The sequence below is a fragment of the Urocitellus parryii genome, chromosome 4, assembly GCF_045843805.1.
Source record: "Urocitellus parryii isolate mUroPar1 chromosome 4, mUroPar1.hap1, whole genome shotgun sequence".
Taxonomy (NCBI): Eukaryota; Metazoa; Chordata; class Mammalia; order Rodentia; family Sciuridae; genus Urocitellus; species Urocitellus parryii.
This window is the reverse complement of record NC_135534.1, coordinates 41,930,139-42,074,317: the sequence shown is the minus strand read 5'-3', so window position 1 is coordinate 42,074,317 and position 144,179 is coordinate 41,930,139. Positions and strand designations below refer to the sequence as shown.

At 34.8% G+C, this 144,179-nt stretch overlaps 1 protein-coding gene across 2 annotated transcripts; it reads left to right on the top strand.

The window, feature by feature from the left end:
- Positions 1–31,432: 31,432 nt before the first annotated feature.
- Ano5 (anoctamin 5) lies at positions 31,433–128,462 on the top strand. 2 transcript variants are annotated; one of them, XM_026384111.2, is made up of 22 exons: positions 31,433–33,248; positions 40,628–40,674; positions 50,202–50,249; positions 52,735–52,776; positions 54,847–54,960; positions 68,987–69,055; positions 70,750–71,034; positions 76,227–76,340; positions 80,421–80,536; positions 88,826–88,960; positions 89,317–89,422; positions 89,528–89,588; positions 97,265–97,416; positions 100,656–100,730; positions 102,142–102,364; positions 104,075–104,244; positions 104,877–104,974; positions 111,633–111,763; positions 113,947–114,152; positions 115,889–116,067; positions 117,607–117,712; positions 125,028–128,462. In XM_026384111.2, the coding sequence occupies exons 1-22, from the start codon at positions 32,519–32,521 to the stop codon at positions 125,247–125,249; spliced, it is 3,429 nt and encodes a 1,142-aa protein (XP_026239896.2). In that variant the 5' UTR covers positions 31,433–32,518; the 3' UTR covers positions 125,250–128,462. The 2 variants fall into 2 exon arrangements, with proteins under 2 accessions (XP_026239896.2, XP_026239897.2); XM_026384112.2 differs by lacking the exons at positions 115,889–116,067; positions 117,607–117,712; positions 125,028–128,462 and adding an exon at positions 113,060–113,143 and having other exon boundaries at positions 113,947–114,033.
- The last annotated feature ends 15,717 nt before the right edge of the window (positions 128,463–144,179 follow it).

Genomic DNA, 144,179 nt, shown 5'->3' with positions numbered 1-144,179 from the left:
CTGAGCCACATCCCCAATCCTATTCTGTATTTTTAGAGACAAGGTCTCATTGAGTTGCTTAACGCTTTGCTGCTTCTGAGGCTGGCTTTGAACTCACAAATCCTCCCATCTCAGCCTCCAGAACCACTGAGATTACAGGCATGCACCACTGCTCAGCCTCCATCCATCTTTAATATGCTTGATGAGAACTCGTCATTATTCTATTTCAAAGTAGTCACAGTCCAGTCTTTTAAAGAACTAGTATGAATATGGAGATTAATGTCAGAGACAGATTATCCATGAGGCTTTCACTCAGGTACAATAATAGTAGTAATGGCAGTTTTCCCTCTTTTGACCCTGCTTTCTGACCTTTCAAAACATTTAAATATGAGTGAGCCGAATAAGGCTGAGTGAACCCTTATGGGTAGGATGAGCCCTTACTTAGGAAAAAATTTTTTAGAAAGTTAAAAATCTTTAATTTTATTCTATATTTTAAAATTAAATAGAAAATCACCAAGAGCTTAATTTATATTTTGAAATATGTTGATGAAAAATAAATCAACACTAGGAAAAAGAAGAAAAAAAGGCATTCCCAAAGAGGCCAATATAGTTACCTTCTCTTTCTCACTCATCTATTGCAGAACCTCTCAACAAGTGCTCTGTAACTCCCTGACCTAAAGATCTTTCTAGAGACTGACACTCACAGCTCTCCGTATGGCCAGATGTGGCCAGAGAACCTAGAGATATTCATTTTTCCATAACCTTTAAATTTCACTCCTGTGCCTACAAATATCATCCATGTACCATTACAAGATAAAGGTTAGAAGGAAATGCTGTTCAAGTTTTTTTACAGGATAGACTATGTGTGTGTGTGTGTGTTTTTATTCCCCCTGGCTGTGTAGGTTTGCTTTCACAGTTAGCCTAAACATACCTTGAAGATAAGCAAATCAATATTATAAAAGTTATAAAAGTGTGTACTTAGTACATTGATCTTCACATAGTAGGACCTTCATAGTGAAATGATGGTAGATGTCAGCCCATTTTGTGTCAAAAAGAATACGGCACACCACAGATCAGCCACTCACCCAGCTGCACAAGGAAACAATTTCCCTTTTCAGCATTGTGCATATTCCATCTGGTGACTAACACATTAGGCAAGAGCTTGCATTTCAATGTTTCCAGCTGTATGAGTAGTGGTTAGGATATCATTATTTTATAGACAAAAAAAAAAAAAAAGGATTGGCATGTCAGTTACTGAAATTTCTGGCCAGACCACCCTAAGTTGACTGCTGGTCCTCAAAATGGTTTAAAAAATTTTTTTTGTGGATAAATTTTAAAAATCCTGTCCTTTTGCTTTGAGTCACACAGTCTATGGGTTCCCCCTGCTGGCTCTTTGGCTGTTAGAATTCAGAAGCCAAAAACATTTAATACCTACCCACTGACAACCAACTCCAGAGAGAGAAAAAGGTTCCAGTATGAGCCTGATCCTGAAAGATTAAGGTTTGGGAGGGCAGAGGGATGTGGAGCTATTTAATCTATTTAAGCTAAGAGCCAGTGAGACACAGCACATGCTATTTAACATACACCCTCACTGAATGTCTTATGAATGTTTAAATTCAATGTTTAAAACCTGGATTTCTAGTCTCCTTTGAGACCAATAACCCACTGTGGCACAGTGGTATTTGCCCTTCCTAGATGGATCATGCCATCTAGATTTTGCCACAGTTGCCTACATACCTTGTGATCTGACTCACACTGATAGAGTGTTCGTTCTTATCATCATCAGGCACGAACATGTATATGCTTTTCCCCCTCACTCTCCTGAGTTGTGTCCAGATTTCTACTACATGTTTGAGTCTTGGACTTCATCTTTGAAGCATAGTTTTAGTATCACTTTTTTCCAAAACCAACAATTGATTCCTCCACATCCTTATATTTCAAAAAGCTTTCAAGCAAAGTGTTTTTTGTTATTTTAACATAAAAAGGGGAAACAAGCCTAGGGGAAAGTTTGCTAGGAAAACTTTAATCCAAGGTTTGGTTGCTTATAATGAGACAGTTTTTTTTATCATTTGGAATTTTAAGATGAGAAAAGTACATATAGAGATTTCTCTTAATAAAGAAGATTATCAAAAGAATATTCTTTCCAGTACTGTTTGTTTATTCTGAATCCATTTCTACAGCTACCACAAGAAAAAGAAATTAGTATCCAAAAAAACTTTTTTTTTCTTTTAGTAAAACAGCAGAAGAAAAACATGTGCTGTGACTGAAAATGGGATGAAAGGAATATTTGAGGGTTTTGTTTTTTTTAAGAAACAACCATATAATCTTATCAAGACCTGCCCACGACAAACTGGAATTTAGGAAACCCAACCCTCGTTTTACACTGCATTTAGATAAAAGGAAAACATTTATTTGGTCTGTTATTTTGTGCCCCAAGAAACTCCAACCTGCCATCTGGGCTCCTTGATAATAGAGATCCCATGTACTGGTGGCTCACCAAAGCAGTTTTTACTTGTATGGGCGGCATGAAATAAGGTGTATTTGGCAGGGTGGACATGGACCTTTTTTTAGCACTAGAGTGGTAAAATAATGGCTTTCTGAGAATTTCTGTCTTAAAGTTCTTTCTATCCAAGCTTAGTTTCTCTTTTCAACCACCTCTCACTCCAAATCCTTATTTCCCATTTCTCCGTGGTCCTTCTTCCATTATGAGATTGATACCGCCAGTTTTCAGAGACAAGTCCTGCTTCCCCGAATGCTGAAGTGTAACACCAGAGAAGCAAACCGAGGCAAGCACATGAAGCAGGGTTTATTTAGAAAGGGGTAACATAGACTTCTCCCAGGAGGGAGAAGGGGGCCATAGCTGGTATCCTGGTATCCCAAGAAGCGAGGTGTTCTGCCTTTTTTATATGTCCTAGGCTTCCTTTGTTCACCTGCTTTCCCCCCTTATCTTTCTCCTTCCTGCTTAAGTGACTAGGCCCAGGAATGCTTGGTGGGATGGCCTAAAAGTGGGAAATAGGTGGGCTGAAGTGCGGAGGGCAGGATTGAGTCGGTACCATATAGCTCCTTATAGAGAGGGGAAATTCCTGGGACAGGTTACCTTGGCAACAGGGGCAGGTTCTTGATAAGATCCCTCAGGGGACAGTCTCCAACTTCCCAGACTCACTCAAAATTGGCCTCCTTGACGGACCTGACTTGATTTACCTATCTACACTGACTGCCTGTCTGATTCTGGCTTCAAGATTACACGGTGGAGCAGTATAAAGATTCTGCCCGAGAACTGGAATTCCTTGGTCCAAATCCCATCTCTGCCACTGGCTGGTTCTGGAACAGCTTCTTTCATTGGCAAAATGTGACTTTGAAATATAGGAAAATATGCTGTTTTGCTGTAATTACTAATGCATGATTACACATCCGCATGCAGGTGGTTAGCTAGTTTAATCTTTTTTAACTGAAAACAAAGACAAGTCAAAGGGTACACAGTTAATGCAGGAGAATTGTACATGACCCAAACATGAGTGAAGTGCATATAGAGGCCTTATTCACATCTGTTTTTTGTTTGTTTGTTTGTTTGTTTTATGGCAAGGATCTTGAGTAAGGATCCTCTGTTGTTTTCTGATGAAATGTTTATAAAATGAAACCTGAGCTGCTCAAACTAAATAATGAATTACTAACTGCATCAAATAAAATAATGGATTGATCCACACCAGCTAGATAGATACTGGGCAGTTGGTCATAAAAATAAATACATGATTAGATCCCCAATCACTTGAAGGATTTAAGTGCACTCCAAATATTATATGATTGTTTGTGTCTTTTCACATGTTAATATTCCTTTCCTTTTCCTTCTTCATAAAGCAGTGTTGTCAAAAGGACATTCAAAGAGATGTCACTTGGTGTTTTAAAGAGAAATATAGGGGCTGGGGAAAGGAATCCTATAGGTATTTAGGAGATACTTAATTGATTAAAAATACAAATAAAGGGAATTCTTCCCTGAATCTTTAATATACCCACGCGCTGCGTGCTGAATGTATTTGTATAAGATGATAGCAGCACATTTTCAATGAGGCTTATGGTTATCACCTAAGGTCATTTATAAATATATTATGGACAATCTGATCATCACCATAACTGAAGTCCTCCACTTACATCTGAAGGCCAGGCAACATGAATGCCAAATGCCTTGCAATTCTTGGGACTACCATACACATCACAGAATTGCTGGCTGTAAATGTATTACCCTCACTGACATCAGGAACGGCTGCCATATTCCCCAAAGGGATTTGACCACAGATCTTTAATTTAGAGTGCAATTTGTGGGACTAGCATTCCCTGGTTCATTTTGGGAATATAAGGTACCCACTTACAGGCTTAGGTTGCAGAGCTAACCAACAGTCTTGCCCCTCTGCACATACACACCCATTAATTTCTCTTTTTAAGTGGACTTGGTGAAGACCAAAATAACTAACCCTACTAATTATGGTGAAATAGAAGATAGTGGAAGGGAGATGCATAATGTAGGCTGAAATTCTGCCTGAATAAATCCCAAGTCAGAAAACCAGCTTCATCTCCTTATGGCATTTATAACTTACTCTACTTCCCTCAAATATTGGAATGACCCTATTATCAAAGTCCTTCCATATCATAGTACAAATTGCTGAAGTAGCTGCTGTCCACACACTGGAACAGGTGTTAGTATTTTGACAAATACAAAAGACACAGAATTAAAGATGTATTGAAAAACCCCCAAATCTTATATGTGCCTTTGCATTAGCTTAGGTATTGCCCCCACTTCCACATCAAGAAGTCTGTTCCTCTGTGCTTTCTTACAAACCTTCTCTGCCGACATAACAACAACTGTCTGAATACAGTTCATTATCCAATTTCAACACTAAATATAGAAAGCATTTTCAGGAGAGTAAAGGGACATGTGATGGCCATATTATCATCACCCCTTATTTGGATAATAACCGTTAAATTCTTTGCAAAGCCACTTAGCTGAGTCATCTTGGGCAAAACACTAATACTTTCAGAGACTCAGTTTCCCTGCTACTAAAAGTATTCATTCACACAGTTTGCAAATGAAATGAGAACATGTAGCAAAGTCCTTGGTCATGTCATGTAGCTAAGTGCTCCATAGATGGTAAAATAATATTAGTGAACTAACAATATAGTTAGTTTAAACACTCTCTTTCTCTCTCTCTCTCTCTCTCTCTCTCTCTCTCTCTCTCTATATATATATATATATATATATATATATATATATATATATATATATAATCTGAGAAACATATAGAGTTAGTTTAAACTCTCTCTCTCTCTCTCTCTCTCTCTCTCTCTATATATATATATATATATATATATATATATATATGAAAAAGAAACACCTTAGACTCAACAATACCTGTCCTTACAAGGAACCTGCCCAAAAGGTACTGAGTCTTCCTTTGCTGTTGAGGTGGGATATGAAGAGTGTGTCTTATTGAGACCCCACAGGGATCCGGCCCTTTCTTTTCCACCATCTCCTGCTGAATATTTGACTTAAATAGGACAAAAGGTTTCCCTGGCTAACTTTAACAGTGAAGACTTGAGGAGAAATGTCACAATCTTTATTTGTGTCGTTAGGGGAAGACAAAGGTTGATGAATTTCTCCTCCTTAGACCTACTACATAGCCCTTCTTCTCAGAGGTTTTGCTGAGGCTTCTCTGGGGGGCATATTTAGAAGTCTGAGCTTGGATCCTTGTAATCCCAGGACCCAAGCCCATTTCTCTGTTTTCTTCAGCCTTTTCCTAAGGGGACCCTGTCTCTGCCTTCTGTTGCTCACATCCACTCTGCCTCTCTCTATATGCTTCCCTTATTTCTTCCTTTCAACACAAATAACAAAAGTGGAAAGGCACTTTTCTCATTGACATTAGTGGCTTATCAAACTGGGACCTAAGTAATCCCCCCCCCCCTTATCCTTGAGGGAAAAAAAGGCTTTATCTCCAAACCTTTCCAGAAGGTGAGAAGAAAAATTGCAACTCTTGTAGAATAGCAAAAAAAAAAAAAAAAAAAAAAGACATGCAATGCAAATCAATTCTCTATTTTGAGATCATCTGAATGTTTACATTCTGCCACAGTTGTAAATACGAAGAATATTTAGTCAATATGAAATCCAAACCAGACTTCTCATCTTACTGCAATTAACTCTCTGCTCTTAGTTTCTGAATGTTTTGATAGGGCTTCTATCTGGTAAACTCCCTTAATGCATTTAATCTTTTGTCTCTTTTTTTCTTGTACTCCTTCTTAGACTTACACATTCCAGATTTTCAGGGTTTACAATGGAAATAAAATAGGGATACGGGAATACTCCCTCAATATAGTCTACAAAGCAATGACAGAGCTGTCCTCTTAAAATAGGAATAGTAATAGAATCTCACCTATAATGTCATTGTGAATCCTAAAATGACAAATTTCATGTGAAATATTTAGCATACCCCTTGGCACATAAGTGTCAATAAATGTTTACTATTATTATATTTTATGGCAAAAATTTCCCTAGATAGTAACAATATATTTCTTCCCTTCTCACGAAGAATCTAACCTTCAAGGAACTCCTCTCCCAGTGGCGTGACATACTTGGAATTATTAGGAGAAAAAAATGTATTAATTTATCCCTTTGCTTTGGTTCCACTAGCTATAAATTTAAAATGAAACTGAAATAGGGAATATCTTCTGGTTCACTACAAAAGAGTCTATTGTTTGCCAAGCACTGTATAACCACAGGAGAGAGAAAAAAAGAAAAAAGTAAGCATGTTGAGAGCAGCAGGAATTAACAATGTCATGGGAAAATAAATAACTTACCTGGGTTTTTATTTTGAGGGGTAGTGAATTGAACTTTATTTTTCCCTTTCTTACTTCGCATTTCTAGTTATCAAAATTATAAACAAATGTATTATGTAGAAGCTTTACTTTCCTACCCTCCCTTGCCAAGAGTGCATCTTCTGGTCATTTGATGGATTCAGGAACTATTCATAAAATACTGAGTTCTATACTTCTCGTTTCTCAAATGATATTATTTGAATTACCCTAAGCTGTAAGATTTCTACCCCATTCAACAATTCTAGTAAATGTATTTTTACTAAATGTTTTTACTAAATATTTTTACTAAATGTATTTTTACTAAAACCCAGATTTAAAAATTCTAACCAAAATAATAACAATGATAATTTATTAAAAATAAATAATAATTTATTTAATAAATGTAAATAATATTTATATAATAAATCATTATTGTATAATTATTATTATAAATTAAATCCATTCAAGCAAAACTGCCTGAGTGTCACTGAGCACATGTATAACTGTAAGGAGACATATATGTATAAGCATTATATAAAGCACTAAACAAAGAACTATATAAAATTTAAGTATCTTATTAAATGGTTATTGCCAATACAAATAACAGTAATTATAATGAAACATATCTCCAACATTCAGCTATAATATTATGTCTTGGCAAGAAACTCTAGAAGAAACATAATAAACTCAAGAAGAGGTTCCTAGAAATAAAATTCTGACTAGTCAATTAAATATTGTGAGGAAGAAATAAGGGAAGCATATAGAGGACCCAATTTGAGTCTATTAAATCATTCAAATGAGTTTTAATTTTACAAACAGTAAAACAGGGTGCTAAAGAAAGTATTGCACTGGGGAAGATGAGCAGGCAGAAGTTGATTTTATAACAATACTGTGGGCAGGAGCAGGCAGAGCACAGACTAAGTCTGGCTATTCACATTCCATTAGAAATATTCAAGTTTTTTTGGGGGGATGATGGGGACAGTAGGCCATCTATGGTGGGCTGATTGCCTTATTCAATGAAAATGTAAACTTCCTCCAATCTTTGTGACAAGAGGTAGTTTTACAGCTCAGAAAAAAACGCCTTCTGGGGTTAGTCTCCTACCTTCCTTCAGATATGTGCCAAGATTAACAAGATAAGCGTTTAAATGATTTTAAAATGAACAGTAGCCTGCTCTTTAGCCCCCAACTTATTTTAGTCACTAAAACAGATGAAACCTTAGGCACATTTCCTAACAGGAAACTGTGACTACTTATGCCTACAATGTGAACTCCCAGTGACTTATATAATTTGTAGATTTGCCTTAAGTGCTGTCTGTTTTCTTTGATGACAGCTCTAAACACTGAAAGAAAGAAAAAACTAGTCAGAACTTAGATTTATCTAGAAATAGTACAGGCAATAATATATTACCTTTATATACTAGTATATAGCATACTCACATTTACTTACATGAACATATAGTGCTTCATAGTTTGAAACTACTTTTTAAAAATATTTTAATTCCTTTAATTCTCACAACAAACCATTAGGATTTATTATGTCAGTTTTGCAAATAAGATAAATGATGCTACTGGTCACAGAGCCCAGTCTTATACCTAATAGATGTCCAAGTCACAAACAGAAGAATAGGAGAAGTCATTTCTGGTGTTGACTTTGAGAGGTCTTCCTTTTTTAAAAAAATTTTTTTTTAGTTGTAGTTGGACACAATACCTTTATTTTATTTATTTTTATGTGGTTCTGAGGATGGAACCCAGGGCTTTGCATGTGCTAGGTGAGCACTCTACTGCTGAGCCAAAACCCCAGCCCCAAGGCCTTCCTTTTATTGGAGCTCTCTTTAACAACTTAAAAATGGACTTAGACTAGGTTAGGTGTGGATCCCTTTAGCAATAAGTTTCAAAGTTTGCTCTGGAGTTTTTTTTGTAATTACAACTTCAATTTCCTGTCCGTATGTTACTTTCCATGATAACATATATACATTATTATAAGACCTTCTGAAGTTAAAGCTGTCTGTCAAAGAAACAGCTCAACTTTCCTGTTCCACTTCCATGAAATTAAGGGACCAGAAAAGAATGTATCTAAGGTATTTTCCAGATCTATTATTCTATTAATTCTTTTTATGGTTCTGTCTCTTTCTACTATAAATCTGCTTTACAAAATGTATGCATTTGTTGGCAAATTCATGAGAAAATACATTGCATTTTCTAAATACACAACTTCAGAAACTCAGAAGCAATCCATCTGAATCAGTTGACCAGTAACAAACCAGAGATTTGCCTTTACAGGCAGGCTGATCTAAATATAGCCATTCATGAACATGAAGGTGTTCCTTTGCCAACTGCAAGTGACATTTCAATCATCCCACTGGAAAATATTTTCTATCGGAGGACTCAAATAAACCACATTTAAGGAGAGGCTATATGACAAATGTACCATACTACATGTAGTCTGAAGAACTTGGCAAGGTTTCCATTGCTTCTACACTGAGAATGAGATTTGTGATAGTATTATAAATCTGGAGGAATTGCTCAAAATCTACGCCCTGTCTTATTTAAATGATGTAGCTACCCAATCTCACATTTAAAAATAAAATTTACAGTGCACAGCTGAAGAAGCAGGCAAAAAGGAGAGATGAAACTACCAGGCAGCTGAATTTGTGTTCCACAAGTTAAGCAAGCAACAAGGGAGGCACTAATGATTTGTACCAGCTTCTTATTTTCTGCAGACCTACCCTAGTCCCTGCCTCATACTGCCTTCCCCCCCTCTACTCAGCTGTCAGGAAATAGTGCTGCCCTAACCTCCACTTCCACAACCCTCTCCCACATAGCGTATCCCTCCTGTACACAAGCAAACACGCAACACATGCTGGCATCTCTCTCACTTTACAATCATCTCCTTTCCCTTATTGGTGGGAATACTCCCATTCTTACCTAAGCAAGAATTTCCTGGTTGTAGATAATAAGTGTTTGATTCAACTTATATAAAGGCTAAGATCAAGCTTTTGGAATCAGACAAAATTCGCTGCCACTTATCATCAGACATTAAGTAAAACACATTAAGTCTTACTTTCTTAATAGAAAGTGAGCATATTTCCTTCTTCACTGTTCTGTTGAGCACATAGTTTCTGTCCCCAGAACTATAGTCATTCTATTTGTTGATTTCACTTTAAAGAGAGAAAATAATTCCAGGAGAATATAACTTGAAATTAAAAGTAAAATCAGCTTGCAGATGCATGTCCACATGGTAAAAATGGTACTCTACTAGCCTAAGCATTGAAAGATTTAAGATCTGGCCTTGGCCCTACCTCCTTTTTATGCAAATGTAGAAAAGCCCCTTAACTTCCAGATTGGTAAAATAACCTATGATGTCCTTTCAGCTTATGCTGCTGTTGACCAATTTATTTCTTCCCAGATTCAAATTCATAATATTTTGCCTGTTCTATGAAAACAAAGCTGGGTCCTTTCAATGTTTTTTTCTTTCAAAGCTGGCAAAATGTTAGGCTTCCTCAGTAGGTGGTGCAGGAAAGATTGCAGAAGAAGGGAATTTTTCTTAATGGTTGTGGTGTGCTGGTTCAAAAGGACTTTGAAGCACCCACTGCTTCTACAGTGCCCAGCTCTTCTGATGAACTGTTTCTCTAGCACCCATCCTCTGCAGCAAGCAGGGCTCCCCAGATCCTATTCCTACAGTAGGCATCGTAGGCAGCAGCCAGTGTACAACAGCTTCCCCAGCATCCCCTCACCTGGAAGACTGGATTGGAGTGCCTCACTCTCCATACAACATTCTGTGAGAAACTTCCCTGACTTTCTGTAAGTTCCACAGGGCAGAACTCCATCCATTTCAAAGTATGAATGATCTCTACAATTTCTCTGCCCCCAGTGGACTAGAGCAGAGTTTCCTTCACCAAGGCCTGGATCGCAGCCTAGGGTTGAGGGTAGGATGTCTCCTGGACATCCATTAAAAAAAAAAAAAAAAAAAAAATTGCCTATTTTTTTTTTTTATTTTTTGCAGTGCTTGGGATTGAACCCAGAGCCTCATGCCCTTTGCAAATGCTCTACTACTAAGCTACATTCCCAACCCCACAGGTTGCTTTTTGTATATGCTACCTCCTGTATTCCTTAGAATCCTCTTCTCTTCTTACCCATCAGACCCTCATTGCTATAATCTCCTCTGACAGTCAGTGATTCTTTGGATTTAATTCCCCCTATTCAAATCATCACATAGTTTTCAGCTTCTGATTGGACACTGTCTAATACACAGCTTAAAGATTTTGATACTCAGAAATACTATGATACCAGTGTTAGTGTTGTTCTGAAAATGTTTTTCGGATCTCGATACTTAATCTCCTAAGGGTAAGTAGGCCTTTGAAACGGAAGGACAGACAAACCTTCACTTCAGATGCAAAAGAGATTTGACTTTTAAAGTACACAATCATCCAAATAATCAAAAGAAACATTCAAAAGTTTTGATTTGTTTCTATATCACCTAGCAGTAGCCAAACTGCAAATTGCAGTGATAAGGGTACAGTGCTCTAGACTGACAAATCTGACCGAGATTTCTGACACCAACTCTAAATTCTGAAGACTCAGAGCCATCTTAGACTCTATAATTCTCTACACAGACTCACTGCCCACTGAAAGCCATTATACTCAAAGTCACATTTGTTATAGGGAAATTAGAACCAAAGGAAAAGACAGTGGGCAGAGTCCAGGAGGGATCCAAACAGAACACCCAGCCACTCCCTCCCTATAGAGTCAGGAACAGACAGTGTCCCCTCCTACTGGTCACATATATGGCAGTAAGCAGGAGTAGTATGCATAGTATTGCCAACCAGAGACTCTCAACCAAGGTCCAAAGTTGGGCACAGCGGTGGATACCTAAAATCCCAGTGACTAGGAAAGGTAAGGTAAGAGGATAGCAAGTTCAAGAGGCCCTATGGACTTAGTGAGACCCTCTCTCTAAATAAAAGATAAAGAAAGGGATGGTGATGTGATTCAGTGGTTAAGTGAGCCTGGGTTCAATCCCCAGTATCCAAAAAAAAAAAAAAAAAAAAAAGATATGCGGTCCAGATTTTTACTGGAGATAATTACTTAGACACTATTAATTTAATCATGCTCATGTTGAACACAATCTCCAATACCCACCTGTTCCGTGGAGGGTGAACTTTGGTCATATGACCAGAGGTGCTTACCATGTACCATGGCTATCTCAGAAACACAAATTATCAGGTAAGGTCCTAAGACCCAACATAATAACAAAGGCACCTGAATCACTAAGGTTTTGAGGTTACCTCCCAAGAACTTGGTCAAAGGCTAGCCCTTCCTTTGGATAGGCCAATTTTCTTACTTCTCATGCACCAAATACATTGAAGAGATGAAGTAAAAGAAACCACAGTAGTTATTACACTAAGGGTAGATGGCACTAGAAACAAAAGTAGTTGCTCATTTAAGGGCAGTGTCATTGCAAGGAGATACATTGCATATAAAAACGGAGAAGCAGCAGTAAAATGTTAGAGGATCTTCTATTTCACTTCTTTTTACCTCTCCTTTTCAGTTCAGGGAGCTGAGGTCTCATACAATTGCAGGAAAAGATGATCCACAAATGAAGCGTCATATTCAATCTCTGTTTTCTTCCTTTTATATAACAACATTTTCATCTGCATACATGCCCCCCAACCCCTTGCTTTCTTTATTTTAGCCACTGTAGACCCCAATTAATAAAAGTGCCATGTTGCTTCCTGTCCTGTATTCTGCATGAAATATTCCTTCACCTTTGCTCTACCCATGGAATGTTTTATTGGGATAAGTGTAAATTCCTGTTCTCTCACAAAGATCTGAAAACTACTAAACTAGGTAAATCCCAGTGTATAGATGAGAAAAAAACTGAAGCATATGTAAAACAAATGAACTAATCCAAAGTTGAAGAAATGGCTAATGATAGAATCTCCATATTAGATGAAAAATGGAAATTCCCCCAGAATAGGAAATCCTCAAGAGTAGGAAAAATCCCTTGGAAAGAATAAATTACAAGTTTCTTCTTTCCCTCTGCTCCTTTCAGCTCCTGGTTAGTTGTGTTTTTCTCTTGCTGCTTTTATTCTCACAACATTTTCTACACACCAAAAAGTCAACTTCACAGACTGAATGTGAATATTTCATCTTTTGGCCTTGTAAAGGAGAGTCCCTCCAGTCACTGTGTTGCACAGGCAATTTGCATTCTTCATTTGCCAGATGGAAATCCCCCAAATTTTTAATGTTGGGGTTACTCCCAAATGACTGTAATTTCTGAAATAAATGTAAAAACATTCAACGTTAGCTCAATCTGTATAGATGGTATTCATCTATACCAAGGAATCCTAATAAGCAGGAAACCAACTAGAAACCTCTGCAAACACCAGAGGGCAGTAAATACTGAAGAAAAGGTCAGAAATTCAGCAAAGGATATTTTTTAAAAAATTACTAAAGGAATTTTAAAAAAATGTTATATTATGTATGCTCTTGAAAGGCACTCTCTAAATAGAATTCATATGCTACTTCAAGATGGAGGCCAGCACATCTGTTGTAATCTAAAGAAACATAACTATCAGATTGCTATTAGGAGTCTGCAACGAAAATCAACCAGAATAATGATCTCTTGCTTAGGAATCTTAAAAAGATGAAAAATCAACATCTAAATTATATATTTTATTTTCTCAAACTTCCTATCTTCATATACACTGTGTCCCACCTCCTTCCTTTCCATATCTCTCCTAATTATCTCTTTATTTCTGTCTCGCTTCTCTCTCTCTCTCTCTCTTCTCTCTCTCTACACACACACACACACACACACACACACACATACAAAAAAAATCATGTAATGAAATACAAACAAAAACTAAATTATATTATTCAGTGCCAATGAGTATAGCAAAACTGGTATTCTCATACAAAACTGGCAGAAGTTATAACTTGGTAAAATATTTGCTATTCTTTTGGGAAAAAATTTGCAGTTTTTCTTTCTCCACCTTTTATTCATTCACTTATTTTTATCAGTATGAGCTCACAGATTGTTTCAGTGATTGGAATACAACCTATGAATATCATTATTTTAATACCAATCTTCTCAGCCTCGGGCTCTGGGAGGCATTTCAGGCCAGCCCCCTTCCACTGTTGCCATACATTCTTACGTTTTTCTTTGGGCACTTTCTTACTTTGCACTACCACCAAGTGCTCTGTGCTCATCTTGTATTTTTTCTTTTTCATAAAAGCTGTGGAAAATTCCCACCCAACAGTGCAAAGTTCTTCCTAGTCCTCTTCTACTTTGTGTTGATAACTCTGCATTCATATATTGCCAATGTCTTCACTCAATCCCACAACACACAGAAAGCAGTTTCACAATTGCTACAACATACTACAAACATACTACTGTGAAATACAAGCAAACCAAGCAGAGTTCTGAATTAGTTTTTAGCTTATTTTATCCTTGAAATAAGGCACTAAAGTACACTGTCTAAAATTTATTTGGTTTAAAAAAAATATATTTAAAGATTATTTTGTTAGTACTTTTATCCCCTTCAGTGTAGTTATGCTACTGAAAAGTTTCTTTTTATTTTACAAAGATAATTATATTTGATAAAATTTAATTTACTTTAAAATGTCCAATTAAAGTTTCTTACATGCTTGTTATTGCATTTTCATTTGATTCCAAATTAGAAATATTCAGTCTTTTTTCCTAATAAAAAGTATCATATACCCCAAGCATAAAATAAATATCCATGAGTCTATACTGATAAAAATAACTTATTAGATAAATAAATCAGAGATGAGACTAATTTCCAATGCAGACGAATTCTGAATAATTTATGTAGGTACTTTGTCTTCAAGGAAGATAAGTATAACTCCTCACTCTCTGAAGTATGATCTGTATGTATATAGTGACTTCCTTTCAAACTGCATGAAAAGTATGATAGTAGATTAAAAAGAGTAACATCACAGTACGGAAGTTCACCAGGCACTATCTGCTCGGTCATCTAGGTCAACATCTACAGTGACAGGTTGTGTTTACCCTTGGTAAGCAGTGAAGGAAATGGCTTTTACCTCTGTGATTTTTCTTCCCCCAACTATATTGCCCCAATTTAACCATGAGAAAATCATCAAATACATCCCAATTGAAAGACATTCTATAAAATGTCATACCAGTACTTCTCAAAACTATAGAGGTTGTCACAGAAAAATGAAGAAAAAAACTAAGGAAGTTCCACAGCCTTAGGCTGGATCACTAGAAAAACCAACTGAATTTACTTGTAGCATTCTGGATAGCATCCTAGAACAGAAATATGCCACTGGGCAAAATGCAAATAAACCTGAATAAAGTAGGAACTAGCTATTGATAATATATCAATTTTAGTTTAGTAACAATAACATTATGTACTCTACTGATATAAGATGTGAATCATAGGGGACAAAATGGTTGTAGGGTATTGGAGGAATTTTCCTGTGATCTTTCCAATTTCCCTGTAATTCCAAAACTATTATAAAATACAATTTTTATTTTTAAAATCATTGTAATCTATTTGGAAAATTCAAGATGTATAAAGAGAAAAACTTAAATCATCTTTATTCACCAGTTAATACTTATTTTAAAAACATTTGTAGCACACTTTGGCCTTTCTCTCTCCCTCCTTCCTTCCCACCACCCTTCTTTTTTTCTCCCTTAATCTTTTTTCCCCTTAATCCTTAATTAATCTACTTCTATTTCCATCAGTTAATATTTTTAGGAGGTCTCTATTTCCATCAGTTAATATTTTTAGGAGGTCTCTATTTCTTCCACACACCCACTGACCCTCTTTGGGTAAGTGTGTGTGTTGCGACCATATACCCAACATAAAATAGATGTGTAATTTTAACTTATTTTGAATATCTGCACCAAACCAAAAATACAGAAAGATTGGAGAGCAGACAGAAAAATTACCAGAGAGAGTTCCTTGAAGAAAGCTGATTCTACAGTGTGAATTCTTACCTATTCCACCCCAGACCTGGAAAAACTGTCTTTACTTCAAGCTTTCTGAGGCAGGAGAATGCTTCTAGGACCACCTTGCAGTAATTAAAATGTGTTCCTTCAATTGTGAAATCTTGAGGACTATTAGCTGGTTTGTGTCAGAATGCCAACGGAGGCCATGGCAACATAATTGAGGGGGTTGCATTGGGATAGGCTTAAACTCTCAGGCTTTGCTAGTGCAAGAAAACAGAGAGATTCCCTACTGACCAAATATAAACACCCCAGGAGCAAATGTCGTTATAGAATTACCCTTGGACCTGGCTAATAAGGCTGACTAGAAAGGCAGAGGGCTTCAACTGCACGAAGTTAGATATAGCCAGATGGTTACAGGAGTCTAAGAAAATAAACCACAAGCAGTCACTTGAAATAAGGACATATGCACTCAGGTCAAGAGAATTGCTGGAAAGAGGTGCTCATCCCTGCTGAACACTAAGGCACTTAGGTGATTAAGGTGATTACTTAAGCATTTGCTGAAGCACAGAGCTGTCCAGACCAATGAGTCAGGACACCTCTGTGGCTCTTCTTACCTCTACTTCCTGTCTTGTCCCTTTGCCTCAGAAGAAGAAACAGCAGTTAGTAGGTAGGTTAGAGGAGGGCAGACAGGTGAAGAGACTTATCATACACTCTCTTCTCTAAAGATAGGCAGCTGCTGTGTGTCAACCTTAGCACAAATGGAGGAAGGAGAATAATCTGACCTGTAATGAGCATTGAATCACTCAATTAATATTTGGAAATTGGCGCAGCCTAATTACTGAATTGAAACAATATTTTGTGTATTTAAGTGATCTTTTTAACTCTCTGAAAGCTAGAAAATTCTTGAACTCTTTTCAAATGCTTTTTGGGCTCAGAAGTGTTTACCTCCGTTAGATAAATGTTTAAGGGAAAGCATAAAACTAATGTGAATTAGCATTTATACTGTACCCAAAGCATGTTTGTTCATCTTATTGAATATATATCTATTAAGGGTTGAATTGTATTCTAATCTTCAAATTCATATGTTGATGCCCTAAGGATGGAGTTAAGATTAAAAGAAGTAACAAGGTGCAGTCCTAATACCACAAACTATCTCTTTATAAGAAGAGAAAATTTGGACACACAAAAAAAGACACCAGGGATGTGGGAGCACAGATGTGCAAAACCACAGAGGGAAGGTAGTCAGCTACCTGCTAGCCCAGGGGAGAGTCCTTGGGAGAAAGCAAACCTTGATCTTGGATTTAAGCCTCCAGAACTGTAAGAAAATAAATGTGTTATCAAAGCACCCAGCAACTAGAACCTTATTATAGCAGCCCTAGCAAACTGTCACAATAATCGAATGTCTGGGCTGCCAGCTGCTAGCATACCTATCTTTGAAGAAAGAAGATTTGTGGGAAGCAATCAGGTTTATTCAAAGGGAGCCTTGATGAATACAGAGGGACTAGTTCCTCAAGGCAGTTCCTTCCTTGACTAGGTAAGGGAGAATTTTCATGGGGAAGGGAGGAGGCAGTGAATGCTGTCTTCTCCAAAAGTTCACAATGGATGTCCACCTCCTGCACTAGTTACTAAGGAAGGCTATTAAAAAGCCATCTGATTTCTATGACTCTAAAGTAAGGTTTAGCAGTTAATTGTGCGGCAGAAGAACAAAACAGACAAAACTCCTTTCCTTGAGACCTTTTATAAGGACACCAATCCATGCATGAGGGTAGAATCTGCACAGCCTAATGGCTACCTAAAAATCTCACCTCTTAGAACTACTGCGCTAAGGATTCAGATTCAACCCAGGTATTAGGAAGGAAATAAATGTTCAAGCTAGCACAACACATTGCACTTAATTCCCTAACACATGCTTATTGTCTGTTTCTGACTTTGAACTCGTTTTTTAAACTTAACTCATGATCATTTTTTTTTTCTCACTGTCCTTTTTTCTTTCTGCTATTTTTCTTGTCTTCTTTCTTGAACTGCAGTTGGCATCAGTTCTCTCACATCAGGTCTGCTTTTAGCCTCTACAGGTAAAATTGATCTAAGTGGGTGCTGGCAGCTTTCCTGAGGCCGCTTCCACGGGGCTAACAGAATGGCTAAATTCCATCTTTTCCATTCTCAACCTAAAACCTGTGGTGGATGGAGCCAAAGTCCAGAAACTAGACCTTATGAACTTCTCATCAATTAACAATCTTCCATCAAGACTTGGAGCAGGAAACTTCCTTCCAGGCACTGGAAAGAGCAACAAGTCAGATCAAGCTTCAGAGTCTTTGACAGTACATCAGCACCAATAGGGTTGATGGTGGGAAAAGAGTTGTTTGTCTCTGACAACCTTACACTTGCTGGGTACCAACAATCCTATTGTTTCTTTTTACTCTTGCCTTATGCAATGATTGTGTTATCTGGTGTGGAGTTTGGTGTGGGTAGAGAATATTACTCTTTTTTCTAGAGTTCTCTTTATATATATATATTTTACTGTGGTGTGTGTGTGTGTGTGTGTATACATATATATGTATATATATATATATATATATATATATATATATACACACATACATATATATATATATATCTTCTTACCAAAGAATATATGTATATGTGTATGTGTGTATGTATGTGTGTATATATGTGTGTGTGTGTGTGTGTGTGCATGTATATATATACATATATATCATATACATATATATATATATACATATGTTATATATGTTATGGTGTTATGGTTTGGATTTGAGGCATCTCCCAAAAGTTCATGTGTGAGACAATTCAAGAAGGTGTGGAGGAGAAATGATCAGATTACAGCGTTAACCAAATCAGTGAATTAATTCCTGATGGGATTAACTCTGTTGTGTCTGGAGCCAGGTTGGGTGTGGCTGGAGGAAGTAATTCATAGGGAGTATGGTTATGGGGTATATATATTTGTATCTGGCAAGTGGATATTCGCTCTCTCTCTCTCTCTCTCTCTCCTTCCTAATCATCATTTGAGTTGCTTTCCTCTGCCACACTCTTCTCCCATGATGTTTTACCTCACCTCAAGCCCAGAGGAATGGAGCCAGCTTTCTATGGATTGAAACCTCTGAAACCATGGACCCTCAAATAAACTGTTCCTCTTCTACCATTGTTCTGGTCAGGTCTTTAAGTCACAGCAGCAAAAAAGCTGACTGAAACAATCTACACCTACACACAAACACACACCCAGACAATGAAAGAGATTAGAGAGTAGAGGAGTTGAGGCAGTGGGACCGTGCTTGCTGCCCACACTCTGTGCCTGGTGTGACAGATGTCCTTGGGGAGAGAGGAGATAAGACTGGAGCATGAGGGAGCCTCTCACATGATGAACTTAGGATCTGGCACTGCCGCTGTGCCACGATTGGCAGGAAATTGAGAAGGTCATTCCCTTCCCTTCCTTACATGCCCTGCTTTGGATTCCAGGAACTTCAGTGCTTTCACGTGTCTATTGTTACAAGTATGCTTTGGTTGCCCCGCTTTTGGCTCCTAAGGTTCTGGATTAAAACAAGTGGGTGCTGAATAAGAGGCAGAAGAGAATATATGCTGGCTGTGACTGAACCAAGAGCCTGCATTTTGAGCATGTTCTACAAATGCTCTTTGAGGGTCTTTAGAAGTGGTAAGAGGAGATGCTTTACTGGGAGAAAGAATTTGGGGCAAAATGGGAAGTGATGGCTGAAGACAATGTATGGTGGAGAATCTTTTTTTTTTTTTTTGCCCCATGTTTCTACGTAGAGAGGCCTATGATTTCATCTCAAGATCCTTAATTTAGTTTTATCTGCAAATATCATATTTCCAAATAACATCATATTCATAGTTTCCAAGGATTAGGGTTTAGGCATATATTTTGGGGGGATACACTATTCATCTGTCTATACTCCACTATGGAAGTGTTCCTTCAGTTGAGAATCCATGTATTTTCTACTAATTTCTTCCCTGGAAGGTACCCAGAGTAATGGGAAAATAAGGACTTTACATATGGGTTCAGAAATGATTTTAAATTCATCCTCAGCTGCTTAATATCTGTATGACTATGGGAAATTCCTAACCTCTCTGATCATCAGTTTTCTCATTCACAAACTAGTGCACATAGTAGGTATCTCAGTGTTGTGACTGTCCAATCTGAGAGATATTTCTCCCCCCTCTATCTTTTCCTCACCAAGGCATCAGATCCAGCCTCAACTTCCCAGCGGTTCTCCAATACTGCAGGGTTTACTTTCTTTTTTCTCCCCAACCCTTAGAGACTAGTCTAGACTAATGTTCTCATCTACCATAGGTATCTAAAATGAAGTGACTTGTTACCTGTTATAGTTTGGATTCATAATGTCCCCAAAGGCTCATGTGTTAAATGCTTTGTTCCTAATGCAGCAAAGCACAGATGTGGGAGTTTTGGGAAATGACTGGATCATGAGGGAATCTAACCTCATCAGTGGATTAATCCATTGATTGATATGGAATTTGACTACATTTTGGGGAAAAAAATAGAATCATAAGATGTGGGACTTATTTGAAGGGAGTGGGTCCTTGGGGTAATGTCCTGAGGGACTACATCTTGTCCCTTCCTTTTATCTCATTTTTGCTTTCCAGCCACCATGAAGTGAGAAGCTCTGCTCTGCCTCATGTTCTCTGCCATTATTGTCCATCTCACCTGAGGCCCACAACACTGGAACCAGCTGATTGATTGTAGACAGAATTTGTAAAACAAAAAAAAAAAAAAAAAAACAAGCAACAATTTCCTCCTTTACATTGATTTTGATGTTATTTTGATGCAGTGATGAAAAGTTGACTAACACATGATACAAATGAATTAAGCCCTAATGGTGCTATTAGAGGCAATTAGTGAATTATGCTATTCCTGATAGTGGAGAAAATCCCCAATGGTAATTCTACAGTATTAACTGGCAATCACTTAGGTATCAGAACACATCTCCTTGGTAGTAGTAGTTTTCAGCTAATAATATATAGAATCAATAATTTGTAAATCATTAAAGAACAGAATTACACACAAAAAGAAAAGTTGAATTTCTGGAACCTATCTACCTTTGTGAAACATAGGAATTATGTGATCTTGAGAAAGTTATTAAGACCATCTGTGCCTCACTTTCCTCAGTGGAAAAATAAGGGAATAGCATTGCTATGGTTTGAGTAAGGTTTAATTGTGTCTGCCCTACAAAGGTTCATGTCATTGGAGGCTTGGTCCCTAGAGCAGTGATACTGGGAGATGGTGAAGTCTTTAACAGGGAGTGGGAGATCCTTGAGTCACTGGGGAATGAAGTACTTCCCTTGCAATCCCTTGATAATTCTTGTTTGATTTTTGGTATTTCTCAGGAGAGTGTTGTTCCAACAGGAGTAAGCCTGACCTTATCCAGTTCTCTGCTCCTGGTTCCAATTGTAGTTTTTTCTTCTTGCACACACTCCTGTCATTGCTGCCTGTGTCATGAGGTGATACAGCCAAGGAGCAGTCCTTGACGAGCCTGTGCTGTGCTGCTTGGATTTTTACCTTTCAAAACGGTGAGTTAAAGAAACTCTTTTCCTTATAAGTAGCCTATGTTGTATACTTTGTTGTAGTGGTGAATAGCTGACTAACAGAAGCATCTGGTTTTCAAGGTGGCTGTAGAAGAGTCAATATATTAAAGTCCTTAGAATAGTACCAGAATCAGAATTGAAATAAGTTGACTAAAGTTATTAAGGTGAGATGCAGTGGCACATGGCTATAATCTTAGTTACTGAGGAGGCTGAGGGAGGAGGATCCAGAGTTCCAACCCAGTTTATGTAACCTAGTGACCCCAACTCATAAATAAATAAATAAGGGAGAGAGCTTTTAAAAAAAATCAAGAAGATGAGCAAAAGAAGGATATGGGAATGATGCTCTATGGTAGAGTGCTTACCTAGCATGTGTGAGGCCCTGGGTTCAATCCCCAGCCCCCAGAACTTGGGTGGGGGGTGGGTAGAAAGAATAAAGAAGAATACATTCTATATTCTTGGGCCATTATCCTTCTTTTATTCAAAACGGCTAAACCTACTATGTGAGTAGATTTGTAAACTCTAACTCAGAGATAAACAACCGCCACTCCATGCTCCTAACAAATGAAGGGTTAGGACCCCAAATATTTATCAAGTATGATGCATACTTGTCTTTCATGCATGCTTTGAGAAGAAAAATAGATGGTCCAAGTCAGACACAGACATCTTTACCCTCTCCCTCTCACACTCACACAAGGACTATCGTCCTTTTTATTTTTCTCCTATACCAGCTCCATATCCTGTTGTCTGAACACTAAAAATTTTTCTGCTAATGGATTTTATAGCTGGTTTAAAACTGTAGTATACTGTAGTAGTTATACACATGAGCATTGGGCCACAATTATAGCTCCTTGTCTGTAAAATGGGAACAATAATAACCATATCTACCTCATATAATTATTAGAGAGATTAAAGGATATATCGAAAAGCTTTAAACTGATCCATAAAGACACCTATCACACCTAATTTGCCCATTTTGAAGATGAGCAGATTGAATTAAAGAAATGTTGAGATACTTACATGAAGTGATTGGGAGGAAAAGCTATTTTAATTATTTGAAATGGGCTAGAGATTGTAGAGATCTCAGCTCACCTAACTTTCACACTAACACTCCAAAATGGGCATCACACCCATTTTAAAACTCAGTCTGAGGACCAACCAAAATTGTGAGCTTGTACAAGATTGAAAACTAATGAGTGTCAGGGCTTTGACTGAGATTTGATTGATGACACAGAATTCAGGTTTTTTGCTCTGCTCTCTTAACATTTATTACTACCTGGAAGTTTGATGGAATCACGTGAAACTGATGTGAAATAGGAAAAAATATTCAAATTTGCTAACTTTGTGTACTCAATGTACACTTAGACATGTTTTACAGAAATCATCCCATTATTACCACTTTTGTTTTTATTTACTTTGTGCACAAGTTCAGGTCTTAATATTGTACAGGTATTGTAATTGGAAATGAGAGACTCAGAACACTGCAATCTGGAAGCAACACTTTATTAGTGGTGCCAGGCCCAGAGGGACAATTCCCAAAGTTTGAGCCCCAAGCACAGTAGGGCTTTAACTTTCATATGTAAATAAGTTTGGGGTACATCAAAACAAGCGAGTTGGTGAAATTCTATTGAAGGTGGCATTCTACATTTCCTTGACAAGCTTGAATCAGCTTGTTAACAACGTATAGACTCTTAGTTCATATAGCTTAGAGACTTTTACTGCACTAAGCCTAAAGCAGGATTGTTCTGTCCCCATTGCCTGTTTCTCCTTCTGCTTCTGTGGTTACCTTTTATAGGTCCCTGTTAGTCACTGCAAGCCTCTATGGTTAAATGTCAGTAAGCAGAGCTGCAGTGGGTCAGCATGCAAAACCACAGTTTGTTAGCTCTTAAAACTGCTAAAATTCTCATTTTGCTCTGCCATAGTATCAACAGTGATTTTGAAAGAAGACCAGCATGAAGATTTTGGAGGAATGTAGGATGTGGTCTCTGCTCTCAAATGATTATAACCTACTTGGGAAGATAAGAAACCACATGAGGAAATACCAGAGAGCAAAAACATGAAGGAGAGATTCAGCTGGTCATCAGTTGATGGATATTCCTGTGTTGTGTCCTGTGCTTGCCTATGGAGAATGCAGGGACAAGTAAAAATGACATTTCTTGCCTTCATAGAACAATGGTCAAAATAATGAAACCAAATAACTAGATAATTGCAGATGTTAACTTTTTATATATATATAGTATTATACACTGGTTCTTTTCTGGCTAAATTCCATACCTAGAAAAGTCAGTCATTCAAACCCCGCCCTGACGTTGATCTGCAGGGCTGTTCTTGTGAGGTGGATGGTTACCGGCTAATTTTAGGAGCAGCCTGTATTGTTTTTCAAGATTCCCATTCCTTGATTTTTCTGGCAATTCTGACTTAGAGCCTTTCCCTCAGTGTAAAGCAAGTATATAATCAGGCAGAGTAGGCTCATCTCTCTGGGGAAGACTGCTTACTTTCAAATAACTAGCTTGGGAGAACTAAATAAAGAACATGATCAACAACTTTCTCCTTAAAACAGGAGATTACAAAGTATGGCAGGCTCAGTTACTAACATGCTCATTATTTCGGAGGAATCAAATATATTTTTGATGCTTGATATGACACTGGTAAAGACCATGTAGCCACCGGGTGGAGCATATAGAAGATTTAATTAGGAGGATTAAACCCAGATTTCACCACCGAGGCAATGGAACTCTTTAATTTCACTTTCTTTCTACCACATGGTAAAATTGTATATAAATTAGACATATTGAAAATAGATTGTGTTTTTAAAATATATTTTACAAACGGTCTGACCAATTTTAGTGTAAATGAATTGTATGCTTTCACTTACTTGAAGCTTTTATATTTCAATGAAGTTTGTTTTTCTATTTAACCCAAATTGTTTAAAGGACCTTTTTAGAACATTAGTAGTGGCTATAATATATTTTAGGGAACACGAGTTGTGTAACAGCATATTTGAGTTCAAGCATGAAGTCATTTTTTAATGGGAACCTACTGTTTCTCAGGAGTCTTTGTTTCATTTCCATAGTACTAAAGCTCATCTGAACACTGCTTAATGGAGCATTAAAATCAATATGTGATTCCATTGGGTCTTGAGAGTTGCTTCTATTGCTTCAAGAAATATTTGTATTGACATTTTTATGCATCATCTACTTAACAATGTTAAAGTTCAGAAATCTTTGGATTTGCTCCACAGATTACTAGAAGCATTACAGATCTAAGAACCCGTTTGTGAAAATGAAAGGAATTGATACCCATTAAACAATAAAACGCCCCACCTTCTCCAACACTCTATTACTTAAACTCAACAACAATAACAATGAACACAATGAAATGAAACTGACATCCTGTGTTTTAATATTTGAAAAAAAAATGAAGGAATGAATCATTACATGTAACTCACCAAACATCCTTGGAAGAGAGAGGTTGGGTTTTTTTTCTTTATATACATAAGAAAACCGAAGTTTAGAGAAAATATGAAACACAACAACAAAAAACCACACAGTTAAAAAGTAAGTTAGGATTTGAAATCAGTTTTATCAAGCTATTAAAGGATTAATTCTCTAATATCACTTCCATTAAACTATATTGCTTGGTTGGAAGAATGAAAAATCACTAACAGGCTATTGTAGGAATCAGAGAGTCAGGCAGTAAAGTGACAGCAGTAGAAAAGATGAAGCAACAATGGTTTCTAGATGTTCCCCAAAATTACCCACTGTGGCTTCCAACAAGATGAAATTATATTCAATAATTGATGAGTGAAACTTTTTACTTTTATTTTTTTTTAATATTGGGGATTGAACCCAAAGGAGCTTTGCTACTGAGCTACATTATCAGCCTTTTTAAAATTTTTTATTTTGAAACAGGATCTTGCTAAATTGTTGAGCCTGACCTTGAACTTGTAATCCTTTTGCCTTTCCTCTGGAGTCACTGAGATTACAGATATGCACCACTGGCACCTGGTGCTTGAGACATTTTAAAAGAAAGGACAAAACTCCAGAGAGTTTAGATACAATTTTTTGAAATATTCAACAAAATCCAAACTAACTTTTTCCCCCTTGGAAAGCAATATGGTGATTAAACCATGAAGAGGGGAGTTAGGTTATCCTGGATCCAAGCTCTTGCTCTGTATTGTAATAACAATGTTTATTTGGAAAGTCATTTAACCTTTTTTTGCGTGGGTTTCCTAAGTGATTTTTAAAGGGATGTAAAAAAATTGTAATGTTAGTTACCCTGAATTTCCCCTCACCTGAGAATCAGAGATAAGACTTGTGTAGAGAAAATTTATTTGGAGGAAATGACCCTTTGGAAGAGGAGTCAGGGGCAGGGGCATGAAAGAATTCAACATAAAAAGAAAGCCAATCAAAGACTGTTATTGAAATGGCTACCACTGTTGGCAAATAGGCACTAGTCCTTCTGAGGAACCCTTGAAGAGCCATGTGAAATGCATCTCAGAACTGCCCCTCCAAAGAATGGAAAAGAGGAATATTTACTCATCATATTTCTTGTTCAGAGTTGCCCCACATTGCAGTTTTTCCTACTTATGGGTTTACATATGTCAGAGTTGAGGCATGGACATATGTAAACCCATAAGTAGGAAAAACTGCAATGTCCATGCACAGGAACCCCATATTGTGGTAAAGAAGAAGCTCTGGGAGAGAAAGTGTAAGGTACCCAACAGAGTTGAGGTAAGGACCAGTCAGGTTATATGTGTTCACAACAAACCATTATAATAAAAACTGGAGTAAAAAACTGATCCCCAATATACTGATACCTAGTAGCCATTATAAATTTAAATCACTAGTTGATGCTACTTCTGCTATTGGGGATTGAACTCAGGGGCACTTTACCACTAAGCTACATCCCTGGCCCCTTTTATTTTGAGGTAGGGTCTTGCTGGGTTGCCCAGGCTATCCTTGAATTTGCAATCCTCATTTCCTCAGGCTCCTGAGTCTCTGGGATTAAAGGATACACCACCATGCCTGTCTCTCCTGGTGACTTTGAAACAAATGGAAGAGTTTGGAAGCCAAGTTAGTATGGGGAACACTTGATAGAGACTTAGGTATTCTCAAATTAGGTTAATGTTAGAATATGTAAGTACCTTTTTAAATTGTATTATGAATTGAGAAATCTTCAATGAGAAATTAGTGGGGAGCTGGATATTTGAGAGATTTAATAAGTGATAGTTATGGAAAAGAGTAAATGGAAAAGAAAACAATAGAGATTTCGGTAAAAGAAATAAGGAAATCAGAGAGGCTATAAAAGAAGGGTAAAAACTAATATTCACTTAATGTATACTGAGGCCAAAGAGAGCATTATTGTTTAATTTTCATAACCATATCTTTTGGTGGATATGATTGTTTCTATTATATAGATGAGCAAGTTAGGATTTAGAGACGTTAACCCTCTACTTCAAGGCTACACATCCATATGGTAGCTGAGGGAGGATTCAAGATTGAGGTAAATTTAACTGATCCACAGTTGTCTGAATTTAAGGTACATGCTCTTTCTTCCACATGACACTGTCTAGAGTAGAAGGATAAGAGTTATTGGAGAAGATCAAGAAAGGTACAGATCTTGGAAGCCATTGTGGAGTGTTTGGAAAGAGGTATTGGACTTAATGACTGATACAGGATAATGAAGAATGAGTTTGGGGAATAGTCTCCTCAATGGCATTATACAGTTTTTTTTGTTTTGTTTTGTTTAAAGATTTAATGGTAAAGAAAATGTTTGAGAATTTGTAATATAGATGCATCCACTCAGGACCCAAAATCCAGATGCCTACTTTTTGATGCAACCAGTATAGAGTATTTGATTTTATTTTTGGAGTCCTATTTATGTGTCTGACAAAGAAAAAATAACAATTCTAAGCATCTCCCATTTAAACAAGAGGAGGCAGTCATACTAAAGCATACTTGTTGCTTCAGAAACAGAGTATCACTCACCTCTTCCTGTCATTTTTTTAAAAAAAATATTTTTAGTTGTAGATGGACACAAAATCTTTATTTTATTTAGTTTTTTAATGTGATGCTGGAGATTGAACCCAATGTCTCACGCATGCTAGGCAAACACTGTACTACCGAGCCACAACCCCAGCCTCTCTTCCTGTCATTTGCTGCCATTGCTTGCTTCCTTTGCAGGGAAGTGGAGGTTGGTGCCCAGATGGTGAAGTGAATTCCCAAATTACTGTCTCTAACTCTGCTAAGTCTAGTAGTTCCCTTAGGTACATGTTATAGTTCTTTAGTATTAGAAAATTAGTTTTCTGACACTCAGCATTTCAGAGCCATAGAGCGGCCCAAATATGTAATATGATCACTCTCCCAGCTGCTTGGAAGCAAGAGACATTGGAGAAGCCAACCCTTAGCCAGACTGAGGCAATGTGAAATTTGATGATAGCACGGAGTCAAATCATTCCTTTTATAGATATTTACTGGGAACCTCTTTTTGTCACTACCGTTCCAAGTGTCACAGATATAAAAGTGAAGAGGAGAACTTCAGCCTTCATAGAGCTTGCACACAAATAAATAAGCACAAACAAATATAAAAAGTTAGGAAATGATAAATGCTATGAACACAATTGACTCTCAGTAAATAGATATTGATGTGGGGATGTTCTCTTCAGGTGGTTAGCAAAGGTCTTTTGAAGTAAGGAACTAAATGATGTCAGAGTGAACCATCAAGCATCTGTGTGAAAACCTTTATGTGGGAAAGAGAGGTGGAAAATAATGATGGAGATTTAGCCAGGCCCAGATTATGTAAATACAGCATTTGCAAGCCTACTGACAAGAAATGTGTTTGGGTTTTTCCCTATATATGATCAAAAGCCATTTGAAGACTAAAAGCAAAGTCTATTTGTAACCTCAGTTACTGTCACATGGAGACATGGGAGAGACGATGCTTCCATGTTCTTTATGTTTTACTGAGAAGGTAGTCATAATCCCTTTAGTCAGGAAACATATGTCATTTTGCATTCTAGTTACAATGAAGAAGAGCCATGTCATCCTTAGGCATTTAGATTGGCAAATATCAAGCATGTATGTAAATGCTAAGTACTAAACTTTTTTTCTAAGAGAGGGAAGAATGTCAGGCGATGGGCAGGGATGAAGGTGCAAGTAATAAAACTAGGTTCACACTAAGCCCAGGACCTAAAAAGCCAGGTTTCAGCATGATAAGTTTTGCAAATAAAGAAACTTGGACCCTTCTCTAAAGCCAGGAGGTAGTAAATGTATGAAGTCAGAAAGTGTCTGCATATGAAGAGAAGCAACACCCCCATCTAGATTCCTGTCTCAAGGTGAATCTATTATTTTACCTCTGGCAGTTGATAAAACTCTTTCTCATGTTTATTACATTTTTATTGTTTCTAAAATTCTTTCATGCCTATGATTTATTTGACTTTCACAACAATGTCAGAAGAAAGTTGAACCAAGTTAAGAACCTCAGTATTTCAGAGATGGGACCTGGGCTTCAAAGAAACTAAATCACCTGTCCATGGTCTTTGTACTGCTCACATCATTTTTTTTGTCTTTATACATGTACTTTGTTGTTGTTTTGGCATTACAATTCTTATTACACATACATACCACAATATTTCATCTCTCTGTTTGTATATAAAGTATGTTGACACCCAATTTGTGTCTTCATAAGTGTACTTTGGATAATGATAAATGGGGTGGAATCAAACTAAAAAGTTTCTTCTCAGCTAAAGAAATAATCTGTGAGGTGAACAGAGAGCCTACATCATGGGAGCAAATCTTTACCCCTTATACATCAGATACAGCACTAATCTCTAAGGTATATAAAGAACTCAAAAAACTAAGTACCAAAAGAACAAATAACCCAATCAACAAATGGGCCAAGGACCTGAACAGACACTTTTCAGAAGAAAATATATGAAATCAACAAATATGTGAAAAAAATGCTCATCATCTCTAGCAATCAGAGAAATGCAAATCAAAACTACTCTAAGATATCATCTCACTCCAGTCAGAATGGCAACTATTATGAAGACAAACAACAATAAGTGTTGGCAAGGATGTGGGGGAAAAGGTACACTCATACATTACTGGTGGGACTGCAAATTGGTGTAGCCAATATGGAAAGCAGTATGGAGATTCCTTGGAAATCTGGGATTGGAACCACCATTTGACCCAGTTGTCCCTCTCCTCAGACTATACCCAAAGGACTTAAAAACAGCATACTACAGGGACACAGCCACATCAATGTTTATAGCAGCACAATTCACAATAGCTAAACTGTGGAGCCAAACTAGATGCCCTTCAATAGATGAATGGATAAAAAATGTGGTATATATACACAATGGAATTTTACTCAGCAATAAAAGGGAATAAAATCATGGCATTTGCAGGTAAATAGGTGGCATTGGAGAAGATAATGCTAAATTAGCCAATCCTCCTCAAAACAAATGCGAATGTCTTCTCTGATTAGAGGAGGCTGACTCATGGTCGGGTAGGGATGGGGAGCATGGGAGGATTAGATGAATTCTAGATATCAAAGAGAGGTGGGAGGGAAAGGGAGGGGCATGGGATTAGCAAGGATGGTACTGCTCACATTTTTAAGGGGCTAAAAAGAGTTTGCAGGTGTTTCGAGCCCTGTCACAAAGCTCCATATATTAGAATATGCTATTTTTGTGGACTATGGTGATGTTGAAAATACATGAAGTAAATTATAATTTAGGGGATAAACATTGCATGATGAGTAATCCCAAAGGAGGAAACTTATTCTAGGAGTCAAAGTTTGACACTTAGAGAAATTGAGATTGATCCAGACCAGACTAGAGGTGCAGCATCTTTGTTTTAAAAACCAGAAGGGAGGATTCTTCCAGAGTCTTTTTCTAGCATTCAAATTCTATATCATAAACTTACACTCTTCAACATAAATCCACTGATCCAATCAGGCTGGTAGAATTAAAACACCCCCCCCCCACCACCACCACCACACACACACACACTCACAGATGTTGCTTAAGAGCACTCACATGACTTTTATACATTCAAGTTTTCTTTCATACACTATATACTGACAACCCTTTCCTATAGCAAATTCATACTTTTCCACATCAGTTGGCAAACAAGTATTTCAAGTGGCCAGTTGCCAGCTTAGTTTTTAAAGTATAATTATTTATATCTTTATAGCTGTTTGTATAATCATTTAAATAATTTTGCATGCTTTAGAAGACCTAAAAAAAAAACTACATAAAGATGTTACCAGATGCTTTTAATAATTTAAACAAAAGCTGAAATCATTTAGAGGAGAAAAAACAAAACCAAAACCAAGCCAAGCCAAGCCTTTTGGATCCCAATAGAGTACTTACCTGTGTATTCAACTACATTCAAGGAATATGTATTCAGTATTCAGTACATAATTCTGGAAATGAAGGGTTGCAGACTGTGTACAAAGAGGCAAGGTGTAGAGATGGAGGAAATTGTAAAATTATGAATGGATAAACAACAAAAACATGTCAATGATTCAAATACAAATAATATTTCTCAAGATTTAAAAAGTTATGGATAAGATGTTATGTGAAAAGAACACAGCTTGTTTCAACATTTTATTAACAAAGTTTAAAGAAAGTTGATAAGATATTAGCAAATTTGGTTTCAAAAATATTTAATTTCTTGAAAATCATCAGTACATAATATCTTCTCATATATGTAACTTTGAATATAGTGCAGAATCACGAAATATGAAACAGAATTATACAAATTACAGAAAAATATTGTTTCTTTATATTTTATTTAATCAATGTAAAGCAAAGATTCTACCCATCTGTTTACTTATAATATCCACAGCATCTATACCTGTATGCAGAATACTTATAGGAAGAAGAACATTTGAGATATTCACATTATCAAACATTCATTAGAATGAAACAAAGTTTAATAATCAAGAGGTAAAATACAAACTGGTCATCATTGGCCATTTATTATAATCACATGTAAATCTATTGCTTGACTTGTCCATATTCCCCTTTCAAACATAATTCAAGAACACATCAACTAGGGAATTGCTTGTAGTCTTGAATCACGTGGCAAGCAAGAACTGATGATTCCTAGAAGTTTTAGTAGAGAAGATACAGGTGAAAAGTGATTTCAGTTCTGCAGTAAACCATGCATAACCTTCACCAACTTTACCAAAAAACTTCTCAATATGCCAGTTCCTCATCTGCCAAAGGTGATTCTCCGTTTGAAAATATCAGTGGAATGGGAAAAACAACAATACAGTTCAGAGCAATGAATAAAGACCAAGTTTTCTTTGGTTACCTCTTCCTTATTCTGAAATTACCTCAAAACTCAGTCCCTCTTCCAACATTCTCAAAGCTCTCCTATCTGCTCAGATGTCTGCATCATTTTCAGTTCATCACCACTCATCTGTTTCCTGCTCCCTATTGGACAGTAATTCCTATATCCTGACTATTATGGAGCTGGCAATTGACAGGGTCTCAACAACAAAAAACCAGAGAGGCCTATGAGCATCAGGTTCAAGTTCTCTGGGCACTAAGGGATCAAAGTAGGACTCAAAGTGATACAGGCTAATTTTAATAGCAGCCAAATTTATACACATTCTGTGCCAAGTACTCTGCTCCTCACAACACCAGTAGAATTAGAAGGTGGGTACTATTATTCTCATCTAAAGATATGGAAACTGAAGCTTATAGAAATTTGGCCAAAAGCTATGCAACCTTTAAGGAGTGGAGTCTGACTTTCACCTCTGGCCACAACGCATGACTTTTTCCTTTCTCTCAACTATAGAAAAGATTCTGCTCAGCGTCCAGGTAGCTGGCAGTGCCCAGAGAAAAAGTGCTGAGACTTGGGCAGGACAGGTCTGCTGGAATCTTGGAGACCCCAGCCATTCACCGGCGGTAAAGGGGTGGGGTCTCTTTAAGGGACGGGGACTTTTCTCACCCGACAAAAAGTAACTCCCGAACCGGGGAGGGGGTTCTCTCTCGGTGGCACCCACAGTGGGTGGGGGCCAGGCGGATGAATGAGGACCAACTGGCTGAGGCAGCGTCTCGCCCGCCCGTGGGCGTCGGAGGAGGGTTCAGAGAGAAGGAGGGAGATAGTCGCGGAGAGCCCGGATTCCGAGGCGAGGGTGGCCCGGGTGAGATAGGACGGGCGAAGCCTGTTGAGAATGGAGCGGGAGAGTAGAGACAGGCGGAGGGCCGAGGGCCAGGAGGCGGACCGCCGGCGGGCGAGCCCGGCGGCGGCGGGCCCCGAGCAGGAGCAGGGCCAGCAGGTGGAGGAGCCGCGGCCGCGGCCAAGTGGAGAAGAGGAGGCCGGCGCCCCGCTAGAAAGGCGGGAGGGCCTGGAGATGGCGGTTCCCGAGGGTGGGGCGCCGGCGGGTCCTGAGGTGGGAAGTCGGGACGAGGGGCGGGGAAAGAGGTGGGGAGACCGCGACCTAGAGCAGGCGAAAAGGAAGCGCCGGGAAAGCCAGAGCCGAAAGGACTCGGGCAAGGAAGGCTGGCGCCGGGACTCGTACTGGGAGGCGTACACCGAGAGAGCCGAGAGGCGCTACCGGGAGAGGTCGGTGAAGCGCAAGGTCAAGGACGCGGAGCCGGAGTCCACCGACGACGAGTGGACGTTCCCGCTGGAGAGGAAGGCCAAAGTGCAGACCATCCAGAAGGCGTCGGAGGAGTCGGAGTCGGAGTCGGAGTCGGAGGACAGCGGCCCCGAGAAGCCCGAACTTCCCAAGCAACCCAGGCTACCACTGCCGCGGCCCAGGATCCGTTTCAGTTTCGCCCCCAGGTTGTCTCGCCGCTGGTCGCAGTGGTCGGCCACCGACACCCGTCCCCGCGACAGTGTAATCAACGAGCTAGCGAAGATGGGCGATCCCGACCTCCTGGAAATGGTGGAGCAGGAAGGTAGGACCCCCTTGGAGAGGCACCGGGAGAGGGCGGGCTGCCCGCGTGGACCCCTCCATACCCAGCACAAGGACCCAGGGGACGTTGGCGGCCCTGCCGCGGGAGTACCGGGGACGTTCGCTGAGTGGCCAGCCCTGAGCGAGACACACGGCAGTCTGGACATTGGGTGCTTGAGCTGGGTAGGTGGGTTTCCTTGTCCCGCGATTTCCTGTGCCACCCTCGTTGCTCCCCAGGACTCCACTGAGCCCCTGTGCAATTCTGGGCTGCTAGAGTGTGCTGAGCCTCCTAACAGGGCCCCACTGGAAAGGAGGGATTTCCCCCAAGGGAGTCACAGCTTAGAGTGCAAGATGGGGTGCCCTCTCCTGTAGGGAGCTGGCCCTCGGGTATGTTTGCCTACCTGTCTGCTGATTACCAATCAAGAGTGGAGATGCTCAATTATGGGAGGCACAGACCTTAAAGTTTCTCTGTCTGAGATTCCTTTGTTCCTGGGGACACTACTGTTTTAACAGAACAGCTTTAGTTGAAGGCTAAGTTCTGTAGAGAAGTATTTGTCCATTCTTTGCACAGACCTATGCTCCTTGGATCTATTTTAATAAACACATTTTCTTTAACATGCACTTAGTTTTTTGCTCAGTTTCTGAGACAATAGTTTCATAATAGTTTCAATGACAATAATTTCATGTCCTGTTTAGAGTTTTATCTAAACCTGAAAAGCAGCTTTTTTTTTTAAAGTAATGAAATACACGAGCATACTGTTACTATTCGGTTTTCAGAGACCAAGAAATAGTGTATTATTGCATCCTTGTATCCTTTGAAAACAGCTTTATTGAAATATAATCTATATACCATAAAATTCACCCATTTAAAGAGTAAAGTTCAATTGTCTTACAGATTTTTGTAATCATCACCATAAAGTAATTTTAGAACACTTTCATCACTCCAAATAGAAACTGCCTATGCAGTCATTTCCCATCCTTCTCAGTTCCCACCAAAAAAAAAATAGCTTCAGGCAGCCAATAATCTATTTACATTCTCTATAGATTTACCTTTTCCAGACACTTCATATAAGTAGAATCATACAATACATGGTCTGTTGCAACTGGTTATGTATATTGGCATGTTTTTGAAGTTCATCCATTTATCAGTTCATGATGACTTTTAATTGCTAAGTAATGTTCCATTGTAGAGATGTACCACAATAATCCAGTTATAAGGTGGTGGTCAAATGGGTTATTGAAAACATATATGTTTTTAATTTTGGAGGATATATTCCTAGGAAGGGGATTCCTGGATCATGTACTAGCTCTATGTTGCTTATTTTTCCAAGTGTCTGTATTGTTTTATTTTCCCACCAGTAATGTATAAGGATTTAAATTGTTTCACTTCCCAACACTTGTTATTGTCTGCTTTTATTATAACTATTCCAGTAGTTGTGAACTGGTGTCTTAATATGATTTTATTTGCATTTCCCCAATGACTAATGTGTAAACTATTTTATATGCTTATTTGTTATATATATATGTGTGTATTTACATATATTTGTATATGTTTATATATTCTTTGAGAAATGTTTATTTTCAAATCCTTTTGCTCATTTTAAAATTTGAGTTAATTTTCCTTTCATTATTGATTTGTGAGAGGTCTTTATATATTCTAGATATCAGTCCTCTTTTTATATATATAACAAATATTTTCTTCCACTTCATGGGTTATCTTATTTTATTCTTTTGTTCCAGGTCACTTGAACCTCATGCCCCCGCTTTACATTTAAAAAAACTAATTTGAGGGGCCTGGGGTTGTGGCTCAGTGGTAAAGTGCTTGCCTAGCATTTGTGAAGCACTGGGTTCAATTCTCAGCACCGCATATAAAGAAATAAAATCAAGATCCATTGATATTTTTTTAAAAAAAAACTAATTTGAGGATAGAAGAAAATGAAGCTATAAACAACTCTAAGCTTTGAATAATGACTGATAAATATATTTATTAGGAAAAATAATTGTTCAGTGTTGCAAAAAACAGTCAAATGGCTTTTAGAAGTATAAAATTGAAAGTCGTTTTCCATATTCATTTGATGGTTTAGGCTTTTGTTGAGATTTATTTCCTGTTTTAATTTTAGTAATTGAAGAGTCTAAATGGATTTTTTCATTTATAGCATTCAGTAATTTTTAAAAATTGATCCTTTTCAGATAAAACTATGAGAGCCCAAAATTTTATTCTTTATTGAAGGAAGAGTGGAGGGAATAAATGTATATGACGAAACTTTCTCTGTATAATTTTTTTGTTTTGTTTTGTTTTTTATGGTCGTGGGGATTAGACCAAGGGGCACACATGTGCTAGGCAAGCACTCTATCCCTGAGCTACTTCCCCACCCTTCTTTATATAATGAAGAAAATATATTTTAATATAACATTATAGAGATTAACCAATACTGTCTTTCAATTGTTTGGAGTCTGATGATTTTACTTACTAGAATCTATACTTAGAACTAATATCACTTTAACATGAAGTCACATGCAGCATCATAAGTTCATTCTAAGAATGTTTTAGTACTTTTCCCCAAATGACTTGAGTTTTCTCTTTTCATCACAAAATACTTTGTAATATTTCTTTATTTATTTACTTGAACTTGGGATTGAACTAGTGACACTGCACTGTATAGAGCTACATTCCCAATCCTTTTTATTTAGCCTTGTCTAAATTGCTAAGACTGATCTTGAACTTGACAACCTCCTACCTTAGCCACCTGAGTTGCTGGAATTATAGGCATGCACCAAAGCTTTGTAATTTATTTATGCTCTCTCATCTGATTTTGATGTAGGTGAGAAAAAAGACATCGATGAATAATACTATATATTTGATGGATAAGTCTATGACTTTATCCTTCCCAAATATCTGTGCCAAGATTTGTTCACAGATCCAGAATCCAAGTTGCAGAGAGTTGTGGCATTGGTGGGAGCAGGGCCTAAGAAGGAGAGTGGACAAGGCTACTCAGATATCTTTTATATTCTGGATGCAAAATTAAAACGTAATTACTTAATTACTTTGCTGAATTGGCTTTGTTGCCCATTATCTTCTGTTATTAATAGGGTCTTCTGAAAGTGCATTGTGTTTAAGATGTTTATTTTAATATCAACAATCCATTGGATTTTTAGAAATCCCCTTTCAGATCCCTCCCTACCTCCGAGTTAAGTGACACAGTTATAAAAACAAAAGTACTAGCCAAAGAAAGCTAAAATTTTCTAGGTTCTGGAGCATCAATTTTTAGAAGCCACTTTCATTTCTACATTTTATAGTGTCAAAGGATTTTTTTAGAGTAAGTTCATTTCCTTACATGTAAACCAGTCTTATATGTTATGTGTTGCCTAAATCGCCTTCAAAGATTAAAAATGGGAGAATTAAACAATTGATTTACATGTAATAAGATTTGTTTCTAGAGAGACAATTAACATCTGGTCTGTTAAATATAATAATGTGAAATTTCTGATTTGTTGCATTTTCCTCAGTCTGTTTTTACTCAGATATTTCTGATTGGCTATTTTCCTACTGTCTACTAATTTTTAAAATGAAATTCTAATGTAAATTTGTAATAGTACACTTAAATAGTTATGCAAACAAACAGTAAAAAGGTCAATGTCTCTGGAATTGAATTACTAACTAGTTGACATTATAAGGAATCTGATTTGCAAGGTTCATGCTTTGATTTATGTACAGTTAGCATTGGAAGAGACAGTTTGAAAGTTGAATGTAAAAAAAAAATCTATGCTTAGAATCTATACATAGAACTAATACCTTTGCATGTATATTAAGCATCATGCTTAATAAAACCACCTATCATTAAGGAATGTAGATATTTGATTGTATATACAGTCATGAGCTGTTGAATTTCAGTGATATGTTCTGAGAAATACATTGTTAGATGATTTCACTTTGTGGGAACATCATAGAGTACTTACACAAAAATGGATGGTATAGCCTATTATACATCTAGGTTATATTATAATCTTACAGACATTGTGTTATATGTTGTCTATTGTTGACAGAAATGTTATTATGCTAGCACAAAACTATATTTTATTTTATGCTGCTGGTAGGAATGTAAGGTGAGAAGACCATCTGGTTAATTCAAGAGCTATTTTAGGACTCTGGGTTTGCTGGAGAGTATATTCTTAGGAATATGCTTTCAGTGAAAACTCAGACCTTAGTCTTTGAGCTGGCTTTTCTTTTAGCATCTATCGGATAATTCTCCACAATTATTGGTACCAAACCTTCATATCTCTTGTTTCTACTCCACAAGAAGAGTACAGCCACTTAGAAATTAGAGAAATAGTAAGAAGTTGATTTGGAGTTGTTGGCTTCAAATCCTGTCCTTTCAGATAGACCTGTTTTGACAGTGGTTTGGAGATCATGCATCATCGTTAATGTATCTTCATACTCTGTGAGGGAGTGTGAAAGTCTGTGTAAATATATGGCATGTATGAACGTCTCATTGTGCGTGAGAGAGACACAGTGATCAATGTATGAGGAAATAAATCTATCCTGAATTTTTCTGCTTTTCACAAAACAATCCACCTTAACAAAGTATGCTCCTAAGAAAAGGATCCTCTTTACAAAGTGTACTCCTGCGGCAGTATCAGCAAGGCCTGAAAGGAGAATGTTTAAACTGACATAATGTGAAATATAAGCAGGTGTCAGCAGGGTAAGAGAACAGTTGTTCATTTCAGTGAAAGAAAGGAGTGAGTTTAAAGGTTAAATGTGAGAGGAGGACTAGTAGTGATGGGAGGTTTTCTGGAGGATTCTCTTTTCCTCTTTTCTAAATCCTCAATTAAATGAAGTGTAACAAGTTCAGACATAAATTTGAAATGTTTTTAAACTTTGTTGTTTTCCATTAAATGGGGCAAAAATAATTAGAGGAAGGAGGGATTCGTGTCTGCAATTTTCAACTTTCTTTTCATAAAAAATGGTATTACAAATGATCAATAAACCTAGCCTTAGACTTGTACTTGATGGATTGTTCTGTCCTTGGAACAATATCTTGTTTGATGCATCCTTCTTCAGTGTAATAGTGACTGTTTTTGTTGTTAAAAAAATGTAACCCTCCTTAGGTCAATGTTCAAAGACAATACCTTGAGAGACAAAGCATGTATTTCTTAAAATACTGTTTTTTACCTATTCATTATAAAGTATAGTTCACTTTGTGTTGCTATAACAAAATAGTTGAGACTTGATACTTTATTAAAATAGGGTTTAATCAGATCACAGTTTTTGGAGGCTGCAAGACCAAGATTATGTGGCCCCATCTATTTAAGCTGAACACCTCTGGCTACATCAAAACATTGTTAATGGCATGATGGCAATTGTGTATGAGAGGGAGATATTACATGGCAAGATAGGAAATAAAAAAAATTCAGGAGCAAGGCTTGCTCTTTTTATAAAATCTTGCTTTTGTCTTAATTTGGGTCACTGAATATTATGTTAATCTCTTCAAAGATTGTTGCCTCCAGTGGCCTAATTACCTGCCATTAGGACCCAGGAGTTCCACCCACTCTCAACATTGCCACAGTGGGGACCAAGCTTTCAGAATGTGATGTGAACACTTGGGGGATGCACTTAAATCACATGCAAACCATGAAACAAGAACATCAGATTAGTGTGCATTCCATATTCAATGCAGTGATAGGTGTTCTGGACATTGTGAAGTTTTCAGCTGTATATCAAGGTAGTATTCATGGGAAAATATTTCTTTTGATGGTACTGTACTACATATTTTCAGAGTATTTTAATTTATATTTTTCTCTTTTACATGAGAAATTCTCCACTCAGAAAAGTTAAGCTCTAGTTGGTTAGTTTTCACGTTTCGTTATAGTAACTGTTTGCATTTTAAGATCAGATCCTTCAACAACAACAAAAAATGCAAATAGGAAAGAAATCATTTCAACTTTATTCTGACATGCTGAAACTTAATCCAAAGAAATTTATGATAGTTATTATTAATAAGGAACAGAACCTATCTTAAGAGTAATAACAGTATCAAAATAAGACTATTTGTTGGCCTCTTGTTTATGCTCACACAAATCTTATGAGATAGACATTATGCCCTTTATGAGATAGTTGAGAACTCTGAACTTTTGCTGTACTCTTCAAAGGAAGGATAGGGAATCTTTTGTTTAGTTTATTAAAACACATCATACACCTTGGATAGTAGTCCCCCTTATTTGTGGGGAATACATTTTAAGACCTCCAGTAGATTCCAGAAACTCAGATAATACCAAGTCCTATATGTAGATTATTGTGCTTTTTTCTTATGATATCATACTTATGACAAAGTTTACCTTATAAAATAGGCAAAGTAAGAGATTAATAATATGAACTAATAGGATAGAACAGGTATAATAATATACTATAATAAAATTATTTGAATATAGTCTTTGTTTCTCAAAACATTTATGGTACTGTATTTACCCTCTTGTGATTCTCACTGATCATTAGTGATTTGAATAATCTGTGAAAATGAATGGATTGTTGTAAATTAAATCTTTTTCATCTATTTAAAATTATTTTGTAAAATGAATTGTTTCTTGGATTCTAAGAAAGTATATAAATGATGGATTTGTGATTTTCTATTTTCTTAGAACATATGTTAACTCTTCCTAAAATTATAGTTATTTATTATGGATGGCCTTTAAGTGATACCAGAATTTTATTTCATTCACCTTGTGATTTTTTAAAAAAAAAAATTATGTAAGAGTTTTTGAGTTGATAAATATTTCATAGTATTTGTCCAAGTTGGAGTCACTAGAGAATAAAAATAAGAATTCTACATTATAATATTTGTTATTATTAGAAACTTATTTGAACATGTATTTCAGTCCAAATAAATAAGAACATAGCCATTATGACAATATCTGTTTGTTGGGAAAGTAATCTGAACCTGCTGAGAACTGGTATGCTCTGATAGTGTTTCCCCTGAAACCAGTTTGGTTCAGTTCCAAGAAAGAAGTGAAGAAAATATTTAATGTCTCATGCTGAGAATTAGAAGACACCAGTGGACATTCTATTGAATGTTTTCTTCTTACTGCATTCTACCTATGGTTTGATAACTCCATTGATCAAACTTAAGTTTATTTCTTAGTGGATGAGAGTATATCCTAGACAACAGTAATTGGTATTTTCCTTTAGATTATAAACAGGTTTTAGCGAGATGTCTTTTTAGGCTGTTTTCAATAATTTATGCTCAGAATGGTCTTCCAGGTATTCTCCCAGTATTTTTGCTCTGAATTTCATTTGTTTGTTGAATTCCAGTTTTCTCTTTGTGTAAGTTTTTGAAAGTAGTCCATCAGCTGACCAATGAAACATGTTTTTCCATTTCTTTTTTTATCTAGGGAGAAGAAACAGTAAAGAATTCATCTATAGTGTCGAAACGAGTGATGTAAGTGAACTATATATGTATTAACTCCCTTGTATTTAAGAGACAAAATTTTCCAAGGCAAAGTTAGCAGTATCCTTCCTATGAACAGTTAAGTCTTTGTACTTTAGTTTATTTACTCAGGCTACATTTTATTTTGTCCTCCAACCTATTCACTTTTTTGTAAGACCATGTTTCATGCAGATTTAGTAATAGATCTTTCTAGCTATTATAAGGAACAAACCTAAGTTTGAATGTTTTAACCTTTTTTTGTGAAATGAACTCAGATATTCTGGACTTTCATACACAATGTAATAATATTCAACCAAACCCTTTGGGAGAGCTTAATACAGGCTTATTCATACCTGTTTTCTTTTTTAATATTTATTTTTTAATTGTAGTTGGACACAATTTTAAAAATAAAATAAAAAACACAAAATAAAAATACCTTTATTTTATTTATTTATTTTTTTGTGGTGCTGAGAATTGAACTCAGGGCCTTACACGTACTAGGTGAGCACTCCCGCTGAGCCACAACCTCAGTCTCTGAACCTGCTTTTTATGTTAAGAATTTTTAGTATGTTATGTGTTTTAATCTGTCACTCTGTTAGAATTCATTGATTCAACTTTAGTTAAATAAACATATTGAATAGCATAATAAATAATAAAATGAGTGGCTGGGGTTGTGGCGCAGTAGTAGAGAGCTTTCCTAACATGGTTCAATTCTCAGCACCACATATAAATAAAATAAAGTAAAGGTCTCTCAACAACTAAAAAATTTTTAAAAAATAATAATAATTGGCCTTTTTTATTTGTGGTTTTCACATCTGTAGCTTTAATCAGCTGAGAATCAAAAATATCTGGAAAAGATAATTGTGTCTCTATAGAACATTTATATTTTTTCTTTGTCGTTATTCTCTACACAATGCAATACAATTCTACTTACATAGCATTTACATTATATTAGATGTTATAAGTAATCTAGAGATGATTTATAGTGTTCAAAAAATTAGGTGGAGGCTATATGCAAATTCCATGCCATTTTTTTAATGAACTTGGGCATTGATGGATTTTGGTATCTACAGGGGATACTGGAACCAATCCCTTGAAGATACCAAGGAATAATATACAACTTGTAAAAACCTAGAATTACTTCAACCAAATGTCTTATTTTACTTATATAAGCTTTTAAAAAATATTACACTTCATATTGCTTCTAGGCCAAGTATAAACATTCTAACATTTATTCAATAAAATAATCTTTCTGGTAGGTTCTAATTGATTTAGAACTCTGCATAGCTCTCACAAAGGTAGATGCCCCAAAGTTAGGTTAGAGGTATCTAGTCAGATAAAATCAGTTTTTTAAAAATAAATTTCTAGGAGCCAGGCACAATGACACATGCCTGTAATCCCAGCTACTCAGGAGGCTCAGGTGGGAGGTTTGCCAGCTTGAGACACATTTGAGCAAAATAAAAAGAGTCAGAGATGTAGCTCAGTAGTAGAGCACTTCCCTAGTAAGTCTCAGGCCTTGGATTCTATTCCTGGCATTCAAATAAAAATTCTAGGAATAACAGAAATTACCATTTGGGGAAACATATCCTTTCAGGATAAGTTGGCTGTGGGTTGGTTGGCTGGATGAATTGGCTGAATAATAAATATGATGGTTGACTTAAAAAAAAGTCCCAGAAAGTCCCTAGGATTCCTTTAAAAGCTCAGTGAGCATGATACTGAGAGAAGCAATATGAGAACTGGCAGGTACTATGAAGATAATATAGTCCAGTGATTTTTTTTAATGGTATAGTTTGCAGATCATCTGAATAAAAAAATTTTTTTAAAATGCAGACTCTTGAACCAATCTCATATGACTACTAATCTTTGGGGATAAGGATGAAGTTGTTATGATTTTCTTAAAAGTATTAAATATGATTCTTAATGTCACTATATTTGAAAATCACTATCATAAAGCAGGGTCTCCACAACCAGAGTGATATAATGTGCTACATTATATACATTAAAACATATTGAGTAAGTGAATACATAAATCAAGACAATTGTTTAGAAAATAAAGATCATGAAACATAAGTTTTCATGTCATTAGTGTAGACAGAGGAAATATTTATTTAATGAGACTGATCCAATTCAAATAATAACAAATATGTTGTTATTTTCATATTGACATAGTAATAACTGCAGTTACTGCTTCCAGGAAGATGTAGAAAATTTTTATCCTATTTGTTCTGCTAAGTACAGCTAAAACTTCTGGACATCATATATAAAACAAACATAATAGGACTTTGAAGTTAGAAGAATACAGAACAAAAATGGGCAGCCTTGAAGCACAAGGAAAAAAACAAACAAACATGGAGTTAGTTCTTGGGTTTACTCTTTGCTTTGTATGTTGTAGCTGGCTATTGGAGAAGCCAGCAACCAGAAATGCTGACACTGGAAAAGAAAATCTCAAGAAATGCCTACTCTGTATAGGAAAAGGCTGACCTAGGAAGACAGAAAACTCTTAGCCAGTAAATACTTTATTGCAGCCAAACACCATGGGGTGGGGTGGGGAATCAAGGCCCCATCACTACCCCCTCTACCAGAGCTTAAACATGGAGGCTAGATTTTCGCCCCCAGCTGTTGGTGATAAAGTGCTTTGACTCCCTGTAGTGTTGGTGTCAGACAATTTTGAACAGAGAGCTGGAAATTTCATTCCCACGGGTGATAAAAGTCCTTTTGACATCTTACCCCTTTATGGTGTCAGTGGAGATCATGTGAGGAACTGGGACTTCCATACCCAGTAGTGTAAAATGGTGCAGCAACTCTTCCTTGCTGGGGAGGTGACAGAGGTGGTCTGGTGGTAAGTTAGAAGCTTCATCACTGCCCACAGGAAGAGAAGCCACCTCCACCCCCTTCCCCACCATGGTGAGTGTGGAGGGCATTTGGGAACTGAAAATGAGGCATTCTTGCTCTTGGAATTAGGGAAGGCCTATGGGTGAGATTGGAGTCTCACCCCAACTGAGCAGTGAGAAACCCTTCCACTGCTGCCTTCTTCCAGGTCCACAGAGGCTGAGTTTCTATTCTCACTGAGAAGTGAGGCATCACTTTGCTTACTCACCTGGAAGTAGTATCAGCAGATTTAAATCAATAGTTTTAAGACGTTATATTCCCAAGTCCATGTTTTTGTAGGAAATGACTCACAATGCCAAGAAATGGAAGAGTGAGAAAATATGATTAACGGATGCCAATTCTAAGATGATATAAAAAATTAGAAGTATAAAGAAGAGTAAAATGGAAACTTTAGAAGTGAAAATACTTACTAGGAGAATCAAGGGAACAGAGTAAGGAACCTATGATATTGAAGATAAAAGAATACAAATTGCCCAATGTGAACAGCAGAGGAACCTGTGGGACTTAACAAAAGTTTTAGCATTCAGGAGAGCAGAGTCCTGAGAGAGGAGAGAGAGAGTGAACTACAGACATATTCAAGAAAATCATAGTTGGAATACCAAAGGGTCAAAAGACATTACGACCCACAATTTCTAAGAACTGAAGGAACCTCAAATAGGATGATCCAAAAAATTACAGATGAATCAGGCTAAAACTAATTCTTAAAATTGAGAATTAGGAAAAAATATTGAAAGCAGTGAAGAAAAACAACACATTAACTCTAGGAGAAAAGTAGTGAAAATGACAGCACATTTCTTATAAAGAATTCAGATTCTGAAGGAAATGGTGCAAAAATTTTCCAAAGTATATAACTCAAAAGTATATAACTGCAGTAATTTATAACCAGTGAAATACACTTCAGGAATGAAAATTTCAGGCATAATTGAATGAAAGAAGTCTTAAGGATATTCACAAAAAATAAAACAGAGATTCACAAAACAGAAAATACTATCCTTCATAACATAAACAAAAAATATTTAATAAAATATTAGCAAATAAAATTCAGTAAAGTATAAAAAAAAGAATTGTATACCATGAAAAAGTGGGGTTTATTTCAGTGATGTAAACATCATTTATTATTTGAACAACATCATATTAAAAAGTTAAGGAAGGCTGTGGCTGTAGCTCCACGGTAGAGCACTTGCCTAACATGCGTGAGGCACTGGGTTCAATTCTTAGCACCACATATAAATAAGTAAAATAAAGATCCATCAACAAATAGAAAAAAATATTTTAAAAAGCTAAGGAATAAAAATGATATTTTATTAGAAAAAAAATTGTTAAGACTAAATGTCCATGCTTTAAAGACAAAGAAAAAAATCCTATACAAACTCTCAGAAAAGTAGGAATAGAGGGTTACTTTCTTAATTTGTTAAAGAATATCCACAAAATACCTTCAGTAACATCATGTTTTATAGTAAAGGATAGAAAACTTTCTTCATAAAATCAGGAATAAAGATCACTTGCCATTTCTATTAAAGAAAGTGCTGACAGTCTTGAAATAAGACAAGAAAATAAAAGGCACATGAACAGAAAGGAACAAATAAAACTGTCCCTGTTTGCAGAAAATTTGATGGTCTATATAGAAAATTCCAACAAATATGTAAAAAAAAAAAAAAACCCAAATAAACCCACAGCTAGTTAAGTGAGGTGACCAAGGTCATGAAATGCAAGAGAATCATATAGAACTCAATTGTGTTTATATATACTGGCAGTGAACATATGAAAACCCCAGTTGGCATATGGATTAATGCAATTCCTGTCAAAATATCTGCATGACATCTTGTAGATAGACAGGTTTATTCTTTAAAAATATGGAATGACAAGGAAGAAGAGATTATCCAATTTCAAGAAAGAATAAAGTGGAAGGAATCACCAATACATTTTATTTCAAGATTTTTTTTTAGCTGTATTCTGGGGAGGGAAAGCTATGTAGATTAATGAAACAGAAAAAGAGACCTCAGAAATAGCTTCATATACATACAGCGAAATGATTTTTGGTATAAAAACCAGTTCCAATGAAGGAAAGATAGTCTTTTCAACAAATGTTGCTGGAGCATTTGTGTATCCATGGGCATCCCTGGGAACTTCAACCTAAATTTCACACCTTATAAAAAAATTAATTCAACACTGAATATAGGTTTCAATGTAAAACATAAAACTTAAAAACTTTTTGAAGAAAAAGTAAGTTAAACTCTTTGAAAACCAAGTCATGTTGAAGAGATTTTAAACATAACAGAAAAGCAAGATATATAAGAGAAAAAAATTGATAAATTGGAATTTGTCATATTAAGTATATCTTGTCCTATGAAAGATCATAGGAGAATTTACAGAGTTATAGTACAAGATACACACTGAGAGAAATATTTACATATTATTTATCTAACAAAGGATTTGTATCTATGGTACAGAGATGGTCCCCTACTTATAGCTCAACTTATGTTTTTTTGTATGATATCATGATATTAAAATCGTATACTTTCAGTAGAAATTATACCTTGAATTTTAAAGTCTGGTCTTTTCTTGGACCTGTAATATATGGCATGATACATTATCATTATACTAGGCAGCAGCAGCAAAACACACAGTTACCCACACACTCTAGAGTATATAGTGTTGCTGAGCTGTGATGCTCCGTAGGTTAGGTGTATTAGATGTATTTACATTTTGGAATATTCTCAACTTGTGATGGGCTTTTTAAACATAACCCCATTGTAAATTGAGGATCATCTATAAAATAATAAAAATGTTCAATATTAAAAATCAAACCATCCATTTAGAAAATGGACAAAATATGTGATGGAACATTTTCGTAAAGAGGAAATAGAGGTGACAGACAAGCACATGAAAATATGCCCAATTCATCTGTTGACAGACAACTGGTAGGCTGGTTTTTAACTTTGCTATTGTGCACTCTGCTGCTGTAAACATTGATAGGCATGTATCACTATGTAAGGTGATGGCACCTATTTTGAATAAATACCAAGGACTAGCATAGCTGGGTCATATAGTGATTCCTTTCCTAATCTTTTGAGGAATCTACAAAATGTGGTATATGTACACAACTTGGCTCCAGGGCATTGTGCTGAATTAAAAAAATATATATATCAGAAGTATACGTATTTTTTTCACTCCATTTTTATAACTCCCCTGAAACAACATTAGAAACATAGAGGAAAACATAGTGGTTCCTAGGGGATATTGACATTGAGGAGAAGGTAAATGGACAGAAATTTAAAAGGGTTGCATGAGGGAGATCTTTGTAGATGGAATAGCTCTGTATTATATTGCTTGGTATGGTTCTCATCCAGATGTACATATGTGATAAAAGAACATAGAACTATACACATATTGTACTCATGTTAGTTTCCTAGATTTGATATTTTTCTGTTATTATGTAAGATACAATCATTAGGGGAAATTGATTCAAGGGTATATGAGATCTCTTGTATTTTGGAAAATTCCCATGAAGCTATCACTATTTCAAAATATTTTTAAAGTGAGTACAACCTTCATTATTTAATGCCAATATTTTTCCACCAATAGTCAAGTGCCATAAAAATGAAAACTCTACTTTTCAGTAAATTGTTAAAAAAGAAATGTTAATATAATATTCATCTGCATATTGGATTGAGGCAGAGATGACTAGAATCAATGAATAATTTAATCCATTAGTAATTGTTGGGCTAATGAACTGATGAATGTTTGGGCTACTTATGACAGAAGTATGTATAGAAATTCTAGTTTCCTTATTTCAAAATTGTTTTGTGCATTGAAAAGTTCTTCTGTATTTTCATAACTGAAGAACTGAATTCTAGAGTGTTGAGTTACCTCTGATTTAAAATTAATATAGGTCATCATTAAACATTGTTACAATCTTTTGGAGATAAGAAAATTCATATGAATTGAAAATTTATGATACAAATAGCAAACTTATCAATGACCACTGGAAAGTAACTAAAGATTAATTTTAAGAAGCCAATATTTATTGAGAACTTTTTATCTCTTATTTAATTTTGCTGTGTGATGTCATGGTAAACTTACTCAAGTATACATATGTAGTTAGTTTTACATATTGAAGAAATTTATGAAGACTCTGTAAAGTGAAACTATATAAATTGGTATATTATTTTATCTATGAAATTTAGGAGCTGATGATTCCATATTTCTTTTATTTTTCCCATTTTTGCTTAGATTTTTATTGGTGCGTATTATTTACGCACAATAGTGGGTTTCATTGTGGAATAGTCATATAAGAATATAACATGATTCACCTGACAATATTACTTCTTTAAGAATACTATATTATGAACCCTATGTAAAATTGAGCTATGGATTCATCCTGGTTCTGGGATTTTCTTTGCTGATGGATTACAATTATTTCTTCTCTCTCCGTTATTGGTTTATTGAAGTTTTCTATGTATTTCTGATTGAATGTTAGTAGCTTAATAATAATAAATAATAATAAATTATAAATAAATTATAAAATCCATATGTGAACTCATACGAACACACACACACTTAGTCGAACAGAATACAGAACCCAGAAATAAATCCAAAAAGATAGAGTCATACAAATTTTGACAAGGGCTCAGTCTAAGAGGTCTCAGTGAGAAATGGATAGTCTATGCAGTAAGTGATTCTTGGAATACTGGATTTCCATGTAGAAGAATGTTTTTGGACCCTTATCTTAAATCCTATGGCAGTTACTCAAAATGGATAAAATAGATGAAAGACTTAAATGTGAGATCTGAAACTACTGATCTTAGGAAAAAATTTCCTGGAAATTGTCCTTGAATTTTTGAGTATCACAGTAAAATTCAGGTTACAAAAACAAATAAGTGAATGGTACTACATCAAACTAGAAACTTCTTCACAGGGAAGGAAATAACAAAACTGAAAAGGCAATCCGTGGACTGGGAAAATAATTACAAAGCACATATTTGATAATGTGTTAATATTGTAAATTTTACTCTACAACTCAAAGGTAGAAAAACATGTAACCCAGTTTTAAAAAAATGGGCAAAGGACCTGATTGTCTATTTCTCCAAAGAAGACATAAGAATGCCCAAAACGTATATATATAATAGTGCTAAACAATCACTAATGATCAGGAGAATGAAAATTAAAACCATTGTGAGATCACATTATATTGAAAACCTTAAATATGCATAATGAAATATGCATAATAAGTTAATTCAAAACCAGAAAATTCCTATGTAGAAGTTTTGTTATGTTTTTTTTGTGAATTTCAATCTCCACATCTTTCCTATTTAATATTCCAAATATTCAGAATGACTGACTTCTCTGTGTCTATGATGATTTATAGCTTCTGAATAGTGTCCCATTTTGCTACTAAAGTTTGTATTACTTATCCATTTATTCATTTTGTTTCATTTTGTACTATTTCACTAAATCCTTTGATGGTTGGAGTCAGGAAAGAAGGCACCTGAGAAATGAAGGTTATTGCCACTGTTGAGGGAAATGTAGAATTGATAACAGTCTTTTGCCAAATAAAGAGGTCAGTAAGAAGGGAGATAATGCAATACGCAGCAAAAAGTAGAAAAACTCATTATTTTATTTTACATTTTGCAAACTGGAGATATAACCACAGACTTTGATGGAAATCAGACCAAACTTATTTTTCCTGAAGTGAGAGATTATAAGGTACTACACTGGTTGCTTTTGGAACATTTCTTATTTTTTTTTGTACTCTTTTATAAGCAAAGTAACTGACCTTTCTGTAGGATAATTTTTAAAAAGTGATAAAAAATCAATATACAATGAAAATATACTATGGTACTATACATTTTATTTGTAGAGACTGCTATTTCAGAATTGACTGATTAAGATATTCCTTATTTGATAGCTGATATATTTAGATTTTCTAGTGAAAGTCATTCACAGTCCACAAGTTAGAATCACAGGTAAGTGGAATAGTATTTTTAGCAAGTCTTTAATCATTCCCACTACTTTTTGTGTAAAGTTATATTGAATAAAGTACTATGATAATTTACATGTGTTCAAAATTATCTCTTCATCCTCTTTAATAAGACAAAGAGATCACTTCTTCCTGGCATGGTTTGCCACTTAACTCCTACCAGATTGCCCTATGAGTGTTTTATATAACTATAAATTCTTAAGAATCCTGATGATACCTTTTTAAAATCAGTGTTGTAAAGCAGAAAATACCAATTAATTCTGCTCTTCTGGTTGATCCTGTTCAAAATTCAGTGCATTCGAAGAATAGAGTTATTTCCCTGTAAAATTATTACATTCTTAAGCATTTCTTATGTCACATATTATTTAATAAAAGTACTTCCCAAATTATCATTCTTTCTCAACTATCCATTCCTTTTCTTTATACACAGAGACTTGTATACACACAGATACATACATAGATATCTAGATCCATACATGTACATGGATATATATGTATATACAAAATTTGAGGTACACTTTCAGGAGTTTCATAATTCACTTGAGTTTCCATTTTAGTATCTGTGCATAGGAAACCTTAATTTTTTTGTTATGGAAATTTAAAAGTTCCACTTGCTTGATGGACACTATTATTGACAGCATTATATCTCCCCCCTCCACGCTATTAACAGAGCCTGAGCACCGCAGAAACCTGTTTTCTCATCGATGAAGAACGAATGGTAAGCAATTGGTACTAACAATGGCACACATGGGATACCTTTTTGCAGACTGCAAGGTGATGCTATCTTTCCCAATGCAGTCTTTTTGAAGACCCTAACACATGGTATTTGATAATTCATTACTTTTGTAAAAATACCTTATGTAGGGAAAATAACATCAGTCACACTAATGAGAATGACATATTAAGCATAGCATTTTGCTTGCATTTTAATAACTTCTAGTTTGCAAAAGAGAAAATGAAAAATCCAATGAGTTTATGACTTGATCCACATCGTTAGTATGGGTGGGTAAAGGATGGATCCTAGACTAGAGCTAAGATTATGGTATTTTTTTTGTCTCTTTCTTAATTTTCTTTTCTTTTCTTTTTTTTTTTTTTTTGTACCAGAGATTGAACCCATGTGCATTTAACCACTGAGCCACATCCCCAGCCTTTTTATTTAACTTGCTAAGTGTTTTAGGACCTGGCTCAGTTGCTGAGCTGGCTTTGAACTCCAGATCCTCCTGCCTCAGCCTTCTCAGCCTCTGGAATTACAGGCATGTGCCAACGTGCTTGGCTACAGCTAAGTTTCTGATACCTAGTTTGGATTTTTTTTTCTGTTACATCACCCTTCTTATTTATAAAGAGATGCCTAAAAATAATCATGAAGAAATACAACTTATTTAAAAATTAAATTTAAATACCAATTAAGAAGTCAGTAGAGAGACTCCAAATTTTTCACTCTGCAAATAAAAAATGCCATTTGGAAGGTGGGAAAATAAGAGTTTCAACATAGATGATGGTTTGTTTTTTACCAGGGTCCTAAGCTTTAGTATTCTGAATGAGGATTGTGGAGATGATCAAATTAAAATAATTGAAATTTTGTTGGTTTACTATTTATTTTTGGTTTTGGAATCATTTACATGGTTCCAAAGTTGAAAACCACAGATCAAATAAGGTATTATGATGCCTAAAGCTTATAAAATTTAGGTGTTTTTCCATAAGGAAAACCAATTGAAAAATTATTTAACCATGAGAACATATTGCTAGGGTCTTTCCTAAATCCTCTGAAGTGGCAGGTGCAAGTAAAGTAGACTTTATTGACTTGAAGTTAAATCCATCTCAGTTGAAAATGAGAAATAAAGAGTTTTCAGAAAAAAAAGTTTCTTCCTTCTTTGGCCTCTCAGTCCTTCTGTTTTAACTATTTTTATTTGGTTCAATTCTTAAAAGGCTGTCCAATAGGCTACAATGAATACCCATGGGGGTTAATTTTAAGCTACTTTGGCCAGTATATCTTTCTATATCGGATTTCTTTATTAGAAAATGAAGACACATGCGATCCTGCCCTATGTTGCCAAATTCCACCCCATCTATTCTAATGAGAGTGCCTGTCTCCCTACAGCCTCGTCAACTGGGCTGTCATGCCTTTAGATCTTTGCCCATTTGAGAGCCTCTTGAGAGCTATTTCAAATTGTTCAGTATCCTTGCTTTAGTTTAAATTTTCATTTCTATGTGAGTGAGATACTAATTTTTTCAACATTGAAAGGTCATTTTAATTTATTTTGCTCTATAATTCTGTTTGTCTATGTTTTCCACTTTCCTGTCTGGCACTTAGGCTTTTCTCTTATCTCTTGATTTGTTTTTCTTGTCTTTTTACACACAGAACTGCTCATTACTTTATAGAACAGGAATTTTCACCCGCAATGGTCACCAGTTGCCTAGGTCCCCTCAGACTATTCCAGAAAGAGAATAGTTGAAACAAAACTTTTTATTAAGAACTGAACCCCTTCACTGGTAATTTTGTTGGATTATTATTCTTTCTTGACTCTGTAAGGTATGCACAATACTGGCCTTTTTGTGCTATTGATTTTGTTTTCTTCCAGATAACATTGATTATTACAGATATTTTAAAGACATTTCATTGGTATTTTACATATTGGTATTTTATCCATGATAACAGAAACTAGGATACAATTCAGCATTTCAGTAATTGAATGACTTTTTCTTTTCTTCGGTGTTTTAGGAAGTTATAGAAAATTTAAGAAATAAACCCTGGGTAAACTTTCCAAATTATATATCATCCTAGAATATTTAATGTTAGTAATTTTGCTTTCTTTGTCTGATGTATAGAGGCATATTTAAAGAATATATATTTTTGCTTTATATTTAAATTATTGCCATGTTTCAGTTCATTATACCTCATTTTTTCCTTAATTCAATTTCACAAACATCTTTCACCTACATTTTCTTTACAAACAATTAGGGAAATTTACTTTGAAGTAATTTTTTATTATTCTTTCCCATTTTTTCTTTCTTGTTAACCTTTTACCCTTCAGCTTTAATATCTCCCTCCCTCCCCCCCTTCTCTTTCTCTCTCTCACACAAACACACACATACCCACACAACACAGAGCAATCACACTAAAGGTTTGTTTAATACTGATTTTCTGTTTTTTAAACTTTTTAATCCTGAGTAAGGTTGCTAACTCCCTGTTGATTGCTTCACAGCCTGCAAAGCGATTCAATTTGTTCCTGAAGCGGCGTCTTATGGTAAAACAGTGTTGAGTGATGTTGCTTATGCTCTGGATGGCTCAGTTTTCTTCCAATGAATACTATTAATATGGGGGGATTTTATTGCCAATTCCTACTTCCCTGACAATTGACATTTTAAAATGGTGATTCTTAATCATTGATATAATGAGATCTATGTACCCTCTTCCTAAAAATGTATATGAACACACACACACACACACACATACACAGACACATATTAAGGCACAGAGAGTTTATGTAGTTCAGAGGTATATGAACTCCTGTCAGGAATATAGGTCATGAACCTCAGAATAAACCCATTATTCAAAGAGAATTCACTCCGGACGTTTGCTTAATTATAGACATTTCTCAGAATCAAATATAAACACTAATGTATGCATATATTATAAAATATGGTCTTTGTGTCATGTTTTGAACAAAACAAAGACAAGATGTGTTTTAATAGTATTCTATTATATGTAACAGAATTGTACATTTTTGCCCCAGTTAATTTTAATCAGTTTTTGTTAACAATATTAAAACATGTGCCTAATGGTGATTGCAAAGACACCAGTGATTTTTTTTCTGTATTTTACAAATATGTTATAATTTATAATCAGTGTTACATATGAGAGAAAGTTGGGTTGTTCTAGAACTGTTCTCTGTGGACTTACATTTAGCTTCTACAAACAAAATGATCACTTGTAAAAATAGTAGTCATTTAACAAACCTACCATATAAAATGTGGCTGTAACAGAATCAGAGCAAGAGGAGTGTTTTTTTTTCTTCTCTATCTCTAAATTTGTACTTAGACTATACTTAATTTGCTTAGTGTTTTCATCCCACTTAGCTTCCATAAATTTGGGGGAATTACATAAGATGGGCTGATATTATGATGATTTATAAGAGTGCCAATGCTTTTTTGTTTTGTTTTCCGTTCTTTTCCTTTTGACTGATTTATAATCAAAGTATACCATATAACATATAGCAATTTGAGTTTTCTCAGGTTATTTTACTTTCTTATAGGAAAGAGTAAATGATTATTCAATTCTTCATATGGTGTGCCAAAAACTCAGACATAACTTTGGAGTTTCTACATTTTAATTTTTGGTGCCATAAAAGAAAATAAAAAACTAATAAAACCACCAGTGATGAAAATACAGACATCTAGTTCTCCATTTGCAAGTTAGCTTAATCAAGTAGAAAATGATCGCATGGACATCCACTGCATAATTTATTTCCATGATTCTAAATTTTACATGCGAACTACTAGAAGTATCAAGTATTACATATTGCATGTAGACTGTAAACAAGACTAAATAAGTCAAACATGAAATCTCTTTTTTATAAGCTCTGTAGTACTTTTTTTGCTGTTTGGAAAGGGAAGGAATAAATGAACTATACAACATATGAAACCTAAACTTGTAAATTTTATTACAATAGTGAGATAATTCCATAAATTTAAACAAAAGATTGATTGTAACTCACCCAAGATCAATGGTGGAAGAGAGATTTGCATGAGAACTTATTTACAGTGAGACCAACTAGCAGGCTACCCGCTTTCTAATTTTTAACTGTGCCTTGATTTTATTCTTAACACTTCAAAAGTTGAATTAAAAACTGATAATTATATGAAAATATCTGGAACTATCAATCAGAAATTTATTTTCTTATAGTAAGATGCCATTAATTGGTCTGAAATTAATCACATCCTGGAAGAAGTGTGTAATCATCGTTATTTAATGAACTAATTGGTATGTTTAATAAGTATAATAAGACTCTCTGTGCATTTTGGGATTAATATATACATATGTTCATTTTATAATTTGGTATAGTTGCAGCATTGTTGTGTGTGCATGTAGTTAATATTCTTACCTTCCTCCTGAGTTGTTTTTATTTAACTCCCCTTATGGAATTTCACTTTATAAAGTAAGCATTCTCTTCTGATGAAAATTCATGTTTTTTTGCCCTAACTTATTATTTTAAGATCAAATATAAGATGGTAATCAACTTTTAAATAATATCCTCTTACGTTTGCTATTTGAGAATAAACAATATTTTTAAATATCTCATTGATGTCTCCTGCAGTTTCAAAAAAGGGCACAAAGCAAAGATTCTATCTTCTTCCGTGATGGAGTCAGGCAAATTGATTTTGTGCTTTCCTATGTTGATGACATAAAGAAAGATGCAGAGTTAAAGGCGGTAAGTGCTTATCTAGAGAAACAAGAATAAAAGAGATGCCCATTCTGTATTGTGATGTAGATGTCCACATTGAATTATGTTGTAAATGTGAAAGTGCTCTGAAGTTTTCTTGAAGGCTGAAACTTAGTGAGCAGACGGCAAAATAAGCAGCCTACAAATGGATGTTTAAGTCAATTTTATTTGCGAGGGGGTAGTTTGGAGACCAACTTCTTTTTCTTCTTTCAAATGATTGATATATGTTTTACCTAGCTCACTTTAGACATTAAATGTCTTAAAATATGAGATTGTTGTGAATACTATTTCCTTTTTGTATGAAGTTCTCATTTTCAAAATGTTTGACTAATCCATCTGATTTGAAATAACCTTCATGTTGTGATCTATTCCCTACCCTATTATTTTCATTGTAACACTTATCATGTTCTCAATTTATTTACTCATTTTTAACTTGTTTATTGCCTCTACTACCCATAAATTATGTTTATAAGGCCAAGTACTCTGTCTTATTCATTGCTATATACCCAGATACCTGGAATGATAATTGGAGTGCAATTAATATTAAATACTCAAATGAAGTACTAAGTTAAAGTGCAATGATAAACATATATATGGATGTACATGTATACACTCACATTTATTTACATACTTACAAAGTAAATGTCATGCGACTAAAGCTGTTATATATATCTGCAAGAATATATGACTGTCTAGTCCTGTCTCCTTCTTTTACTCTTTCCTTATCTGGTGCGGCAGTTCTCTGAAATTCATATACTGTTATCTTTTCATCTCTTCTCTTAATGTTCCCTTCATTCCTGGCTGTTCGTTGGGGTAGTCATCTCAAGTGGAGGCATTTTTCCTTACTTTCCCTGGAGATGAGGTAAATGTTGCTCACCCATTTGTCTTGTTGATTACACTATTCTCCCTCCCTTGTTCCTCAAATTCCTGAGATTTGAATTTCATCAAATTGACTAGTGCTCTGCACTTGTCAATTGTCATTTCTTGGACTCTGGTTCTTCCCTTTTTATTTTTCTACAATTTTAGCTCCTGCTCACTTTCTGTATTTCCTTCTCACTTTCAGTATTCAGTACTCTTTTTTAAATCACTTTTGATGTCAGGGCATGCATAGAGGATTATTTTGTTCCTTTGGACCTTCTGTTTTTTGAACTCCCTTCTTCAGTCATCTTAGGCATTATTCTAACTCTTATTCACTTCCCTGAAACTTGTAACTTCCCTGATAACTGTAACTCTTTATAATTTCATTTCACAGGTCAAATGTTTTAACCAGATCCTCAAATCTTCTAACCTATACCCTTCTCTTTCAATCCCAGGACTAGATGAAATATAATTATCTTACCACCTTTTTTTATTGCTATTTATCCCCCTCTTTCTGATGTTTTTCTAGCTTAATTCTGATGGTCAACAACTGTAACCACTCTTATATATGACATTAAGTTCCTTGCCCCTCTTTCAAGTATACTTACTTGAGAAAACAACCTGAATTAAACGCAACTTTTTACTTTCTAAATGCCCATACCCATGCAAAAAGAAAACCGTACTTCTTAGACTTCACCTTATAAGGTGCCCATGGACCATAAGTAAGTCCTTAGTGCTATATGGCAATAATATCTGACTTCCTTATTCTATTGTCCTCCACTCTCCTGCTTGAGAACTTATTATTTTTTCTTACACCTCTACTACCTCCTTCCACATTTCAAACTAAGCAGACCACACTTTTATACTTTACTGAGAAAACTGCTGCAAGAAGAGAATTTCTATAAGTTTCTATCATCACATCTCTCTAGCCACTAGCATTTTCAGCTGTATAGTCTGCCTGCCTACCTGTTACTGTAGAATAACTACTCATCCTTCTATCTTAGGCCAGCATCTCCACATGTGCCCTGTAGCTTATTTCTTCTTACTGACTCTTCAGAAGTCACCATGACCACCCTTAGTTTTTTTTTTAATTTTTAATTTTTTTTAGTTGTTGATGGACACAATACCTTTATTTATTTATTTATTTTTATGTGCTGTGAGGATCGAACCCAGTGCTTCACGTGTGCTAAGCACATGCTCTAACACTGAACCCCCACCATATCCCCCCAGGTTTTTTGATCATTAGAAAGACTCACAGGACTTAGCATACAGTCATGTTCATGGCTGTTTCATTACAGTGAAATAATGTAAAGCAAAAACAGCAAGGAGAAAAGGCTCATAGAATAAAGTCCAGGAGAAAGCAGGAACAAGCTTACAAGAGTCCCTGGGGCATACTTACCTTCTCCAGAAACGATATATGACCACAAATATAAAGCATTGTGTACTAGGCAAAATCATTAGAGACTCAATGCACTTAGGCTTTAATAGTGGGCTGGTAACATCCTCACATTCTGCCTAGGGCATGTCCAAATCCCTTACTCCCAGAATAAAATTAGGTGTTTAGCATAAACTACTCTGCGTATACAGATGGTTTCAGCATATTGAACCACTCTTATCAGTTCTGGTATTGAGGAGAAACCTCCAGAAAACCAAGTCCCCACACTCCAAGGATGACCTTTCCAATGCTGCAGGCAGGATAGCACTTTCATGTCTATTATATGAACTCTTTTCTTTACATCTACTTAAGAATATTGTCCCTGCAATTCTTTCCTTTCTCTACAAAATCATATTTTGTGTTGTTTTTTACTGAATTATTTCCTTAAAAAATAAGCAGTTAATTTTTCTACGTTGAGAAAACAAGCAAAACCAGGAGAAAAACTTTCTTGATGCAAGTTTCCTTACCAACTACTCTCCAGTTCTCAAACTCTTTTTTACCCAACTCCTTAAACCTCTTCCTTTCAGGCCCTCATCCCAACCACTCTGTGCATCTCTACATATAGAGTTCAAGTCTCAGCCCCCATCATACTGAACATATTGCAGTTTGACATAGTTGATAATACCCTTTCTTATGTATTTTCTTCACTTAGCTTCCAAGAATACATTTTCTTAATTTTTCATCTTTCACTAGTTGTTCCTTCTCAATCTCTGCTGGAACCCTTACTCTTGTGGTGCCACAAGAGACATAGTTCTTAATCCTTATCTTTTTAAACTTCATTGATTACTCTGATGATATGATTCTGTTTGCTAGTTGTAAAACTGTTGTGCCAAATACAGAGTTTCCTTTTCCTGTTCAGAGTTCTCTCCCAATAATGCACAACTCAATGACTATTCTGCATTTTTATAAATGCCATAGACATCTGAAACTCAGCAGTTTAATTCCTATACTTCCCCTAAAGACAGATCCATCCACAAGTCCTCCCCATCTATAATTATTCATCATATCCTTCAATTTTTGGAAAGGCTATAACTTAAAATACACTGTAAATGCACCAGTTCAATTACTTTTCCTGTGTTTCTATAGAAAGAAAATTCTGTGAAAATTGGATATCAACCATCATTCATTTTTTAAAAAAAATTTGAAGAAACGCCTAAAATGTTCATTCTACTTCCCCACATGATTTTACCCTAATATGCATGTTTTATTATTTTTTTAAATAAATTTATTTATTTTAATTAGCCATATATGACAGCAGAATGCATTTTGATTCATTGTAAAACTTGCATCACAACTTTTCATTTCTCTGATTGTACGCGATGTAGCATTGCACCATATACATTGCACAGTCTTACATGTACCTAGGGTTTTAATATCCATCTTATTCCACCCTCTTTCCTGCTCCCATAGCCCCTTTCCATCCCTCCTCCACCTTTGCCCAGTCAAAGTTCCTCCATTTTTCCCATGCCCCCCTCCCATATGGATCAGCATCCACTTATCCGAGAAAACATTCAACCCCTGTTTTTTTTTTTGGTATTGGCTTACTTCACTTAGCATGATATTCTCCAACTCCATTCATTTACATGCAAATGCCATAATTTTATTCTCTTTTAATGCTGAGTAATATTCCATTGTGTGTGTGTGTGTGTGTGTGTGTGTGTATATATATATATATATATATATATATATATATATATATATATATATACTACAGGTTTTTTTTTTTATCCAGTTGTCTATTGAAAGACATCTAGATTGCTTCCACAGTTTAGCTATTGTGAACTGAGTTGCCATAAACATTGATGTGGCTGCATTACTATAGTATGCTGATTTTAAGACCTTTGGGTATAGTAGGATAGCTGGGTCAAATGGTGGTTCCATTCCAAGTTTTTTAAGGAATTTTCATACTGCTTCCAAGATTGGTTGCACCAATTTAAAGTCCCACCAGCCATGAGTGAGTGTGCCTTTTCCCCTACATTCTCACCAACACTTATTGTTGTTTGTATTCTTGATAACCACCATCCTGACTGACGTGGGATGAAATCTTAGAGTAGTTTTGATTTACATTTCTCTAATTACTAAAGATGTTTAACATTTTTTCATATATTTATTGATCAAATGTATTCTGTGCAGTTTCCAGTTCCTTAGCCCATTTATTGATTGGGTTGTTTGTTGTTTTTTTTGGGTGTTAAGTTTTTTGAGTTCTTTATGTATGCTGGAGATCAGTGTTCTGTCTCATGTGCATGTGGCAAAAATTTGCTCCCAAAATGTAGGCTCTCTCTTTACCTCATTTTAGTTTGAATCCATACCATTTATTGATTCTTGATTTTATTTCTTGTGCTGTAGGAGTCTTATTAAGGAAGTCAGGGTCTAATCCAACATGATGAAGATTTGGACCTGCTTATTCTTCTATTAGGCATAGGGTCTCTGGTCTAATTACCTAGGTACTTGATCCACATTGAGTTTAGTTTTGTGTATGGTGAAAGATAGAGCTTTATCTTCATTTTGTTGCATATGGATTTCCAGTTTTCCCAGCACCATTTGTTGAAGAGGCTATCTTTTTTCCAATGTATGTTTTTGGCACCTTTGTCTATATGAGATAACTATATGTGGGTTTGTCTCTGTGTCTTCTCTTCTGTACCATTGATCTACATGTCTACTTTGGTGCCAATACCAGGTCATTTTTGTTACTGTAGCTTTGAAGTATAGTTTAAGGGATGGTATTGTAATGCCTCCTGCTTCATTCTTCTTGCTAAGGATTGCTTTGGTTATTCTGGATCTCTTATTTTTTCGAATGAATTTTATGGTTGCCTTTTCTATTTCTATAAGAAATGATATTGGGAATTTAGGTGGAATCTATATAGTGTTTTGGGTAGTATGGCCATTTTGACAATATTAATTTTGCCTATTCAAGAGCATGAGAGATCTTTCCATCTTCTAAGGTTTTCTTCAATTTATTTCTTAGTGTTACATAATTTTCATTGTAGAGGTCTTTCACCTCTTTTGTTGATTCCAGAGTATTTTTTTGAGGCTATTGTGAATGAGGTGGTTTTCCTAATTTCTCTTTCAGAGGATTCATCACTGATATATAGAAATGCATTGATTTATAGATATTAATTTTATATTCTGCTACTTTGCTGAATTCACTTACTAATTCTAGGAGTTCTGGTGAAGGGTTTTGGATACCCAAAATATAGCATCATGTTGTCAGCAAATAATGATAGTTTGAGTTCTTCTTTTCCTATTCATTCCTTTTAATTTCTTTTGTCTGTCTAATTGCTCTGGCTAGAGTTTCAAGGACTATGTTGAATAGAAGTGGTAAAAGAAGGCATCCCTGTATTGTTCGTGTTTTTAGAGGGAATGCTTCTTATTTTCTCCATTTAGAATGATATTGGCCTTGGGTTTAGCATAGATAGCTTTTACAATGTTGAGGTATGTTCCTACTATCCCTAGTTTTTCTAGGATTTTGAACATGAAAGGGTGCTATATTTTGTCAAATGCTTTCTCTGAATCGATATAATCATTTGATTTTTATCTTTAAGTCTGTTTATGTGATGAATTATATTTATTGATTTCCATATTTTTTATTAGTTGCTCATGACAATACAATGATCTTGACATATCATACATTTGAATCGAATGGGGTATAATTTCTCATTTTTCCAAGTGTACAGGTTGCAGAATCACATTGGTTATACAGCCACGTATATACATACAGCAGTACTAGTGTCTATTTTATTCTGCTGCTCTTCCTATCCTCCCTCCCCCACCCCTCCCCTCCCATCAAATCTCTCTACCCAATCTAATGTGACACATTTCTCTCTTTTTTTTTCTATCCCCCTCACATCATCATATATGTATTTTGTATAACAATGAGGGTCTCCTTCCATCTTCCATTCAATTCCCCTTCTCCCTCCCATTGCCTCCCACCTCTCTTCCCTATTTAGTAGTAATCTCTTCTCATGCTCTTCCTCCCTACCCTATTTTGAGTCACCCCCCTTATATCAGAGAAGACATTCGGCATTTGTTTTTTAGGGATTGGCTAACTTCACTTAGCATTATCTGCTCTAATGCCATCCATTTCTCTGCAAATGCCATAATCTTGTTATTTTTTAGTGCTGTGTAATATTCCATTGTGTACAAATGCCACATTTTTTTATCCATTCATCTATTGAAGGGCATCTAGGTTGGTTCCACAGTCTAGCTATTGTGAATTGTGCTGCTATAAACATTGATGTAGCTGTGTACCTGTAGTATGCTCTTTTAGGTCTTTTGGATATAGCCCAAGAAGGGGGATAGCTGGGTCAAATGGTGGTTCCATTCCCAGCTTTCCAAAGAATCTCCATACTGCTTTCCAAATTGGCTGCACCAATTTGCATTCCCACCAGCAATGTAGGAGTGTACCTTTTTCCCCCTCATCGTTGCCAGCACTTGTTTTTGTTTGACTTCGTAATGGCTGCCATTCTTACTGGAGTGAGATGGTATCTTAGAGTAGTTTTAATTTGCATTTCTCTGATTGCTAGAGATGGTGAGCATTTTTTCGTGTATTTGTTGATTGATTGTATATCCTCCTCTGAGAAGTGTCTGTTCAGGTCCTTGGCCCATTATTGATCGGGTTATTTATTTTTTTGTTGTTTAACTTTTTGAGTTCTTTGTATACTCTAGAGATTAGAGCTCTATCTGAAGTGTGAGGTGTAAAAATTTGTTCCCAGGATGTAGGCTTCATGTTTACCTCACATATTGTTTCTCTTGCTGAGAAAAAAACTTTTTAGTTTGAATACGTCCCATTTGTTGATTCTTGATTTTAACTCTTGTGCTATAGGTGTCTTATTAAGGAATTTGGGGCCCCAACCCCACGTGATGGAGATTAGGGCCAACTTTCTCTTCTTTCTGTTAGATGCAGAGTCTCTGGTTTGATTCCTAGCTCCTTGATCCATCTTGAGTTAACTTTTGTGCATGGTGAGAAAAAGGGATTCAATTTCATTTTGTTGTATATGGATTTCCAGTTCTCCCAGCACCATTTGTTGAAGATGCTATCCTTTCTCCATTGCATGCTTTTAGCACCTCTGTCTAATATAAGGTAGTTGTAATTTTGTGGATTGGTCTCTGTGTCCTCTATTCTGTACCATTGGTCTACCAGCCTGTTTTGGTGCCAGTATCATGCTGTTTTTGTTACTATTGCTCTGTAGTATAGTTTAAAATCTGTTATCATTATACCACCTGTTTCACTCTTCCTGCTTAGAATTGCTTTAGCTATTATGGGTCTTTTATTTTTCCAGATGAATTTCATGATTGCTTTTTCTATTTCTGCAAGGAATGCCATTGGGATTTTGATGGGAATTGCATTGAACCTGTAAAGTGCTTTTGGTAATATGGCCATTTTAATGATATTAATTCTGCCTTTCCATGAGCAAGGTATATCTTTTCATCTTCTAAGGTCTTCTTCTATTTCTCTCTTTAGGGTTCTGTAGTTTTCATTGTATAGATCTTTCACCTATTTTGTTAGGTTGATTCCCAAGTATTTTATTTTATTTTTTTTTTTTTGAGGATATTGTGAATGGGGTGGTTGTCCTCATTTCCATTTCAGAGGATTTGTCACTGATATACAGGAATGCCTTTGATTTGTGCATGTTAATTTTATATCCCGCCACTTTGCTGAATTCATTTACTAGTTCTAGAAGTTTCTTGGTAGAACCTTTTGGGTCTGCTAGGTATAGGATCATGTCAGCTGCAAATAGTGCTAATTTAAGTTCTTCTTTTCCTATATTTATGCCTTTAATTTCTTTCATCTGTCTAATCGCTCTGGCCAGTGTTTCGAGAACTATGTTGAATAGAAGTGGTGAGAGAGGGCATCCCTGTCTTGTTCCAGATTTCAAACGGAATGCCTTCAATTTTTCTTCATTTAGAATGATGCTGGCCTGAGGGTTAGCATAAATAGCTTTTACAATGTTGAGGTAAGTTCCTGTTATCCCTAGTTTTTCTAATGTTTTGAACATAAAGGGATGCTGTACTTTGTCGAATGCTTTTTCTGCGTCTATCGAGATGATCATATGGTTCTTATCTTTAAGTCTATTGATGTTGTGAATTACATTTATTGATTTCCGTATATTGAACCAGCCTTGTATCCCAGGGATGAATCCTACTTGATCATGATACACGATCTTTTTGATATGTTTTTGTATCCGATTTCCCATAATTTTATTGAGGATTTTTGCATCTATGTTCATTTAGAGATATTGGTCTGTAGTTTTCTTTCTTTGAAGTGTCTTTGTCTGGTTTTGGAATCAGGGTGATGTGGGCCTCATAGAATGAATTTGGAAGTACTCCCTCTTTTTCTATTTCCTGAAATAGCTTGAAGAGTATTGGTATTAGTTCTTCTTTAAAGGTTTTGTAAAACTCTGCTGTATATCCATCCGGTCCTGGGCTTTTCTTGGTTGGTAGTCTTTTGATGGCTTCTTCTATTTCCTCACTTGATATTGGTCTGTTTAAGTTGTGAATATCCTCCTGATTCAATCTGGACAGATCATATGACTTTAAGAAATTTATCAATGCCTTCATTATCTTCAATTTTATTGGAGTATAAGGTTTCAAAATAATTTCTAATTATCTTCTATATTTCTGTAGTGTCTGTTGTGATATTGCCTTTTTCATCCTGTATGCTAGTAATTTGAGTTCTCTCTCTTCTTCTCTTCATTAGCATGGCTAAGGGTTTGTCGATCTTGTTTATTTTTTCAAAGAACCAACTTTCAGTTTTGTCAATTTTTTAAATTGTTTCTTTTATTTCAATTTCATTGATTTCAGCTCTGATTTTGATTATTTCTTGCCTTCTACTGCATTTTCTGTTGTTTTGCTCTTCTTTTTCTAGGGCTTTGAGGTGAAGTGTGAGATCATTTATTTCTTGTTTTTTTTTTCTTTTTCTGAGGAATGAACTTCAAGCAATGAATTTTCCTCTTTGTACTGCTTTCATAGTGTCCCATAGATTTTGATATGTTGTGTCTGTGTTTTCATTTACCTCTAAAAATTTTTAAATTTCCTCCTTGATGTCTTCTGCAACCCATGTTCATTCAGTAGCATATTGTTCATTCTCCAAGTGGTATAGGAGGTTTTCTTCCTTTTTTTATCTTTGATTTCCAGTTTCATTCCATTATGATCAGATAAAATGGATGGTATTATGTCTATTCCTTTATATTTGCTAAGAGTTGCCCTATGGCATAATATATGGTCTATTTTTTAGAAGGATCCATGTGCTGCTGAGAAAAAAGTATATCCACTTGATGATGGTTTATATATTCTATGTATGTCAGATAAGTCTGGGTTATTAATTGTGTTATTGAGTTCTGTAGTTTCTTTATTCACCTTTTGTTTGGAAGATCTGTCCAGTCATGAGAGAAGTGTGTTAAAGTCACCCATAATTATTGTGTTGTGGTCTATTTGTCTCTTGAACTTGAGGAGAGTTTGTTTTATGAACACAGCAACACCATTGTTTGGGGCATATATATTGATGATTGTTATGTCTTGTTGGTGAATGGTTCCCATTAACAGTATATAGTGTCCTTCTTTATCCCTTTTGATCAACTTTGGCTTCAAGTCAATTTTATTTGATATGAGTATGGCCACCCCTGCTTTCTTCTGAGCTCCATGTGAGTGGTATGCTTTTTCCAACCTTTCACCTTCAGCCTGTGTATGTCTTTTCCTATCAGATGAGTCTCCTGTAGACAGCATATTGTTGGGTCTGTTTTTTTAATCTAGGTTACTAGCCTATGTCGCTTAATTGGTGAGTTTAAGCCATTAACATTTAGGATTACTATTGATATATGGTTTGTACTTCCAGTCATGTTTGTTTGTTTTTTTTTTTTTTTTGTTATTTAACTTGATTTGTTTTTCCTCTTTGATTAGTTTTTTCCTTTACTGAGCTACTTCACACTGTTGATTTTCGTTGTTGTTTTTCATTTCCTCTTCGTGTAGTGTTTTGCCCAAAATGTTTTGCAGTGCTGGTTTTCTGGCTACGAATTCTTTTAACTTTTGTTTATTGTCGAAGGTTTTTATTTCGTTGTCAAACCTGAAGCTTAATTTTGCTAGATACAATATTCTTGGTTGGCACCCAGTAACTTTCTATTCTCTACCCATTCTACTGTGACACTTATCTCTCTCTCTTTTTTTTTCCTTCCCTTCCCCCTCACACCATCGTATATGTATTTTGTGAACCCATGAGGGTCTCCTTCCATCTTCCATTCAATTCCCCTTCTTCCTCCCTTTCCCTCCCACCTCTTTTCCTTGTTTTGTGGTAATCTTCTTCTCATGCTCTTCCTTCCTACTCTGTTTTGAGTCACCTCCCTTATATCAGAGAAGACATTCGGCATTTGTTTTTTAGTGATTGGCTAACTTCGCTTAGCATAATCTGCTTAGTGCCATCTATTTCCCTGCAGATGCCATGATTTTGTTATTTTTCAGTGCTGAATGATATTCCATTGTGTATAAATGCCACATTTTTTTTTTATACATTCATCTGTTCAAGAGCATCTGGGTTGGTAGCTATTGTGAATTATGCTGCTATAAACATTGATGTAGCTGTGTCCCTGTAGTATGCTCTTTTTAGGTCTTTTAGGTATAGTCTGAGAAAGGGAATAGCTGGGTCAAATGGTGGTTCCATTCCCAGCTGTCCAAGGAATGTGAGATGAGTCTTTTGATGGCAGCATATTGTTGTGTCATTTTAAAAAAATCCAGTCTGTCAATCTATGTCTTTTAATTGATTAATTTAGGCCATTCATATTCAGGGTTATTATTCAAATATGATTTGTATTCCTGGTCATTTTGGTTTATTTTTGGTTTTTAACTTGACTTGGTTTCTCCTTTGATTAGCCTTTCCTTTAGTGTAGTTCCTCCCTTTGCTGATTTTCATTGTTGTCTTTATTTCCTCCTCAAATAATTTGCTGAGAATACTCTGTCGTGCAGGATTTCTAGTTGTAAATTCTTTTATCATTTGTTTATTATGAAAGGTTTTATTTCATCATCAAATCTGAAGCTTAAATGTGCTGGATATAAGATTCTTGGTTAGCATCCATTTTCTTTCAGAGTTTGGTATATGTTGTTCCATGATCTCCTGGCTTTGAGGGTCTGGGTAGAAAAATCTGCTGATATGAATTGGTCTCCCCCTATATTTGATCTGATTCCTCTCTCTTGCAGCCTTTAAAATTCTATCCTTATTCTGTATGCTAGGCATTTTCATTGTAATGTGCTTGGTGTGGATCTGTTGTAATTTTGTACATTTGCTGTCCTTTAAGCCACTTGTATTTGATTTTCCTATTCATTCTTCATATTTGGGAATTTTTCTGATATTATTTCATTGAATAGATTGTGCATTCCTTTGGTTTGAATCTCTGTGCCTTCCTGTATCCCAATATATCTCATTTTTTTTATGCTGTTCTATAATTCTTGGGTGTTCTGTTCATGGTTCCTTACCATCTTCACTGTGTGATTAACTTTATTTTCTGGATTGTATATTTTTGTCTTCATTTTCTGATGTTCTGTTTTCCAAGTAATCTAGTCTGTTGGTGATGCTTTCTATTGAGTTTTTTATTTGATTTATTGTATCCTTCATTTCAAGGACTTCTGATTATTTTTTTATTTGTTTGTTTTCAGAATTTCTGTCTCTTTTGCTGCCTGTATTTGTTCCTTATCTATTTGTTGGAATGATGGATTCTTGCCTGTATTTGCTCACTTAGGTAATTGTTTAATTTATACGTCATCTTAATTATGTACATTCTGAACTCCTTCTCTAACACTTCATCAATTGCTCTGTCCATGAATTCTATTATTGTAGTATCTTGGTTTGTTTGGGGCACTTTCCTCCCTTGTTTTTCATGTTTTCTTTGTGTCTTCCTTCTTGCAGTGGAGATCTGATGTATTACAGTTTCTACCCTATGATCTTGTAGTTTCCCTGCAGATTACCTGTACTTCACCTTGGTATTGGGCTTCTAGTCCCTGGCTGATGTCCCAAGATAAATGCTACTGCAACTAAAGATGATGGTGGCAATAGTAGAGGTAACTCAAGATAGTAGTGGCTGTGTCCCAAGATGGCTACAACCACTTTTAGAGATGGGGCTGAAAAGGTGTCTTGCCTGTTCAGAGATGCAGCTGCCTTTAGGCCTTATCTATTGTCCCAAGGTGGAAGCTACTGTGTGGGGTCGGCTGTGGTGATGGCTCCAGTGTCCCAAGATGTAGGCGGGCTAGGCCTAGGTTTCTGCATCGGTCTGCTGTCTGCAGGGCAGTCCTGAGCCTAATTTTGGCCTTGGCTCCCACATGGATCAGCAGGGTGGTATTAGCATGTTTTATTCTTGAGAGTATTTTTATTATTCAGTTAATCATTATTTTGCTACAAAACCCATATTTATATTGATTGAAATGTTTTTATTGTCTTTATAATATTGTGAGTCTTAAACTTTTTGTATTGAATTATTTTATAATCATAGTAGTGCTTAATTGAAAACCCTGAGTATATTTCAAAATTTAACAAGTAATTATTTAAAAAGTAAGCATATTATATATACATTGATTAATTAGTTTTTTATATTCATGCATGAATAAAAATTAATCTTAGGATGAGGTGGTTCAGCTTGGATTATATTCTTCATTTTTATATATTTTATAATAAAGGAAGGTTGGTTAGATAAGTAAATAGATTGTATTAAAAGTATTAGTATAACAGTGTCAATCTTTTTTGAACTTCTGCAAAAGTGATTTGATATGTAAAACAATGTTTTATGATTTGTCAGATAACAATTTAATGCACTCTATTATCAGCTTTATTGAACTCAGAGAATGGATAACCATGTGATTTACAAAGTGTTTCTGCAGTTAGAAGAAGAGTTATTCACTTTATCAATACTGAAAGCAATAGTTGAGTCCCCCATCTGATCTTTGGTTTTCTGGAAGTTTGTGTATGCCTCATTTTGCAAAAGAGCAATGATGAAAACGTAGCTAAGAAGGAGAATTTGCAGTGTTATCACAGGCCTAGTCCAACCACCCAGGAAGTGGAGAAGAACAACATATTAAAGCTATTTGTTATTCTTTGAAATGTTTACAGAAACTTCAAGGTAGACATGCCTATTTGACAATGAATGTCCTTGAATATCCTAGTAAGGCTTTTAACAATTTTTTTTCACTTTGAAATTCTTCTCACTTAAATCGTAATTAAGGCCAAAAACATTTGGAGCATCAATACATGGTTTTAAACCACACAGTAATTATTATTTACAATAATGACCTATAGTGAAATTTGGCTGCACTTTTTTCTAAGAAACTATTCTATTCTTTAAGATTAAAAAGTCATGATGATATTTGTCTTATAAATTTATTAAATTTATAATTTATTTCAAGAATACTGATTTTTTAATGTTGAGTCTTTCTAACTAGGAGTATGATATGTCTCTCTGTTTGTGAGGCTTTTTAAACTTTTGTGTTATTCAGTAGTTTTATATGCCTCTTCAAATAGAGATCCTGCATATTTCTTAGAGATTATTCCTCCATGTATTGTATTTTATGTTTTATGTTTATGCATAGGTAAAAAGCAACACATGACATTAAGATGAGGGTATTGCATAGAGTACATTTATAGACAAAGCTGAGAGAGCCAGAATCGTCTGGAGCACAGCCTTTGAATTTTGAGTATGCATAGCACTGAGCAAAAAATACTAAAACATTCATTTATTTGTTTTGCTGTAGGAAAGAAGAAAAGAGTTTGAACAAAATCTCAGAAAAACAGGTCTTGAGTTGGAAATTGAAGACAAAAGGGTAAATGTAATTGATAATTTATATGAGAATTTTATGTTTTAAGTCTTGTTTTCTCCTGTTCCAGCCTTCAAGTGGGTATATTTTGTGTTTAGATCACTATGTATCAGCTGTCCGCACTGGACATGGTAGTGTCTATGGTCTTACAGGTCAGTAATGTAAAGGAAGGTTGTTCAAATAAAGTAAAAAGATTGGATTAGAAGTACTGTCATAACAGTGTTAATCTTTTGAACTTCTAATTTATATTAGAAATACAGAACTCAGCATATAGTCATGTGATTTAATGTTTAAAATAATGTTTTAGGATCTTTCACCTAGCAGTTGTATTAGCTCTGCTTTTATTTTTGTTGAATTCAGAGAATGGGTAATCATCTGGTTTACAAAATCATATGTTTCCTACATTAGGAATAAGAGTTACTTTCTCAATTTAAAAAAAATATATATTTTTTTTGAATGCTTTCTAGAATGTTGGGAGACCAGTAAAAAACTTTAAAAATGAGCATACATAATATATCTTTCCAGGATACAAAAGAAGTAAAGACATGGTCTTAGGTTTATCCTTATTTTGAAGACTGTCTATAATCTGGTACACTAAGTAGTTAAACTGGATATATTACAGCATAAGTCAAGATGCACTGTTCATGAATATACCAAGTTTTTAATATTTTATTCCTGTCTTTCTCCATTTTTCTAGAATCACTTTTAAAATTGTTTTTAAAGATACATTTAGGATCCCACCCTGTCTATATATTTCTAATGCTTTTTAAATTTAATATTCTTTAGTTCTTATTTCTCTCCTACTTTTACTAGCTAAAAATGTATATTACAGCACACAATCTGTAATTTATTCTGCTATATGATGGACCTTTATTATGTAAAGCTCTTCATCTTCATGTAGGCTTTATACAAAAGCCGGATAAGAAGAGTGAGACCATCATAAAGTTTGGATATATCCCTTATATAAACTAAGCAGAATTCTGAGTTTATAGCTAGCCATTTCAGCTGGGTACTGTGGTACATTCCTGTAATCCCAGTGACGGAGTAGGCTGAGCAGGAGAATCACAAGTTCAAAGCCAGTCTCAGCAATTTAGCTAGGCCTTAAGCAACTAATGAGATTCTGTCCTAAATAAAAAATAAAAAAACAGCAACAAAAGCCTGATGAGGGGCTGCGGTTGTGGCTCAGCAGTAGAGTGCTCTCCTAGCTTGTGCGAGGCCCTGGGTTCGAACTTTGGCACCACATAAAAAAATAAATAAATAAAATAAAGGTATTGTGTCCAACTACACCTAAAAAATAAATATTTTTTTAAAAAAGGCTGGTGATTTGATTCAGTGGTAAAGTGTCCACTGGGTTCAATACCCAGGACCAAGGAAAAAGTTTTTTTCAGAAATTGTTCATAACCATGTGTGGCTGTGTATTTAGGGCTGATGTTGATGGGCCATGTAATATATTTTAAAAAACGTTTTCTCTGTGTCTCTGTCTCACACATGTGTATGTGTATACACATATATAACATGAACTTATAAATGTATAAGTATTTTATATCTGTTTTCAGATTAATTTTCTAAAAATTTTGCTATAGTTTTTCAACAAATTAAAATGCTTTGACATCTTTGATTTTTTTTTAAGTTTTGTTTCTTTAATCAGCTCAATAACAAATGATCAGTAAGCTTACTGATTTTGCCTTTATTTTATTCAGGACTCAGAAGATGGAAGAACTTATTTTGTCAAGATTCATGCACCTTGGGAGGTACTAGTTACTTATGCAGAAGTTTTGGGAATCAAAATGCCTGTTAAGGAGAGTGATATTCCCCGAACTGAGAACAGCCCTTTGCGTTATATGCTCGGGCCTGTGAGGCTCCCACAGGAAGTGAAGTTTCCTCGCCCTGAATATTTCACTGCCCAATTCAGCAGACATCGGCAGGAGCTCTTCCTCATTGAAGATGAAGCAACCTTCTTTCCATCCTCATCAAGAAACAGAATTGTAGGTAGAGAAGATCTTGCACATCTCTCCAACTATGGCATGTATGACTATGTGTGCTTTTATATTTGTGCATGTACAATACTATGGGTAGGGTATAAGCATTTGGCAGTATTGGGCAGGTTGGTAAATCTGTTTGGCTCACTTAAACCTGTTATCCTCCACGCCTCTCAATTTTTCATTTAAAAAATGAGTCATTGACACTGTGGATATAGTAATAAAAACAGAATCATGCCATCCTAACAAATCCCTTAACTGAGAGCCAGAGGACTTTGATTTTATATGATCTTTGTAGATTGCTCTTATAATATTCAAGTCTGGTTTTATAAAATCAGTGAATAGTATGAGGAATATTGATCATTTCATGTAAAATTTTAATGTTTCAGTTTATTTATATAGAGATAGAATTTGAGAAATCTCAGAATTTTCTCCCCCAATTTAAATTCCAGCCTTTTGAATCAATATTTCCTCTCCATTTTACTACTAAGATCTTTTAAGCTTCCCGTTAAAAACCTGTCTCCTAAAGAACTAAAGATTCTGTGCCACAGTTTCTTTGTGTTTAAATTAGGACAGTATCCACTTCACAGATTACTCTAACAATTTAAGGAGCTAAGATATGAAAAGTTTTGAACAGTACATGTCACATGTCAAATGTTCAACAAATTTTAGATATTATCCTTATTATTTGATTTCAGAAGAAAATTTCAGGTTTTGTGTTGCCCTTACACATTGTTGCATACTAATTCAATCACCTGGTTTCTAAAAATCTCAAGGTCCATGCCTTGAGGTGATGTGCTTTTTTTTTTTTCTGACAAGAGGAGAAGCTTAGTTCCATTTTATTCCTAGTTAAAGGTTTATTGAAGGGAGTATTAAAATGTAATTCCTAGGATTTTAGGTATGAAAACATGAATTCACAAACTGAAAGTTTTCTTCCTTTTTATACCAATATTAAAAATCAGCAAAAAAAACTTAAGAGGCAATCATTAAGGACATGAAAGCATGAGACACGGAATCAGATGCCCTGGTATCAACTCATAACTCTGTCACTTTGAAATAAGATAACTAAATAAAGAGAACTTCTTGAAACAATGATAATGATTATACTAGTGTTATAGTGAAAATCAATTGAAGGAAATATGCAAAGCACTCTGCAAACTGTAATTTAATAATACTTGTCCCATTAAAAGTTTGGGGAAAAAAAAAACAGTGAACACACGGGAATGAAATGGGATCTTTATCAGACAGAAATGTTACTCTTTTTTAATGTTTCTTGTTCCATATAAACAGCGACAACATAGACTAATTCAACATTAAATTATATTCCCCTTCTTCAGAACGGACAACTACTTTTCTTGCTCTATTACACAAGTCATTCGGAAGATTAATGTAAAAAAAGTCCCCAAATCACACACTTGCAGAGAGGCCACCACAACTTTATTAAAAATATACATCTATAAGGAAATATGCTTGCCCAGAACTGTGTGTTCAACTTCAGACAGAAGCCACTTTTGATATTAATCATAGTGGCCAGGGATTATTTTTTCAAAATATCTTAAGTATTCCCCTTCATTTTTCTTATTAAAAACATGCCCTTGCCTCCACCAAGAAAGAGATTACGACTCAACTGAATGCAATATTATTATTCACATATTTTAGCAATTAAATATTTTTCATTAAGGTCTAGCAATTGCTATTTTTGGAGATACTGATATTGTGCAACTAATAGACTATAGTGCACTATAAAGATTCTTGTATATGCACTGGGAAACTAAAAAAAAATTGTGTAGCTTTACTGCAGTGTTCTGATCTGTGTTGTACAATATCTCAGAGGCATGCCTGTATTATTTCACTTATCCCACTGAGAATCACTCTTTACCTAGGATTAATTTTTGTGCATGGCAGAAAATAGTAATTGATTTTTCTCCCTTGTATATGGTCAGCTAACTTGTAACAATTATTGAAAACACTGAGCTTTTCATACTGTTTTACAGTGCTACCTTTGTCATGACTCAAATATCCACTGTCAACCTACATTTAAATAATCAGAGCTTCTCCAAAGAATAAGATATTTATTTGGGTATATGTATTCCATTCTAAACTATGAGTATATTCAAAGAAATTGAGGCAAGGGCAAATTTCTAATGAGAAATGATTCTGATAGCCTTTTGTGACAATATCAGGCAATCATGCAGAAGAATCCTTCCTATGTAACCTACCAGTTTTATTTCGAGTTTGTTGTTAGGATTAACACAAGTGACTCCATTTTGATTCTGACAACTTTCACATTTCTTTTACACCACAAATTCATAGGTTACTTCTAGCCTCTAATCTGTACCTTTGATCTTTTTATTATTTTTAAAATGAATTTACCAGAGTTCTATAGTCTTGGAAAGCAAGGACAGTTAAGGAAATCCCCTATACTTTTTTTTTTTTTTTTTCTGGGAACAAACTCACTGAAAAAGCCATTCTTCCTCATATGATTGAGTTGATACTCAGGGATACCTCTACCATCTCATCAGTTTGATTCTACAGCACCATTTATCCAATGCTTTATCCTAAATTTACCTGGAAATTGAACCATCAGACCATTCTAGTGCATTGCTTTTATGAAAAGAAAAAAAAAAAAAATGAACCTTCTTTCTGTCAAGTGGTAGTTACAGCTTGGAATCAGGTATCCAGGCTAAACCTCCACAGAAACTCAGAGATAAAAAATGATATCAGCTTTGTTGCTGTTTACATTTAAAATAAATAGCTCCAAGGAAACTTAAGAAAGACTTTGTTAGTTTGTAAAACTGAGGAGATGCCTATTTAGCTTTATAAAGATTTATATTCATCACAAAAGAAGAGATAAAGAAGGTAAGGCATTTCCTTTCTGGGACCAGGGAAAATTCAGTTATTTTAGAAGTTTGGCTTACCCTCACAGTTTATTCCTTTCAATATTTTGTAGTAACAAAAGTTTCCACAGTCCTTTCAGATTCTCAGTCTTTGTTTCATAAAGGGTTAGTTTAATTGTTTGGCACCATTGGTCCCTCAGAACAAAGACCTTGTTAATTCACGTAAAGGAACTTAACTTTTCATCCTCACAGGAACCAAAACCTTGACCTATGATGTTCCCTGCTCTTTTATTTCTATCAGGAAATATCTAGTAGAGCCAAACCTTAGCCAACATTAATATGTAGAACAGCTGCAGCTGCTCCCTAACACAAGGAGAAACTCTCCCTAATCCTTGCTTACTTCTTCCTAAAAGAAAATTTAAAAGTGTATTCTGCCTGGTCTTGCAGATGTTTGAAGATTTCCTGGTTAAAATATTCTTTCTATTGTCATAGTTGCCATCCCTCTCTTGGAATAATCTTTTTTTTTTTAAATTTTTTATTTTATTTATTTTTTCTTTCTTTGAAAACTTTTTTTATTTATATATGACAGCAGAATGCAGTACAATTCTTATTACACATATAAAGCACAATTTTTCATATCTCTGGTTGTATACAAAGTATATTTACACCATTTGTGTCTTCATATAGGTACTTTGGATAATAATGTCCATCCCATTACACCATCATTTCTAGCCCCATGCCCCCTCCCTTACCCTCCAACCCCTCTACTCTGTCTAAAATTCGTCTATTCTTGCCATATTCCCTCTCCCTATCCCCCTATGAGTCAGCCTCCTTATATCAAAAAAAAAAAAAAATTCAGCATTTGGTTTTTTGGATTGGCTAACTTCACTTAGCATTATCTTTTCTAACTCCATCCATTTACCTGCAAATGCCATGATTTTATTCTCTTTTATTCTGCAATAATATTCCATTGTGTATATATGCCACATCTTTTTTTATCCATTCATCTATTGAAGGGCATCTAGGTTGGTTCCACAGTTTAGCTATTGTGCATTGTGTTGCTATAAACATTGATGTGGCTGTGTCCCTGTAGTATGCCGTTTTTAGGTCTTTTGAGTATAGACCAAGGAGAGGGATAGCTAGGTCAAATGGTGATTCCATTCCCAGATTTCCAAGGAATCTCCATACTGCTTTCCTTGTTTGATAGTACTATACTTATTACCATTGCTTTGTAATATATCTTAATATCTGGTAAAGCAAATTTTTTCACTCAAGACAAACTTCTTATTTTGGAGACTATATCTTAAGGAAATAATCCAAAGTATATAAAATAGTTTCATTACACTGTTTATCAAAATTAAAACTACCTTGCATAAATTATGATTTCTTTATTAAGATAGAATATTAAACTTCCCTTGAAATGAATGGACCACATTAGATAATGATGATTCAAGGACAATCACCACCTTGCAATCAGCAAGTCCTTGAATGATGAAATGTAAAAGAAAAGAGTGGGAAATGCATTTAAAATAGTGCTGAAGGACCAATTAAACAATCATTAAAATAGAAGTTATGAAAAGTTCCTGAAGACAAAAAGCAGATTAGAATGAATTGATAGAAATACAATAGCAAGGGAAACCAAGGCCCAAGGTCTAAACAGGAAAAAAAAATTATATAAAGATGTAAGTGGTTGCAAAGTTGTGGACATGTGATAATCTTGAGTCAATAAATTCAACTCAAGATAATAACAGGTAAAGGTCCAGCATAAATCATCATAGTAATTAAGTGAAGAAATATTCAAAACATCTTGGTTATATATTGATTCTACTTTGTATTTTTTCAAGTGAAATGTTGGTGATATTAAGACTCCATCTGGGTCTGGGGTTGTAGCTCAGTGGTAGAGTGCTCACTTAGCACATGCAAGGCCCTGGATTCTACACATAGAAATAAATAAATAAATAAATAAATAAACTAATGATATTGTGTCCAACTACAACTAAAAAATAAATATATATTTTAAAAGACTCCCATCTGGAATCTTGACTATCTTAGGAATTCTGCACAAAAGACTCCTGGAGGAGCTTGAGATGAAAGAACCAAACTACATTATAATCAATCCACCCATGACCCCACTGCAAGGGTAGGGGACTCTCAGAACCAGGAACTAAAATATCTGCAGAGTCCTTATAACCCCACATCCTGTATCTTCTCCCAAAACAACCAAGCGAGGCTTCTTTCTGTAATCTCAGCCTGTGTCTACATTTAGACAAAATGGACATTGTTAAATAAATAGTGATTGAAAAATGTAGAAAGTATAAAAGTTATGAAATGTTCTAGAGTCTTTTTGTATTTACCTTGTAGGTATATTATATTCTCTCACGGTGTCCTTTTGGAGTAGAAGATGGGAAGAAAAGGTTTGGGATTGATAGACTGCTAACTTCTAATACCTATTCATCTGCCTACCCACTCCATGATGTAAGTACAGATTTGGCTTTGAAATTTACTCTTACATTTGCAAATTGTTTTGTTGTGAGATAGAGTCATCCACTTGATTTCTTTTTTCTTAAAATTTGACTAATTCATTCATGATGGGAAAATTCCCGAAGACCTCAATTTGAGAACTCCCCCAGCTATGCTGAAACACCTTGCCAATGCCTCTTGTTGCTGAGGTTTCCAATGTAAGTTCATTTTTTAAAAGTAATTGCATTTACATATGAATTTTTAAAAACCCATTTTGAAAATAGTCAGATTAGTCAACATTTTAGAAGATAATATTTGGAAATTTCTATCTGAACTTATCAGGTCTTTCTCTTAAAGCTTTTATTTTATTTTATTTTATTTTTACAGCACTTGAGATGGAACTCAGGGCCATTCATATGCTCAAGTACTCTACCACAACCCCAACCCTTTTTTAAAAATTTTAATTTTGAGACAGGATCTAAGTTCACCAGGCTGGCCTCTAACTAGTAATCCTGTGGCCTTGGACTTCTAAGTAGTTGAGATTGTACTTGTGTGCTACCATTCCTGGCTTCTCATAAAGTTTTGAAGCCATGATGGATTTAGATTACATTCATTCATGTATTCATCAGTCAAATACATAATAGGTTTCTGTTACATGGAAACATTCTCCTAGGTATTATTGGAACACAACCAGGAGTCCAAGCTCACAGACTAGGCAGTTCCTAGAAATAAAGGTTGTACACTACTGCACTACAAGTTATAGGTTTCAGTCTATAAGAACAATTCAGACTAATAATTGAGATTAAGAATTCTTCTCTGGGACTGGCAAATCAAAAAATACTGAGACTTATAGATTCCATAAGGAAGTGACTTTTTACATGATGTACCCATTGAATCAAACTTGAAAACAGCCTGGCAACCAAGCCCTAGTTTCTGGGGTTTCTGAGGGAAATCTACTGATTTAGATAGTCAGTGTATTCATTTCACTATCTGCTGACAATAGTGCATTTAATTTAATTTGGGATCATCCCTTGGATCTTTTCTTTTATTCCAGTTCTAATCTCCTGTACTTAAAGACTTTTTGATGATAGTCTCTTTGCAAGAAACATATTCTCTGACAATATAGAAGAAACAAATATTTTCACTGAAATAAGTAGCAGATAAATCATTGTCAATTTTCTGGAGGTGGTGTTGTTACAACAATTTCCAAAATCCCAAAGCAAAAAACTTTCCTCAATCTTCTGTGTCATGCTGTATTAATCAATACTATGAGAATTCACTCCACTCTAGTTTGACACTGATGAGTTTATTAATTTTCATGTTTCCTATAAGAATAAAATAGAATTTTCCAAAATGCATGACCATCTTGAATAAGAATATCAATTCATTTGCACCTAACTTAAGTTTTAGAGATCTCAACCATCCTTTTCCCTCCTGTAATGACCTCCCCACCCAACACACCACACCAAAAAACAAATATTTTTCCCCCAGGGCAAAATCATTGCTTGGAGATTATGGATTCTAAATGCCATAGGCATTTGGTAAAGTAGAGAAATCTAAAGTAGATTAAGGAACATTCTTGAACACATTCTATGTCAGTCTTTCTTCACAAAAGGCTTATTGTTTTTTGAGTACTTTTGTTTGTTCACTTTTAGGGCATTAATTCTCTTCTTTCTATGTCACGTCATGAGGCCAAACTAACATCCTCACCCACCAACAAATTGAATCTATACATCTAGCTTTTTAGCAAGTGTCATGCTCATTGGAAATTCAGTGATATGGAGTTGTCTTTAGAGATACCTATAACTTAACAGCCAATTAATTGTACTTTTCTTACCTTCACTTCTTTTTTTTTTATTTTTTTTATTGTTGGTCGTTCAAAACATTACATAGTTCTTAATACATCATATTTCACAATTTGATTCAAGTGGGTTATGAACTCCCAATTATACCCCGTATACAGATTGCTGAATCACATCAGTTACCCTTCCATTGATTGACAAATTGCCTTTCTAGTGTCTGATGTATTCTGCTGTCTGTCCTATTCTCTACTATCCCCCCTCCCCTCCCCTCCCCTCCCCTCCCCTCCCCTCCCCTCCCCTCCCCTTTTCTCTCTCTACCCCTTCTACTGTAAATCATTTCTTCCATTTGTATTATCTTGTCTTACCCCTCCTTTCCTCTTATATGTCCTTATGTATAATCCTGAGGATCGCCTTCCATTTCCATGCGATTTCCCTTCTCCTTCCCTTTCCCTCCCACCTCTCATCCCTGTTTAATGTACATCTTCTTCTCAAGCTCTTCGTCCCTACCCTGTCCTTGTTTACTCCCCTTATATCAAAGGGGTCATTTGGTATTTGTTTTTTAAAGATTGGCTAGCTTCACTTAGCATAATCTGCTCTAATGCCATCCATTTCCCTCCAAATTCTATGATTTTGTCATTTTTTAATGCAGAGTAATACTCCATTGTGTATAAATGCCACATTTTTTTTATCCATTCATCTATTGAAGGGCATCTAGACTGATTCCACAATCTTGCTATCGTGAATTGTGCTGCTATGAACATTGATGTAGCAGTGTCCCTGTAGCATGCTCTTATTAGGTCTTTAGGGAATAGACCGAGAAGGGGAATAGCTGGGTCAAATGGTGGTTCCATTCCCAGCTTTCCAAGAAATCTCCATACTGCTTTCCAAATTGGCTGCACCATTTTGCAGTCCCACCAGCAATGAACAAGAGTGCCCTTTTCCCCGCATCCTCTCCAGCACTTATTGTTGTTTGACTTCCTAATGGCTGCCAATCTTACTGGAGTGAGATGGTATCTTAGGGTAGTTTTGATTTGCATTTCTCTGACTGCTAGAGATGGTGAGCATTTTTTCATGTACTTATTGATTGATTGCATGTCCTCCTCTGAGAAGTGTCTGTTCAGGTCCTTGGCCCATTTATTGATTGGGTTATTTGTAATCTTATTGTCTAATTTTTTGAGTTCTTTGTATATTCTGGTTATTAGGGCTCTATCTGAAGTGTGTGGAGTAAAGATTTGTTCCCAGGATGTAGGCTCCCTGTTTATCTCTCTTATTGTTTCTTTTGCTGAGAAGAAACTTTTTAGTTTGAGTAAGTCCCATTTGTTGATTCTAGTTGTTAACTCTTGCGCTATGGGTGTCCTATTGAATGTAAGTTGACATACTGGATTTTCCCTTATCTGCTTTACAGAATCATTTGTACAAGATTCCTATATAGGCTACTTTTTTCTTTTCTTTTTAATTTTATTTCTCAAAATTCAGTAGAAATCTATAGAAGAAAGAAGTTGGAATATGTACAATACAAAATTTTACACTCTATCATATATATTTTCATATGTGCTAAATTTTAAACATAGTGTGCATTCAGTGTGGTCCTCAGTAGTTCAGTTGTCTACATAAATAGTAGAACAGAATGTATTACACAGCTAAATTTGTACACAGTATTTTATTTGCCTAGCCAGGAAGAGATCTTAGCAAAGCTATTTAGTATCGAACAATGGGTAGGGAAGTCATACATGAGATAATACTGAGGCTCTTAAGTGCTAAAATTTGCAATAATTTACATTTGTTGGCAAGTGATTATTGGTGATAACCAAAGAGAACTGTACAAGAATTTCTTCCTGGCATAGCAGTGTTACTTAGATCATTCACTTAACTCTGCTTTGGGTTTAATTCTTCTAGCTATAAAATAAAAACATTGGCCTATCTCTTAATTCTGAGCTGGCTACATAGCAATTGAATCTCTAAGCTTAGATGAGTAAAGAGCACTTGAATAGAGAAGGCAGGGAATTTTAGGTGAAGGGAACAGTTTGAGCAGAGGCCAAGTCTCAAATTTTAACTCATATTTTTAGTTAGCTGTGTAAAAACTTAGTAAATAATCACTATTAGCACTAGCAGTATGAATTTTGATGGATTTTAGTAATCAAATTCACATCAGTGGAATATGAAACATAAAACTAAAAGAGAGTATTAGTCTTGTCCTTTAACCTCCTGGGGGTAGGGAAAAAAAGCATTCATTTACTTTTTCCTTGTCTACTTTTTACTTTGTCTTTTGTTTCTTCTTCTTGAATATTTATAGGGCCAATATTGGAAGCCAGCAGAACCTCCCAGTACTGTCAATGAAAGGTATACACTCTATCAGAATTGGGCACGCTTTTCCTATTTTTACAAGGAGCAGCCTTTAGATTTAATTAAGTAAGTATCTTACAATGAAAACTATGCTATTACATTTTGCTACCATTTTCACCCATTACATTTTATATCTTCTCTGTCTCATAATTTTCACCATCAAGTAATTCATTTGGGAGCAGAATATTGTTGCCAAAATCCATGAGATCATCAGGTTCTGCCTCTTAAAAGTTATATAAAGTTGGTCAAATCACTTGGCTATTAAGAGGGTCATCTGTAGAAGAAAAATAACAAAAGTACTTTCTTTTGGATTTATTTAATAATTAAATAGACACATGTATTTGCTAGCATTGGGAAGAGCACTTACTTCTCAGTGCATATTAGTGTAGATTTTCTTCTATAGTAGGAGAATCTAGAAGATAGGAGGAAGGTAACAGGTAGATTTTTGTGTGTATGTTGATCTTAGAGATCTGTAAGTCATTTGCTCAATAACCTGAACTGTCTTCAGATCGTTTTATTAACTGAGCAAGAACAATATGGTTGCAGGTTTTCAAGTTGAAAGATAACAATGTTTCATGTACACAGGCCATTGAGAGACTCTGCTATGATATCAGTAAAGGAAAAATCAGATTACAGATGCCCCTGCCACTAGAGTCAATATTTTTATATAATTTATGCATGTACTGTGATACTTTCACATAGCCAGTGACTCTGTCAATCATTAATCAGACTCATTCTTGGATGACTATTTTAAGTTTTGAAAAATCATCATTTAATTTTTTAAGTGACAGAATAGCACATTTATGAAAAATTTAAGTAATAAAAATGTAAAAATTTTAAGTGGAAATTCCATTTCTGGCAAACTCCATAGAACAAACTTCTCTTGCTTTGTGATATCTATTTAGTTCTATTTTTATGTGTCTGCATAAGAGAATATACATAAATATATTTTCACCTGTGGTATTTTTTGATGTACTGATTAGCTATCCATAAGCAATTTTTGTTAAAGTGTCTGTTATAATCTTTTGGCATTTTTATCATTTTTATGATGCTGAGAATTTCTTTTTCTCCACTAAATAATATATCACTAATATCAGACACTAAGATCTGTCTCATACTTTTTAACAGTATGCAAGAACTTTTTATGTATTTTATAGGGCATTTGTGAGTTTTTCTAGTGCAAAACATTAGATTGTCCTGTATTTTTTTACTGTTGCATTCAGTGTTGTCAGAAATATCTGCTATTGGAGAATATATTAGTAGGATGTTTTTTAAGGAACAAAGTTGTGAGAATGAGGGTTTCCATGTTTTACATTTTTCAAAATGTTTTTATTCACCTAACATTATTCAACTATCTACCATAAGTGGACATTTAATAAGTATTCCCCAGGGTTGGTTTTCAGAATTCTAGATCTGTAGACACATTATGTCTCCGATTAGTGCTGGTGTATTTGTAATATCTTGTTAACACCTGCTAATTTCCTTTTGCAACTAGAAGGAAGTTCAGATATTCCTTTGGATGACAGTGTGTATCTTAAATTCAATAACTATAAAACTTTTCATCCTGTTAATCATTTCCCATATATAGCAAGCAGAGTGTTTCATTTTCAACAATGGAATAAAAAAATTAGCAGAAAATTTATTCTAAGTACCAATAGCTGAGTAAAGGTGTTTAGTAGATAACTGAAAAGGCAACAGAAAAAAATACTACATTATCACAGAAGTAGCAACTGCAGGAAAGAGCCATTATCCTTAGAATTTGCTCACAGTGGTTATGGAAAGGATCTTCATTCTTAACAGTTACTAATATGGCATTATGTAAAAATGTGGATGTGTAACCGATGTGATTCTGCAATCTGTATTTGGTGTAAAAATGGGAGTTCATAACCCACTTGAATCTAGTGTATGAAATATGATATGTCAAGAGCTTTGTAATGTTTTGAACAACCAATAAAAAAAGAATGTACAATGAAATATTAGTGGTAAAAGGACTACAATGTATTTAACTTATTTTCAAGTGGTTCAGGTAAAGATATATGTGTGGACAATCATATACACCCATAAAAAGAGGGAGAGAAAATGTATATGGAGCAAAATGCTTACAATGAAAAAAATCAGAGCATTCTATGAATTGTACTTTCAATTTTTCTTTGTTATTTGAGTCATTTCCAAATGAAACCTTTAGCAAAAGGAGAGTTCATATGATCTATTTATTATCAACAAAGTTACCTGAAAATTCAATGGGGATGATGCTGATACAAATGGATATGTGTATCCAAAACATAAATCTTGATACTTTAACATAAGAAGATTTAAATTAACTTGAACTGAAGCGGACCATAGAACTAAGTGTAAAAGCAAAAACTACAAAGTGGGTTTTTTTTTTTTTTTTGTACCAGGGATTGAACCTAGGGATATCTAACTCCTGAGCCACAACCCTAGACCTTTTTATTTTTTTATTGTGAGACAGGGTCTCACCGAGTTGCTTTAGGACCTTGCTAAATTGCTGAGACTGGCTTTGAATTTGCATTCTTCCTGCCTCAGCTTCCCAAGCCTCTGGGATTACAGGAATGTGACACCATGCCTGGCAAAACAAAACAAAACAAAATAAAACAAAACAAAACAAAAAACCCTGAAAGTGTTTTCAAGAGAGTATAGAGAAAAATCTATATGAATTTGTGTTAGGCATAAACTCACATAAGACACCAAAACACTATAAGAAAAACGATATGTTTGATTTAATCAAAATTAAAAATATAGTCTCCTTAAAAGATGGTCACAAAAATCAAAAGACAAATTACAGAACAATAGAAGAAAACTTTTACAATAGACATAATAGAAGACTCTTACCTATAGTACTTAAGGAACTCTTATAATTCACTAATAAGGCAAAATAATTTTAAATGACAAAAGATTGCAATAGATACTTCCCCAAACGATCATGTTTACTGATGATTAATAAGTACATAAAAGCTCAATATTATCATTTATAGGGGGAATAAAAATTAAAATGTTATTGAGATATCTCTTTTTACCCCCTATATCAGCTGAAGTTAAAAAAAAACAACACTCACAAGAAGCACTGGCAGGGCTGCAGCACTATGTGAAATCTCAAACACTGCTGGTGGAAATACATTATGGTACTGCACCTTTACAAACCAGTGTGAAGATTTCTTATAAATGCATAGTTTCTGTGTTAGTCAGCAGTTTCACTTACGTATAACCAGAAAAAATGAAGCAAATGTCTACAGAAGCATCATTATATGAATATTCATGACAGTGTAACTTCTAATAATAAAAATCTGGAAACAACTCTCCATGTACTGATGAGTGTATAAACAAATTATCATACATTCATACAGTGGATATTTTCCCTCAGAAATAAACAGAAACAATTTATGCAACATCTTCATTTCTCTGATGTTGCATTAACATGGCAAACCACTGAAAACTACATACTCTGTTTCCATTTAAAAACATCATTATGTAAAAGACACAGCAATAGGGACTGACTTTAGAATAGCCATTTTCCAGAACTCAGTGCAAGGGAAGGGTCAACTTCAGGGGCTATAGGGAACTTTTTATTTGATAGAAGTGCTGTGTATGTGATTGGAATTGTAATTACATGAAATGAAAGCCTGAATTTGAAATTCTTGAACTATGCATTTAAACCAAGTGTATTTATCATATGTGAATTATACTGTGTTAGTCAGCTTTTCATTGCTGTGACAAAAACAAGTTTGAAGAGGAAAAGTTTGCTTTATATTCGGAGGTATCACTTCATGGTTGCCTGTTTCATTGATTAGAGTTTGGGATAGAGCAGAAATCATGACAGAAGGGCTGTGGAGGAAAGCTGCTCATAACATGGCAGCCAGGAAGCACACACACACACACACACACACACACACACACACAGAGAGAGAGAGAGAGAGGCACCAAGGACATATTATCTTGAAGAACATGCCCCTCCAGTGTCCTGCTTCCTCTAGCCATTTCCACCTGCCTACAGTTACTACTCAGTGGTCCATTTAAATGATTAATCCACTAATGAGGTTGTATCTCACATGGTCCAATCTTTTCCTAAAAGCCCTACCTCCGAAACTTGCTGCATTGGGGACAGTAGTTTCAAACAATCTTTTTTAGAAAAAAAAAAATTCAAGATTCAAACCATAACATACTCAATTTGATTTGATTGAAAAACAAAAATAAAAAAGAAAAAATCCTGTTAAGATTTATCTTTGGGATAAAATAATAGTTTGGGGGTGCAATGAGCAAACCCAGAAGAGGAGAAAGACTGAAGCAGGCAAGTAAGGAGGCTGTTGATTGTGGCAATAAATATTGAAGATCCTATCCAAGGCACTGGAAAAAGAATAGAGGAGAGACCATGGATTAGAAAACTTTTTTTGTGTGTATGTATGGCAGTATTCCTGGGATCTAGTGGGTGACTGAACATAGAAAATAATAGAGAAGTCAGGATGACTGTGGTGTCTAGAAAGAGATTCAGAATATAGGAATATAAATTCCTACATTTCACATAGTTTATGTTATCTCCATACCAAATTACAATTCCAGCATCTCAATATTTATAAGTGATTTTTCTGTCACTAGGGCAATGATCACTTTATTGTATTAAATAATATATTGGGGAAATTTTAATACCAAGATTTCTGTCATTGTCATATTAAACTGCAATTTCATATGCTCTATCAGCCTTTTTTCCTTGCCAGTTTAACAACTTTATAAATTTTTTCTCACTGTTTAGAAATAAAATGTTATACTACTATCTATTAAAGAGCAATGACTATAATGAACTATTATAGTTCCAAGAAAATATAATAGCTAAGATTCTCATTTGTCAGTGAATTCATTATGAAAATGAATTCTTTTAGAGTGGATGTTTGCATTTGTTCATTCCTTCTTTGGGACTCTATTTTAGTCAATTTGTCATTGGACAAAGGTCCAAGGGACAGTATGTTCACAAATTGGCCTGGGAGGGTTCTTGACTTATACCACTAAAAAAAAAAAAAATAGAACACATTGAAAGCAGGGCACAAGAAAGATTGATTAAAGCAAAGATATGCACATCCCAAAGACAGAGTGCAGACTCCTCTTGCCTCTTTAGAGAAGACAAATGACATACATAGGATTTTCTACATGGGATTTTCTGGGGAAGAAAAGTACAGGTTTCCTAATAAGCTTTTGTGAAAAAATCCCATGTCAATCATTTGATATTTAGGGTTAAGAATGTTTCTTCCTGGTTAAAGCCGTCTGGTCATAAATCATTTATGGGTACTCTGTGTAGGTCTTTGAATCTGCTGGCATTGAAACTGATTTGTTCTCATTATTGATAATCTGGTACAAGCATACACTGGAGGTTTTATTCATCTAACTAATGAGGCAGGTGTGGCTGATCATACTCACATATCTTGGTCCCTCTACCAAGGGTCTCCTTTTGTCTCTCCCTGACATCCTATCTATCTCAGATTCTATCATAATTCTTTGTACTACCTCAGACTAATTTTTTCACCTTGGATTTACAAAATCAGACTAATCCTACCAGGCACCATGGTGGCATGCCTGTAATCCCAGCAGTTTTGGAGGATGAGACAGAAGTATCTTGAGTTCAAAGCCAGCCTCAGCAAAAGAAAGGCACTACACAACAAAGCGAGACCCTGTCTCTAAATAAAATATAGGAATGGGGATGTGGCTCAGTGGTCGAGGCCCCTGAGTTCAATCCCCAGTACATTCCCCCAAATTAGACTAATTACTTCATATAATCATTGCACAACCATTATTGCCAAATCTCTTCTGTCAGATGCTGTTAGATATTAGAAGGTCAGAGACAATTTGAACATTTAGTAAATAAAATGAGCAGGTTGAGAAATAATATACATATAATATATGGCACATTTTTCCTAGGAAATGCTCAAAAGAAAGGAGTCTCAGTATATTTGAGACTTTGTAGAGTGTTTCATATTGTTATATTTATTTCTGTTGTGAATAATAAGATAGGTTAAGCAGCATCTTAAATTTTATTTCAATAATCTATGTATTTTTACTGTAATACAAATGTAAGGTATGTCTTGTAAAGTAGTTTAAGTGTTAATCAGTTATTGTTAAACTTAAGTTCAAAGTTTAGTAAAATAATTGCTACACTTCCAGATACAATAAATTCTTATAACTTTATCTAATAAGTGCTTGACTATTTCCTTCCTTAAAATATTCATGAAATCTGAAAGGTAGACAAAAGCAGTTTGTCCTTTAAAAATAAGGTTGTTGAGGGCTATGGTTGTGGCTCACTGGTAGAGTGATCGCCTAGCATTTGTGAGGCAAATATATAAACCACATATAAACAAATAAATAAATAAAGGTCCATTAATAACTAATAAAAATATTTTTTAAATAAGGTTGTTGAAATATCTAGTTTTCGTTTGAATTTCTGAGGAATTATAAGTCTATAGGAGTAATATTACCTTATACCTCCTAAAATTTTTGCTTCTATAATGTTAAAACATCAAAGGAAAATAAACATGGTGAAAATGATCTTCCACAAAATAAAACAGTATATACTTTTTTCCTGATTTTATTGTTATTTAGTATTATAGTAATTATTATATGTTTCAGTAAAATACTGGGAGAAAACAAGTCCATTCACCCTAGTTGAGAGTAACTGTAAGGAAGTTATGAATGGTAGATTAGTAAGTATGGTGTTATAGTTAAATTTCATGTCATGGTGCTTTGTAAAACAATAGGGAAAATAAAAATTTAAAATGTATACACAATGGAATATTACTTGGCCATAAAGAAGAATGACTTAATAGCATTTACCAGTAAATAAATGAAACTGGAGTCTGCCATGCTGACTGAAATAAGCCAGTCCCAAAAAGTCAAAGAATGTTTTCTCTGATATGTGGAAGCTAATCCCAAATATGGGACAGATGGGCATAAAAGAAATAGAAGAAAGATCAGAGTATTAGACAAAGGGGAATGAAGGGAAGGGAGGACAGATGGGATAGGAAAAGACAGTAGAATATATCTGACCTAACTTCCCTATGTACATATGTGAATAAACCATCATGTACATCCACAAGATATTAATTAAAAAAAAAACTATAAATAAATAGCAGAAAAATAGTAGATTAGAGGGAAGGGAATAGGTGGAAGGAAAAGGGGTGGGGATGTACAGGGAACTAAATTAGAACCAATTATATTCCATGCTTTTATGAAGATATAAAAATGAATTCTATTGTCATGTATAATAAAAATATCCAATAAAAGTTTAAAATATATAAACCATGAGAAAAAAAAATACAAAATGCTTATCATTACTGAAAAGAATGAAGGAAGATTATACAAACAGAAAGAAGCCTATTTAGAAAAGAGTTTTGAAAAATGAGAGGTTCAATAAAACTAATATTTAATATGAGAAATACATTTGAAATTCTCATTGGGAAATGATGTTTATTAAACCTTTACAGACCTGGATGCATGTATGAAAACTGCAATTTAAGTGCTTTCATAAACATGCTCTTGAACTCAAAACTAATCACATCTAACTGTCTAGGAAGCTGTTGAAAAGCATACAAATTTGGTGAGCTAGTCTCTGTATGAATAAGGAAGAGAATAACCAGGTAAGAAGCAACAATGAAACCTGGTTTTCTGAATCAGAGAAAACTATGCTGTTAGATTCCTAAAGAAGGACTCAGTTAAAAAAGAAAACAAGCTTGATTTTGAGACCTGAATATTTATGCTCAATATTAAACCTTTATAAAGGAAGAGCTGAACTACTATACTTGGTGGAATTTTTATTAAATAGTCCTTTTAAATTCCTTGATCAGTTACCTATGTTCCTCCATTACAGATCCAAACTAGGAGGAAGATGATCATATATACCTACAGTATGTTCCAAGTACCATTGTCAGTGTCAGAAATTAGGTAAAGCAAAAATCCATGCAGATTATGAGTATGATTTTAAGGTGTCAGATTAATTGCTAGAGGTTTCATTTCAGGGTACTTTGTAGTTTATTTAAAAAATGCTTAATTTCTCTAAAATTTAGAAGCTCTTCAAATTATCTTATTATATAAAATTTAAATTTATATTATATTCAAGCACCTCCTCCTATGTGCTACTTCTTTTAATCCCTACATGTATTCACATAGAATGGGATAGGGATTTTCCTGTTTTTTATTATGTGGAAAGTAAGTTTAGAGAGTTAAGGAATTTTACCAAAATTACACATTTAGAAAGCAGCGGGGCCAAAATTAGAATGCATGTCTGTCTGAATACAAAACCGAAGCTCCCCAGACTATACCATTCTTCTAATTTCTGATTTTTCTTTTTAATCTTTTTCACAGGGACTATTTTGGAGAAAAAATTGGTATCTATTTTGTTTTCTTGGGATTTTACACTGAAATGCTTCTAATTGCAGCTGTAGTTGGCTTAGCTTGTCTTATTTATGGGATATTATTAATGGATTCTAACCAAACCAGGTAAGTAGAGCTGAGCTCCTCAGAGAAAATATTTCTTATGTTAACTGAAACAAATATTGATATTTCCCTGGCATTTGTCCAAAATATTTCCCTATGCTCTCAGTTAACTGATATTTCCAAAGAGGACCCAAACACAGCAGCTGCCCTTCACCAGATACTTTCTTGAAAATGTTTTTAATGATGTGCTTTAAAAATTTTTCTCCTCAAAATATAACTTGACCCATTACAGAAAATGCTACTTCATTGCTCCTTCTCTTCTATGTGAGAATCTATATAAACAATTGTTCCAATAATAGTAGCTTAGACTTTCACTGTAAAACATTGCCTTCAAAATAACTTTACTGTTCTCCGGGTAGTACTGACATCTGTGACCCTGAAATTGGAGGTCAATTGATCATGTGCCCACTCTGTGATCAAGTATGTGATTATTGGAGACTAAATAGTACCTGCTTGATTTCAAAGGTATGTAGACTTTGTGGTATGTTCAAAAAACTTGGAATTTCCCTCCTTTTATATTGCAATTGATACTAACTGGTCTTTGTGATGTTGTTATTGTTATTTTTACAGTTGTCCCATTTATTTGATAATGAATCTACAGTATTCTTTGCAATATTCATGGGAATTTGGGGTGAGTACATAGTCCCATAAAAACAAAACAGTTTTCTTCATATGATGTTATATAGCTCATCCATATAAGATATTCAGATGACATATCTTAGATACCAAAGGTGGTTTCAGACCACTGTTTCTTCTCTAAAGTAAATACACAGGTGAACTGGTTACCCCTTGATCCTTGAGAAATAAAGGTCTCTATTAAATATCTGTTTGTTTCTCTAAGAAATGGTATAATTTTTGAGCCGGGTGTGGTGGCACACACCTGTAATCCCAGTGGCTCTGGAGGCTGAGGAAGGAAGATTGTGAGTTCAAAGCCACCCTCTCAGTAACTTAGTGAGGCGCTAAGGAACTCAATGAGACCCTGTCTCAAAATAAAATATAAAAAGAGCTGGGTATGTGCTTCAGAGGTTAAGTACCCCTGATTCAATCTCTGGTATCAAAAAAAAAAAAAAGAAGAAGAAACAGATAAAATTTTGAGACATCAGATATATTAGGCTCCCACTATCTCCCTGTGCCGTAGTAAAGATAGTTTCAATAAGCCCTTAATTTGGGAGTGGCTTAGCATAAATTTATGGTAGCTGGAAGTAAGGGATTCATGGATACAAACTGGAGCAAGGATTGAAAACTGTGGAAAGCTACCTAACAATGTTTGAGTCTGAATTCTTTGTGTCTTGTTCTAATTTCGGCTTGCAGTTCCATTTGTTTAAAATCATCCACATGGGTACTTAATGTGCAAGGTGACTGCAGAAGACTCAGAGGTGGGCCAAGCTTACACTAGAGGGGGCATTCAACAGTAATGGTTATAACCCTAACACTTAAATTGGTGCCTAATACAAATTTATGGCTCAAAGTATACTTTGGGCACCAAAGTAAATAATGCAATTAAACTGTACTAAGTTTGGAGAGTTAATCCAAATAAAGAAAAAAACAAAATTAACTATTTTTAAACATTATTTTGTTAGAAAATGTGTTATATATTCCAACAATCATACAAATAAACTGGTAGAATACAATATATGCAAACTCTGGAAAATACTTGTACACTTTTTGGAAAAACTTTTTTTCTTATTATTCTTATAAAGACTGTTGTAAATGTAAAATAAAGTGAATGACAGATTACAACAAATACTTTGTTAGAGTTTTCAGATGTCTCCTTGGAGAAAGAGGGTGCTCCATCAATAGGAAGAAACACTGGAAAGTGAGCATTTCAGAGATGTCGCCATCACTTTTTCCTTCAGAAATATTTGTTGTAGTGAAGAGTTAAGTTTAAGCTGAATGATATGATGTGTTGGAAGAGCAGATGTGATAAACAGACCATTTATGTTAAAGGATCAACACTTTAGTCATTTAGTTGAGAATCAAAATAAAGAAGGCTTTGTGGTTGAGAGAAGGGAGTGTTTTCTTTCAGTGTTTTGGTTTGTTAGTAATGAAAACACATGACCTTTATAGGAAATTCAAGAAGTATATAACAAGCACCCAAGTCCCTCACTTCTCTGCTGAGACCCCTGTCCATGGCTATCAAAGCTTCATTATCCCCTGAGAAGGATACCTGCAGCTACCAGGGTTTTCATGTCCAAGGGAATTCCTTATCCAATGAGGGATGGAAATTAGTGGGTAAAAACTTTAGCTTCTCACACCTCAAGAGGTAATTCTGAGGTGTTTTATATATATAATTAATAAGAGGATGAGGACCCCCCAACAGGACTGAGCTCCAGTTTCCCACAAATGGCAACATATTTATGAACCCATTTTTACCTTTTCTTCTTCCCTATCTCAACTTTCCTCAACTGTCACATGTGTCTCTTGGCATCAACTATCTGGGATCAAGTCTTCATCTCAGTGTCTGACTTGGGATAACAAAAAGTAAGATTTTTCAATGATAATTAAAGCACAATTCCTGCCCTCATGGAGTTTCCAGTTTGTTCAGGTTTGCAGATGCATACCATTCACTTTTTATTGCATGTAATGATAACATCAAGATTTGGCATCCTTATAAAGAAGAGATGTCCATATGCCAACTTAACAAACCTGGTATTGTGGTAAATTGTTAGTGAGATTTCTTGATCCTCTGTTCTCTTTGAAACTAGAACTTATTTCTTCAGAAGACAGCAGCCAAGAAGAAATGTTAGAAACCCATAAATCCTTCTCGTTTACACAAATGCCTCTTTTTTTTTTTTTTTTTGGCCTCGGATAAAGTAATCCTTGCCCAACTGTGAAATGCACATAGTTGTATTTGTTAGATTTTGCTACTAATTAGAAAGAAAAGAAGTCTATTTTCCCCCAGAATCCCCATGTTTTTATATACATTTTAGTGCCCTTTTCATGCGTTATTCTTATAGAAATAAATTTTCATTCTGATGATAGGAACAACTCTATATTACATCAATTTCCAATATGAAATTGAAAAAATGAAGCACTAGGTGCGATGTTTCCAAAGTTAGTTGACACTCAATATAAAGAAGGCTTTGTGGTTGAGGGTAGGGAGTTTTTTCCTTCAATGTTTTTGTTTGTTAATAATGAAAACACACAACCTTCATGTGAAATTCAAGCAGAGTATAGCAATAGGAAATGTTAGAATCTCTCAAAATATGATAATTATTTTGTCCATCATTTTCCAGCATCTTTCACTCTGAGTATATGGGACTTATATTCATGTAATTTCACATAAGCAACATAATATTATATAAATTGTTTTCAGCATGCTTTTTTTACTCAGCAAACAATGAATCATGGGACTCCTTTCTTTTCTTTTTTTTTTTAAAGAGAGAGAGAGAGAGAGAAAGAGAGAGAATTTTAATATTTATTTTTTTTAGTTTTCAGCGGACACAACATCTTTCTTTGTATGTGGTGCTGAGGATCCAACCCGGGTAGCACGCATGCCAGGCAAGCGCGCTACCACTTGAGCCACATCCCCAGCCCCTCATGGGACTCCTTTCGTATCAATGAATGTGCGTGACAGGGTACAGGTACATGTGTACATATGGACATGTGTATTTATGACTAAGTAGAATTGCTTTTTTTCAATTTATCACATTTTACCTGATCAGTTCTCCATTATTACACATTTAGGTCATTAACACTTTTAGATCATCTATTGTTTTACAGAGCCATGGTAACCATATACTACTTCAGAAATTTATAGTAGTTTTTTTCCTTGTAATTTAAATAAAGAAACAAATGGTAAAACCCTGCTTAATGGGATGGGGATAGAGCTCAGTTGGTAGAGTGCTTGTCTTGCATACACAAGGCCCTGGGTTCAATCCCCAGCACCACAAGAAAAAAAAAAAACTACTTACTTGTATTGGACTTTTGAAACATTTTTATCCCTACATGTGTCTAGTATATGCAAGAGATAAAAATGAATAGAGTTAAAATACCTGTCTCATAAAATTGAAACTCAGCACTAAATGATAAAATGAGTGAGTGAAAGTTTGTGTAAAATATAACCTATTATGGAAGAAAACCACAGTTTAAAGACTGGAACACAATCTAAAGTCTACTTTCATAGAAGTCCATTTTAAGTGCGGAGAATCAGACAAAGACTGAATTACCTTTTAAATGTTTTTATTAGTGCATTATAGTTATACATAATAGTGGTATTAATTTTGACATAACCATTCAAGCTTGGAATATAATTTGCTCCATTTCAGTCTCTAGTACTTCCCCTTTCCTTCCCTCTTTCTTCCCCTGTCCCCCTTCCTTTATTCTACTGGTCTTCCATTTAATGTATGAGTCTACATTTTTCCCCACACCCTTACCAGCATTTATTATTGTTTGTGTTCTTGATAATTGCCATTCTGACTGGAGTGAAATGGAATCTCAGTTCTGATTTATATTTACCTGTTTTCCATGGTGTTGAACAGTTTTCATAAATTTGTTGCATTTATATTTATTCTTTTGAGAAGTGTATGTTTAATTCTTTTGCGCATTTGTTAATTAGGTTAGTTACTGTAACTGTGTAGTGTAATTTGAGACTGATTGTGATCCGGCGTCACTCTTTTGCTCAGGATTGCTTTGGCTATTCTGGGTCTCTTATTCTTGTATATGAATTACTCTGTTTTTCTTTTAAATTGACAGTCAAAATAGTATACATTCGTCACATGTGGTATGATAGAAGTACACTTTGCAGTGGTTAATGGATGTCATTGTTGTTGTTTTGTTTTGGTGGTTTTGCGGGGGGTTCTTTATATAGTCTGAATATTACCCCAGTTGGAAGAGCAGCTGTCAAAGACTTCCTTCCAATCTGTAGGCCTACTCTTCATGCTCTTAATCATTCCCTTTGTTGTGCAGAAACTTTTTTTTTTTTTTATGGTGCTGGGTATTGAACCTAGGGCCTTGTGCATGCAACGCAAGCACTCTACCAACTGAGTTATATACCCAGCTGCTCAGAAACTTTTTAAAATTTGATGCCATTCCATTTGATTCCTTTCCCCCACCTTGTGCTTTCGGAGTCTTGTTAAAAAAAAAAAAAAAAAAAAAAAAAAGTTAATGCCTTTGGAGTGTTGGTCCTGTTTTCTTCTATGCTTGCAAAATTTCTGGAGAAATTCCCAAGTCTTTGATCTACTTTGAATTGATTTTTGTGAATTGTGAAAAATAAGGGTCAGGTTTCATTTTACACATGTATATCCAGTTTTCCCAGCTCCATTTTTTAAAAAAGTCTATTTTTTCTTCCACATATATTTGTAGCGTGTTTGTTGAACATCAGATGACTGAATATATGTGGATTGGTCTCAGTGTCTTTTATTCTATTCCACTGGTCTTCATGTCTATTTTGATGCCAATACCATGCTAATAATTTTACTGTAACTGCTTAGTATAATTTGAGATCTGATTGTGATCCAGCATCACTCTTTTTGCTCAGGATTGCTTTGGCTATTCTGGGTCTCTTATTCTTCTAGATGAATTACTCTGTTTTTCTTTTAAATTGACAGTCAAAATAGTATAGATTCATCACATGTGGTATGATAGAAGTACACTTTGCAGTAGTTAATCGATGGAAAAATTTGATTTCCACGAAGTTTACTCATATACAGTCAACCTGTCTTTAGGATCTGTTCCAAGAATACACAGTGGAGAAGTGACAGTGAGCCAGATCCCATCAACAAATGGTGTTGGGAATCCTAGCTATCCACATGTAAAATAATGAAATTGAACCCTTCTACCACAGTAACAATCAAATAAAAATGGGTTTAAGACCTAAACATAAGATCAGAGCCTGTAAAACTCCTAGAATAAAATACAGGGGAAATGCTTCATGACACAGGTGTGAGTGATGTTTTCATAGACATGACACCAGATGCTAGGCAATATGTTCAGAAATAAACAAGTGAGTCTATATCAAATTAAGGAGCTTCTATGATAAAAGGAAACACAATGATAGCAAAACCTGTGGAATGGAAGAATATATGCAAACCTTTTATCTCATAAGAGTTTAATATCCAAACTGTATTAAAAAATCCTTTACTCAATCCTGCATAGAAAAATAAAGACATCAGCAACCTTATTAAAAATGGGTTAAGGATTTGAATAAAAAGTTCTCCAAAGAAGATATGCAAATGGCCAACACATATATGAAAAAAAATGCCTAATGTCACCAGTTGTCAGGAAAGTGACAATCTAAACCATAGTGAGATATAAACTCATACCTCTCAAGATGAATTATACACACACACACACACACATACACACATATAAAACATGCATGGGTAAAAACAAAGAATATGGAACACTTCATACTGTTGTTAGGATTGCAAGATGTTGCAGTAAATGTGAGAAATACAATGAAGTTTCCTCAAAAAGTTAAAAATTACACTACTATATGTCAATATTCCTACTTCTGGATATTTACCCAAAATAGCTGAATCAGGATCTTGCAGAAATGTTACCACTTCTATGTTCATTGAAACATAATGACAAGATGTGCAAACAATCAAAATGTCCATAGATAGATAAATGGATTATAATTAGCTGTATATACATGTAATAGAATATTTTTAAGCCTTGAAAAATAAGGGCAATCTACAATATCTAACAATATGGATGAAACATAGGTACATTTTTTCCAGTGAAATAAGACAGTGACAGAAAGATAAGCAGTGCATGATTCCATTCTTATGAAATATTTATAATAATCAAATTGATAGAATCAAAGTATACAGTGGTGGTTGATAGGGACTGAGAGATTAGGAATTTGAGTGTTAGTAATCAGTAACCAATGGGCATAATATTTCAGTTAAGAAAGATAAATAAGCTCTAGAGATATATACAACATTGAACCTGTGGTTCACAATAATGAATTGTACTCTTGAAATTAGTTAAGATGGTAGATATGATATTAAGCATTCTTGACATAATAAAATATATTTTATAATCAGCAAAAGAGCATAATAAGCAAATGTGCATATGAGCAAATGAACAAACAAAAAACTGGCATTCAGGCAATAGGTATATTTTCATTGAAAAGGACATATATTGGAGGCAGAGAGAGCAGTTAAATGAGAATAGTAATACTTTGAAAAGATATAATTAGGGCTTTAAAAATATTCAGACATAATCCACAGTTATTATTTAAAAGGTAGAGGTTGAGTAAGAAGAAACTTTAAAAGTTAAATATTTCTTAAATGATAAAATAACAAGCTGATTTTGTTGCAGTGTTCTGTTCCCAGATATATATCCCATAAAAGGTACATATATGCCCACCAAAAGGTATATCCTAGAATGTTCAAAGAAGAAACATTTTCAATAGTGAACAACTATAAATAACTCAAATGTTCATCATGCCAAGAATAAATAAATACATTTTTGGTTTAATTTAAAAGATGACATACTCAACAAAATTTTTTGTTGTATGACACCAGTTTTTAAAAATTCAAAGACAGTGAAACTATCCTGTTAAGATTTAGAAGCTTAGGTACTAGTTACTTCTGTTTCAGAAAATTCAGAATGAGAGTTTCTGTGGTGTTGCTCATTTTCTATTTTTAAAAATATATTTGTGCTGATAAATGAGTGTGTTTTGTGAAAATTCTTCTAATTGCATAATTAATTGTTTATGTACTTTTCCATAAATATGTTATTATTCCATTGAAATTTGAAGTTACACATATACTGTAGTATGTGGAATCGTGTGTGCGAGCGAGCATGCGTGTGTGTGTGTGTGTGTGTGTGTGTGAGAGAGAGAGAGAGAGAGAGAGAGAGAGAGAGAGAGAGAGAGGCGGGGGGGGGGGGCGAGAAAGATTGCACTACACTGGGAAATAGCTCTTATGTTTTCCTTAAATATTCTTCTTAGGTAACATTTCCCTAAACTTGAGAAAATGTATGTTAACTTGAAGGATTTCAGTAAAAAACACATTCAAAGAAATCTTAGTGTTCATTAAAATGTTTAGTTCAAGTATTACATAAAATTATATGAATGAAGAAACAGCATAATATGCTTGAATAAAATTTCTTGTTGAACTAATAATAAATTAGCTTGAATTTTTGTATATGAGTTATTTGAATGTTATTATTTAGTATTTTGTCAACATTAATCATTGGTAATTTCATAATCTAACAATGACAGAATATAGCCACCTGTAAAATATGAACCACCTTACAGCCAAAATAATGAAGAAGTGGGAGAAAATTATTTTCTTATTAATTTTGTTTCTTCTTTTATTATGGTTTTTAAAAAATATATTTCTTTACCTATAGTCACACTGTTTTTGGAGTTTTGGAAACAGCGACAGGCCAGATTGGAATATGAGTGGGATTTAGTGGACTTTGAAGAGGAACAGCAGCAGCTTCAACTGAGACCTGAATTTGAAGCTATGTGTAAACACAGGAAAATGAACCCAGTGACAAAGGTACATTAGGAGACTGTGAAACGGACAGCTCACCTCAATGAACACTCTGCTTTAGGTTGCTTCTCAAATAATAATGTATGTTTTAATTTCCTTTTAATATATTTCCTAAAATATAAATCATGTAAACTTCTCTATTTGTAATATGTACATATGTATTAATATATCCATATATATATATGAAAATCTTCAGAAAAATACAAAAATAGAAGGAAAACTATACTGACCCAATGGGTGGAACTATTACCCATTTTCAAACATTTTTCTAATTTTTATTAGTTCTTCATTGATTTTTTATCACAATCCTAAATTTATTAGCTTTCCTGAATTTTAAAATTTTACTTATGCATTACAAGACATGATTTTTTTTTTTTTACATTTGTATAGCACTTCATTGTTATACATAGTAGTTGGGGTCATCCTGACAAACTAATACATTCTTGAAGTTCAATTTCAGTTCCTGATCCCCTTTTTATTCCTCTGCCTCTTCATTCCTGTCCTTCTGTGTTCCTTCCTCTATTCTATTAGACTTTCTTTCATTCATCTATTTATTTATATTTGATTGTATAAAGATGAAGCTCCCTGTGATATATTTATATATGCATATAACATGAGTTTTTAAAAGTCATTCTGCTTTGCCCTTACCCATCCCTTTACTCTTTCAATCTCCTTCTACATTACTAATTTTCTCTTTATCTTTATGTTATCTTATCCTTCCCAAGCCCCTTTCCTTTATTTTACTCTAATTCTGCATTTGACAGAACACATTTGACCTTTGAATTTCTGAATTTGGCTTATTTCACTTATCATAAGATTCTCCATATCCATCCACTTACTGGCAAATGCCATAATTTTTTTTTTCCTTTTCTTTATGGCTGAGTAGAACTGCATAATTTCTTAATCCATTCATCTATTGACAGGCACCCAGGTTGATTTTATAATTTAACTATTATAAATTGTGCTGTAATAAACATTGAGGTGGCTATATTACTGTAGTATTATGATTTTAGATCTTTTGGGAAGATACCAAGGAGTAGAATAGCTGGGTCATATGGTGAGTCTATCCCTAGTTTTTTGAGAATTCTTCATACTGCTTTCCAGGGGAATTGTAATAGTCTGCAGTCCCACCAACAATGTACTGATGTACCTTTTTACTCCCAATATTGCCAACATTTATTATTTTCTGTTATTCTGATTGGAGTAAGATGAAATTTTAGTGTGGTTTTGATTTGCATTTCTCTACAGCTTCAATCATTTTAAATTCATGCAATGCTTTTCATTACACCTTTATGCCACTAGGTTGTTTTAAAGCAAGCCCAAACCATTGTAACATTGTACATAGTTTTAATACTTGGTGAGTAAAAGAAAAATGAAAAACAATGTGTATACTTTGGGCTTTGTCTATAAATACATAGAAATAGAAATGACACCAAGTTAATATGCAAAAATTAGAATAGTGTTCGTATTAAGATAGTAGGCTTATGAGTGAATGGTTCATTAGACTGAATTTTCTTCACATAGTCCCTTTCAATTGATTGTAGTAAAATCATTGCATTAATGTGTTCAGGAGCATGGCCAGTAAGGGAATTTATATTGTAGAATCATTAACTGGCAAACAGGTTATATATTTTTTTTTCAGCAGGAGGGTGCTCTACCATTGAGCTACATCCCTACTCCTTCTATATTTTTATTTTGAGATAGGGTCTAAGTTGCTCAGGGACTAAGTTAAGGGACCAAGTTGCTCAGGCTGGCATTGAACGTTTTTTCTTCCTGCCTAAAACTCCTGGTTCTGGGATTCCAGGTATGTGCCACTGTACCTGACAGGCTGTATATACTTGACTGAGTCATTCAACTCTTAGTCACTAACATTTTTTCACGGGAAAGTGGAAGATGATTTGCATTCACAGATCAGAATTTTGGTCATATATTTGTCCATAATCTGCTGTTTGAAAGAGAATATTGAATATGTTTCAAACACAACCTATTCCATACAATTCTCTCACCTTTTCAGGATGCTATTCTTTCAGTATAACACTGAAAATTCTTTTCACTATACAAGTATTCACCAAACATAATATTTCATTGAAAAATCACAAAAGTTTAGTAAATGAATAAAGGATAAAATGCATCTCAGAAAATGCATGAGCAAGTTGGGTAGTAGTTTGAAATTAAGATACAGACATAATGTTTATTCATTCCTATTTCATATTATTTTTTTTAAAAGTCAACCCTTTTAGTTTTCCCAAAATTAATACCATCACCAACAAAAGATGAAATGAATGTTTACAGTTGGAACTGGTTGAAAAGCAATATGTGTTGATTCACAGTGAATCATTCACTTGGTTTTGAAATCAAGAGGCAGATTTTTTTTTCTCTTACTTGTGGAACATTTTTTGGTGTTTACACACAAACAAAATACTCACATTTAATTCTGCATTGACAACAACACAATTGCATGGGCACACACAGGTGCACTTACAAATATGCGCACATTAGAGTGCACACACTGGATGTACACACATTAACACAAAAAAAATCACACATGCACACAGGGACACACATTCTAAACTTCTGTAGTGTCCTTGGTTGGTCTGCGCAGGCCATTGAGAATTGTTTGCCTTCAGTCCATCCTGAAAATCCATAAAATGTGAAATCTATTTTTCTTGACAACTATTTGTATTCATTTATTTATTTTTGTATGGTGCTGGGGATCGAACCCAATGTCTCAAGCACTTTACACTGAGCCACAATCCTGCCCCTGACAACTATTTTTTACTACATGGCAGATGTCTTTAGTAAAGTATACCTACCTTTGAATATAGCTAAGAATGTCAGCCTATGTAATTAATCTTTTATCCATGACTTTAAAACCTCTAGGTAGCAAATCTGATCTGCTAAACTATGTGGAAGAACACAGTTACACTATGATTAACACACCAAATTTAATATCATCTAGAGCAATTATAGAGCAATGCCATTCATTTCAATTCAATGGGAATAAAAGTATAAATTTATTAAATCTTGTCCACTTAAGAGCACCCTTGAGGTTTTGACTTGTTTCCTGTCTATCAGGCCCTGAATACAACTCTAACTCAGCTAATATGTGTCCATTTTGTCCCTTACTGTGGGCCCTTTTGTGCGGTTCTACTTTAATCATGCTCTGTGATTTTCAATGCTGCTTGAAGTACCAACTTCAAGGGCAGATTTTGAAATTTTCAATGATTTTTTTTTCAACATTACAGGAATTGGAACCTTACATGCCTCTGTGGAATCGTATTCCATGGTACTTTTTATCAGGAGCCACAGTGACATTCTGGGTAAGCATTTCCTTAACAACCATTATCCTCTCTTTAACAGGTATCCTCAGGATTATCCCAACATTTTCATCTGAAGTGGCTCTGGAGTCCCTCCTGCTCTTCCTCTTCCTGGTCTTTTTATCTTATTTATATCTTTTATGTAAAATAAATTGTAATTAACATAAATTTTTCAAAATTGGACTTTGTGGAAAGATCTAAGAGAATAAAGAGATACTTTATCTTACAGTTTGACCCTCTCTATCTCATAATTCAATAATTAAGTGATAACTTAAAATCAGACCAGAATAACAAAAGATATTTTGATTATAGACTCTGGTTAGTTTTATAAAAATCATTAATGTATCTTTATCTACATTTAAAATATCTACATAAAATGATATATTTCTCTTGCTGAAAAAAATAAGTATTTTTATACTCAAAGAATATAACTAGTATATCCCATTGTATGGAAGTCAATTATTCCCCATATTTTTTAGCTGACAGATTTCTCCATCACCATAATCTATTTTCTTACCTCACCTTTCCACATTTGTGCCTTCTTAACAGTTGGCCTTTTTAATTTGGGAAAAGAGGTGACGTTACCTTCTGAGGGGTTAGTATTTTGAAGTATAAGTAAATTAACAGTTGTTGACTGTAGTCAACAATGCATATATACTGTATTTATAACTTTAACAGTTCTTGTTTAAGTTCTAATTTTTTTATCTTAAAAGAGTTAACAGAAATGTTTTTTTCTTAGATTTCCAACAACCAAGGTAGAAATGTGGTAAATGAAGAGGAGGCAATTCAGGATACTCTTTGAGAAACATTTTGGAATATGGTCCCAGAAGATTATTCTATCCTGCTTTCTAGTTCTCATTCAATTTGAGTTTCTTCTTCAATGCTTAGAATAAAAGTTCTCTACCCATTGATATTAAGACTATCTTTTTTTACAATATAGCACATGTACAAAATTTATGAGGAATCTCTGTAACTACAACTTAGAACATGAATCAGCAAATTTTTTCTCTAAAGGAGACACACATACTTTTAGGCCACATATAATCTCGGGCACAAATTTGTCTTCATTTTTTCTTATAACCTTTACATTTGTTGGAGGGTGGGGAATAATAACTGCAGGGCCATAAAAAAACAGATTTGGTCTTCTGGTTGTTGTTTCCTAAATGCTGTCAGGGGAAAAAGCCTGACAGTGAATACATTTTTTTTTTCCTATTTTATCCTTAACCATCTGCTATTCAGTGATTTTCCTTTAACTCTTTACCTTGCAACTGTGTGTGTCCTGCTATCCATAAGAGAGACTGGTTTGGTTTTCATATGACAATTGCTAAACTGAATGTAATGCTATAAGAGATAATGTGTGTATTGCAGATAGAGACCTGCATGACTAATTCTTTGCTTTGCTTCCCTTCTCCAGATGGCTCTTGTTGTCAGCAGCATGGTAGCAGTGATTGTGTACCGCCTGTCTGTCTTCGCTACATTTGCTAGCTTCATGGAAAGTGAGGCAACTTTACAGCATGTTAAAGTTTACTTTACTCCTCAGTTAGCCACATCACTCTCAGGATCATGCTTGAACTTTATTGTCATCTTGATCTTGAATTTCTTTTATGAAAAGATATCTGCCTGGATTACAAAAATGGGTAAGCTAGCCAGATCATCACTGTGATTGAAAATAGGTCCCTACCAATGCTACACATCCATTTTGGATCATCTCTGAGGGAGTTCATTTCCTCAAGTACCATTCTAAGGCAGTTCTGATCTCTAAGTAGATCCACTCCTGGTAGTTCAGAATCTGCTAATAGCTACATTCAGGCCTATCTTAATGGAAGCAGGATGAACAGAAGACAAAGAAGAAAATTAAGACTCTAGATAATTTTTAGTATTCTTGTTTTAATCCTCCCTTGATGGATCTAATTGAATCCTGACTAAAATCCTCAATGCACTCAATATAAGAAAATTTGACTTCATGCATATGGTTGTTTGAAAATATTCGTTTTGGAAAATATCATGAGATAAAGAATATTATTTCCTCCAAAATAAATCTCAAATTTAGCACTTTTCTCTTCAGTTGCCATCTCTTAGAACCTGAATTGTTTTCTTGCTTGTGTTTTAAATTTCTAAACCATGAGAGAAGGTGAAGTGGGTCACTGGTAAAGCAAAGGATTCAATCAAGGATGGTAGTACAGAGTGCAGTTGTCATAACAAGTTAGAGATAAATCTGAGACACAGCCCAAGGTGTATCTTCTCTGATTAGTCCTCACCTCAGATCTCATCATGCTCCCCTTACCCTGTATATGCACTGGCACCATGTCCCATGCAGACAAGAAGACCACAAAATCTTCACCCAGCACTGATATGAGCAATGCCAGGTAGCTTTACTTACACAAATCTTCAGATTTGGAATTCTCTTTCAATTTTACTTCTTTTCTCTGCTAGCAACACCAAGAAAACCATAGCAGATAAACTGCTTTTAAAAGCACCTATCAAGTCACGGCTTTTTTACATTGAGAAAAATCAATGAATTCATATTAGAGATTTTTTGGAAGTCAACCAAATTTTGCTAACATGGAGGAGTTATCAGTGTCATTAGAATAACTTGTTACTATTGTAGTATTCCTAAAAGTGTCATGGATTTGGCTGGGTCAGCTGTGCTATTGGGAGATTATTAGCTCAAAACCACATGTTCCCTTACACTCCTGTGCTTCCTGGTACTCCAGGTAGTATGAAGAGAATTTAATATCTTCTTACTTTGGAATATGTTGAATGTCAAACCATGATCATACATTTTAAGTAAAGGAGAGGAAAAATGTGTACCGTTTATGTTATTAATTGCCATCACATTGTTTTCAAAATTGATACATCATTTTAATTCTTGAGAAGAAACATAGGTCAGTTGAAAACATCTCTGCCCTTGATTAGAATCACTTTGTTTAAACTTTTCTAATTGAAAATAGAAAAGGGAGAGAATTCTGACAGGTTTATAGGAATACAGGTCTGGTAATGACCCCATAGTTCTTCAATCTTAAAGGGATTTGAATTCCATATTCTGACTATGTGACCCCCCCCAACAAGTATTCACCCTTGAAATGTGAAAAATGGAGCTTTCTGGGCTTTCACAGTGATTATATTAACAGAAAGGGTTCAACAGAAAGCCTAGACAAATCATTTTTACTAATATCGTTCTGCCATGATCAGAGTGGGGAACATTTTATTTGGCTCTCAAAATAATATGACTAGGCATTCACTTATTCCAGTGAGTATATATTTTAAGGACAATTAGGAAATTGTATTAAATCTTGACGTTTCTTTATTTCCTTTTCTTTACTTTTCTGTTTCTTTTTACTTGCCAGAAATTCCTCGAACTTACCAGGAGTATGAGAGCAGTCTTACTTTGAAAATGTTCCTGTTTCAGTTTGTAAATTATTACTCATCCTGCTTCTATGTAGCTTTCTTTAAAGGAAAGTTTGTGGGCTATCCTGGAAAATACACATATTTGTTTAACGTGTGGAGAAGTGAAGAGGTAAGAGTTCTTTTAAAGTTGAAGTCTCTGGCTTAACTCAGCATTAACTAAGAATTTTCCTTGTGTTTAGCACTAACTCAAATTGCAAAAAAAGTCTTGACAACCAACTCTACACATATGAATGCTGCCATTTTCTAGACTTTTCAGGTCTGTTGGGACAAGAATTTATACAGTTCTTATGGCTTGATAATGAAATATAAAATAAAAATTTAATAAGATCTTGATTCCTGAGGCTTCATAGAAAAGACCAATTATTACTTTTTGGAGAAAGTGCTCTACTGGGGGCTACAGAGTTAGACAACAGCAGTGCTTTCTGAACCTGGATGAACATACAGATCACATGGAAAATACAATGGTTGACCCTAACCCAAGCATAAAGATTCAGAATTTTCTAGGACTAGGTAAAGAAATTTGTGTTTTTAACAGAGTTCACAGATTAATGTAATGCAGTTAGCCTGGCACTGATCTGTAACCGTGCTTGAAATTATTGGACTAATATTTCTTTTACCTTCTTCATAGACCTTCATACCAGACATTTGAGTTTCTAATCTTCTGGTTGGGGTTTCTTTAAGTTCTTACAAAATTCTGGTTTTTTGTCATTCATTTATTTCTCTCCACTTGTTTCCAACTAGTGTGATCCTGGAGGCTGTCTAATAGAATTGACAACACAGATGACCATTGTAATGACTGGGAAACAGATCTTTGGAAACATTAAAGAAGCCATTTATCCGTATGTATGACTGACAAGTTTTTGTGTGATTTAATTAACTATGAACAATTTTCTCATGAAGAAAATGGAAATTTTTTATTATCATGGTGCCTTTGTTACAAAATATTTAATCCAAAAAAAAACCCTTCATTTAAAATCAATTCTAAAGGATACTTTAAAGCAATAAAATAAATAAAAACCTTTTTATTTATTTCATTATTTATTTAAAGAAATAAATTTATTCCATTAGTATGTAAAATTATTATTTGTCAATAAAAAATTAAATAAAAAACTTACTTAATTTTTTTCAATTGACAAATAATAATTTTACATACTAATGGACTACAGTGTGATGTTTTACGCACAGCACAGGCTTTTAAATGTGCATTTCTTTTGCATGAGTGAAGTTGAGGGAAAAGTAATTGTCATCATCTCCCCCTAATATTTCACTGGGAAATCTAAATATTAATCATTTCATTTATAAATTATTCTACATGTTACTTATTATTTCATGTTAAATATATTCATGTTTAATGCAATCTAGGCATAAAAATTTGTTGTGAGTAAAATGCTAGAAAACTTTCAGGTCAATATGTGAAAGGATTGTTCTTTTATCCAAAAAGAGCAATAATGAATATATCATCAAAAGAGAAAAACAAATGGCAGTTGCTTTCAATTATTAGGTGACTATTCTCTTGGATTAAAAAAAATAAAGAATCATAAAATCATGTTTCTTACATTGCAGAGTTCTTACTTAGGAAATGACAATGTCAGAGTTTAGCACCTACAGGATAAAGTAGAATAAAAGTGCCTCATTCATAAACAGAGGACTAGTCAGGTTAACTAAACTCAAAGCCAGGGACTGAGTTTTTTCTCTTATTTTTGAAGGAAGGTTGAAAATACTGTCTTCATCTCCCTCTACTCCAAGATACCCACAGTCATAGTGCCAAGTAGGTTTCTATTTCATGAGCTGATGAAGGATAAATATAAACATAGTTTTAAACAGTAATAGGTTTCAGCCAAGCCCTCTTCTGGATTCATAATTTGTAGCACCACATTCCTATAGAAAATAACTCAAACCTGTTATTTGCATCATAGCTCTAGATTGAGAATCCAGAGGACAGAGCAGAGTTAGCTCCTGAACCAAATACAAGAGGGATTATAAATATGCACAGAGGAGGATAGATAGAGATGAGGGAATAAAAACAAGAATTTTTTAAAAATACCAAATTATTGTATGAGATTTAATGCTACAAATATTGTGAAGAAAATAATTTTTTAGCAAATGAGCTTAGTTTAGCTGATGGTTTTAGTTAGAAATTCCCAACAATGCCCATAAAAGTTACATTGATTATATTAAAAACATAAAGGGAAGTGACACTGTCATTAAAAAGAACCAGGAAGTAATTGAATAAAAACTGAAATAAGAAAAACTAAATGTGAAAGGGAGTCAATTACATATAAGTGGGAAAGGATACTTTAAATAACAAATACAATAGATGTGACAATTCCAGAGTATAATTCCAGACTGAACATGATTTAAGAATAAATTACTGAATTTTACAGAGAAATTCGGACATTGTACAGTGCAAGATGAGGTTTTCAAAAAATTACAGGACTAAGTGTATAGCTCAACAGTAGAATGCTTACCTAGCATGCATAAGGCTCTGGGTCTTATCCCTGGCATGCCAAACAGCTAAAAGTATTATCTGTAGGATTAAGACGCTTTCATCTTAATCTACCAGTAGTTCCAGTAAAAGATAATTTAGGTAAGTGGTACAGGGAAAAACTCTTTGAATAGGTGGAATAAGTGTAATAGCTGAACATAATTCAAATATGAGAAAAACATGAATTTTAGAAATGCATTCTGAAAATTATTCAAGATCACTAGAATTAAATTCTCATCCAGATTTATTATAGAATATATTAGAATATTTAAAGATAGTCTTGAATTCTATTCAAAAATAAAATACTTTCAAAAAAGTGTCATTACACTATCAACAGATTTCTTCTTGATAGCATTAGATATAAAAGACAATATTTTTAAGTTTACAAGTGAAAATAATGTTCATTGTAGTTTTCTGGAACAAGGTTTGCTTTTTAAAATGCAGATGAAATGATGCCATTTTTAGACATATTAAAATACTAGGAGAGTTTAGCATTCATAGACCTTCATGGAAAGAACTATTAAAACATATAGATGAACAGAAAGAAACAGAAAAATTTGGGATGCAAGAAACATTGGTTAGCACAGAAATTGTTGTTCCAAAAACTGCAATATTTTCTTTGAATCTAAATGTCATACAAGATTTGTATGCTGAAAAATACATAATCCTGATGAAAGAAAGAAAAAATATTGTAAAAGCAGAGAAATAGCCTGTTTATGGATTCAAAGACATAACATGGTAAAAATGTCAGTACTTCCAAATTGCTATATACACTTATATTATTTTAATCAAAATATCAACAGGGGTTTTGTAAGTATAGACAAGCACATTCTAAAATTTTTATAGAAGACCAAGAAATTAGAATAGCTAAAAAATGTGATATAGAAGAATAAAGTTGGGGGAATCATTCTACTCACTTTTTAAAAATTTGCTATAAAATTTCATTAATCAAAGCAGTGTGGAATTGGTGAAGGAATGAATCAATGGAACAGAGCATGAATCACAAGAATAGAGATTGTAGAGTGTGCAGAAATTTTTGATCTACACAAATACAGTCATTTTATTTTTGAAGAATTGCAAAAATTGAGTAAAGAAAGTTTTTCAGCTATGTTGAAATAATTAAGCATCTACATGCAAAATATCAAATTCCATATTAACTTTAACTTGCACTTAAAGATCAACATGCAGCATATCATAGATGATAAAACGTTTTGAGAAAGCAAGGGAAGTGATTACTACAGAATTTAAGATAATCATTGCTGCTGTGGGGATTGAGGAGTTTGAATGGAGTCAACGACAGGGAAGAGTTTCTGGAATTTCTCACAAGCTTCTTTATTGAACCTGATAGTCTCCTTTTCAGTGTGCATTTGTTTACAATTGTCTCAAAAAATCTCAACTTTTCTGTTCCCTCTCATCGTTCCTTTGTCTCTTTGTTTTTCAGTTTGTATATAAGCAATATATAAATGTTAATTTTAATCCACAATTGCTACAATACTTCATAATGTCTTATTTATTTTTGTCAACATGGGGAAGTATAAATGATATCTCATTCTGGTTTTATTTTGCTTTTCCCCAATTAATAATATGAAAGAAATTCTTGGCCACGTATGTTTCCTTTTCAATGAAATACTTATTTATGTTGTTTTAAATATTTTCCTACTTTTTTCCCCCTAACTGATCTGTAGGAATACTTCAGAAATTCTGGTTTCTGAATTTTTAAATATTTAGTTGCCATTGTTTATTTCATTCTTTCTTGGTTAAATGTGTTGAAAATATTTTATCCTAACAAAAATTTTATCTTTTTATTTTTTAATAGTATCCATACTTTCTCAGTTTCAGCACTATTTTCAGTTAGGGCCAGATAATCCTTTGTTTTAGCAGGATATCCTTTGCATGGTAGATTTTTGTTGTTGTTGTTGCTGTTCTCATAGATTGAATCCAGGTTGCTTTACTGCTAAATCACATCTCCAGTCCTTTTTTTTTTTTTTATTATGAGACAAGTTTTTACTAAATTACTGAGAGTCTCACTAAGTTGCTGAGTCTGGCCTCAAACTTGCAATCCTCTTGTTTTAGCCCCTCTAATCACTGGGATTACAGGATTGCAGCCTTGTGCTGGGCTTGGTCTGCACCTTCTAGATGCCTTCAGGCCACCCACTCTATAGTTATAACAGACAAAATGTCTCTAGACATTGAAAAGGTGCTCTTGTCAGAAAAAAATCACTGTTGACTGGGGGTCAATGCTTTATCTGGATGAAAGCACATAATTTTATTACAGGTCAAGTACCCCTGATCCCAAATTCAAAATCTGAAACGCTTCAAACCCTGAAGCTTTCTGAACTCTTACACGATGCCATAAGTGGAAAATCCCACACTTGACCTCATGTGAGAGTCTCAATCAAAATGCTGACTCGAATACCTGATCTATTTAGTGTCCCCCAGAAAAAATACCACCCAGCCCCCTTCAGCTACAACATATCTTTTCCACACATTCCCAGATTTCCCTACACAAGCACACTCACAAATACTAATAAAAGCACAGATCAGATGCCCCAACAACAGTTTCTCCATGATACTTTACTTGGGGCCAAAGTGTATATGAATTATTCACACCACATTTTTTGCTTATTCTTTGTCCTGTGGTGTGAAGATACTCTTGGAAATTTCAGAGGACTGCAGGTTCTACCATTGGTAATAGTGTTAAGAAAAAAAGAAAGCACTTAAATTTATCTATGGCACAGAAAGTTAAGCTGTTGGAGAAAATGGAGAGCAGTGTAAGTGCAGAATATCTTTACAGACAAGTATGGTGCTGGAATGACCACCATAGGACCTGGATAAACAGAGCTACAGACAGACAGACATTCAATAGGTTGCTGAAGGGGATTTAGAGAATTAATGAAAAGAAGAAAAAATCTGCAAAAAGCTAACATTTAAGATCTGTATTGTGTATTGAAAGAAAGTAACCTTCAACATCACAGTGGACACAGGCTACATTGTGGCATGCAGATCAGGAAACAAGCAAAATTCTATCATAATGAACTAAAAATTGAAGAACATTCAGCAGGCTGTTTGTAGAAATTTAGAAAAGACACATAAGGTTTTTTAGATTTGTAGTGATAAAGTATTCTTCTGATCTATGATCTTCTGATTTATGTCATGCAAAAATTACTTAAGAGAGTACATAAAATCACCATCAGGCTATATATTTTATGTATATATCAAACATTTATGAATTTCTTGTTTTCAGTTGGATCCAATCCCCAAGACACCTCACTATGTACAAGTAAATATTCAAAATCCAGAAATACTTCTGGTCCCACACATTTCAGATAAGGGATACTCAAGGCCTATAGTAGAATTTATCAGTCTTTTCTATGTTAACATTTTTGACATCTTGTTTAAAAAATTCTTCCCTAAGCCAAGATTTTAAAAATGCTCTTACATAATTCTTCTAAATTTTAAAGTATATTTTGACATTATTGTTTTTTACTTTCAAATTCTTAATATGTGGAAACATTTTTTATGTTTGATATGAGGTGAAAATCTAAATTTTTATGTATATATTTGTATATATAAATTACATACATGTATATGTAAATTGTTATATTATTTCTTACTAAGAGACTCCTCTTTCCTATACTCCATAATCTACAATACCATTTTTGTAATACACAAAGTGCAAAACTATTTCTAGGTCACCATTCTGTTCCAGAATTTGATTACTCCTGCATTAATACTATAATCTTTTAATTAATATATGTTTATAATTGGTCTTGATATCTGAAGGGGAAGGTTTTACCAAATTAGTCCTTATCTATAGAACTGTATTAACTATCCTTGATCTTTTTGTTTATCTCTATAAAGCTTAAAAAATATATTGTTAGATTTCACATGGAACATGTTTTGGATGTTTTATAGAAATTCCATCTCAATTATTTCAATATAAATAATTGATATTTTATGAAGCAAGTCTTCTTATTCACAGAGATTTATTTTCTACTTTAATGAGTTCAGATGCAGATTTTAAACTTGTGCATAAAGGTTTTTAAATCTTTTGTCAAATCCATTTCTAGATACTTTTAATTTTAGTTGCTATTGTAAATGATATCTTCTTAAAACTTATATTTTCCCCTCTGTTTTGGGTATATAGGAATGAAACATATTGATAAACCTTATTACCTCTTTTAATAATTTTTGTCTAACTTCATATCTTTTTTCTATGCTGATAGTCATGTTATTGTTAATCACAGCTTTCTCTTTCACTTTTCCCACATCTTATTTTACTGGCTCAGATCTACATTAGAATCTTAAATATAATCCTGCACAATCTTATTTTGTTCTTGATTCTAAAGGGAGCAATTCTCATTTTTTTCACTGTTAAGAATGGTGTTTGCCTCAGGATTTTGTTAGATACTTTTGATCAGATAAGTTTTTTGTTATATATTTCAAACATCTATTAAAACCTCTAACTAGTTTTTAATAGATATTTGAAATATATCAAATACATTTTTGCACCAGTTGAGATGATTTTATATTTTTGTACTTAAATCTGTCAATATGGTATATTTCATAGATATGTTACTTAAAAAAAAAAGCATTTGTTATCCAAAACATTGAACATTATCACAATACATTTTTATATAGTATGGAATTTATTTGGTTAAAGTTTTATAGTACTATTGCATCTATAAAAGTCTTTATATTTTCCTTCATAAACAATCTCTATTTTTCATTTCCTTGAATGTCCTTCTGAATATTGTGATAATATAAAGTTTATTAAATGGTTCTAGTGGCGATCTTCTTCACATGCTCATCAACAAATCTGTATCTGAGCGAATATATTTCCATGATCAGTTTCAGAGTGGTCTTGTTTTCTTAATGAACTTAAAGAACTTCTTGTTCTGTAGCCTTCAGTTATTTAACCTTACTGCCATTTTCCAGATTCAGCACACTAACTCTCTGACCTCTTCCTTTTTAGCTCACTTTCATGTATTTACTTCTGTCACTTCCAACAGCTTGGTTTTTAATTGGTGGAGACGCCGAAAAGCTCGGACCAACTCTGAGAAATTGTACAGTCGCTGGGAGCAGGATCATGACCTTGAAACTTTTGGACAACTGGGGTTATTCTATGAATACTTAGAAACAGGTAATTTCTAGCCACCATTCTGAAAGAGTTGGCTTGAATAAAATGAATGGTTTTTCAGATCTTAATATTTTTTTTCTGTCTTGTACTTAGTAGATGTTCAGTATCATTGGATGGAGGGTGAAAAGATGAGTGGATAAAAATGGATAAGTTAATTCACCATTTCTCTGTCTCACTAAACAGAACACAAATTAAAGTTTATTTTCAAAACAAATGAATCTTAGAGATATTTTTCCTGTCAATTGAATGTTAATATTGTTGAAACAAATTAAGTCAGAATCACAGATTAACACCCTTCTCAAATTACTTCAGTGGCTATTTTTTCCTTGTTTGCCTTAGTGAAAGCTCAGAGAGAAAATAAGTTGGAAAACATTTCCAGAGTCTGACATGCATTTAGTAAATATCCTTAATGTCAGACTGAGAAGAATGTAAAAGCAGTTTTGCAGGATAGATACAAGCTGAACATAATAAATGCATAAAATATTCAAGGGTTGGACAGAAAAGAAATGTTGAGATATGTTAGGAAAGTTAGTGCTGGGGACTGCTCTATAATCTGCTTAGAGTATTTCACCCAAGTGACTATCCTTTTCTGGTGGAATTATAGATGACAACTTTTTTTCATTTATTTCCAAGGCTCATAAAATCATGGAGCAATGCATGAGATGACCTCAATCACCTACTCTTTATTGAGACCCATTAAGAGTTAATTTTGGGCTGGGGATGTGGCTCAAGTGGTAGCGCACTCGCCCGGGTTCGATCCTCAGCACTACATACCAACAAAGATGTTGTGTCCGCCGAGAACTAAAAAAAATAAATAAATATTAAAAATTCTCTCTCTCTCTCTCTCTCTCTCTCTCTCTCCTCTCTCACTCTTTCTTTAAAAAAAAAGAGTTAATTTGTTCTGGAAACTTCCATTCATTATCTCTAATCTTAAAATAATTGTGCTAGTCATTATTTGACATTTTACTTTTGAGAATACTGAAACTTAGCCTAATTAATTTTCTGTGAATCACAAATATTCTAGGTAAAGTTCTGAGATTTGAACCTGGAAAATTCATATTGCTTCAACCAAATGTTTTCTCTTAATTTTCTATTAGGTCAGGAAAGATAGCAGGAGAGGAGAGAGTCAATATATATTCACTTAATAACACACCTGATTCATTATTATGAAAAAAGATGAAATACAGAAATATTCAGGACTAATTTTAAAATAGAAAACTGGTGGAAGATTCTTTATTTTTTCTTTAAATGGAAAGTCATTTCTGTATTTCTCATTATATTTTCTTCATTCATGTGAAGAAAAGTTCAGGCTGTCAGCTGCATGGGTTCCAGCATTGCTAGAATCAAAAGAGCAAAAATGAGAAGAGAAGCCCACTTGCAAAGGTATAGTTCCCCTGCTAAGTCTTAATGAGGGGAGAGAGTGAAACTCAGAAAGATACAAGGTAATACATAAGATCAGGGCTTTAGCAGATACCTTATTCCAGAAATTTTGTTATTTCTTTGCCTACATATAAGGGGTATGTGTGGGTGGGTGTGGGTATTAGAAGCATCCAGATGTCATTCATCTCAAAATGTACGTAGGATAACAAGACAGAAAAAAAAAAAAAAACTCAATTATCCCAACACAAATTTAAATTCGAATACAAATTTGAAGATTAGCATAAACCTAAACTTACCATAAATAAAAGGCAAAGAACGCCAGTCTCGATGGTACACGCTTATGATCCCAGCAACTTGGGAGTCAGAGGTAGGAGAATTGCAAGTTCGAAACCAACCTCGGCAACTTAGTGAGGCCCTAAGCAACTTAGTGGGACCCTTTCTCAAAATTTAAAAAAAATTAAAATTAATTAATTAAAAGACCTGGGGATAAGGCATAGTGGCAAAGCATCCCTGAGTTTGTCCCCCATACCAAAATAAAATAAAGACAAAGAATAGATTCTTTCTTCAGACAAGCAGATCTCTAAAAAAAAGCAAGAAAATATCTGAGCTATGCATCTAAGTTCTTTCCAGTTCTAACAGATAAGTCATTCTGCCTTCTATGTGGAGGATGCAATAGGCAGATGGAAAGAGGCCTGGTTTGTTTTACTGATATAGATCTCTTCAAATGAAAGAAGAGGCAGGAGTTTGAAAATATGTTCCTCTCTTTTCTTCTTCATGAGTTAATGGTTCTTTTTTAATCTCTACAGTTATCCAGTTTGGATTTGTCACACTATTTGTGGCCTCTTTTCCTTTGGCCCCTCTTCTTGCCCTTCTGAATAACATCATAGAGATCCGAGTGGATGCCTGGAAACTTACTACTCAGTATAGGAGACCTGTAGCTGCCAAAGCTCATAGCATAGGCGTTTGGCAAGACATACTTTATGGAATGGCCGTTGTTTCTGTTGCAACTAATGTAAGTGGACCTACTTTGGTTGAGTGACTGTGTCCTATTTTGTTTTCATAGGAATGGGGACATGTGAATGATACTTAACTCAGTCTTTAGTTACAGTGATTTCATCGTGAGAGTAGGCCAAGAAGATAAAATATCCTAAACATTCATGCACTAAGTCATAAAGGAAGGAATTATGTCATGTAAACTCTTAAAAATACAAGAAAAAAGTACAATTACTCTTTAAAATGTCATGACAATCCGTGACACAGTTTCATAGAGTGTGACAGATTAGAAAATAAATAATGATATGAAGAATACACATTTGCTTATGGTTAGAGAGCTTTTATGAAAAATTAAGAAGAAAACTAAATTCTCAACAGTACAAATTGTACAGTGCATATTTACCCATAATATATTTGAAAACTGAAGGTGATACTAACATAATCAAAGAAAAAAATCTAACCACTTAATTTTTATTCTTCTAAGTAATCTTTGTATAATAGGAAATAATGATGAAATTATAGACAGAACAAAATTAAAAGAACATATAGGAACGAATTAAAATCACACTGACAGAGAAAAATTTCATACCTATACATGTTTTTTTAATTTATTTTTTTAATATTTTTTAGATTTTGATGGACCTTTATTTTATTCATTTATTTATATGCAATGCTGAGAATCAAACCCAGTTCTTCACACATGCTATTCAAGCTCTCTACCACTGAGCCACAACCCTATCCCCATGTTTATATTTTTTAAAAAAGAAAACTGGAAAACATGAGTTGAGCATTTGACTTAAGATACTAAAGGAAATTTATGAAACACATCAGTAGAAGATATGTAAAAAAAGAATAAGTAAAAAAAATCATAAATAACTAAATTAGAAAACAAACAAAAGTAACATAATTGCTAATTAAATCAAGAACTGTTTTGTTGGAAAGAAATAAAAAAACAAAATTCTGAAAAAAAATATGAGAGACTGCTATGTAGCCATTTATTCTAAAAAAATGTATTTGAAACTAACAGTTTCTTAAGAAATAAAAATATGTCAGATTTATTCAACAAGTGATAGAAAACCTAAATAGATTAGTAGCCAAAAAGTAATAACCATGGCTTTTAAAAAAAAAATCTGATAAAAATGAAGATGCCATAGCCAGATGGATTTAAATTGACTCATCTGTTCTAAAGAAAACATGCTATTTATATAATTCCAACACTTCATGAAAGAATTGAACACTAACATCCACATGAAATTGAATGCTGAGATTAATTGTACTGAGCAATTAAGTATGGTTAATCAGCATCTGGTCTTCTATCTTTCCATTTCCTCCTTATCTGCCTCCTGTAAAAATACACACACACACACACACACACACACACACACAAACACAGCTAGATTATGGAGCTGGTCTAATCATGAGAATTTGGGTTAAGGACAGTAGTGAAAGGAAACAATCAGAAAAGTAAAAAGGAGCAAGGCATGGGGGGAAGTTCATGCTTCGTGGAGACAGATACATTTGGTTCAGTTCTCATTTCAGCAGCTTTGTAGTTTGTAAAATCTTGGAATAGTCATCTCTCACTATAAATAAGCTATTTCATGTTTTAAACCAAAGACTGGCATATGAGTAGAATGATTTATAATAATGTTTTAATCATTTTGCATCCATATCTCTTGGGTACCGAGAAATATACAGATAGTACATTTGAAAAATAAGATTGACAGCTCACTATCTTTCTCTTGCTTTGTCCTTCAGGCTTTTATTGTCGCGTTTACATCAGACATCATCCCCCGTTTAGTGTACTACTACGCCTATTCAACAAATATCACGCATCCTTTGAAAGGATATGTCAATAACAGTCTGTCGGTATTCCTGATAGCTGATTTTCCAAACCACACTGCACCTTCGGAAAAACGAGAGTTCACCACTTGCAGGTTTCTTTTTGTCTAGGTTTTAATTTTTCCCTTTAACTGTATTTCTTACATTATCCATTTCTTTCTTGTCTTACAATGTAAAGGATTTACTAGAGTCAACAAAAACCTTTGATAAATAATGCATGCTAATTCTACAATTCACACATTATCTGATTCCAATTTGGGAAAATAGAATGTGTAAAAACAATATATTATGGGTAAATATCATGTTGATATCAGATAGTTTCTTATTTTGGTTAAGGATAGTAGAACTGTAAAAGAAAATAATCAGAAAAGCAAGAAGAGCAAAGTGTGGGTGAAAAGAACATGCATGCTTGGTGGGAGACAAATGCATTTAGGTTTGGGTCACATCTCAGCCACTTTGCAGTTATAAAATCTTGGAATACTAATCCCTCACTATAAATCAGCTTTTTTGTGGCTTAGACCCAATATTGGTGTATTATTTTCAAAATTATTGCTCACCAACAAATGTCCTTAGTCTCAATGTGTAATATCTGTCTGTCACGCGGCATGATCATATTTATGTGTGCATTTAACTTTCTTGAATTTATCTATGTGTCCTCAGAAATAAAGGTAGAATGAGAAAGAAATAACATAATAATGTGAGAGTCTTCCCATTTAAGGGATTTTCTGTGTAGGGAGTGTGAAATGGGATATGAACTGTTTTTTTCCACATTCAGTAAGTCATACACTGTGAGGATCTTTATATTATTTGAATTTAAAGATAGTATGTAGGTAGGTGGATAGGTAGGTAGGTGGGTAGGTAGATACCCATACACACTAAGATACCTTAACCTAATTTAAGCCTTAAACCACTGCCTCCTTTGGGATTCCAACAAAGAATGAGAAGAATGTTGCAAGGCAAATAGACAGAAACATGTAATATTCCATGCTTAGACATCAAGGAATCATAGTATAATGTTTAAGAACATGTGCACTGATTTTTTGTTTCATCACTTTCTAGCATCAGAAGAAATGTTATCCCGTATCTAGTGACTTTTGTAGAAGAGAATGAGCTCACAGAGTTGAACATTAAGAAAAGTCCAGAAATTTAGTAACAAACAATGATTGATGCTGTGTCAGTACATGTAAGAGAAAACAGTATCAAGAAAACAGAAATGGTCAACAATCTCAAATCCTATTCTTCAAAGGTTAAACAAAATGAAGATTAAACTGTTCTTTTAATTTAGTAACAGAATACAAGCAGTTTTGGTGGAAAGAGGGATAGAACTAAGTGGTGATGAGTAGGAAGAGAGAAAAATGGAGACAGCAGAGTTTGGTAACTGGAAGTTTGTCTTGAGGACATGAGAGATGTTTTAATTGTATGTTTCCTTTAGAGATCTTCTGCATATAAATAGCATGCAGCAATGGTTTTATATAAACAAGAAAATGTTTTATATTAACAAAAAATACAGTACTTGTTTTATCATCCTATGACCTGACTTTTGAGGTCAATGAACAGGGTAATAAGAGCTCATGCCAAGTCTCTATAGTTGAAATTATACTTATTTTTTTTTGCTTTTATTTCTATTTTTTCAGGTACAGAGATTATAGAAACCCTCCTGAAGATAAGGATAAATACATTCATAATATGCAATTCTGGCATGTCCTTGCTGCTAGGATGACCTTCATTATAGTTATGGAAGTAAGCTGTTCTTAACTTTCCTTCCAGTTACTCTTTCCTTTCACTTTAGGTAGCTATTTCGAAAGGTACCTGCTCATCAGAAAGTTAGAATTACCTCTTTTTTTTATAATTGATTCAAAATGAATTCTAATATTTTATATAACTAAAAAGAATTAATTAAAAGGATTGATTGTGCATGAAGTAGAGTCACACCATTCATGTAATCATGTAATCATAAATGTACCTAGGGTAATGATGAACATCTCATTAGCTTTATCTCAATAAGTTATTTTGAAGGAAATATTTCTTGTCATAAGAGGCAGTTTAGGAATGTTTTCAATGCAGATGAGTTGCCTGCTATTTCCTTACTCATGTCAAAGAGACCATGGTGACAGAAAAGGTAACGAAAAATGTCACCACATTTCCCTGAGATGAGAGAACGAAAGTGGTGCACTGATTTTATAGATTTTAGTTATTATATTCTGGTTCCAGAGGCAATTTTAAGTCACAACAATCTCATAAATTGTACTTATTCACCTTGACAAATAAATTGATGCCCTCCTGAAATAGGTGGTTGATTTAAGGTAAATCAAGTAAATTTTAGAGGTAGGCTTCTGATACCACCAGTTATCGGTGACAAGTTCTGCTGCCTCACACACTGAAGTATAACATTAGAGAAGCATGCCGAGGCAAACATATAAAGCAGGGTTTATTTGTTTATTTATTTTCTATGCCTATTTCTATGCTCTTTATTGTATCCCATTGATGAATTAGTATATTTCTCATGTTTGTGGTACTATTGTAAGGTCAATTTTCTTTGATTTTATTTTCCAATAGATTGTTCTTTATTTTATTAGTTCTAATAAGTTACTCATGACAGCAGAAAGCTCTTTGATTCATTGTACAGAAATGAAGCAGAAGTTTTTACTTCTCTGGTTGTTCATGAAGTAGAGTCACACCATTCATGTAATCATGAATGTACCTAGGGTAATGATATCCATCTCATTTCACCATCTTTCCTATTCCCATGCTCCCTTTACCCCCATCCCTTTTGTTCCATCCAAAGTTCCTCCACTCATTTCATGCCCTCCCTTATTATGGATTAGCATCCACTTATCAGAGAAAACATTCGACTCCTGGTTTTGGGGGATTAGCTTACTTCACTAAGCATGATATTCTCCAACTCCATGCATTTACCTGCAAATACCATAATTTTATTCTATTTTAATGCTGAGTAATATTCCATTGCATATATATGCCTCATTTTCTTTATCCATTGATCTATTGAAGGGAATCTAGGTTGCTGTCACAGTTTAGTTATTTTGAATTGTGGGCTGGGGATGTGGCTCGTGCTGCTATAATATTTAAGTGGCTGCCTCACTGTAGTATACTCTTTTTAGGTCCTTTGGGTATAGATCAAGGAGTGGGATAGCTGGGTTCTATTTTAAGTTTTCTAAGGAATCTCCATATTGATTTCCAGATTGGTTGCACCAATTTGCAGTCCCATCAGCAATGTATGAGTGTGTCTTTTTCCCCACATCCTCACCAATACTTATTGTTGCTTATATTCTTGATAACTGCCATTCTGACTGACTGGAATAAGGGTAGTTTTGATTTGCATTTCTCTAATTACTACAGATGTTTAATATTTTTTCATGTATTTGTTGATTGGTTGTTTATCTTATCCAGAGAAGTGTCTGTTCAGCTCCTTTGCCCATTTATTGATTGGGTTGTTTGTTTTTCTGGTGTTAAGTTTTTTGAATTCTTTATATATGCTGGAGATTAGTGCTCTATCTCATGTGCCAAAATTTGCTTCCAAAAAGTAGACTCTTTATCTCATTGACTGATTTTTTTTTTTTTTTTTGCTGACAAGAAAATTTTTAGTTTGAGTCCGTCCCATTTATTGATTCTTGATTTTATTTCTTATGCTTTAGGAGTCTTGTTAAGGAAGACTAATCCAACATGATGAGGATTTGGGCCTGCTTTTTCTTCCATTAGGTATAGGGTCTCTGGTCTAATTCCTAGGTACTTGATCCACTTGTGAGTTGAGTTATGTACATGGTGAGAGATAGGGGTTTAGCTTCATTTTGCTGCATATGGATTTCCAGTTTTCCCAGCACCATTTGTTGAAGAGCCTATCTTTTCTCCAATGTATGTTTTTGGCACCTTTGTCTATATGAAATAACTATATTTATGTGGGTTTGTCTCTGTGTCTTCTGTACCATTGGTCTACATGTCTACTTTGGTACCAATACCAGGCTAGTTTGTCACTATAGCTTTGTAATATAGTTTAAGGTCTGGTATTGTGATGCCTCCTAATTCACTCTTTTTGTTAAGGATTGCTTTGGCTATTCTGGGTCTTCTCATTAAAGGGATGAAAATAGGAAAAGAAGAACTCAAACTATCATTATTTGCTGATGACATTATTCTAAACTTAAGGGATCCAAAAAATTCCACCAGAAATGTTCTAAAATTAATAAATGAATTCAGCAAATAGCAGGACATAATAGCATAATACCCCTAAATCAAATGCATTTCTATACATCAGTGATGAATCCACTGAAATAGAAATTAGGAAAACTACCCCTCAGAATACCCTCAAAAAATGATAATAATACTTGGGAATCAATTTAACAAAAGAGGTGAAGGACCTCTACAAGGAAAACTACAGAACACTAAAAGAAATTGAAGAAGAAATTGAACAAGGCCTTAGAAAGAAAGAAATTGAAAGAAAATTGAAGAAGGCCTTAGAAGATGGAAAGATCTCCCATGCTCTTAGATAGGCAGAATTAACATTGTCAAAATGGCCGTACTACTAAAAGTGCTATACAGATTCAATGAAGTTCCTATTAAAATCTCACTAACATTCCTTATAGAACTAGAAAAAGCAACCATGAAATTCATTTGGAAAAATAAGAGATGCAGGGTTTATTTAAAAAGGGGTAATACAGACTTCTCCCAGTAGGGAGAAGGGGGCCATAGCTGGTGTCCTATTATCCCTAGAAGTGAGAGTGTTTTGCCTCTTTTATATATTCTATATATTTTTCTTTGTTCTCCTTCCTCTTCCTCATTATTTCTCTCTTCTTCCTGCATATGTGACTAGGCCTAGGAGATGTTCCAGTGGAATGGGCAAAAGGTGAGAAGCAGATGGGCTGGAGGGGCCTACGTGAAATGATCTGGGCAGGAAGAGGGCCCAGGTGCATTAATTAAAACTTTTACAATTCCCTATAGGGAGAGAAAATTCCTTTTTTTTATTTTTTTTTATTTTTTTTTTTTATTGCACATGGTCCTTTTATTACTGGAACACACCTGAGAGCCATCCTGTGACTCGGTGCCCCATTACATTACTGCCCTTCATATCAATGCCATCTATTTAGAACTACTACCCCAGGATTGCTATTTAACAACTTCATGATCGTGTCTGTAGATAACAGTTCTCTGCCAACCAGAGAGTTTTGGGTCTGCAGGTAGGAAAACTTTTTGCTGCAGAGAAAATTCCTTGTATAGGTTACCTTAGCAACAGGTTGGAGCAGGAGCAGGTTATCTTGATAAGGGTTGAGAAAGGACTGTGAGGACATTACTTCCCAGACCGAAATTTGCCTCCATTCTGTCCATCCAACCTGATATATCTGTCTATACTGAATTCTTGTCTTTAATTCTGGCTTCATTCTCCCCTCTAATTTTAAGAACTCCTTACAACTATAAGGAGAAGGGGCGACAACTTCTCTTACGGCTTCGAGCTGAGAGGAAGTGACATGGAGTGGGGAAAGCAGTTTGGAGCTTCCTTTTTAGAAATTAGGTCAGTCCCTCTCAGCTCGAAGCTGTTGGGAACAGGTTATAGAGTTATCTGGGGATGGGTACTTCTATGAGAGAGAGAAATAAAAAGACATGAGTACTGAAATGAGATTAATGCAAAATAAATGTTGCAGCATCTGGAACACATCAGTGAATATCATGAAGATGAAAGAAGTCAATAAAATTGTCCCTTTATCCTTTAACAAGGCTGGAGAGGGCAAGGCCTTTATTTGGGAATATAAATCTTTAACATTGTCAGAGTTATCAGGAATGTACACACACACTTTTAATGCCACAGATGTCTATCTCCATAAGGTGTAGTTAAGCTATTTAACGTCATCTGATTTTGTAAAATATCTTTTTACTGGTGTGACCTGTTATTTAGTAAAGATCTTTTTATTTTGGTACTTCAGGCTAGATAATCATACTAGCAAACACTGAGCCTACCCATGTAGAGGTTAGGAAAATCTATAGGCCTTAAACTGACTAAAAACTTCTGACTCTGGCAGTTTTTCTTGATAGTTATCAGGTATTCCTGCCTAAGAATCTGTCTTTTGTAGCCTCCGGTCTTATTTATTCTTAGGGGCTAACACAAGTATATATCTTAAGTTACAGTTAACTATTACTTCTTCTTTTATATGCTCAGGAATTACTTTGGTTTTGTTTTAACTGCTTTGGCTAAGTGTTTAAGATCAAGCTGGTCAAATGGACTTCATTCAGATCTATTGTTGAGTCAGCTGAGTTCTCATGGGAGTCAGTCTTCAGGAACTTAAGAGCAGCTTCTTAGCTCTTTAGTGCCATTTGCTTGGAAGCATCAGGGATATCTCACTTCTCCAATGACTCCACTCTTGCAAGTGCACTGATTGGCTTTCCTTTGCAAAGCTCTTTAGAGAAGTTCCCTTATTCCCTGCGTTTAGGCGGATTTAGAGGGCAAGAGCCAGATGATGGTTTTCTTGGCCCTTTTGTTTTAAATTCAATCTTTAATTCTTGTTCTTAAACATCCGGCAAGCCAGTCTCTCCAGTCTCACATATCTCTCACCATTCATTATACTATGGATCCTCTTTTGTGGAATATCTAATGTATTTACAGAGACAAGACATGCATGAAAAGATAACCAATACAGAGGGAGTATTTGACGTGTTACAAATCCTAAGTTTGATTGCTACAAATCATAAGGAAGGCCATTAAGGGAGAAGGGAAACAAAGTTAGGCACCTTTTTACCCTGCAGAAAAAGCCAAAATAGACAATTCTGACACATAGACATTCAATTCCATTCAGGTTATTTTGAATTTGTTTTTATTATCATCAAGGTTATACATGGAAGTTTAAAAATGAAATAGTTTGACATGGCCATAAAGGAGCCTTCTCCTCATCCTCATCTTAATCTCCAAAGGCAAATATTTTAGCTTCTTAAACCCACTTTTCTGATATCATACCTCTGGCAAAACAACATCCCTATGCAAAGAGTTTTGAATAAGAAATTGTAGATTAGTAACAATAGTCAAGTTCTATAAATTGTGACTTTAGAAATAGTAGTCACATCTGCTTCATGGATTATATTCTGAATACATTGATTTTACTGTAATTTTGTTTTCCCTCTTTCATACTCTATTTTTCCCTCCCCACTTAGTTCTTCATTAATTTATTACTCTTTTATCTCTACATTTCTCATCAGAAGTTAAGATCACCTTTCTATCCAGTAAATGGTATTGGGAATCCTTTATGGTTTGCTAGTTTAATTTGTTGAAGCACATCTTCCAGTAACTTTCTCAGTTTGGGATGGTCAACTTTTGATATCTTGAATATTCCATAAAGGCTTTTTGTTCACAAATGATTATTTGTTACAGAATTCAAGATTGAATGTTATGTTCCTTATTGTTCCATCAGCTTTATGTATTCTTGAAATGTTTTAAGACTTTTCTTCATCTTTCAGCTTTCAGGGTTGTTTTGAAATTAAATGTCATTCTTATTTCCTACTCTTTGTTTATGGTCTCCTTTGAAGCTCAATAAGCTTTAGAAATTTTCTCAGTAACCCCTACTTCTGTAATTTTTTATAACAGTTCCTCACTATTTAACAACATAGTCATTGTGGACACTTAGATCTGAAAACATACTTACCTCTCAAGTTGAGAGCATTTACTTGTATCATTTCCTTAATAATTGTTTCTTTTTGCTGTTGTTGTTGTACCTCTCTGTTTCTAATTTATTATTAAGGTAAATAATTCATATTTTCAAATTCTAATAACCATTTATTTTCTCTTTTATAATGTGATAGATTGATACCTTTGTTTTTTATTCTACTATTCTTTTGCTCCTTTTTGCTTTTATTTCCTGTTTGTATATTTTTCTCTTTTTCTTTCACGTTAGAGACTTACCTAGTTGGTAGTTTTGCTCATGCTTAAGAAAGAGGCAATTAAAAGGTGATTCTAAACTTTATAAGCCTACAGTTGGATTGCACATGAGAGATTTCACTGTAGAGTGTAAAGGGAGTAAACCAAAAATTTCATTGGAAAACCACAAAATTTTGGTAAATGCAGTTGTACTTTCATCAGTGGGTTATTTTACCCATGGGGAAAAATCCTCCAACTTCTTGTTCGTGGAGAATTTCATGGTTGCCTGTGTACTGAGAGCTGAGCAAGGCAAGTGAACCTGGGATCTCATAGTGTATTATGCTGCACTTCCTTTTTATAAACTTTTGTTTTCAGTATGTACCACAATGCCATCCTTGGCTATGTCGATGTCTCTAAATCCACAGCTGTCTTGTGTAAAAGTGAACTGTTCAGCTGCTACATGGGTGGAGTATGGAGAGAAAGAGAGAGAGAGAGAGAGAGAGAGAGAGAGAGAGAGAAGGTCTGAATGTTCTGCTGGCATCTTGCAAAAATTTTTAATTTTTTTTTTTTTTTTTTTTTGTACCAGGATGGAAGCCAATGGTACTTTACCAGTAAGCCACAATCCCAGCCCTTTTTATAGTTTATTTAGAGACAGGTTCTCACTGAGTTGATTTAGGAACTCACTGAATTGCTGAGGCTGGTTCTAAACTGGTGATCCTCCTGCCTCAGCCTCCTAGTCCGCTGGGATTACAGGCCTGAATCAGTGCTCCCAGCTTTAATTAATACTCTTGTTTTCAAGTTCAACCTATATAATGATTTCTTTCCTGACCTTTTCTAAAGATCTAAAACAAAATTGCTTGTGTCTTTTCAGTGTCCACTCTCAACCACCACATCACCAAGTTTAAATGTTTCCTTTATACTTGAAACTAATTCTTTCACAAATATTTTACTAGCTCATCAGGAAGAAACAGAAATAAAATGTATATTCAGTAATTAAACTCAATTTAATTTTCTCTAATAATGTATTTAAATTATATACTTGTTAAATGCCAGTGTATGGATGATGATAGAAGGACAGGGTTCTTGGTAGCCCCAGAACTTCAAGCTTCATGCATTTCATTGAATGAGTGAGATTATTTATAAGGATTTCCCGCCAGATGGTTAACAATTCTAACAGTATCTTTGTTTTCCCTTTATATTTTTTTCTAGCACGTTGTGTTCTTGGTTAAATTTTTGTTGGCCTGGATGATTCCTGATGTTCCAAAAGATGTTGAGGAGAGACTCAAACGAGAAAAGTTAATGACTGTCAAGATTCTCCATGACTTTGAGCTCAAGAAATTAAAAGAGAACTTGGGAATTAATTCAGATCTATTTTCCAAGCAAGTCATGATGGAAGAAAGCAAAGTACAGCTGGCTAAATCAACAATCTAATCAGCACAATGAAAAAGCAGCTGGTTGCCTGTCTCACTTCAATTTTTTTCTCTGGGTTTAGGACCAGAGGCCAAAAGCCATGTGTCAATTTTACTCCTTTTTTTTAACTCAATTTTATATACTTTCATAAGAGGCCAACTTTGTGATATTGTTCGCATAATCCTCTGGGCCCTTCCCAGATATTGTTTTCTGGGGTCCTATAAATGATTGTTGAAAGCACATGTAGAATCAGATTATGGGAAATCATGGTGTTTTGCAGTTCAGAATGAAACACTGGACTGGGGCTGTCCCTTCTCCTTGCAGTGCATCTGCACATTTTTATGGTCTTCTTTTGGGTTGCTTATATCTCCTCCCCATCAAGAAAAGTGTTACATAAAGAAAGGGAGCAGAGAGACCTCCTGAGTCACATAAATCCTGCCATTTTAAAATCTGCAAGTGAAACACCAAAATCAGATGACATAATAAAACTCACATATTAAAGAATATTGGTTAAATATCATAGCAGGAGTTTGTTCCTGAAATTGTCCAATACAAGTTAAACTCCATCATACTCCCAGATACTTCTTCCAGGCAAATGCAGAATTCATTTTTTTTTTCTAAAGACTAAATGTTTGAGTTTCAACAGAGACTAACAACAAGTTACTTAATGATAATACTTTGGTAACTATAATTTATAGACTGTGGATTGTCTTATCTGGAAAACCACATTACAAAGTTGTTAGGTCTTCAAGTGAGTGAAAGGTATTGGAGAAAATTATCTGTGTTTTCTTAGCAGTTAAAGAATACATATTTATGTATTCACTTCAATCTAGAAAATTGTTAAAGTTTTTTTAAATTACTTTTCTTCTGGAATGCCTGTTTTGCATCATGAAGCCTTTTTGAGCACAAGTTATTTGTATAAACTAAGTAAAGTTATTTATGAAATGCGGTCTATTTGCTTAAAGGAATTTTAACTCTTAATAAGTTTACAGAATTTTCATATCGGTGTATCACTGTACACAATGCCCAGTGCCTTGTTCCTATGCCTTTGACACATGAAAGATCATATTATTGGCTGTTGATTTGACACAATATATCAAATGTAAACTTGTCTTAGAGAAATGACCAAAAAGTTTAACACCAAGGGAAAAATCAACAAAGTAAAAATAATGTGATGGACTTGATAGTCAAGTGAACAATATTTGTCAAATTATTCCTCTCACATTTAGACCTGTGTACATGTACAACAATTTTAGCTCTTATTCTGTTTAACAAAGTATTACATTTGTGTGTTACAACTAGAGAGAAAGAGAGATGCAGCCCAATTATATACCATATGATTCTCTAGTTTCAAATTACAGGTCATTTCCAAAGGAATAGTGTTTATCACACACAAAGAAACTGTATCACAAGATTTTTTAAAGTAGTATATCTTAATCTATTGTAAATGAATTTTATAGCATTGCTAATATTAAATATATGACAGATGAACAATATTAACTACTGATTAATATTAAGCATTTAAAACTGGGGATTGTGCATTCTATAAAACTGTAAGGCCATTACCCCAGTATTGGAAGAACCAATTTGTCATCCACTGGGCATATTTCATGAACATTTTTGGGTAACTTGAAATGAACTCATAATTGAAAGATGATTATATATGTGGAGGAGATATATTTCATGCTTGAGAAAACCAGTCAGGGTTACCATGAAATAAGCCCCAAACACAATAATATTATTACCTTGTCAAATCAAACTGCATTATTACAATGAACATTGTACACAAGTTCATATTGTTTCCTTCCTGGGTGCTGATGAAAATAAGGAAGAGCATGGACTTGGATATACAATTTTATTATTTTATTTTTATGGCTTATTTAGAAGAGTGAGATAGTAAGATAAAGACAAATTTAACTCATAAAGTTACCTGTCCACTACAGCTTTAAAACAAATGTACCTGAGTGTTGGGTTAATAGAGAATATATGAATAAACCAGCAAAAGAAGAAATTGTTTTTAAGATAATTAATTCTTATGATTGATGGTACTTTCCTTTTAAAATATATTGATATATTCCTTGTATTCACCTTGTGATTTCTTACTGAGAAGTTTCTTCTTGTTTTAGAGATTTTAAAATTAAATATTGGTATCACTTTCCTCATAGTTTGCTAACGAAAATCAGAAGCCAAGTATATTCAAATATTTGTTTCATCTAACCAAATCCATTGGTTTTTATTGTAGGGCTGGATTAAGAGCACCTGAACACCAAGTATAACTTCATGGTTATCAGCATTCTGAGTTGTTTTTGTCCCTTAATCAAATTGAGGTCACTTTTTCTTTTCAGAAATGTTCCAGGGAACATTTGAGATCTTATGTGAAATAAAATGCTTCAGCCAAAAAAAGAAAACAATAACACATAACTCTTTTCAAATGTTCTCTGTCATTCTTACCTTCATCAATTTTTATTTGCATACAAGAAACAGAATCCTTTAAAATATTTATTTTAGATGAATCTATCAAAAAGGAAGGGTCCTAATTAAATGCTCTCTTAAGTTTGCTACATCTCATGAATGTTCCTGGCTTTAACATTCTTCTTTTAAGCCAAACTATTAAGCAAGTTCTCCAGAGAAGATGAGGAAAAAAGAAGCAGAGCAAAGGAGGAGGAAGAAGAAAGTATTTATTCCTTTGGATCCTGCTTGTGTTCCTTTAGGAGAGAGAGGTACTGTGCAGATGCATGGCCACTGTGGGTGGAAAGAAGCACCTCTCTCCCATGCCATCTTATAAAAGTAGGAGAAAAACTAGAGAAACTTCAAGGAGACAACTATTATGTGTCAAAAGTAAAAGTTGGTTCCAAAATAATTGCAGGCCCTATGAGAGTAGCTATGGATCTCTGGGAACTTACTCCCTTTGAGGGTGAGGAATTTATACTGCCCATTCATAAAGGGAATCTATTGTTTTGAAAGAACCTCTCAGGCTGGTCATGGTGGCACACACCTGAAATCCCAGTAGCTCTGGAGACTGAGGCATGAGGATGGCAAGTCCAAAGCCAGCCTCAGCAACTTAGTGAGGCCCTAAGTAATTTTACAAGACCCTGTTTCAAAATAACAAAAAGGTCTGGGGATGTGGCTTGGTAGTTGAGAGCCCCTGGATTCAATCTTCAGTACAAAAAAAAAAAAAAGAGAAAGAAAGAAAATAGAACCTGTCTCATCTGTGTTTTATGTCAGGAATAGGGAATAGCTCTTATGTAATTGAAGATTATAAAGGAATGGCCTTACAGAAGACCATTGGCTGGACTGGAAGTATGCCATGAAGAATCCTGTGACTATTGTGATGCTCTTTTTCTAGACACATTTTTTACTGTTCAATTTTCTGTGTAATGATTTTTAAGTATAACTATTCCAGCATTATGTAAAAATTGATAAGAATGTTCAAAAGTAACATGTAGTGTGGCTTAATTTGTGTGAGATGCATGCTTCCAGTCCCCAAAAATGTTTGACTAGATTTCTCTGTTTGTGTGAGGTTGTATGCCCTGGGACTAATCCAGAAAATAAGTGCTCCTTTTTGTTTTCTCTCTTTCTTTTTTCAGGAAGAGGATACACATGTATGCAAAAAAAAATTATCTTAAGTAATATGTACATAAATTTCAAGAGACTTAAACTTGCTCAGTGAATAAAGTGATATTAAAACAAACTTTTGACATAATCTTAAATTTATTTTTTCAAGTAAAACTCAGATATACTTTTCTGAGTTTGAGTGCTTTTAAGAGAGATTTTTGACTCATGTTGTTGTTTAGAGATATTTAAATGCACACATACATCATGGTTCATTCAGGAAATACATTTTTTACTCACACAGACAGCAGATCCTTTAAGTAAGAAGCTAGAAGGTCTAGAAAAATGGGAGAATGTGGTAGTTCCTACTTTGGAAAATGATAAAGGTGAGCAGAAAGATCCACAAGGAAAAACAATGTGTTGAAATACTTTCCATTAAACTGTACAATATTTTTGGGACCACATAATTAAATTTTCTTCTAAATTTCAGTTCACTTTCTCTTTTGATGCAAGGTATTTCGAAATTTTATCACATAATGTTCCTAGTTATATTTTAATCATCTCTTCTAATTTCATTTTACTGTGTGCAAATAAACCTATCTGGTTGATTTCTGTCTTTTAAAATTTATTGGTTTTGGCTTTTTTTATGATCTGGTATTTGATCAGATTTTTTAAATGTTTGTGATTGAAAAGAATGAAAATTCTATTCTTCAGTTATTAATTTAAGAAGGTAAATAAACCTATTTTACTAATCATACAGTTCAAATGGCCAATTAAACTTTCTAATTTTCATTTTTGGTCTCCATGGCAGTATATACTATGTCAAATTAGTGAAGCTGGAACTTTATTTTCATGAATTTGTTTCCTTATACGATGTCAGATAGTCTTAGCCAAAGAGGCAGACAGAAATCAAGCAACATGAGACAGGGAAAGTACCTAGAATGCCAGATGACCCCCCAGTAGTTTATGGTGGTTGATAACATGCTGAGAAACCATGTAGTTTAGCACGTACACCCCTTGTGGCTTAAACCAATCAGTTCAAAGGAATCCCCTTCTTGTACTAACTAATCACCCTTACCCAACTTGTTCCTGCTAGTGAATGTGCTAATCAATGTTAAGAGTGGTTGTTTAATTTTCCTACAGTATGGAATGATTTGCTGTGTGATTTGTGACGCATAGAGTGTCCCCCCAAAACCTGGCAAATGGGAGAATGCAGTAGTTCCTATTTCACTGTCTCTTTAGTTTTTCTACTTTGGAAAATGATAAAGGTGAGCAGAAAGATCCACAAGGAAAAACAATGTGTTGAAATACTTTCCTTTTTTTTTTTTTTCAGTCTCATTTTTCCCAGAAAGAAGTCCCAAGACTTCCATTAGAAGTATCTGAACTACTTACTACTTGTTGGAAATGCAGACTTCCTAGGCCCTATCCCAGATCTCTAGATGCAGAGTCACTGAGAAAGGAGATTTTTAAAAATTTGTAAACTCTCAGGCATTGTCTCACACATGAGCTTTTGGGGGACACCTAATATCTAAACCATAATAATATTGTAGGGAAGAAAAGGAATTTTTATTAACAAAAGTGACCTTTTGTAATTGTAAAAGACTGGGGAGTAATAATGGTCTAAAAGAAAGGTCAGGAAAAATCTGACAAGGCATTATTCATCTCTCCTGAAACACTGTCATGGGAGAACAACTTGGAGCTTGCAGGGTCAACTAGTGCTGAAGAGGGACTGGAAAGAGAGCTCCTGAAGTCCATGGGAAGGGATATTTCTGTGTAGGTGCTGCTGCTTTGAATCTGCAGCCAAGTTTCACTCATGGCCCTAGGACCAACTGCTGATCAGGAAGTGCAGGATATAGAGAGGAGAGGAGAATGGAGACAGGCTAGAGCCCTCTGGACACCTTTCCATGTGTCTTTAACATGTTGATACTCAAAGACCTTCTGGAACAAAGGACGGAGACTCACTCCCTGGGACTGCTATGTCGGGAATGGTTGTGAGTCCAGGCTCGAGCTTGCAATAAAGACTCTTGTGTGATTGCATTGGATTCAGCTCCTGGAGGTCTATTGGGGTCCCAAGAATCTGGCATTACAATGGATGACAGTACATACTCTAAAACTCAATATTGGATAGCTTGAGACTTGCGGGGACTTGAAGATTGGTCACTGAAGCATAAAATAAGGACAAAATCCTTACCCCTGAACCAGGACCAACATGGATTTAGGAGGGAGGGGTAACAAAGAGAGAAACAGGGAGAGGAAAAAGCACATAAGCTTACTTCCTTGACAACAGAGAGAAAGAAAAGCAAACCAAATTAAAACATGATAAAATCAGTGAAGAACAGCAAAATCAGTGAAGGAGATGGAGCTGTTTAACCCAAATTGTGAGCTAAAAGCCATGCCCGACATGGCAGCCATAGCTAGCAGCCTCTCTAGGAGAAATGAAATCGATACATCTACTCTCTACCTTAAGACAACAACAAATATAACCAGAGGGAACACTTGTGAAACAGGATGTCTCAATAATTCGTCTACAAGGAATTTGTACAGGGATCACTGCCAGCTGAAAGTAACTGACACTCTCTCCCTTCCACCATGGACAAGGGAAGTAGGGCAGGATGGAGAAAACCTGAGAGCTAATCCTCCCAGGGAGTGCTAGCACTGACCCAGCACTTAACACAGCCTCTGCAGGAGCTCAGGCAAAGATGGAAGTGGATGGACGAGATTCACAGCCACAGGCAGTGAGAGCACAGACCCAGGTGAGCCAATGGTCTTCATCCCAGGTACTTGAGGGAAACATGCCTGTGATTCACAACCTCAGGCAGTAAGCTCAGACAAAAGTGGGCCAAGTTTCTATTCCAGCCAGCAGAGGAAAGGGGCACCCATGATTCACAGCTGCTGACAGTGAAACCTCAGATGCAGACAGTCATTAGACTCTATGATAGTTTAAACAAGGCCCTGTGGAGGGGAACAAGTGTATAGCATCCTGCAGCAATCACTGTAACTGACATCCCTCAGGCCTGCACCCTGTGCACCTGCACCCAATAGAAAACAAAAACAAAAACAAAAAAACACAAAACACAAAACAGCACCCTCCGAACATGCAGCCCCAGGCACCTGAGCTGACCAATAAGAACCTTAGCTCCTCTTTTCTTTCTTATATTACTTCAAATACCCCCATCAAATTTTGTCTTTTTTTCTCTTTGATTTGCATTATTCATTTCTACCATTTTAAATATTCCTTCTATGACTTTTTTCTTTTCTTCTTTTGTCCAATTTTTCTCCACCTCTTCTTTATCCTTACAAAATGTAATAGTAATTTTAATATTTTTAATAATTAATTTCTTAACCTATTCCAAAACATTACTACAATTTTATATCTGGATTAGAGGAAGCATGGAGAACATTATTGACAAGTTTTTTTAAATTATTCCAAAAGATGATTACTATGAAACTTTGCTCTGAAGTGGTTATAGTAAATAGGGTTTAAAGTCTTTTCTCAAAATTTGTGTTGATACTGGGAACAGCAGAGAAAACATGCTGAGTGAAAGTACCAATACTTCAATATTCACCTAGCCCAGAGCTCTTAAGGGAACCAAGCTCAATAAATAGTCCCTTGCATAAAAGTAGAGTCATTAATCATCCCAATAGACATATGAGCAATATGAAAAAGTAAGGAAACAAACTATCCCAAACAATTAGTAACACTTCAACAACTGATTCCATTGACACCACAGTGGAGAAAATGTCAGATGAAGAATTTAGAAAATCCATAGTTAAAATGTTCAATGAGTTAAAAGAAGGTGTAAGAAATGATTACTCAGCCTTAAAAAGAATGAAATTATGGCATTTGCTGCTAAATGGATGGAACTTGAGAATATTATGCTGAGCAAAATAAGCCAATCGAAGAGAAACAAAGGCCAAATGTTTTCTCTGATATGCGGATACTAATTGAAAGTAAGTGGGGAGGAGGCTAGGGAAGAATGGAGGAACTTTTGTACTTTGGATTAGACAGAGAGGAGTGATGGGGGGAGGGGTACAGGAGTAGGAAGATAGTAGAATGAATCAGACATTATTACTCTGTGTGCATATATGATTACACAACCAGTGTAATGCTACATCATGTACAACCAGAAGAATGAGGAGTTATACTCCATTTATGTATGATGTGTCAAAATGCATTCTATTGTTATGTATCATAACTAATTAGAACAAATTCTTAAAAAGATATAAGAAATGAACTTAGAAAATACAGGAAGTTTAAAATCATTTCAATAATGACATAGAGATTCTGGAAAAGAATAAAATGAAAATCCTCAAAGGGAAAGACTCAATAAATCAAATTAAAAGTTAAATGGAAAGTATCACCAATAGATGACAGAACTATGAAAACAGATTCTCAGGACTTGAAGACAAAGTACACAATCATGAAAATAAAGTCAAGAATAAAGAAAAGGTCAAGAGACTATGCCCAAAATATTCAAGAAATCTGAAATAACATATACAGACCAAATCTAGGAATCATTTATGTAAAGAAGTCTCCAAAAAACAAACTAAAGGAATGCAATGCACAATCTTTTATTTATTTATTTATTTTCTGTATTGAAGCCAGCGGTTCTTAGCCACTGAGCCACATCCAACATACCCAACCCATTTTATTTTCTATTATGAGACAGAGTCTCACTAAGTTGTTCAGGACCTCGCTAATTTGCTGAGGCTGGATTTGAACTTTCAATCATCCATCCTGGCTTATTCTCCCAAGACACTGGGATTATAGATGTGTGCCACCACACCCAGCACAATCTTTTGAGTGAAATAATACCAAATTTTTTCGTGTCTTAGGAACAAGTTGAAAATTCAAATACAAGAGTCATATAGAACCTCAAATAGAAAACTTCAAAAAGTTCCTCTCCAAGCCACATTATAATTAAAATGTGTAGTATACAGAATAAGAATAGAATTTGAAAGCCACAAGAGAAAAATGGCAGGTCACATTTAGTCAGATTCCAAACTGGTTTCTCAACCCAGACCCTAAAACCTAGGGGTGCTTGCAAAAATACATACCAAGCCCTGAAATAAAACAAGTGTGAACCAAGATTACTATAAACTACCCTTCAGAAAGGAAGATGAAATAAAAGTCTTCCATGATAATCAGAAACTAAAAAGAATACAAAACCACTAAGCCTGTACTACAGAGCATAATCAATGGAATATTTCATGCAGAAAAAAAGGAAAAATAAGCATGAACATCAGCATAGGAATGAATTATACTAGAAAAAAATATTCAATTAAAGGAGAATCAAGTCAAGTGATTGCACTTTTAACTATATAATTTCAGGCATATAAATCATCTACTATTTTATCAGGAGAAATGAGAAAAAAAGAAATCAACATGGTAGAAAATAAAAATCATATCTCTATAATAATATTGAATGTAAATAGTCTTAACTCTTTAACCAAAAGATATAGATAGATTGACAGAAGGAATTGAGATCAAGACCCAACCATATGTTGTTTACAAGAAACCTTCTTATTGGCATATATATCCACATACTGATGGTGAAAGGATGGAAAAAGATATACCATGCAAATGGAATCCAAAAGCATGCAGGGTTAACTACTCTCATATCAGACAAAGTAGACTATATGCCCAAATTAATCAGAAGAGATTAAGAAGGTCACTTTATGCTAGTAAAGAGAATCAAACCAACAAGATATAATGGTTATAAATATTTATGCCCCAAACAATATACATAAAAACAAACCCTACACAATATAAAGAATCAGTAGACCACAATACAGTAATACTGGGTGATTTTAACTCACCTCTCTATCAGATAGGTCATACAGATATTAACTAAGTAAAGACTCTTCAGAACTTAAAAATACTACTAATCAAATAGACCTCATAGAGATCTATGGAATATTTCATCCATTGACAACTGAATTGATTCTCTTCTCATGGCACATGGAACTTTCTCTAAACTAGATCATATTTTAGGTCCCAAAGAAAATCTTAGAGAACACACACACAAAGAGATAATTCCTTGATTGTGAACCATTCTAACAATATGAAGATTAAATACTACACTTTTATTTTTGGTACTGGGGATTGAACCCAGGGGTGCTTAAAACTGACCACATCACAAGTTCATTTTGATTTTTATTTTGAGACAGGATTTAAACTAAGTTGTCTGGGGCCTCACTAAGTTGCTGAGTCTGGCCCTGAACTTGTGACTTACCTGCTTCAGTCTCATAAATTGCTGGAATTTCAGATGCCAGCTCAAATAATATACATTTGAATTATGAATGAAGCACAGAGGAAATCAGGAGAGAAGAAAAATTCTTAGAAATAAACAAAAACAGAGAAATAAAACTTTTTCAGAATATGAAGGCAGTTGAAGGCAATATGAAGGTAGTTGTCAGAGGAAAGTATATAAGCACAGAGCTCCTACATTAAAAAAGGAGAGAGAGAGATACCAAATAAGTAATCTAGTATTATAACTCAAGGCCTCAGAAAATGATAAACTAAGGAATGGGAGACCATAATAATTGTTATATGTAGGGAGCCATTCCAAGTGCATGCACGCTTACGTCCTGATACACCACTGGGATCTGAAAGATCACCATAGTCTGGTGCAGTAGTGCCATGACTTGGGCTTTTCCCTTGCTGGCATAACAAGGTGTGGCCTAGGAGTAGGTGGCACCCAGAGGAATTGAGCTCACTTATTCCTTTGTAATGCTACCCCTTTGCCCTTTTGGGGATGGAATGTTCCATGGAACCTCCCCTTGTGTGTCCCCTATATAACAATAAAGAATTGCAATGCTCTCTCTTTTTCCAAGGACCCTTAAGGTCGCAGAACAGTCTCCAGATTACTGAAAAGATAATTCTGTGTGGTTGCGTGGTTTCTTTGTCATTTTCTTGAGTTATTGGAATAGTCAGATTTTGTGAACCCAGCATTAGGTCACCAGCAAGGATAGATGGCAACAGTTATAGGCTAAAATTAATGGTAAAGCATGATTTTTAAAAAAGTAGAATATTTGGGGCTATGGCTGTAGTCAGTGGTAGAGCACTTGCCTTGTACATGCAAGGCCCTGGGTTTGAACCTTAGAATCACATAAAAACAAACAAACAAATAAAGGTATTCTGTACAACTACAAAAAAATGTTTTTTAAAAAGTAGAATATTTGCAAAAACTTATAATATCATTCCCCACAAGTTATATGCTTATTACTGAGGAAAAAATAATAACTTTACCACATAGAAATCTGGTGTACACTAGTTTTACTGAGAAGTCAGGGTTAATCACCAATAACAACACATATTGATACCATGTATCCCCAATAGGATACACTGAGATGGACACAACACCAGTCTTTGGTGTTTGGTTTGGCTTGTTTAGGTTTGGTTTGATTTGGCTTGGTTAGGTTTGGTTTGATTTGGTATTCTTGCCAAAAGGCATAACTTCGATCAAATCCTGACAAGAGTATCAGGCAATCTCAAATTAAGCTACATTCTACCAAAAAATCAAGATCATCATATCACTTATCTGTCCGGTCATTGGGAGCCAGGCGGGCATCCTCTGGCCAGTGAGTCTGATGAACAGTCTTTTGACTTGGATAATACTTCATGGAAGAACGACTGTATTCCACTTGCTTACTATTTTACTCTCATTTAGATTTTGCTAGCTAAAAGCCCCTAGTTTTATGTCATATTCCCTCAAAATACCCTGATCCAGTGTTCTGCTCTCAGCCTGTGCTGTGTAGCACCCTATTTCTTCCCCAGTGCCCTCAATAGCAACTTCACAGTTTCTCTGCTTAGTATACAGTATACATAAAAATTAAGGGAGGCTTGAAAATGAATTAGATATTCTTCCTGATCATAGCCACCTACTCCTTGTTATTATGTGAGTGGACCTACGTCAATGTAGATTTTTTTCTTTGCAGCTTCCTGATTTCCTATGAGATACCCCAACTGGAAAGTTAAGCAAGTACCTCCTGCCCCCGACTCCAGCATTTCATTGTTCCCCTGCTTCTTGTAGAAAATTTCAATAAGGACATGAATGAAGTACGGTGTTGAGGATGACATTCCAAAGAGTGAGGAACTAAGACAAGAGAAAAAGCATGTGTTTATCAGCAGGCTACCGTTATGGGAAAGTGAAGTTCAGTTCCACTGAGAAACTCACTGAGAGACTGTTTAAATCAGAGCTCAGAATCATGACACTCAGAGAGGCAGAAGACAGGGTCATTGTCTACCAACCTCTATACCTCATGGACTGAGTGAATTGCTTCTAGGAATGATCATTCTTCAGCAGTCCCAGGAGCCCAACCTGGTCAAGCGGATTCTAGTACTCAGGGGCAAAAAAAAAAAAAAAAAAAAAAAACATTAAAATAGAGAGATGCTAGCACTTGGGGTACAATGCCATCACATTTTATAGAAATTGTCCACAGAATTTACAGGCAAGCCTTAGACAAAGAAGGAACAATGGGTGGGATAATAATGGCATCTATTTATAGCCCTTCATGTTATTAGGATGCACAACCCCACATGGACTAAAGCCCTGAGGAGGAAATGGAGACCCACATCTGATCAAAAGACTTGACTCCTGACTTCATCTTTTTATTATCATCCCCTATAGCTATAAGCAGTAAGAGTTTCCTTTTTCCACACCTTGCTTCTTCCTAATTATAAATCCAGTCTTGCTTAAACTTGAATGAATACCCAAAGTTTCTTTATCTATGCACCAAAGAACATTATGAATGGCACCTGTAAGCTTACCTATTGATTTGCTAAAAGGAATCTGAATAAATTTATTTTAAAAATGGCCTTATTGAGACATATGTACCTACCACAAAATTTATGCATTCAAAGCCCATTTGATACCTTAAATGATTCCGATTTAAATATTCATGTATAATTTTTTTTGTGAGTACAGTTTTCATTTTTCTTATAGACCCAGAAATGGAACTGCTGAGTCATAACATAAATCTAAATAAACTTAGTAGATGCTTCTCCTTTCAGTATATGTATTGCCTATATTTCAAGATTATTGAACTCCTCTCCACTTAGGGATTGAACATTAGCTTACACTTTATTATTATATTCTTTTGAAAATAAATCTTAGTTATTTCATCTTAGTATCTTATTCTAAGGTGAGTAGTGCATTCTTAAGAAATATAAATAAGTACACAAATGACCATCAAAATATTATTCTCTGTCATATTTTTAAAAAAGTTTAATAAGTATGCACACCAAATTGTCAACAGTGGGTTCCACAGAGTGGAATAGAAGTATGTTCTCAGGCATTCCTTACTTTAGTATTGTTCACCTCTTATTTCATTCAATACTATGTAGTTAGACCTACAATACTTCTGTCTCTACTAAACATATATTGATATTTTTCTGTCATCTTTCTTTTAAAAATACAGTGTGACAATTATTTACATGGCATTAGCATTGTACTGTGTATTATAAGTAATCTAGAGATGATTTACATTTTACTAGAAGATGTTCATGGGTTATATGCAACTACTCTACCATTTCACATATGGGACATGAGCATCCATGGATTTTGATATCCTTTCTTCCTTTTCCCTCTTCTTTCTTTACTTCTCCTCTCTTTCTGCCTGGTCCAAGGAACCCAGTAAAACTTTTCACGGTTGAAAACTGTCTTACTCCTTGTTTGCAAGAGAAATAAACCATTCTCTCTCTCTTCCAGGACCAATTTTTCAGAGTCACAACACAACATTTTGAAGTAGCAAAAAAATGAAAGTATTTACTTAGTTCTACAGAAATATGGTTATAGCACAAATGAGCAAAAAATATCTACCAGCTTTAGAATAGTAATTTTTACCATTCTTTTAATCATTGTATAGCTAATGTTTATTGATATATTCAAATGTATTCATATTTTAATAAATTTCACTCACTAACATATCCAAGAAGGAAACACACTAAAAATAGAAAACAGTTCAAAATACAGAACAAGACTTTGTGGAAAAATAGGATGTGCATCCAAGGAAATACAGAGTTTACCATCAAAGATGCTGTTAACTACATTATTGGTAGGTAAATACAAAGTGGCATATCATTAAATGAGTAGAAAAGCTGGTATATATTAGTATGCTTGATCCATATCAACACACAGTTTTCTTAACTGAAACACAGTGACAAAGATCTCAGGAACAAGGAGTCTTCCTGATAGGCAGTTCCAGGACTTGTTCATCTTTAAAAAAAAAAAAAATACACCAGCAGGAAAACAACTCATTCTTTCTTTCCAATCTGCCATCCTTAACTGTTGGTATTTATGCTTATTTTTAGAATGTCACATTACAAGATGGCTACTCTAACTCCAGGTTTCATTGAGGTAACTGAAGCAGAAAAAAAAGGTATATTAGACAGAAACCATATTTGGAAGCAACAAATTCACTCCTGCTAATTCAAGTTTAAGAGTACTCTGAAACATATTTGCTTGCTAGTAAAAATCTTTGAAAGGGTGGGTAAAAAGACCCCAGGCCCAGCTTCCAGGAAACAAAACCCATATCCCACCATAAAACAGGAAAGAAGCTTCTGCCACTCTCATTGCTTAGCACTAAATTCCAGAAACTTTTTTCACTGTGCTACAGTTCAAAAAAGATATGTCTCCTCTGGAACTCATGTTAACTTTAATCCCCATTATGTGATACGAAGAAATGAGACCAGGTAGGACGCGTAAGAGGAGATCAGGGCTGTTTGGTCACGAGTAGATTTATTCATTCATGAAATTAATGGATAATGGATTAATGGGGTATCTTGTAAGTGGTCTGCGATAAATGTCAGTTTGGGTAGTCCTCTCACGTGCTTCCTGTCCCCTGCCATGTTATGCCATGTACCACTTCAGAATACTACCAGCAAGAAGATGTCACCAAAGGTAGCCCCTCAATTTTAAACCTGAAGTGTGAATCAAAATAAACCTCTTTTCTTTATAAATTGCCCTGTGCTGTTTTTAACAGCAGTGTGTTTAGGACATACTGAAGCTTGTTCACTAACACACTTGGATCAGTAATGTCATTCTAGCCATTGGGTGATCAACTGTCGAGGTTTCCCAAAAGCAGGATAGAGGATTTTACATGGTGAAACAGGAAATCCTGGGAAAACCAGGATGAGAAGGATACCTACTTCACTTCTACCAGGAAACCATCACCTCTGCCACTGATGACACTCAAAGGCAGATCTCTCCACCATTACCAAACAGCCACAATTACACCTGCATGTGCCACACAGAGCTTGGTTCCTAACAGTGCTCATTTCCAGATCATTCTCATGAGGGTACTTCTGACAGATGGGCTTAGATTGTATGCCTGTCCAATTGTAAGACCCTAAATTCTCTGCCAGGAAATTCAAATGGTAATCAATAATCATGAATATGATCACCATTGCCTTTAAAAGGTGAGGTATCTGTAGCAATCATTCTGCTTCTACCTTTATTTTCTATCCGGAAAGAGATTAGATTCCCCAGAAGCCTTTCTTGGTGAAAACTCGTTTGTATGACCAAATGCAACTGCACTGCAGACTGGAACTGTGAGTTCTGGGATTGTCGGCTCCTACAGGGAAAAGCCACAAGTGAAAATGAATTTGTTGGTTGACTGGAGGAGTCAACCAACAAAATGGCTGGAAGGACGCTGTGTTTCTTTCTTCTGTGTTGATACAGGTATTGTTGGCAGCAATAGTTGTGTCGTTGTTATTGTTCGTTTGTTTTAAAATCAGGAATAGATGTCATCAGCATCAGAATTACTTCAAATTTTAAAAAGTCTGCTGGTATTTTAAATTCAGAATTCTGAATAAGCTAAATCAAAATCCCTAGAAGTTGGGGCTTGAGGAGATCTGCAGTCTTATAAGACATCCTAGGTAACTCTGCTCCACAATAAATAGTCAGAGAATTGGCAATAAGGAAGGAAATTTCCCCAAAGTATAAAACAGTTACATCTGGGTGGTAGAGGTTTAGGCGAATTCAAGATTTTGTTTTCTTGTTTTACCCTTTAAATTTTTAGAATAATTGTAAAGCTAATTTAAATTCCAAAAGTAATAATAAAATAGTTGTAATTTGCTCAAAACAAAATTAAAGAATTAAGTAATGGACAATTACATAAATGGCATGGTATAAGAAAGCAGAATAAGGAGACCATACAGGAATAATGCAGAACTGATGCCTCAGTGGGAAGAGCTGTCCATGGTCTAGAAGCAGGTGGAGTATAAAGGGCTGAACCCAAGCTCTGTGCAGAAAGACCGTGGACTTGGAATGATCTGGCTTGCAAAAGAGAAGGTTAAAATTTGAGGAAATGGCTTGATCATATCCATCAGTGTTAAACATACTGTTTCATGTTTTCATCATACATTATCTTTCACAAATCCTTCCCTCAATTTACATCTTACTCAGGACATATGACTCCATGTAAGGAAGGGACAGGTGTCCTCAATGCTGCCACATATTAAATTTTAAAAAAAGAAAAAATATATGAGAAATTTTAACTCTTTCTCACATTGCAAGTTAGAACCAAAGTTTTACCTAGAATTTTTGTGGCTTGTCTCCTTCCCTGTTTCTTTCATTTTAATCACATAACTGCCTTACTTGCCCCCCTCCCCCCCACTTCAATATTGGTGATCAATCCCAGGGCCTTTAGCATGCTAGCAAGTGCTCTACCACTGAGCTACATCCCCACTCCTAACTGTCTTGCTCTTAATACAATGGCACCCATAAATGAAAGAAAATTCAACACATAAGGAGAAGCAGACCAAGTGCATTTGCTCTTGATGATTCATATTATTTTCTAGACAAAATATTTTTTTTCCTTTTACTCTTCCTACTCCTTTGCCATAGTTCCCCTAACACATCATTGCAGGAGTTTATCCATAGGACTGTCTCCTCTGCCAGCTGGATGTTTCTTAGTGGTCAGTGGTCTTATTTATCTTTATACTTATAGCATTTACATAATACCCAAGATTCTGTGACCGCTTAATAATATTGGTAAGTGAAAGGAAAATACATAACTGCCTATGTGCATACTTTTATTCTACTTACTCTGAGTGTAGCTTCTACTTCAGATACTTAAGAGCTCTAAAATCTTGAGTGGTACTGAGTTTTCTCACTGGAAAAAAATATCACATTATTATTGCTGTGGTTTGAATCTGTATTCCAGGGTTCATGTGTTGGAAAATTCATCCCCAGCACAACAATGTTGGGGTTATGGGACCTAATAAGATATGATTAGATAATGAAGGCTCTTTCCCCGTGAAAAGATGAACATTGATATTACTGGAGTGGGTTGATTATTGTGAGAGTGGGTTATTGTTAAATTAAAATCAGGTTTGACCTTGTCTTCCTCTTGGGCATGCTCTCTTTCCCATTCATATTCTACTGTGGGATGACACAGTCGAAGGCCCTTGCCAAATGCAGGCCCTTTGACTTTCCACTTACTAACCTCCAAGGCTATAAGACATAAATCTGTGTTCTTCATACATTGCCCAGTTGCCGGCACTTTGATAGAGAAGCACAGAACTAAGACAGTTAATTGTGTGATATGTATTGTGAGTCAGCTTTTTCCGACACTATGATAAAAATACCGCACAAGAACAACTTAGAGGAGAAAAAAGTTATTTTGGCTAATGGTCTCAGAGTCAGCCAATGGCTGCATTGCTCTGGACCTGAGGTGAAGCAGAACATCATGGTGGAAAGGAATGGGGGAGGAAAGCTTCTCAGCTCATGAAGAGAGAGAGGGGTTGGGGGAAGAGAAAGAGAGGAGTGAGTTAGGAAGAAGATGAATAATTTATCATTTCCTAAAGCCCCAATCTGTACACATGAGACTTTGGGGGAAAACCATAATGATTCCTCTCATACTATACCATATTATATTTTATTATACACTTACTTCCTAGTGATACTGTAGGATCACAGAAGGTAAAACTTATAAGGTCATCAAACAGTGCCTAAATCTTGGTAAGTGGTTGTTAATACATAATGCTTTTCTAAACTGGGTAGACATAATAAAGTCTTTGCTTTTCTCTTACAAAAGACTCTCTTTCAACAGAAAATTATCTTTCTTGCTCATTTTTTTTATCCTCTGTATTTGGCACATAGAGTCTGGCACATAGCAGATGCATAATAAATAATTTTGGAACAGAACCTGTGGCACATGCCTGTCATCCCAGTGACTTGGAAGGCTGAGGCAGGAAGATGACAAGTTTGAGGCCAGCCTCAGCAACTTAGCAAGACCCCCAGAAATTTGGTGTGGCTGTGTCTCAAAATAAAAAAAAAAAAATAGAAGACTGGGAATATAGCTCAGTGGTAAAGGGCCTCTAGGTCCATTCCCCAGTCTCAAATAAATAAATGAATAAATAAATGTAAAAAAAAAATACAAGATTTAAAATAAATGAATATTTTTTGAGGAAATGAATGAATTGAATTTTAATAAAAATACATTGAGGATACCAGACATGGTGGTGCATGTCTATAATCCCAGCAGCTCAGGAAGCTAAGGCAGGAGGATTGTGAGTTCAAAGTCAGCCTCCGTAATTTAGCAAGGCTCTAAGTAACTCAGAGAGACCCTGTCTCTAAATAAAATATTAAAAAGGGTTGGGGATGTGGCTCAGTGGTCAAATGTCCTGGGATTCAATCCCTAGTACCAAAAAATAAAAATACATTGAGGAATACAAAGTGCCTAAATTGTACTATGTCAATCATAATTCCATTCCTCTTTGTGTCCACAGTGGGAATTTGATGCACAAGGGGAAATAAATGAACCAAAGAATTCCTCTAAAAGAGTTTTATTGTATGTTAGATATCCAGACAAAGGCCTTTGAGATAGAGTAAGCAGCTGCAGCTTGTGAATGAAACCCAATACCTTCCTCTCAATTTAATTACTGGAATTGTACCAAGCATTGTACAATCACACGAAGGAAGAAAAACAAAACAAAGGAGACAAGAGAGCCACATCTGCTTAACTTACTCCCTCGGTTGCATTAATGAAAGTGGCACAAAAGAAACCACAAAGCAGGTACTTGTTGTTTCAGCTTAGTAATCTGGCTCAGTGGTCCAGGTGGCCTAACGGATGTTTTAAATTTTGTCTGGAGAATCATTTCTCCATTGAAGGTATAGCAAGAAGGGATGGGGTGGGAGGTGATACAAAGGAAGCCAGGGGCTTCTAAAGTTTTTAAAAATATATATACTGTATTTTTACAAATAAAAATATGTTTTTATTTATGTCTACATATCATTTCCCAGTTATTAAAAGTAGCTTGCTACTAAGAGAGGATATACATATTCTTTCCTGGGTTACCACATGAAAGGAACCCACAGATAGACACAGATAGACTTTACCTCTTGGTGATAATAGAATTATAACCTTGAAGTGCAGTAAATAGATGAAATA

Bases quoted from the DNA above. Each gene is read 5' to 3' on its own strand.
- Ano5 (XM_026384111.2), top strand. From the start codon at position 32,519: ATGGAGCGGGAGAGTAGAGACAGGCGGAGGGCCGAGGGCCAGGAGGCG. The intron at 50,250-52,734 runs GTAAGCAATTGG...ATTGCTTCACAG, and splicing joins TCATCGATGAAGAACGAATG to CCTGCAAAGCGATTCAATTT. The intron at 76,341-80,420 runs GTAAGTACAGAT...GAATATTTATAG, and splicing joins CTGCCTACCCACTCCATGAT to GGCCAATATTGGAAGCCAGC.